This window comes from Periplaneta americana, chromosome 1, assembly GCF_040183065.1.
Source record: "Periplaneta americana isolate PAMFEO1 chromosome 1, P.americana_PAMFEO1_priV1, whole genome shotgun sequence".
Taxonomy (NCBI): Eukaryota; Metazoa; Arthropoda; class Insecta; order Blattodea; family Blattidae; genus Periplaneta; species Periplaneta americana.
This window is the reverse complement of record NC_091117.1, coordinates 39,677,901-39,802,666: the sequence shown is the minus strand read 5'-3', so window position 1 is coordinate 39,802,666 and position 124,766 is coordinate 39,677,901. Positions and strand designations below refer to the sequence as shown.

At 36.2% G+C, this 124,766-nt stretch overlaps 3 protein-coding genes and 1 long non-coding RNA gene across 13 annotated transcripts; 2 read left to right on the top strand and 2 right to left on the bottom strand.

The window, feature by feature from the left end:
- Positions 1-12,746: 12,746 nt before the first annotated feature.
- LOC138694699 (uncharacterized) lies at positions 12,747-24,502 on the bottom strand. The gene is made up of 3 exons (XR_011330993.1): positions 24,372-24,502; positions 21,056-21,280; positions 12,747-15,146 (listed from the first exon to the last, which is right to left on the bottom strand). It is a non-coding gene; the product is annotated as an uncharacterized lncRNA (long non-coding RNA).
- A 6,078-nt stretch (positions 24,503-30,580) lies between these two features.
- On the bottom strand, positions 30,581-91,410 carry LOC138694660 (inosine triphosphate pyrophosphatase). Of its 8 annotated transcripts, none has more exons than XM_069818680.1 (6): positions 90,046-91,410; positions 89,891-89,953; positions 86,918-87,064; positions 38,471-38,561; positions 38,066-38,216; positions 30,581-31,915 (listed from the first exon to the last, which is right to left on the bottom strand). In XM_069818680.1, the coding sequence occupies exons 4-6, from the start codon at positions 38,555-38,557 to the stop codon at positions 31,572-31,574; spliced, it is 582 nt and encodes a 193-aa protein (XP_069674781.1). In that variant the 5' UTR covers positions 38,558-38,561; positions 86,918-87,064; positions 89,891-89,953; positions 90,046-91,410; the 3' UTR covers positions 30,581-31,571. The 8 variants fall into 8 exon arrangements, with proteins under 8 accessions (XP_069674781.1, XP_069674757.1, XP_069674773.1 ...); XM_069818656.1 differs by lacking the exons at positions 86,918-87,064; positions 89,891-89,953; positions 90,046-91,410 and adding exons at positions 41,030-41,176; positions 41,685-41,744; positions 41,869-41,937; XM_069818672.1 differs by lacking the exons at positions 86,918-87,064; positions 89,891-89,953; positions 90,046-91,410 and adding exons at positions 41,030-41,176; positions 41,685-41,744; positions 41,859-41,910.
- On the top strand, positions 59,127-86,068 carry LOC138694648 (dyslexia-associated protein KIAA0319-like protein). Of its 3 annotated transcripts, XM_069818599.1 has the most exons (6): positions 59,134-59,328; positions 62,617-63,353; positions 66,387-66,552; positions 66,635-66,823; positions 79,055-79,218; positions 81,748-86,068. In XM_069818599.1, the coding sequence occupies exons 2-5, from the start codon at positions 63,180-63,182 to the stop codon at positions 79,198-79,200; spliced, it is 675 nt and encodes a 224-aa protein (XP_069674700.1). In that variant the 5' UTR covers positions 59,134-59,328; positions 62,617-63,179; the 3' UTR covers positions 79,201-79,218; positions 81,748-86,068. The 3 variants fall into 3 exon arrangements, with proteins under 3 accessions (XP_069674708.1, XP_069674700.1, XP_069674690.1); XM_069818607.1 differs by lacking the exon at positions 79,055-79,218 and having other exon boundaries at positions 59,127-59,328; XM_069818589.1 differs by lacking the exon at positions 81,748-86,068 and having other exon boundaries at positions 59,137-59,328; positions 79,055-79,356.
- A 294-nt stretch (positions 91,411-91,704) lies between the features above and the next one.
- Phb1 (prohibitin l(2)37Cc) lies at positions 91,705-109,954 on the top strand. The gene is made up of 7 exons (XM_069818576.1): positions 91,705-91,842; positions 97,957-98,046; positions 98,384-98,545; positions 100,287-100,429; positions 102,348-102,464; positions 104,803-104,898; positions 109,042-109,954. The coding sequence occupies exons 2-7, from the start codon at positions 97,959-97,961 to the stop codon at positions 109,255-109,257; spliced, it is 822 nt and encodes a 273-aa protein (XP_069674677.1). The 5' UTR covers positions 91,705-91,842; positions 97,957-97,958; the 3' UTR covers positions 109,258-109,954.
- The last annotated feature ends 14,812 nt before the right edge of the window (positions 109,955-124,766 follow it).

Genomic DNA, 124,766 nt, shown 5'->3' with positions numbered 1-124,766 from the left:
GAAAGACAGATGTGTCTTTTGTGGCAGCCACAATTCCACTTCATCTGCTCCAAATCGATTTTTTCTGAAATATTTGCAAAGAACACCTGATAAATACAAATAGAAGTACATCATTGTCGCCATTGGTAAATGAAATAGCGCTTCTTTGGTTAAGAGAGTCAATATACCAGTAATAATGATAGTTACTTCGCCAATTGAAGTAATATTTATGTTTGCATTTGCAATAATAATAGTGTTCCATTATTGTAATCAGTGGAAGATCTCTCGCAGTACACTGGTGAATCTATATATAAGTAATAATAAATACTTTAGAAGGTGATAGTATGTACTATTCTGAGTAAAAAGAAAAGTTTATATAAACATGTGTCCAATTTTAAATAGATGTGGAGATACATCTGTTTCAATGTTACACACAGCAAGCATTACAAGTGGTAAGAAGGAAGACAAATGATTATTTATTACGTTTATTGTTTATTTACAAGGTCTCAGTACACTTCAACAGTTCAGTTCACTTCTGCTCTGTTAACAAAAGTAAGTGTTGCTCTTCTGAGGTAAAAATCGACAGCAGTGAAGTCTGGAGACGTTGGTGGCCAATTCCCGTGACCACTGCATCCGATCCATTGTTCGGGGAATGTGAGATTTTAGATTATGCATCACCTGACAGCTAAAGTATATAGGGGCCCATTCTTTTTGGAACTACAAACAGCTCTTTTCTACACCCATAACCAAATAATCTCAGAAGAGCAACACATACTATTCCTTTGTACGTAGTCAGTAGTACAAAGTCACTTGTCATTCCGACATACCATTCGTAAGGCTTGTTAATATGAACTTTTCACTCAGAATAGTCTATATTACAACCCTGTAAAATATTTAATATTCCTTCTGAATCATCCTTATATAATTGCGTCCTGTACTGTGTAAAATTTTACATATAGCTTGCCAATGATGTAATTTGCCAATAGTTGAATACCGTATTTTCTCGAATACCCTTGAATAAGCCTTTTGAAAGACAATATTTACTTACTTACTTACAAATGGCTTTTAAGGAACCCGAAGGTTCATTGCCGCCCTCACATAAGCCTGCCAGCGGTCCCTATCCTGTGCAAGATTAATCCAGTCTCTATCATACCCCACCTCCCTCAAATCCATTTTAATATTATCCTCCCATCTACGTCTCGGCCTCCCTAAAGTTCTTTTCCCCTTCGGTCTCTCAACTAACACTCTATATGCATTTCTGGATTCGCCCATACGTGCTACATGCCCTGCCCATCCCAAACGTCTGGATTTAATGTTCCTAATTATGTCTGGTGAAGAATACAATGCGTGCAGTTCTGTGTTGTGTAACTTTCTCCATTCTCCTGTAAAGAATAATAAATAAAACAAACAAACAACAATTACAAAACCAAAACTTTCAACAAGTGTATACACGACAAATTAAAAACAATTAAACATAAATACAATTCAGTTAACAATAAATTTTAACCTGGAACAGGGCGCATTTCAAACTCATCCTATGCGTGCACACTGCACACATGTCAATTTTCTTGCTAAGTGGCCGGTTACACGATACCTCCAATATTAATAGCACGCATCAGTAAATTAACTACATTTATTTTGTTTCATACTACGTGATGTGTTATAATAAATATCTACTGTCACTATTAACTTCTTCGTTCTTCGATGTTTCCGCCATTTAACAATTGAAATAACTTTGCAGGAAGATAATGGCATGCACTACCATCTTAGAAGTTACGCAGGAGGAAAATAGGCAATGTTGTCAACTTTATTTCGAATAATCTGCGCGTCCGTATTTTTACTTGTATATTTCGGTAAAAAAGTGCGCGGGTATTCGAGGAAATACGGTATGTGAAGAGGTACAGGAACAATACTAATGAATTTATGACATTTTTACCCAGGTATGGCATAGTATTGGTAAATAAAAGGAACATTTGTCTGGATTGTGCGCTCAAAATGAAGACAACTGTTGATGTTCATGATCAATGGCTTCATTATTCGAGTAGGAGAAATTAAAAAAGAAAGGAATCTGCAAGAAAGGACACATTTATCGGCAATTACAATTTGTCACTTCAAAAAATTATATCATTTGTAGTTTTGTAGCTTCGTATCTCCAGGTTCCATTACAATATTATAGCAACTGAAACAAATTTAGGATGCACTGAGTAATAATGTTGGCAACACATAAGTAAGTTCAATTATTAATCAACATCTATTGGCAAAATCATGACGGTATCACAGGCTAATATATACAGCCATGAAGCTCAATACGTACGGTAGTACGGTGGATAGTTGCTAACCACTAGGATCGCTACTATCACCTCATCACATACAATGTGAAACAGTGCAGGCACAGTCTATTATCTATTGGCAAAATCATGACGGTATCACAGTCTAATATATACAGCCATGAAGCTCAATACGTACGGTAGTACGGTGGATAGTTGCTAACCACTAGGATCGCTACTATCACCTCATCACATACAATGTGAAACAGTACAGGCACAGTCTATTATCTATTGGCAAAATCATGACGGTATCACAGTCTAATATATACAGTCATGAAGCTCAATACATACAGTAGTACGGTGGATAGTTGCTAACCACTAGGATCGCTACTATCACCTCATCACATACAATGTGAAACAGTACAGGCACAGTCTATTATCTATTGGCAAAATCATGACGGTATCACAGTCTAATATATACAGTCATGAAGCTCAATACGTACGGTAGTACGGTGGATAGTTGCTAACCACTAGGATCGCTACTATCACCTCATCACATACAATGTGAAGCAGTACAGGCACAGTCTATTATCTATTGGCAAAATCATGACTGTATCACAGTCTAATATATACAGTCATGAAGCTCAATACGTACGGTAGTACGGTGGATAGTTGCTAACCACTAGGATCGCTACTATCACCTCATCACATACAATGTGAAACAGTACAGGCACAGTCTATTATCTATTGGCAAAATCATGACGGTATCACAGTCTAATATATACAGCCATGAAGCTCAATACGTATGGTAGTACGGTGGATAGTTGCTAACCACTAGGATCGCTACTATCACCTCATCACATACAATGTGAAACAGTGCAGGCACAGTTTATTGTTCCTAGTACCCTCATAAACTCAAGCTTCGGGACTGTATATACTAGACTGTGACAGTATCCTAAATAAAACAAACAGTTGCAAATTCTGACTTAATTTTTATAGTCTTGTAACATTTGGTTAAAGCATACATTCGTCGAAATATTGTCGCAGTTCATATTGGATGCTTGAATCTGAACTGGCAACAATGCTACATAAAGATTATTAACAAGAAATGAGGTCCAGATACTGAACCAGTACTGAGGTACAGTATGTAAAGAAATGAGTTGATTGCAAGTTGTGTAATTTTTTCACCCATTTAAAGCTTTATAGAAGAATTAGACCTAATAAGGAATAATATTTGTTTAAAAAATTGAAAATAATATTATATGGGTTTTGAAAAGAGGAATACAGATAGTTACATTGATAAAATATCTAGTCATTGGTCAATTATTTTACATTGACCATCACGTGAATTATTGTTTCCTTTGGTACTGTAGTTTCTATACAAAAACATATGAAGACTTCGTGTAGATGTAACACTCCATTATTGTTCCCACTATATAGGAAGTTCTTATAGCATTAATTAAAATCATAGAGAAGGATATAGGAAAGTACGTAGGCTATATTATGTAGACATAAATGTAATAATGAAAAGTTCTGTTAATGTGCAAGCAATTTAATTTAGGAGGTACATGATTTGTATATATGAAATTTTGTTACTATATTACATAATAAAACTCGTGAAAAAAAAAAAAAAAACAGTCTTCTACAAGATGTTTCAAAATAATTATTACAAACTGATGAAGATAGTTGTGAAAGCTGAGAAAGGGTTTTGAATAGGGAACACATGTTCAGAAACATGTAACAGAAAGAATAACATCACTTCTACTTAGGCTACTGAATGCATGGCTCTAACAGCTCCTATGAAAATAGAGGAAAAACAGTTCCAGAACTTGAGCTATCTATCCTGTTTGAGTGTTGTTCATGTTATTGTTGCAACCATTGAGTGAGTGTCTTCTCATTTCTGCAGAAATTTACAACATGAAATACTAGCATTTATTATTTTCTGAAACATACAGAAAGATTCTACAAAGATTGACAGAATTAATTTTAGTAAAAGTGTTAGTGGCTCGACTAGCAAGCTTTCTAAATTCTTCTACGAATTTCTTCTGCTCATTTTGAATTTGTAATAAAAACTGCGTCCAGAATTAAAATACATAGGCCTACACATACCCCCAACATAATGTAGGCTAGACTTGCATAGTAAAATTATTAATGTAGTTATATGAAAAGATCAACGGAAAGCTACAGGGTGAAGCAGAAATGTGGAATGACAGAAATCGTGAGAAAACGCGTTCCCGACCACGAATTCACTTTCACAGCATTCTGTACTTTACAACAGAACCATCTCTGTCAGTTTATGATATCCATTTTGAGTCACTCTTTATATTATAATTGATTTAAAGTTGTGAACTTCTTATATTTAGATTTCACCCCCATTTTCTTCATTAGGTGTATCATGTACTGCATTATATTATTGAATTACTTTTATAAATGTAATACTATATATACAGTTACTTCAAAACTAAGATGATGTGTGAGGGGAAGATGAGGAGGAGGTAATGTTTGAGTAATTGATAGAGCTAAATGACTAACTTTGCATGTTGGAGTATTCTTCATTCTGTATATTGGTTATTTATTACCGTAGTTTCCCCTAACTATGGTCCACATTTGTCACATTTTTCTTTGTATATTCAATACTATTCATCCAGATTAAGTGAAATTTTGGCTTCGGACTCTTGTAAGTGTATATTAAATAAATATTGACATATGTGTTTGAAATTATTTAATTACAAGTGTTGAAAAAATAATGATTGGTACATAGTTGTATTCTGAGTTGCCCAACTATGGTCCACTCATATATTCATGCTTGAAAGCATGAATGGACTATAGCTGGATCTGTAATTATTCGTAAATCAATAAATTAATTTCTAATTTAAGGGTAGAAACATAATGTAGCACAGAAATATTAAAAATAAATGAAAAGTACATGGGTTCTTTTTATTAGTACGCATTGCATAAACACACAATAAACAAGTGAAATCTGGAAGTCATTTTCCTGCAGTAATGAACAACTACACTCACCGGCAAAAATACCGGGCCACCTAAAGTTTCTCCATTTTTTTTTATGAGGTGAGAATCAGAAAACCCATTATGAAATGAAGAAAACATTGCTTCCCAGAAAAAAAAAAAACTCTTTTTTTTTATTATCACTTGCGCTATTATTTTCAACGCCAAACAATGGATATAATTAAAAGGCGTAAAAAGGTGTAAAACTTACAAATAGTTTCAATTTTCTTCCAAATGTTCAACTGATTTTGTGGCCACCCAGATGTTATTAATAGTGGATATTGCCTCCCCTCAGTAATTGCCTACTATACATGAAACAACAGCTCCATTGTTCTTCACTTCCAAAACTTTCCCTGGCCACAATTCCTCCTCATAAGTAACTACCATATAACTATGTGCCTTTAGCATTATTTTAACAGATTTCGTCTTCTTTTCCACATCTGACTCACTGTCTGTAAATATGGAGAGTACATCGGAAACATCATAATCTGTATCCAATTCAATTTCATCACTCTCATAGTCACTTACAGGGATGGTTGTGATCCTTCTACCCTGAAGTTTTCGTTTTACCGGACCATTATTCGTGCTAGTACCATTGATGCTGGAACAGCCTGTTTCTTTATTTACTGGACTATAATGTTAAATGGTGTTTTAGAATATACTGAGATACCGTATTTGCAGAAGTAAATAATCAAATTGTTCACATTTCATTAAAACAAATATTTCAAAATTAAATATAACTATGGTCCACGAAAAATTGTGGTACATAGTTGAGGACTGACTTCTAGCCTTCAGGTTAAACATTTTTCACGCAGAGTCCTTAATCTCTGCCAGTCTAATTATTACGTGAAAGTAAACACTATATAGCCAGGTTTAATTGTACAAACAATCATATATCTATAATTTACCAGTTCTACAGAGGAGAGCTTAATAAAACAGACAAACACAAACTGAATGATTTCGTGTCTTCACACATTCAATATAACGATGCACACTGGCCTTGTTAAGCATCCATATCATTGCCACGTGTAATGGTAGATAGAAGCATCTATGGGGAACATAATTCCATCACAGTGGCGCCTTAAATGGCAAACACCGAACTCTGGGAGACTAAGTAGTACATAATGCGTTTTGGACCATAGTTGGGTGCCTGGACCATAGTTATGGGAAATTACGGTACCAGTTTTGTTGTATAGCTCCTGTGAGCTACAGAAATTATGATATATATTTAGATATTTTTTAGTTTGAAGTAATGCTTCCTCTGTGTAATATTTTATAATACTGGTGGTGCGAAGTAAAACGAACTAAGTCTTCATTTATTTCCTTAATTTGGTTTATTTCTATTTCTTCGGCTTACATGCATCACCACTACATCATCATAACCACCTCTAATCTTCTTATTTTCCTCTTGTTTAAATTTTCTGTTGTTTTATATAAATGTTGGTAACATTTTGTAGGAATAATAATGATGAAACATAATATACCGGTACTCGAATTTTAGATTCAAATAGACAATACTCATAATACATTTTCATTTTGTTTTCTTTATAAAAATGTTATGAAAGTGCATATATGAAAAATCCAGTTGAAGAAAATAATTGTTTGCAGTTTAAATGAAATGGTCTATTATTACCGAAATTATGCAATATACGTTGTTGATTGTTATCTTCAGAAACTATTGAAAAGAGACATATTTTCGTGGAATAGTAGGTTTTTCATCTTTTTAAAAACTAATACTTCATCAACGTATTAACAGAAATAAATGAACTGTCTTTGATTTATAAGTCATAAGCAGATTGTAATATTGGTCACAGATAAAACTATTAGAAAATGTGAATGTGTAAATATATTGGGGCTTTTGTGGAGTTTGATTAGTTCAAGTGTTAACTTGTGTTGCAGAAAACCCCAACCAGGTAACTTGTCCCAACCAGGATTTGAACCCGGGCCTGCTTGTTTCATAGTCGGACGTGCTAACTGTTGCTCCACAGCGGTGGACGTAATTATAGCTTAGTGGATGACTTAACATAGGCATTATATGGAATTTAAATTTACAAAGGAGTTAACCCTAAAAAGTTGCAAAAAATAATATTACAATTTGAATTATATGGGAAAAGAATTCATAATTTGGATATTAAATAGTATATTTCCAAAAACCCCTGTTAAAGTAATGCTAAAAGTATCAGGAGTAAGATGTAAAAACTCCATTACTCTATTCTCAAGAGTTTCCCAGAAAAGGTGCATTAAAAACCATTTAATATATGTTAAGATAGGAGGGCTCACGTTCCTTGAATTTTTAACAAGATAAAACTCCCGAACACATCTTCTTGGTCATTTTTAGTGTTCTCACGAAATTTGTAATTTCTTTCACCATAGAAATATGTGCAGGAAATATGAAATCCATATTGCTATTCAATATGAAACATAACAAAAAATATATTTAATTGGCAAAAATTTCCACCAAAAAATGGGAATAAAATCTCGATATCTATTTATCTTTATTTCATGCATGTTCAAAGTACACAGGGCGATTGAAAAGGTTTGATCAAAACTTCAGGAGAGTGACGAAACTCCTAAAATAAATACCAATATCTATTGCTATGGGCACATATCCATTGCCACATATAAACCACTTTGCAGACTTGATAATGATTACACTTTGCTTCCCTTATTTATTTTTAATAATTTACGCATTTATTATTGTGTTAGGTCGAGGTCAGAAGTCGTATTGACCCCACGTCACTTGAGTCCTACTATGTGTAAATTCTGAGATGGAGAGACGAAAATCCGTGATAGATTATTTGTGCACAATATTACATCATGAAGGAAGAAGATCGTTTCAAAATCTTGTAATAGGACAGTACAGTTTTCATGGAGTGAATAATTTTACTTATCTGAGGTCTGTGGTTAATAATACAAATAAAATTGGAGAGGAAATTGAAGTCTAATGGAGGTAATAGAGCATATTTCGCTGATATAAAATTATTTACATCACGTTTATTATCACGAATAACAAAGATTAGACTGTACAAAACTTTGATACGATCAAGTTTATGTTATGGTGCAAAAAGCTGGACTCTTTCAGAGGCAGAAAGCAATAAATTAAAGATTTTTGAAAGGAAAATTATAAGACGAATCTATAGAGCTATTTATGATGGAGATAAATGGAGAATCGGAAATAAAGAAGAAATTGAAAGAATATTGAATAATGAGAATATTATTAGATTTATTAAAGCAGAAAGATTGAGATGGATTTTGACCATGTAGAAAGAATGTCGGCAGATCGTGTGCAATAGAAAATATTGAAATGAAAGATGTATGAAACAAGAAAAAGAGAAAGACCTAGAAGTAGATTGACTTATGAAATAGAAAAAAATTAAGAAAAATGGGAAAGAAAATTTGGAGGATGGAAGCTTTGGGTTGTGAGAGGTGGAAAGCTCTTGTGAAGGAGGCCAAGGGTAACATTGGCCTGTAGCGCCAGGGAGTGAGTAAGTAATATCACATCTTGTATCGATTGCCCAGTTCAAAAGAGAAACAACTCAAAATTTAAAGTTTTGAGAAACCTGCATTTTAAAGCTTTATGTTGCTGTGAAAAATCAGAGAGTCATTGAATTTGCTCCAAATTCTGTTAATGAGATAACTACTGAAGTTTTCCTGGCGACGTGATGATTCGAAACTTTCTCGGGTTTCTAGTCAGTTAAAAAGTTGGTAATACACCGTTTCAAGGATGTTTATCTTCCTCGAAACTTGGTGTATCACCAACTTTTTACCTGGGTAGAAGCTTAAGAAAGTTTGGAATCTGTTGATGAAGTTTTATAAATAATATAAGTTTCAAATAATTAAAATGTGTTAATTGGATTTTTCACAGCAACATGAAGCTTTAAACTTCAGATTTCTCAAAACTTTAAATTTTGAGTTGTTTCCTTTTTGAACTGGGCCGTCGATATTCAGTAGATCAAAATAAGTCTACACCAGTGGGCTAAAGATTTGCTGCATTAATAATAATAATAATAATAATAATAATAATAATAATAATAATAATAATAATAATTTATTGATATTTATGTGGTGGACAACAGTCATAGGCCAATTATATTCCAGGACATTAGTACAATAAAAGAAACATTATGATATAACAATAATAAAGATCAAGATGATTAAGGTGAATTAAAACATAACCTATAATTGACAATTAATATTTGAGGAGAAAAATTCGCTCCAGTGCTGGGGATCGAACCCGGGTCCTTGGTTCTACGTACCAAGTGCTCTGACTACTGAGCTACGCCGAATTCAATCCACAGTACCGGATCGAACCTTCCTCCTTCAGTGTTTCCCTTTTGGCCTGACTCCAAGCTAGGCATATATGTTGATGTTTTATGTCCAAGTCAACTGCCATTATGCAAGGGGCGCACTCAGCTGAGTGACTTATTTGGCCGGGATTCCGCAGTTAAGTGCACAGTAATCTGTACAGAATATGCACTGCTAGCTATGAGAATATTAAAGATTTATTAATTAAGATTAATATTAAAGAGATTATTCTGTAGGACAAATTAATAAATCTTTAATATAACCTGTAATGCCAACTGACATATAGTTGAATTAATAAAGAAACACAAGAATCTAACATAAATACCAGAAATTTACAGGTTATATGATACAAATCAATTAGTCAAACTATATATTAAATAGATCAAAATTACAATCATGCATATTGGCATTTTTTTTTATACAGCTGGAGAACTGAGAAAGAGATTTAAAATTTCTAGTATAGAACATTTTGTGAACTCTAAATTCTTTTGTAGAATACGAAAGCTGGCATCACTTATGATAGATAATAATGTATTTAATATTTAGTATTTATATACTGGTACATAGATTTCGCGATCCTAATTTAAAAATATTTTCTGCCACAAGTTGTGGTCTCTTCAATCTTTTATTTTTTATTTTTTCATACTCGTATTGATGTTGTCAACCTAAGTGTTCTGATTGACCCTTGGTCTTTCATTTTTTCGTAATGGCGAGATTTTTATCAATCTTTTTTTTCCCATTCTTATTTACTTATTTAATCTGTTGTCAAGCATTCTCAAATCGTGTTCATAATATCACAACTGTCTTTCTTCTATTTCTTGCAATATGGTTTCCTTTACCTTCATTTTTTACTCATAATGTCACATTCCTTACTCAGGCCAATTTGGAAATTTTAGCTGAACGTTCCTAAAAGCCATTTTTAGACGACTATTCATAAAAGTAAATATTTTAATGCTAGGCAGGCATGTTAAAAATTTACTTCTATACAACAGCATGTAAAAAGTACTTTTTCTACGATAGTGCATGAAGTGCAATTTCACGCAGTGTGTGACGTAAGCAAAGTGTGCGTGAAGCAATAATTTGAGACTGTTAAATAAAAAACATTGTATGGTACACATTCGTGAAGTTGTATTTTGACAATCGTGTATTTGAGAAACTCGGCAAGCCTCAACTCTCAAACCTACCCTCCTGTCAAAATACTACCTACTTCACGAATTTGTATCATAAATTACTATTAAACATTAGTACAATAAGTATTTTTAACACTGGCTTTCAACCGTTTGTGCCAGTTGTCAGTTGTTTCCTACCAGATTTCACACACAGGAGATGTAGGTCGTCTGAAAAAAAGTTGGTTCGTGCATTTTCACCTTCATGAGAACAGAAAACTTCTGCATGTTTAAACCCTGATTGTGCTACTGTAGCTGCTGATTATGGTGATGGGAAAACTACGTAATTTTAGCATTGTCTGATCATTACGGAGTCTGCAGAAGCTTTTAGTTGTGGCAGTGTTCTGGCTATCCACAGCACTACAGGTTGAATAGCAGAATACACATCAACAAATTATTTAAATTGGAGTGTGCATGATCCCGTAGTTATGACCAAACATTTTGTATTACAGTACTTCATATATCAGTGCTATGTATTGTATAATTTATCTTGTTGCATTGGATGTACTATAATGAGATACACATAATTTTATAAACATATTTTTGGTAATGGTACTAGTGAATACGCGCAGTATCTGTTACATGCCATATTCTTGCCATTGTGTTGCCTTGTTTCTTACTTTTGATATAGATTGTAGTGTATTAGGTATAGTAGCAGGTACAACATTGCATAATGTATACAGTGAGGATGTATAACATGCACTGTAAAGATGTGTTACAGTATTGTGTAAAGTAACATTCCTTGTGTTTTTTCTAGTAAATTGATTATATATCTCAAGATTTTTGTTGTTTGATTGTGAGAGTTTGTTTGTCATATTACAATGTATAGCAGTTCCCACCAGTGGTGTAGTATCAGGGGAGATTTTGACACTAAATCTGCGTAGTAATTTCGACTTTTATTTTTTCAATATGCGTTATTTCTTCGTAATATCATACATTATGATTTGCAATTTAAATTGTACTCGTAATGTCCTATGCCATAGTGTTGTGGCTTAAGGTGCTATGCCTTGGACTAGCACATTATCTCCTTTTGCTTTTTTTTTTTTTAATCAATTTCGAACTCTTTCCTGTACCAGTATACTATGAAATACAAACCTAGTTCTGTCTCTTAATGACATTGTAGAAATTCTTGTAATCTTCGCAGCAATATTAGGAAACTTTATTTTCTTTTACATGTACCTCATTTGAAAGTCAGAAACTACTGCAGACTCAAACGGTCTCTACATACACCAGAGTGCTGCATTGGAGTTAAATCGCTCGCTTGAACTCAGTTGAGTGTCGCACCCTCAAGTGAGATACAATCTGTCGTGATACGCTCGTAATAAATAGAAGCACAGTACAAGGCCACCTCACCGACATGTCTTATCTTGTATGGAAGGCGACAGATAAGATACACATATGTTTTGCTCACACAGTAAAAATAAGGCTTTATTTTCTGCGTTTATGACAAACGTTTAATGGAACAGTCAATGGAACGTACCAAAACAGGAACATGAAGTTATAAATAAAATAGTATGAAAAACTTCGATATACAGTTATTATCGCTAATTAATAATTATTCAATATTTGATTTACCACATATATAATATGATAGGTCCATACATAGTATTCCGCCTATATACTGCGACAATGTAGAAACGTTTTACAAAATATTATTGATATAGCATTAGATTAATAACAATATTGGTACAGAGATAACGTCACAGAAAATATAATAAAACGAATAATCATGCTGGACAACTGTTACAGACGCAAAGATTGATACACTAATTATTAGAGATTATTATTATTATTATCATTATTATTATTATTATTATTATTATTATTATTATTACTATTACTACTACTAGAAAACTTGATACAGTTCTTGCATTATCGTGATTGTGTTCTCCGTTTATAATAATTACATTTACGTCCAATAACATCTATCAGATAAGGCAAAAACAAAATCACACCTGTGTGGGGGGGAAAAAAAAAACATTTACCTACAACATTTATATTACATTTTAAAGCAAGTTTTGTAGTTGTACTATGGAGAGGTTAGTTAAACACTGCAGAGTTTTGAAATGATAAACATCTATGATGTTACTACACAATTCATCACTGTAACAAGAACGAATGTCTAACGCTCTGCTTATACCATTCAAGGATTTATCGCTCGTGACAATTTTACCCATCATGCATGTGTGCTACCTATCGGATTATGCTATGAACTACTTGGCGCTCGAGCAAAAACGTCCGATGCAGACCTCTGACATACACCCTTTGCCCCAAAAGTTCTTGGACTCAATTTTTTGCATGGGAATCATTCCATGCAGAGTAGGCTAATCCTGTAGACCGTGCCAGATTGGTGAAGGCTGAAAGGATAGGCGAGCTAATTTCGACATGTTTCACTTGTTTATGTTCAGTCTAGTGGAGTTCAGAGGCAACATAGGCATGCACATATTCACGCTTAGCTGTTATAGCGATGGACCATAATGACTCTTTGTCTGCCGCCATCACTCTGAACTCTACCAGTACTACAAGCGATGCCTTCTCCATGATAATGGGAAGTCTCACACTGCCTTATCAGTGCTATAGTCCTTGGCAGGAAAACAGGTGACAGTGCTTCATTAACTCCTTACTCGCCTGACCTGTTCCCCCTCGACCTTTTTTTATCCCCTCGTCTTAAAAAACCCATGAGTGGGAGATATTTCAGTGTTGAGGACAAGATCAAACAGGTAGTCTACATGCATCTTCGTTCTGGAAGAGATGTTCCAGAGGTGTTTCAAGAGCTTTCAACACTGTTTGAACCACTGCGTTACTGCACAAGGAGACTATTTCGAAGGCACAACCTCGCAAGTTTCACTTCTGTTTTTAATTCTGAAGAAAAAAAAAATTCAATCCAGGAACTTTTGGAAGAAAAGACCAGCCTCATGATCTAGTGGTCAGAGCTTCTGGCTATAGTTCATGAGGTCCCGGGTTCGATTCCCGGTTAGAGCACAGGAATTTTTCCTTAAAGGAGATTATTCCTGTGTTCGTCCATGGTCTGGAATTTAGGTTAAGTTTAGATTTAAGACCTCTCCTGGCACCACATTATCATAATCATCCTATCACATCATCGGGGTAATGTAACTCCGCCTTCCAGGCGCCCCAACCTCAGAAGTGGGTTACAACTAAGCCATGGCCAGGAGAGAAGACCAGAAATGTCGAAAAGACAACTTGGTGGCATTGGATAAAAAAAAAAAACTTTTGGAAGAAAAGGTGTAAGTTGTCCATGAAACTAACATAGCCCTTGGTGTAGCTCAGGTGGTAATCGGGTTTGCCTGCTAAACCTGAGTTGCACTTGGGTGTGGGTTAGATTCTTGCTTGGGCTAATTAGCTGTTTGGGTTTTTCCGAGGTTTTTCTCAATTGTAAGGCGAGTGTCAGGTAATCACATGACAAATCCTTGGCCTCATCTCGTCAAATATCATCTTCCAATCACCAATTCCACCGACGCTAAATAACTTAGTAGTTTGTATAGCGTCATTAAACAACAAAGTAAAAAAGTGCATTAACGTGAATGAGAAATGGTCAATAATTTTGTCAGAATATTTTAGGGTAAAGTTATTTTATGGCTGTAAATCAATAAAATGGATCACTCAGCTTTATATCTATTGAGCAAGAAACTTATGAATTTTTATTATCCTTAAAAAACTCGTAACTAAAGTCCCGTTGCTCTAATTTCCGGCAGCCAATCGCGTTGCAGGTCGGCTCCATTTAAACGTGTGCGTCTTGTGATTCGCTGAGGAAGACGTTATTCATTTCTTAAGGCTCGATAAATACTTAATATAATCACCCACCATTTTGGCTCTTTCGTTGGCTTTCACAGAAAGCACATGAAGACATTATTTGCCGCTCAATTATTTGTTGAATTACAGTGCGTTTGATTTATTATCATAGGAGCTACGACATGATAATGTTTAACGGTGTGGCAAACAGATTCCTCGTATGGTAGCTCAGCAACGAAAGAACAAAAATGGCGAACGATATTACCTACCTAGACTTTATAGAGCCTTCACTTCCTAAGACGTAAGCAAAGAGGAGGAGTCACACCGGGAATATCAGCGTCGCGACTATATACATTTGGTTATGTGAGCCTTGGACTCAACAAGAAGCCAGGCACTGCAAGGCCACCAAGGACAAAGAACACCAGCATGACTTTGCGGAAAAAAAAAACAATCAGTATGTCAGGAATTCTGTATATGTACATGTTCGCGTTGTAATGGAGACCATTTTTGTCTATTTCATCTCATTTCAATACATTAATTTTGAATTGTTCTCAACATACTTCATAAATATATATACGGTATTTAAAAAAAAAAACTGTCGACTATTCGCTTAACACATTATCGTCACTCTGTTTAATTTGCTGAAGGGGCTTCATTTTTCTTCGCTGACCACCTGCAAATGATGAAAAAAATAGAATGTTACATCATTGTTATCAGATATTCTCTTTGAACATGACATTGTTGCTGTCAAAATTATACGAGGTCTGTCTAAAAAGTATCCGACCTTAAATTTTCCCGCGCGAAGTAGTGATTCTAAGGCGGCGCCAATGTGCACGGTGGAAGGAGGAACCATAATGCACATGCTTGAATTTTTTCACCACATTCGCTTGTGCCAGTCACTGGCTGGTGGTCGCCAAGTAAGGTGCTGTTCTAAGTGTTTGTCGGATTTAGTTTTCTCGCAAGATGACTGAACGAATTGAGCAAAGATACTGCATCAAATTTTGTCAAAAGCTTGGTGATTCTCAAAGTCAAACAATTCGTAAGATTCAACAGGTGTTTGGGGAAGATGCGATGGGTGTAACACAAATTAAAGAGTGGTTCAACCAATTCAAAGATGGCCGCACATCAGCGGAGAGTGAGCAGCGTTGTGGCAGGCCCCAAACTGCTCGGAGTGCAATTGTTGTTGAGAGGGTGCGAAATTTGGTGATGGCAGATCGTCGTTTGACCGTGCGGGAGATTGCCGAAGAGGTTGGAGTGAGTAAAGATTCGGCACATGCAATTTTGCGTGATGATTTGAACATGAACCGAGTGGCTGCGAAATTCGTGCCCAAGTTGTTGTCCCCGGAACAAAAAGACCTCCGTCGTGACGTTGCAAGGACCTTCTGGACACCGCCAACACTGATCCTGAGTTTCTGAACACCGTAATAACTGGAGATGAGTCATGGGTGTACGGGTACGACCCAGAAACAAAAAGACAGTCGTCGCAATGGAAGCATCCCGAGTCTCCAAGACCGAAGAAAGTGCGGCAGGTGCGAAGCAAAATCAAGGTGATGCTGACTGTTTTCTTTGATGTCCGTGGAATTGTGCATCACGAATACGCATCGGAAGGACAAACGGTGACAAAGGAGTACTATCACGATGTTCTCCGGCGACTCCGTGATTCAGTTCGGCGCGAAAGACCAGACATGTGGACTGGGAACAACTGGCACTTGCATCACGACAACGCCCCCGCACATTCATCCCAATTGATCCACACTTTCTTGGCCAAACATGGAATTACAACCGTTCGCCAACCTCCCTACTCTCCAGAAATGGCTCCTTGCGACTTCTGGTTGTTTCCAAAATTGAAGACACCACTGAAAGGATCCCGTTTTGAGAGTAGAGAAGAGATAATGCGGAACGCGACGACGGAGCTGAACACCATTCCAAAAGAAGACTTCCAGAGGTGTTTCCGGCAGTGGAAGGATCGGTGGGCTAAGTGTGTGCAAGCACAAGGGGCCTACTTTGAAGGGGATTATGGTCACAACCCCGTCAGGTATTTGAAATATTTTTTCTGGCTAAAGGTCGGATACTTTTTAGACAGGCCTCGTATGTTGTATGAGCAGTTATTTCACATTACTTGCTTACAGATGTGTACCAAAATGAACAGCGCCTTGACAGCATATATTTCTCCTTCAATAACTATAATTTAAATTTTAGAAATAACTTAATAAAATTGATTTGTGGTTTTGGGTTTTGACCTTGTTACAGATATAGAAATATTCATAGTTTTGAAGATATTATATCACTTATGTTGAATGCGTGTATTTTCGTGAAAATCTCCGAATCAGTTTTTTTACAGCATTGCAAACTTTCTCTCTATATTTCCTATAATGAGAAAGCAAAAATAGAGAAATACACAAGATACTGTTAAATGTAATTATGACTGCTCCTAATGTGCTCATGTGCTGTAGCACACTGCTGTATTTGTTTAAATGCAATTTAGGTTAGAATATGTACTTTACCAATTTATATAATGGAAAATTAGGTAATGGTTTGCTCTTCAATCAGTTTTAGAAACCCACACTGTTTTCCTTCCTAGCACATGAAAAAGCGAATACAGTAAATTTAGTTTTTGTACAAGTGCTTTTCTCATTCCTTTACTGTTTGCTCCTTGCAAGCATTGAGCTGTTAGTGCTGTTATTATTATTATTATTATTATTATTATTATTATTATTATTATTATTATTATTACTACTACTACTACTACTACTACTACTACTACTACTACTACTACTACCATTATTATTATTATTATTATTATTATTATTATTATTATTACTATTATTATTATTATTACTACTACTACTATCATTACTATTATTACTACTACTACTATTATTATTATTATTATTATTATTATTATTATTATTTTATTATTAAAGTATATTTCAGAGGCATTACATTTCATTTTAATTATATAAATTCTAGCACATACTGGTTTTATAGATGTGCTGTGCCACTAGGTAAATGGGTAAAATTCTCCTGCAGTGAGGGTATACTCGGGAAGATCCCCAAAGCTGGGCATTACTGTTTGATTACTTTGACAACCTAAATCGAACTAATAGACCTTAGGCCTATAGCAAATGTGACAAAGAAGAATATAAAGAAAAGGAATGTTCTACTTCCAAGACTCATTTTCAATAAATAATTGTAGCAACTTTCGAAGAATATCATCACTTCTATTGACATCATACAAAATTCTGTTCAATATTCTTTTTGAGAAGATTAACTACTTATGTAAATGAAATTATTGCGGATCATCAATGTGGTTTTAGGTGTAATAGATAGACTATTGATTAGATTTTTTTGTATTCGATAGATATTGGAGAAAAAATGGGAGTATAAGGGCACAGTACATCAGTTATTCGTAGATTTCAAAAAGGCATATGACTCGGTTAAGAGAGAAGTTTTATATAATATTCTAATTGAATTTGGTATTCCCAAGAAACTAGTTCGATTAATTAAAATATATCTCAGTGAAACGTACTGCAGAGTCTGTATAGACTAGTTTCTGTCTGACACTTTAACAATTCACTGTGGGCTAAAGCAAGGAGATGCACTATCACCTTTAATTTTTAACTTTGCTCTAGAATATGCCATTAGGGAAATCCAGGAAAATAGAGAGGGTTTAGAATTGAACAGGTTACATCAGCTGCTTGTTTATGCGAATAACATGAATATGTTAGGGGAAAATTCACAAACCGGTTGTTCTGTATGGTAAAACTTGGACTCTCACTTTGCGAGGGGAACAGAGGTTAAGGGTGTTTGAGAATAAGATGCTTATGAAAATATTTGGGGCTAAGAGGGATGAAGTTACAGGAGAATGAAGGAAGTTACACAACGCAGAACTGCACGCATTGTATTCTTCACCTGACATAATTAGGAACATTAAATCCAGACGTTTGAGATGGGCAGGGTATGTAGCACGTATGGGCGAATCCAGAAATGCATATAGTGTGTAAGTTCGAAGATCTGAGGGGAAAAGACCTTTGGGGAGATCAAAACGTAGATGGGAAGATGATATTAAAGTAGATTTGAAGCAGGTGGGGTGTGATGGTGAAGACTGAATTAATCTTGCTCAGGATAGGGACTGATGGCGGGCTTATGTGAGGGCGGCAATGAACCTCCAGGTTCATTGAAAGCCATTTGTAAATAAATAAATTAATAATAATAATAATAATTTATGTATTTATTTGTTTGTTTATTTACTTACTGTACTTAGTTACTTGCTTCCTTGCTTGCTCCCTATTTGCTTGCTTACTTACTTTAATTACTTGCTTATCCATCCATCCATTCCACCCACCCATCCACCCACATACGAAATTTTTCTGCCATTATTGTGATATACTAGGTTGGACAGGCAAAGAAATTAAAATATTCGGGATGTATTTCTTACTTCAAATAAAGTGGATGGTATCATTCAATATCAGAAAAACTGGAGCGATCACGTCCATATGATGAACAGAGATCATGTCCCATATTTATCCTTGGTTTATAAACCACAGGACAACGGGATCTGGGAAGACCATGATAATGTTGGAAAGATCAGGGACATCTTGAGATCCACAGGAACAGGCCGAAATTGCCTTAAGCCTGAACGTTCATGATTATGATAAAAAATTGTGTTGACTTAGGCCATTGAAATTCGCCAGAATAGTTCATAATAATGAACAGAAAATGTTGTTAAAATTTGAAGAGTCCACTGCAAGAATGATGGATGTCATTTGGAATACATTTTGCAGGAGAAGCAATTGAAAGTTTGAAATGCTTAGCACTCAAAGTTTAACTGTGATTTTCCGATCATTACTGGACAATGACTATCAGTGTTAATGCCATATAACTCTCTATGTATAGTCTATATGTCTTAAGCTATGCATTGACAGTCTTGGTTCATTTTCGACAAGAAAGTGACATCCATCATTCTTGCAGTGGACTCTTCATTTCATTACATTGCCTTTTAAAATGTAGAAGTTAGAAAATTCAGTAGCATATTCTTTTGCTGCTAATAAGTTAATTAATATTAACTGAATATTGTATCATTCAATGAGGAAATAACATTTGATCGGGAGGCATTTATGTTAAGTCTGAAAAATGATTTGGAAAATTTAGTATCCACCTCCATGCTCCGTCCAGATCAAAAGCTCAACATTGTTAACCGGTATATATGGCCTAAATTGATCTACCCATTACAAATGGCTCCTATCCATCAGTTACCAGGAACATTCTTAGAAGATATTGATAAGTTAATCCGTAGTTCTGTTAAACAAATGCTTATGTTGCCATCTGATACACCTACTAGTATGTTATATGCAAGCAAAAACTACAGAGGTTTGGGACTAGTCAGAGCATCATGGGAAGCGTTCTTGCAACACTGCAACATCTGCATCACTTTAATATTAAATGAAAATCCTTATGTAAATAGTATGCGACCTTTGATGTCTGAACTTAATTCTTCCTGTCGACATCTAACTCTCCCTTTTCCAGTTGAACTTCGTAAATCTGTGACTAGAAAATTAAGAGAGGAATTAAGAAATGCAGAATTCGAATCATGGAAAGTAATGCCTGGAAGAGGCAGAGGTGTAGAATTGTACAGCCAAGTACCTAAAGCCAACGCCTGGATTTTTAATACGTCTGGACTATCCACATCTGAACGGGTAACCTGCCTCAAAATGAATGCCAATTTAGCAGCAGTTAGAGGAGTACCTGGTCGCTCTTTGGACGGATCCCGGTGCAGACATGGCTGCCCGGAGACTGAAACCCTTGCCCACGTCCAGGGTCAGTGTAACAGAGGTTTACTCCTCCGAAATGCCAGACACCATCATGTTCGATCCTTAATTGCAACTGCTTTGAGAAAAAAGTCTTGGACAGTAGAAGAGGAAGTTTTTTGCCTTGCTACTAATGGCTCCTCTAGACGTATTGACATCATAGCGTATTCCCAGACTACCAAGAAAGGATATATAATTGATCCTACCATAAGGATTGAAACGGGGAGTAGCCAGCCGGAGGATGTCAATCAAGAAAAGATCAACATTTATCTGCCAACAGTTGATTACTTCAAAGCAAAATACCAGCTTGAAGACATTGAGGTGATTGGTCTTCTTATTGGAGCTCGTGGTGTGATTCCCAAGTTCTTTGAACGCTTCAGGAAGACTTTTGAACTACCACAGACACTTACTGCTGACATCATAACTTCAGTTTTGAAACGCTCGTGCCAAATTCTGAGTCATCATATTCACTCTGTTTAATTTTTTTTATTTATTCACTTTCTATTCATATATGTTTATTTTAATTTTCTTTCTACAAAATTTATGTAAACATTTAATATTGCAAAATTCATGTAGGAGAGTATACTGAGTCCTTCTGGGCTACCTCCAATGGGAGGCAGTTATTATTATTATTATTATTATTATTATTATTATTATTATTATTATTATTATTATTATTATAATAAGAAAGTAGCATGTATCTAATGCCCAAGAGTTAAGAAATTAAATTAATGTTAAACTGTACAAGTGTCTCATAGAATGAAGTTGGACTTACGCATTATACGCCTGGGTCATTGATAAACGGGGATCAGAAGGTATAAATGGTGTTTTCTCTAAAGATATTCCCACAGGGAGGGCTGGCATGAAGCCAGCATAACCTGACATTGGACTGTCGTATCCTAGACGCAGATTGTCCTCGCTTATCAGTTTCCGGATATTCTGGCGCATTGTGGGATCAACGAGATTTCTTGCACGCGTGTTTTGGTCACAGGCTCCACATCTGGAAAAGAATAACCTCCTTATAAAAACGCTCATGGCATATCAGTTTTTAGGCTTCCACAGTGACTGTGATCAGAATTAGGCTTTTGAGTATTCTACCGTGTACTGGAACTTGACATTTCCAATGTTTCGGAACTGTATACAGGTTCCATCATCAGGGCAGATAAGTATAACCAGAGGAGGTCGCCTACTCTGATGGACTCATTACGCCAGTTTTTAATTTTCGAAGTCATTTTACTATTCAGTTAAGTATTCGTATAACAAATTTCTTTTCAATATTTCCGTCTTTACTTATCATTAGATGAATACATTGATATTACACTTTATTATACTTTACATATCGATGGCCCAGAACCAGACGGTTCCAAGTCCATTTTACTATTTTTTTTTTCTGAAGAGCTATTTTAAGCTCCTGATATTCAAAGCTTCATGAAACAATTTGGAATAGCTTCATAACAACCTTATGGAGAGGAATATTTATAATTTTGTTCGATTTATATATGCAGACAAGAACTGGAACACAATGAAACATAGATTTCTTTCTTATAAAAAATTGGACTTAGAACAATCTGGTTCTCAGCCATGATATTTAGACAAACATTTTTTGCTTTAAGGGGAAGGACCTAAGGAAATCTCTTTTCTCGTATTATTTTAAGTAGAGCCTCTATTTCCGTAACATATTTTCATATCAATATATAAAAACTTTTAAATACAACATTTTCACTTTTGGTCTTTATGGTACAGTCATAGACATAAAAAATCCAGTATTATAAAGAAAATGGTATATCTGCTCTCAAAAGTATTACAGAATCACAAATCTTGCCTTAAATGAAAGCTAAAAGACTGCTAATCAATTCGATGATTTTCAGAAATGTTAATTTTTATATTTGTATATTTACTTTGCATTTTTATGAACAGAAAGAAAACTTGCACGTCTATTTTAACGTATTCTTTAATTTGCAATTTGACAATTTCCTCTCACAAAATTATTGTGAGAATATGCCCTGAAAATTTTATTCAATTATTTCTATTATTGTCTGAGATATTACATATTAAAAAAATTATGGTTTATTTAACGACGCTCGCAACTGCAGAGGTTATATCAACGTCGCCGGTGTGCCAGAATTTTGTCCCACAGGAGTTCTTTTACATGCCAGTAAATCTACTGACATGAACCTGTCGCATTTAAACACACTTAAATGCCATCGACTTGGCCCAGGATCGAACCCGCAACCTCGAGCATAGAAGGCCAGCACTGTACCAACTATGCTGCCGAGGCAGATGGTATCACGTATTAAATTATGAAAAAAATGTGAAATAAACTCCGGATATTTAACGGAGAAGTTTGAGCACAGAATAAAGGGGCTGTGTCACAGTGGATATATTTAAAAATGACATAAAAGCAATTAATTTCTTCCTAACGACCTTGAAATTTCTCTCAAATGAAGTCAATACTATGAAGTATTTTGAAGCTAAAAATAAAAAAAAAAAAAAATGTTAATTTTGACACATATTGGTAATTCCTGTAGGTCCTTTCCCTTAAAGCATCATCAGGTCCATATTATTGCTATTATATAGGGCTCTCAGATTTCAAAACTAAAAAACCGGGACACTAGAAAGTTTTGGTGGATGTCTAATGAAAATTTAAGAGTGTATACATTTTCTTGGCAGACTCCGTATATGCATCTATAGTGTTAAAATCAGTTTTCTCAAGAAAAACCAGGGGCGAATGCTAGTCACGAAAGTTAGGCTTGCTCTTTTATTCATAGGGGAAGGTGGGAGGATATAATAATTCATAATTAATAAAAATAATCAGACCCACATAAATAATTTATTTTATAATTATGAAATCATTATGAGTCATGGATCATATTAGCTTATCAGATGTAGAAGTTCGATATAATATAACAAACATGGCCAACAAAACAGTTTATTTAGTTTTTTCGATCCTGCCAACCAGTGCATATTGTTGTATTGAGCTGCACTGAACGAGCGCATATATTCTATAGCTCAGTTTGTAGAGCAGCTGGCTACGGACTGGAAGGTCCGGGGTTCGATCCCAGGTGGTGACAGGATTTTTTCTCGTTGCCAAACTTTCAGAACGGCCCCGAGGTTCACTCAGCCTCCTATAAAATTGAGTACTGGGTCTTTCCCGGGGGTAAAAGGCGGCCAGAGCGTGGTGCCGACCACACCACCTCATTCTAGTGCTGAGGTCATGGAAAGCATGGGGCTCTACCTCCATGCCCCCCAAGTGCCTTCATGGCATGTTACGGGGATACCTTTACCTACCTTTTGCAGCAGCTAACACATGCATTCCGCTCATACAATTACATTGCACTCGCAAATCACAGAACATTCCCGCTGTCATTACTGGTCTGTGTAACGTTAAATAGTCGTTGGTGTAGCTCTCGGACCAGAGCTTCAAACAACACATAACAGGAACATGTGCGCCTAGGACGGACTAAGGAGGAAGGCACTTGCACGCGCATCATATTCTCGCTATTTCTACGTCTTTTCTGTAGCTCCAAGAAACGAGTAAGCGTTGCGATACTTGCGGTGTGCAACCTGCAGATGGTATTACGCCTATACACTCGTCCAAAAATCAAAATAAATTATAATGTACGTAACGCCATTTTGAGAAATACACATTCTACGAAAATATTGGGCTTGCGCAGCAAGCATAGCATGCCCTGAGAAATCGCCCCTGAGAAAAACATGTGCGCATTTTCAAGTTTTTTGTTACAAATTGCAGCTAAGGCAATGTTTCTTGTAGGTTTGACTCCTTAGCTGATAATGCATTGTTGTTACTTAGTGGTATGTTCAGATGGTATGGTTATCATCTTGATGTTGTTCTGTGTGCAGCAAATGCTGTATCAGCTACTCTAGTTATATTTGATAAGTATTTTTTGTTCCTTGAGGTGCATATTGGCAGTTAATTTCTTGTACAGTATTTAAGCTTTCCTTTCCTTTACAGTACAGTATTCGACCTAATAATTTTGGAAGGTTCTCTGGTTAGTTGATCATATCTGGAGGGACAGGAAGCTATTCAAACAACATGGGTACACAACTTGTGTTCTATTTTGTATACGTACTTGACTTCTATTGCTTTGCATTCCCAAAATGCTCTAGTAGGATCAGACACAAATCGACTTTGTACATGATCCCAGGCAGTACCTATTTTAGACGATCGTTTTGGTACTGAATTATTAACCTCTTCTTTATATCTTACCTGTAACCAAAATAAGTATTGTTTATTTATTTTAATAATACAGTGTTTCAGGTAAATTTTCACATTAGCCCAGTCCTTTCATAAAAATGGACTTAACGCGTTTTGGAATCACACTCTTCAATTATGTTCGTAGTTACCTAAATATGTTTTGCATATGATGTGCTATCACACAACGCAATATACCATTTCAGGAAAATATTTTCTGTCTTTTTGTGGTTTATTTATTTCTTTAATGGATGGTACGTTAATTTTGAAAAGTTATCCATAGATAACTGTATGAATTTCCTGCTCATAGTAATCATTGATAACTATTTTTCTTCTTCATAACTGCTTTCAAGAAATGCTATGGTTTCAGTTTTTGTTGGAAATATTTCAAGTTACAATTTTCACTACTGAATTTATATAGGAAATGAATTTCTGACGTTCATTTTAACTTATCTATAAACTTATCCACCTGGTCAGCTGCATAAAGAATTGATGAAAATTAGTAAAAAGATACATTTATTGTACTTATGACACATACAGGGTCTACTTTTATTTCGTAGGTAGAATTCGGTACGGCTCTTGGACTAGCTGGTGATACAGCTTCCTGAGATGCTTTTTGTGAAGATGTGGTATATGTGTACTGTGTTAGCAGATTTTGGTGTTCAGGATTGTCTGAAAGTGTTTCTCTGGCATCATCCAATGATACAGCAGGGGCCATCACAACTCGTGGCCGAACTTTTCTATTATATTCCTCTTTTGGAAAATCCTGAAACAATACCGTTGTTTCAAAGTCAACTTATTGTAATACCAATTTCACTCCAAGAGTTTGAACAGTTATAATTAATTGATTTGTTTATATTTAAGTGTGTTCCTAACATTAACTTAATTGAATCCTTGCCTGGAAAAACAATGTATCTGACCAAAAATGACATAGGGTAAACTATACAGTTATTGGCCACTTAAGGAAAATTTCATGCTTGAATGTCCAGGACTTCAATGCATTCTATTGTAGGGAGGAACTGATGGTACCGGTACGTCTGTAATAGCCCATTTTCTAAATGTATAGCATTTGTCCTATACTGTAGTCAGAGAGAATGGAAACTCATCAATATCATTTGCAGTATTTCAGGTTCGAGGAATTTTAAACATGTAAATGATATTGTAATAATAATATATTATAAATTATAAGTAACAGTTGTGGGTATTTTGCAACAATGAAAGAGTTAACCTTCCATTGCGATGTATCTGTGAGATAATCTTCCCTCATAATAATAATAATAATAATAATAATAATAATAATAATAATCATCATCATCCTTGCATGTATTAGGCCTAGTGGCCCGTTACGGTCTCTTGCCAATGCTTGAACGGTCTGCCCAAGGATCTCTTGCCCACAGGATGGTAATTTATAATTTGGCGTTGAATTCTAGAACGAGGCATTCTGATGACATGTGATTTCCAATAATAATAATAATAATAATAATAATAATAATAATAATAATAATAATAATAATAATAATAATAATAATTTATCTCATGAACAATAATGGGACATGTTCGAAACATGAGCACGACACATTTAATCAAATCAGAGCTGTGAACTGCAGTCGACTTCAACTATTACGCGAGAAAAAATCTGTCTGGAAATATACACTTAGTTTAAGCTTAGCTGCCGAAGTTAAAATAAAGTTGTTTTTCAATAACTGAACCGAATAATTTGTCTATTTTATATGTAAAATATTGTCGGTTCCCATATTTTCTTCAAAAAAAGTTGGCAACCCTAGCAACAATGAACCTCCGAGTTCTTTAAAAACCATTATTTGTAAGTGAGTAAGAGTCATTGTCCTACCTTTCTTATTTGGGAGCACTGAGGTATAACCTGTAAAATAGGTTTAGGTGCCCAAAATAAATTGAATGGAATTTGTTTTCCTTCACATAACCTTTTAAGAGTCTCATGATCCTTGTAAATAAATTGTTTTGTCTTTATTTTATTCACATCATCATCATCATCATCATCATGCTTTGTTCTTTTCCACACAGGCATCTGTTTAAGGACTCTGGGTTTCTTGAAATCATGTCCATATGTTGTCTTGTCTTCTTCAAGTTCAAGATCCATTTTTCTGCTTTTAAATTCGTTCTTGGTAGACGTGACAACGTGATAACAATATAAATATACCAAAATTGAAACAATCGCTTAATTGTTGTATATATTTGACTGTACACATGGTTTGACCAAATATCAATTATTAATAGTTCCCCATATTATCAGGACGAATATTCGTCCTGATATTATTAACCCAGTGCTGATCCCTATATGAGTATTTTGCTATGTATCAAATTAAAGTGATAATCACATCAAAATGAAAGGGTTTGCAAGTTTATTCCTCTGTCTAGCTGACTTTATAATTGTTGGCTATTGCTAGAAGAATTTTCTTCTTTGTAGAGAAAGCATTTGTTGGATCAATAGCTCAGTTATGATGAAATAATTACGGTCATATCTTTGTAAAGTCAATGAACTTCTAATCCTGTTCGGATTTATTATTCTCGTTAAATGTTCCTAAACCTTTTCTTGAATGCAGTTATTTCGACAAACAATTTACCCTTTTCTAAAATAAAATGAAAACTTGTACATCGCAGGCCAAAAGCCTATTGAACATAATGGGGCTGGAAAGACGACATTGTATATAGCGACATCTTCATTACAATGTAATGAATTGGAATGCAAAATATATTACAGTAACTAATTTAAATCAGATTATGTGTTTAAAATATATAGGCTGTACATACATACATGGCAGATCTTCCACTCCAAACCCAGCATTCTCCAGTCTTTCCTATTTTCTGTCTTCCTTATATGATCCATATATCTTAATGTCGTCTATCATCTGATTTCTTCTGCCCTGAACTTTTCTCCCATTCATCATTCCTTCCAGAGCATCTTTCAGTAGGCAGTTTCTTCTCAGCCAGTCACCCAACTAATTCCTTTTTCTTCCTGATCAGTTTCAGCATCATTCTTTCTTTACGCACTCTTTTCAATACAGCTTCATTTTTTATTCTATCTGTTTCACATGTTTTTTTTTCTTCTCCATATCCACATTTAAAATGCTTCTATTCACTTCTCTTCACTTTGTTGCAATGTCCATGTTTCTGCCCCAAACAATGCCACACTTCACACAAAGCACTTCATCAGTCTCTTCCTTAGTTCTTTTTCCAGAGATCCGCAAAAGATGCTTCTTTTTCTATTAAAAGCTTCCTTTGCCATTGCTGTCCTCGTTTTGACTTCATGGCAGCAGCCCATGTTACTGCTTATAGTACACCCCAAGTATTTGAAGCTGTCCACTTGCTCTACTGCCTCATTTACTATTCGCACATTTATCCTCTCTAATTTTCTTCCGACAACCATGGTCTTCGTCTTGTTTTCATTTATCTTCATCCCATACTGCTCACAGCGGTCATGTAGCTCCAGTAGCATATCCCTTAGTATCGTCTCCTCTTTTGCTAACGCCATATCATCAGCAAATCTTATGCACTTTACTGGAGCCCCCTGGGATGTGAAGGAGAGAGAGCTGTGCGAAAAGCAACTGGAAGCTACTGCATTTATTTTTCCCGAGAAAAATGCAAACATGGCATGATGATATGGATATGTAGATAAAATAGAATAGACAAATTAGATAAATTTCTGTAAAATCTTAAATTGCGTAATAATGACCAGTTTCAACATCTGTTAGTGACTTCACAGACCATTAAAATATCGCATTTCTCCATTATCTGTTAGTATCTTGTTAACTAACAGATTGGTAAGTTACGTTGATTATGATGCATTGCAAGTTTGTAGAAGGCCTTGACACTACAGTACTACTACTCGGAATTCTGTTACAAATCCTTAAAGTTTGAGATTACATTCTGCTACAATAATTCTTAAAAAACAAAGTCGTTGCCCAGAGTGCGCCATAGTACGCTACACCCACGATGAGATGAGATGATGATGGAGATATGTTGGGATGCCACATGGGAACCGGAGTTCCCAGAGAAAATCGCTGTCTTACCTGGACCATGGGCTTCCCAACACAAGTTATAAATTGAGGGTACACCGAGTCCACAAGATTATAAGTCCAGCGCTCTAGCCACTAGACCACCATGGCGACTATGTCCCATCATTATTGACCGAAATTACCGCGTGATGATGCCCCTCATTAATGCATTTGGATTACATAAGGAAAATTGTCTTTTTTGGTGACAATAGATATTGCTAATATTTCCTTCAGTATGTGGGATTTCATTATGTGTGCAATTATGCCATAGATGTTCACTGGCATATTAGAAAACACATGGAGAATATGAAATGTTCTGAGCATTTGATTAATTAATATTAATTTGATTTTTCGATTGAATGATTAATTAATATTACCGGGTAGGGTGTGAATTAAGATTTCTGATGAGGGGAGGGGGATAGATTTTTACATAGAGAATACCATACATAAAATTATTATTACCCTCATTCGATACGGTTCAACACTTGATCGCACTGAGTTGCTTGTCTTGCATCTTGATCATCATAATAATAATAATTATATCCATGAGCAGGCTTAAAATAAGATGTGTTATTCCTAAGTTATTGATTGTTGTCAGTTTGCCGGTTATGATAATACATCAGTATTATTTTCTTTGATTAGTTTATACATATACTCGTATTAAAACAATTATATTTTGTGACGGGGGGGGGGGGGGATAGAAGTTATTCCTGGCAGGGATGTTAATATGATTTATGAAAGGGGGATAACTTTTCGATGGGGGGGGGGGGAATCTCTCCATCCCCCTGTTAATGGAATAAGTTCAAACTATATCCTCTTCTGAATAATAATCTACTATTGCTTTCACCCTTATTTAGGGTTTCTCTAGAAATTAAACTTAACTTGATAGAATGGTCCTATAGCTTGAAATATACAGGATGCAAGGGGATCGATGCACCAAAATTTAAGAGAAGATTCTACATGTTAAATATAACAAAACTTTTATTGCACATTCCCTTCTTTGCCCAATATTTGCAGCACTCTATTGCGATAATGGCCCAAGAGAAATGGCTGATTGTTATACAAGCAGATAGGTAAAAATAATCTGAACAGTTAATGTCTTGAGTTTCTTTTTTGCACATTAAATCGTTCAGCCATGAATTTAAATGGAATAATTGCGAAAATTGTTACAATAAATCTTGCAACGTAGCACAGCATCGAGTGTGTGTGTGTGTGTACAGCAGAGGGAGAGGGGAAGGTAAGGGATGGGTGGCTGAGCTTGCCGTGATGTTGTCAAATGCTTCATAGAAAAACAACGATTTTCTGTAAAACATTGAATTTTAGAAAAAAAAAAAACTTATTTAGATGTTTTAAATCTCTCCTCATGATCTATTACCAGTTTCATTTTGGTGCAGTGGTTACCTTCCACCCTGTATACCGCCGAAAATTATTTAAAATGAATAATAGAATTCCTATTCAGTTAGCTTTTACAGTCAGTATTCCAGAAATGGACTATTTACTCTGCCAGGTTAAATAAACCAATATTATTATTATTTTACTTATTTCTGTAGTATATGAAACAATGCAGCAGTGGTGTAAGATTGTTGGCAGAAACAAAGTAGGCGTACTTTCAGAAAATGTTTGAAACATTCTGTTCATTTACCACGAATTAAAAAAGGATGTGCTGAGGATTGCAACCCAGCTCATTTAGTTTTCCAAATCATACCAGCGAAGAAAGATAAAGGACACAGGATTTAGATGAGGAGAATGAAATTTATCCAATCTATTTCAATAAAAGGTACATAATATTAACTTCTGTTTTTTTTATTGAATTTTAAATTCAATATCTCATTCAAATACATTGTTATAGTCGCAAGTTCTTTCGAACATCTAAGCATGAATCAGAAAGATATGTCCTTTTTTTTTTTGTTTCACAGATTTTTTTTTTATAATTTAATATTTGTCTTTTTAAGCATAGATTTTAGGCAAATGTAAATTCTTTTTTTTCCACAGATTTTTTCATAATTAAATATTTGTATTTTCAAATGCAGATGTTTTAGGCAAATATATTAATGCCTTTTTTTTTTTCACAGATTTTTAATAATTAAATATTTGTCATCTTAAACGTAGCTTTTCAGCAAGTCACTTTATACTAAATACAAAAACATTCGATTGTTTCAGTAGTCAAAATATTTTCAATCTCATCTACTTTAAATAATTTTAATTGTTTTTATTGTCATACAAATTATACTTTATAAAGCAAATATTTCCAAAACAGAAACATGTTAAGCTGTTTTCTAAACACAGGAGAAAAAAATACAATTTCGACATTGGCTACGAAGAAAACTGTTGAGAAACATATAAGAACATATTCTATATTCAATCTATTTACAGTAGTATGCATATTAACGTAAAACACTGCTGTATTTCAATTACTTTACTTTTTGTATGAGTGTAAATTACAAAATAGTAATTTCTTTATGACTGTGTTTAAGTTTAATAATAACTTGTGAAAGTAGATCAGAACTTACTTCATCTTCCAATTTTAACACCCAAAGTGTAGATTTTAATTCTGCCAATATTATAAATTATTGTATAATTTTCCAAAGGTAAAACAAAAGCTTTGTAAATTTGAATATAATATTTGCTATGTTAACAATTGGATAATTCAATCTTTCAATTAAATACTTCGTATCAAATCAATGTGAAGTTTTCCAAAGTAAATCCATAGAAATTTGTTCATTTATTCACAATAACGCAAGTCAAAATAAAAAGTAAAAATGTTTAACTGCGGTGATTTTCAATTGGTTTGTTTATTTCAATAAAATGTATCAAATTTCTTGTGTTTTAAGTTCAGTGTTAAATTATGTAACTTAAAAACATGAATGTCGCATCTGACATGTGAATAATGCTTACAACTCAAATCTTTGAATTAAAGTGAAATATTTTAAATAAATAATTTAAAGATGAACAATTTGTAAGGTTATACAAGATAATTTGACACAGCAAGTGAAATATAATTGTAACAAATTGTGAAATAGAACATTAATCTATCTCAAAATATTTTGTTATGAGGGAAGTTTTACTTCATTAGACAGAAAGTGTTTCTTGAATTCTTGAAGAGCTCGACTTCGATGTGAAATCTTATTTTTCTCTTCCTTTGGTAATTCAGCGTAAGTCTTATCATAGCCAACTGGCAGAAAACAAGGATCCCATCCAAATTCTCGAGTACCCCTAGGACTGACTATAGAACCTTCTGTCTTCCCTTGGAAAAGGAGCACTTCATCATTCTCTCCACCAGGAGAGAATGCAAATGTACATATAGCGTATGCAGATTTATCTTCCCAACCTGTCAACATTTTGTGTAATCCTTCTGGTCCAAGTCTGTCTAGAAACCATTTGATATATGGTCCTATGGAAAGAAAAAAAAAACGTCTTAAAGAATACATAAACGTGGCACATATCAGAAAGATTCCTACATAAAAAAATATACACGTTCAAAAAAAGCTTAATGCACATTTAACAAATACAGTCTTGGAAAAAAGTTTTGTCGCACAGATACTTTACAAGTCCCAGAAAGGAGACATTACGAATGATCAGAGGATGAGTGACCTGGTTCACAAGATAATGACTAGTTGAGGTAATACAGACGTGGACAAATTATTAGACAAAATTAATTATATGTGCAACAAAGCTGTATTTAGCGGCAGAAATAATGAACAAAAATGTACTTTGGACAGAAATAATGAACAGAAAATTGAGTCTGGAGGTTACTAATATTTTGTGAATACACCTTATTCTTTATTAACACATTGATTTTGTCAGGAATGCTGGAAACCAAAATTTGACACTTTCTTTGAATATCAGCATCATTTAGCCAGATATCAGACAGTGCTTAAATGAATCCACCTTTTGTAGTAAGCCTCTTTTTGTTCACATTCGTCTACAGTATAGATCACAGATTTTCAATTTTGTTCATGTCCGGTCTTCTTGCAGGCCATGGGAGAACAGACTGTTGAATATCTTCTGCAGTATATAATTAAAACACCAGTAGTACCACCACAGCCAGATAAAATATACTTAACCATTGGAAAAATATACCAGAATATGTAAACAATCACATTTACAACAATAGAGACTCTGTGAATTATACTGATAGTTAATATAACGAATTATATTATGTTTCCAAGAAAAACGTTTTAGTCTAATAATTTGTCCACGTCTGTAAAATTAGTTCTGTTTCGTTTTATGTCTGATCATGCCCACTTGCACTGCCTCCTTTTTGGAACTTATAAAGTATCTGTGCGACAAAACTTTTTTTCCAAGACTGTACACACTTTCATTCATTAATGCACGTTGTTTCTATTGTCATTACTAGGGCTCGGAAGTTGATGACGTAAAAATCACAGCAAAATAACCTATAAAATGGCCTTAAATTTCTGAAAATATGACATTAAAATTAAAAAAATAAATGTCCATGATTTTAATAATACAACACAAACAAAATAGTATAATTCCATCTGTGGAAATTACATTGTCACCAAACTCAGCCACCAACTGTCACAAAAAAAAAAAAAAAAAAAAAAAACTTTGCTTTGTTTTACTTTCGGGATTTTTACATCTTCACTTGTGAGATGCAATATGCTAACTACGGGCACTGCAGCTGCAGTATTTGTTCTGTTGCATTGAATGAAGGAAAGCATGTAACACACGTGATCAGGAGGCAAGGCAGATGCAACCATAAGGAAAATTCCTGCATGATGCAATCGAATTGCATAAGCAATCTGCAGTAGGCTCTCGAAGATAGGCTACAACTACACCGAAAAAAAATGTCCGTTAATAAGCAGAAAAGGGGAAAAATGCAACAAAAAGTAGAACATTTCCTAAACAATGACCAATAGACAATAAAAGTAAAAGATAGAAAACTGCAAAATAAAAATATGCTATATTAGTTTGTGTTGAAGCGAAACGAGTTCGTATTGCACTTTGCATTGCTTATTATGTTTCAGAAAAGAAGATATTTCATCAACTTCCGAGCCCTAGTCATTACCTGTCCTTCTGATTATTAATTAGCAATTTATTCTTTAACTAAAATTGAACATCTTCAACAATTAATTTTTTAACTATATTATATAAGACAACTGTAGAGAGTATTGCTTTATATAGGGCAGAATTATGGGAGGGAAACAAAAGAAATAAATCTAGGATTATTGCTATGGAGATCAACTACTGCTGCCAACATACATGGCAAGGTAAAATCGGAAATGTGGATATTCGAGATGAGATGGGAATTGGAATAGACAATTCAAACATTCGAGGTTAAAAGGTTAAATTGGTTTGGCCACTTGCAAGGGATGAAGAATGAGAGATAGCCAAAACAAGTATGGGCATGGACACCACTCAACCGAAGAAAACAAGGAAGACCTAGACACTCATGGAGAAGAGATGTTGAAGATGCAATGACATCCAGAAGACTAAAATATAAAGAATGTTTGGATAGAAGATGCTGGAGACTAGAAAGCGAGAGATGGCATCAGCTATAAAAAAACCTCGCAAGAAGAAGAAGAAGAAGAAGAAGAAGAAGAAGCTGTATGTCACTATATCTGAATTTACAACTCCACAGTAAAACATAAAAAAAAAACTCAAGGAAGTGAACCCAAGATGTATTCTACATAAAAGCATTAAACCTATCCAAGAACAAAGTCGTGAAAAATATCAGGGATACATGGCAAGCAAAGATAAATCCAGAAAAGAAGTAATAGCAAACTTATACCTAGACACGGGACATGACTGTTTAGCAGTGCACCTTCACAGGTTTAAAATTATGAACACTGCATTATCTGCAAGAATCGGAATACCTAAATGAATGGAGAACATTGCTTCACTGTCGAAAAGTTGACCCCAACCTCCAGAAACTGGAAAACCTTCCGAAGTTGTACTGAATAATTCCTCAAGTCTAGCCATTAGTAAACAACAGCAGCATATCTGGCGTAGTAAAATGTTGTATAATAATAACTAGATATCTACTTGGAGGATTTAGTAAAGAACTGTCTTCAGGACATGAGAGAAGTGATTTTAGGAGAAACAAGATAAGATTTGCTCATGACATGGCTTTATTAGCAGAAGAGGAGATGCTACTGGAGCTATGGGATGAAGATAAATTAAAACAAGACGAGTACCATGGTTATCAGAAGAAAAATAAAGAAGGTAAACGTGAATTCTAAATGTGGCTGTAGAACAAGTGGACAGCTTCAAATACTTGGATTGTACTGTAAGTAGCAACATGAGATGCTGCCAGGAAGTCAAAAGCAGAATGGTAGAGGAAGCTTTCAATAGAATAAGGAGCATATTTTGCGGACGTCTGGAGAAAGAACTAAGGAAGAGACTAGTGGAGTACTTTGCGTGGAGTGTGGCATTGTATTCAGACATATCTTCGGACAGTTGACTAAATAACAATAAGAAATGAAGCTATACTAGAAAGAGTAGGTAAAGAAAGAGTAATGCAGAAAATGATCAAGAAGAGAAAAAGAAATTGTCTGAGTCACTGGCTAAGAAAAAACTGCCTAATGATGGATGCACTACAAGGAATGGTGAATGGGAGAAAGGTTCGGGGTAGTAGATATAAGATGATAGACATTAAGATATATGGATCGTATGTGGAGACTAAGAGGATGGTGGAAAATGGAGGAGATTGGGCAGTTAACTATGAATGAATAACAACACACTATATAATTAAGTTATGGAGACAGTTAATACAGAAACTTATCCAATTTCGAAAATAAATTAGGTTCCTTGAGATTCTGCTTTGAAAAAGTTCTACTTTATAACCTAAATATAAATTTATGCTCGACCATGCCGAAATGTAGTAATTATACACCTGGTAGCAGTCCTTTAATTCATGTCATTAAAGTACACCTATTCATTAAAGTTCAGGTTTTTGATTATTCTCGGATATGCAATCGAAAGACAACTAGCAAAACGTCACGCAGGCTGGAAATCCAATACTGTCGCAGAAGGTTATGTTCTGTTACTATAATAATTAACGTTTATTGTAAATAATATTCAAATAAATTCAATTTGGCATCTCGTTTTTCAATGTCGAATTCAATTTCAAGGTTATATCAATTTTAACGTTTATCTTACTAGATTATATCAAGGTCGTTGACATTCGTTGCCTGGAAAAAATCAATACTTTCGCGTCTGCGCACATCTCACAATTTACGAGATTGCACAAGGTCAGTTCGCTCCCCAGTCACATAACCATAACATGAATACTTTCAAATTTCAAATTAGAAATATGGTCGAGCATAAAAAGTCGTATGAAACTTGCCTATAATGGTAATTAAGATGCTCGTATGAAAATTATGAAACGAGCTTGTGCTCGTTTCATAAACATCCTCGCATCTTTTTTTTTTTTTATTATCCAATTTATAAATCCTATTTCACCCTGAGGTATATTAGGGTTATAGTTGGTATCAAAATACATATTTTATAAGCAATAAACAATAATACAATTATCATACAAAATTGTGGTCAAGGTTACAATTCACATGAATTATGTACAAGAATGCACCTTAATGAAAGAATGGATCGTTTCATAAAGCCTCAAGGCATGTCTCTATATTTATATCTAATGCTTATAGGAAGAAATATATATATAATAGCTATTAAACATGTTATTTTAGAAGCAATAAATAGTTATACTAAGAGATGGCTTAAAATTTACGAATTAAATACATTATTTAGTAGGCCTAACAACAATTGGCAATAATCAGGTATTACAAGAAATGGCTCAAAATTATAAATCAAATGCCTAATTAAAATAAAAATTAAAACTAATAGTACAATATTATAGTATGCGAAATTGAAGACTTACAGTTTCATTATAGTTAATTAGAACTAATACGATTTTTTTTCCCCCCGGAATAATTTTACAGTTTCACTAATATTCTATTCAAGAAGGACATGAAATACTTATATGATTTGGAGTTGGTAAGTATATTGGTTAACGGTTTGGTAAATGTATAATTTAGAGTGTTCAGTAACAACTCAAGCTCGTATCTTTCACGGCAAAAGACTGGACAATCATATAATACATGTTCGACATCTTGAGATTCCTCCCCACAAATGCAAGTTGCATCGTCTTTAATATGAAATCTATTTAAGTATTCCCCGAATTTTCCATGCCCAGTCAAAAACTGTGTCAGTACGAAATTTGGCGTTATTACTTTACATTTATTACGATCATAGACCGTCGGAAAATACAGCTCTTTTGTAAGAATTCCCCTATCACTATTGACCCATATTTCGTTCCATTCTTGCATATAATGTTCTTTGGCTACTTTTTTTATACATGACTAGCCGTACCCGTGCGCTCCGCTGCACCCATTAGAAATAAATATAAAGTAATTATATAATTAAAATAGGACATTTGATCCAGGGAACATTCGTGTTTGATAGAAGGATAAATCGTTTATTATGTTACTTAATTTAAATTTAATTAAAAAATTAAAATGCGATCATTTTGATCCAGAGACCACTCATTTGATCATAAAAATTAGTTTAGGAAATACAGGAAACGAATATACAGAATAGCCTATTAAGCTTTCTGTGCATAAGAATCTATTTTAATCGTACCTGTCCTCGATTCACTCAGGAGTTACTGTGATAACATTATAGCATTATGTCCATCTAGAGAAACTACACTTTCCAATGGTGAATTAATAATTAATTATACAAATCGGTTAATTAAGCTTCTGATATTACTTCATAGAAACGCAGAAACATTATCTGTAGGCTATCTTTCATAGCTTTCGATTGTTGCTGTCCAAGGCCCCTTATAGACGAAGTCATTTGTTTTTTAATTCATTACACGGCCTTAGATGGCAGTTATTTTAATTTTAAAACTCATTTATCTCATTAAATATCAGTCCTATCAAAATTTTTCAAAGAATAAAACTTATCGGAAATGATTTTTAAAGCAATTTTTATTATGTAACATTTTTCATAAAAATCAATAATAAGCGAGATATTTCGATTTATTTAATTCAGGCCCCCTTATAACCCCCCTTTTAAATAATGTATTTTGAATGCCATATAGCCTATAATCTAAGTTATGACGAACTTAATTTATATTCCAATTTTCATCGAAATCCGTTCAGCCATTATCGCGTGAAAAGGTAACAAACATACATACAGACAGACAGACATACAAACAAAAATTTCAAAAAAGCGATTTTCGGTTTCAGGGTGGTTAATTATATATGTTAGGACCAATTATTTTTGGAAAATCGAAAAGTACCAGAAAAATTTCGGCTACAGATTTATTATTAGTATAGATATCGGACATAAATTGTATGACAGTGGCACATCAGAGTTGGCTGCCATCTTTGCCAATTCATCAGCTCTCTCCTTTCCAACTATCCCAGTATGCCCTCTGATCCAAGTTATACAAATATGGACGACACTTTTCATTATTAATTACTATCATTATAGGCTCGTTGCATAATGTACTATTAAGATCTAAGCATAATGCAGTTACAATTTCTTTACAACATCATACCTGGAAGACCTTTCAAAGCATTGAAACAGAGGCAAGTATCTTCAATAAGTACAGGCCCTTTCACTATCTTTGCTGCTTCTTTGCACTTGTTAATACAAATGTCACTTATTTCTCCTTGATATTCTGGTAAATCTATTTTACGGCTCTCAACCTAGAAAACATAAATTAAATAAACATTGTTATTAACATTATAATTTCACTCGAAATCTCAGTTTCTGCTCTCTTTCAGTATTCTGACACAATTTTAAAAGATACCGTAGTGACAAGGAAACAAATATAATTTTAATTTCTTTGTGAAATGCACGTTTTTCTTTTAGTCTTTATATAAATTTATTTCAAATAAAAGTTACTTCTATAAAAGTAATGAAGTTTGGGTTTTAGTATGTGTCTGATTCTTATACTCACCTCATATGGGAAAGACTTGCCCAATATCGCGACAAATTCTTCCACTTTCTTAGCATTTCCAGTTACAAATACTATAGGCCGAGCCATCAGCCTAAAACAGTGAAAATTATACTCAGTAAAACATCAAATAAATCTTACAGCACATGCTTGCAAAATTTCACGAAATGTACTAGTTGAAGCAGACTTTTGCATTAGTAGGCTATCGTCAAAATTTATTTCAAAATATGAATATGAAAGAGTGTTAATTATCTTAATCGATTATTTATTGATAATGTATCAAAAGCACGGTTATCTGTCATCATAGAATTAGTGTTATTCAAACATAGATATAATGAACACCACTTTAACGAATTTTTCTGTTCAATCAAAGTCCTTTCATAAAAAAATAATTATTTTGTGCATTTTTCTTTACTTACTTCCGCAAATGCTTTCTGAAAGGTACGAAAACTGTCTGTAAAATTGTATCTTACTTGCAATATAATGTGATAAACGTATCTAGAGAGGCGCATAAAATATGTTGGAAAGCTTTTGGTACCAATTTTCGGATATGGAAATGAAATTCTGATGTTAAATACATATATTTGATGATCAGTGACAATTGAAATTGATTATCTACAGGGAAGTGGTAGAATTTCTGGATTGGAAAACACAAAAAAAAATTTTAAATTAAAAAAGTAAAATTAAAGCAAAAAATATACTAATACTATACTGTACTGTTGGTGTCATGGTAAAAAAAAAAAAAGGTCGGAACTCTCAAAAACTGAAAAAATGAGATTTTCACACCATACTATTTGTTTATGTCCTTTCTGCGTGTATGTAAAAGAAATTAACCCTCAATTATTTGTGGTAGAATTAACAATTAGTAGAATTTGTGGCCCTCACTCTTTTAATATGTAGCTTGGTAGAATGTTTCCCCCTGTCAGTATTGGGTTAGAATTTTACTGAATTTTTATTTTTATTAATAATGACAAAGAGGTTACACTATAAAATAAAGTGACTTACTCATAAAAAAAATAAATAGAATAAAATTCGTCTTTAGCTCTCCTCAAAGGTTTTTAAATTGAGGGTTACAATCTTTTACCTCAACACCAATGATATTATACCCTTATTAGTAATAAGTTATTAGAATACAGAAAAAAAAAAGACATTAAATAATATCTATGGACATTTATTAAGATTTGAGGTAAAGAGATGACATGAACAAGGAAGTCATGAAGAGCATAGGCTTGGGCATAAAAAATGCACAGAGCAGACAGCTTTTGAAGATAATGGCACGGGAAAATAGCACTAGCCATTTAACACGAATTGGGCGGCAGGGTAGCTCAGTTGGTAGAGCAGCTGGCTACGGACTGGAAGGTCCAGGGTTCGATCCCAGGTGGTGACAGGATTTTTTATCGTTGCCAAAGTTTCAGAACGGCCCCGAGGTTCACTCAGCCTCCTATAAAATTGAGTACCGGGTCTTTCCCGGGGGTAAAGGTGGTCAGAGCGTGGTGCCGACCACACCACCTCATTCTAGTGCCAAGGTTGGGTTCTACCTCCATGCCCCCCAAGTGCCTTCATGGCATGTTACGGGGATACAAAAAAAAAATAACACGAATTAATATGATTTTTTGCTTCGTCTAAGTTGGGCTACTCATCCTAGGAGTCATAGCCACTGCTCTCACTCATATTACGGATGTAATAATGTACTTTCTGTCGATTAATAAATATTTAAGTAGATGGAAATATTTAAATTTATTTCAGTCAATGCTATCTATGAATTTCTCTATCCAGTTGTTATCATGCAGCAGATAAGCTGGTGCTTTTTATGCACTTCTGCCACTGTCAGACCTTGTCTTGCTGGCAGTGATGTATCATTGCTGAATGAAGAGTTCGTTCTGCAGAATGGAGAACTTACAGAGCACATTCTGTAAAAGCTCATTTCTGTATGTTCCAGACTTATGGGACACCTGTAGTACTTAAATCAATGTTTCTAAATATAGGCATTTATTATGCGATTTATCTTTTTATACTATGGGTAAGAAAGAATTGGAAAACCACCGGTGTAGCTCAGGTGGTAGTGCGTTTGCCTGCTGATCTGGAGTTGTGCTCAGACTTGGGTTCGATTCCTGCTTGGGCTGATTACCTAGTTGGATTTTTTTCGAGGTTTTTCCCAACCATAAGGCGAATGTTAGGTAATTTATGGCCAATCCTCGGCCTCATCTCACTGAATACCATCTTGCTGTCACCAATTACATTGATGCTAATTAACCTAGTAGTTGATACAGAGTCATTAAATAACCAAGTAAATAAAATCATCCTATTGTGACCTCCTTCCCCAAGGAAATCGCCTATCTCCGCCTCTGCGTGTAAGGCAGAAAGACCTATATCGCACAAATGCCCAAGAAGAAATGTTGATCGAGTAGTATAATGTCAAAATTGGTGTATGGTATGCTTTAAGTGCTGAAAGAAAAGTAAGACCAATACTATTCGGAAAAATAAGAGCCACAATGTACGAAAGTGGACATACTTAGTCCTTTTTCTTAACAATTATCAGATAATGAGTGGAAGTTTTCTTACGTTCAGCAAGATTCCACGAGAGCTCACAGACTAAGAATCTTAGAAAGCTTAGACGAAGTGTTTCATGAACTAATTAGTCTATTAGTGCTGGAATATGGCCTCCTCGTTCTTCTGATCCTATGTCATATAATTTGTGTGTGTAGTCACCTGGAACAGAAAGTGTACCAAAACAGCTCTCACATTAGAAGTGCTGAACAGCAGTACAAAACAGAAATATCAGATTCCCCCCCCCCCCAGACAACTTCAATGTGCCAATGAGAATTTCTTAAAAAGACAGGTCTATTAGAAATATCTGTAGACAAACATATTTCAAGCGGTTCCTGTGATGAAGGTAAATTACATTTTAAACAAATTTAATACTTATTTTGTATTGGGCGTATCTAATGAGATCTCTTTAAAATTAATTTCTATGCTAAATGCTGGGTGACAAAAGAAAGTGATGAAACATCGTGTAAGACCTCTTAGACGTGTGTACAATGTTCATATAATTATGCATATAGGCCTACCTATGTAGCTCAGCTCCCAGCCAGGGACACGTGTATCAGATCAGCAGAGAACGTGCCATTATTAGTCCGTAACTTGCACATTTTTATCCATATAACTATTAACAATAGCATTGCATACTGTTCTATTTTAGCTCATAATGAGTACTAACCTGAGTTTACAGTTGTTCGGAGTGGTGTTCATCTGCTTTCACAAATTCCCTACGCCTCATCTGAAAGAATATTAGTTTATAAAAGTTCTATGTTCTAGTGTGAACTTGTGGGGTGACATATCAACCAATTATCGTACCGATACCGAACTACTGTAAAATTCATTGAACACACACTTGCACATACACATTTGCAGTTGTCAACTTATCAGACTGCAAGCTGGAAATCAACTGATCTGTAAACTAAGAAGTAGAGATGGGTAAAAAATAACACAACAGTTATTTTGGAACTGTTCCGGTCTCGGAACTGTTGCAAAAATGAACAGTAGGTCGGAACCTCCTGTTCCGAAATAACAGTGTTCCGACACCGAGCTGCTCACTTGCCCAGCTGTTGCGAGCTCGCAGTACCGCGTTGCACAAGGTATGTTCCGACTCCCTCGGAACTATTGCAAAAATGAACAGTAGGTCGGAACCTCCTGTTCCGAAATAACAGTGTTCCGACTCCGAGCTGCTCACTTGCCCAGCTGTTGCGGGCTCGCAGTACCGCGTTGCACAAGGTATGTTCCGACTCCGAGATAACAGTCGGAACGTCGGAGCTTGTTCCGATGAACCAACGACAGCAGCAGTTACACTGTTCTCGTTGTTCTTTATGTTGTACTTGGAACTTCGTTGGATGAAGATAGTATTTGAAACTCTCACGTGGTTGGAGGGGGGCGCATGGAAATTGAAATCCTTGCGGTGGCGCGAACTTTAATATCAACATTTGTAAGACTGGCCAATCATCTGTAATGTTATAGTAAGTATTTAATAATCTGTAATATTCATTCCCGCTTTATGGTTTATTTCACCATTAGTTGACTAATTCTGTTTTATAAACATTCTACAAAGTCATAAAGTACGCATACTATTATTAATTCATTGATCAGCTGATTCTATACAAAGGTTAAAGTCGTAAATGGTAATGAGTGGTTTAGTTACAATGTCTGTATGTCGTTTGTTGAGGTTAAGTCTGACAAGCACAAGTTTTTGTGCTATCTTCTCTGTTATCAAAGAACGACAAAAATGTTGTAGCATTATTTGTTGGAAACTACCCATATAAGTACTGATTTGGAGAGCGATGTTTAATGCGAAGTTTAAATTACACTTTGGTAAAGATGCGATTCCAACATTTTACTAACCCACTGCGGGGTTTCCAGGTTTCTGTACTGCCAATATATATCTTTTTTATTTATGAAATTGTAATATTTATTATTATTATTATTATTATCATTATTATTATTATTATTATTATTATTATTATTATTATTATTATTATTATAACTGTGCATTAAGAAAAGTAAAAGTAAAAATTAATGATTTGTTTTTTTTATTATGTAAGAGAGAGAACAGAAATTACATACCATATGTTTGAAATGTTATGTTATTTTTTTTAGTTGGCTACCATGTCTTTATAACTTTATGTACGAAAACAAAGTGTTGTATTCTGTCCTTGTAGTCAACAGCTGTGTAATTACTAACATTAAGCTTTTGAGTTCTGTCCGCATGCACAGCAATTTTCCAAAATCGATTCGAATGTGCATTGCAGTGCCATCTATAGATAAGAATGTGTACTATGTCATGCCTATGAGTGCTCCAGTGTGAGCTGCATGGTGTTATTTGTCTATGGTGAAGAGGGAGGGTACTGTACCGTTCGTTTGAACGACTCAACGACTCCGACTCATCACCACTGGTGACTGTTATTTCGGAACTGTTATTTGGAACATAGTATTTTTTCGGAACCGGAACCGTCGGAACTGTTCCGGGAAAAGAACAACTTCGCCCATCACTACTACGAAGTGAAGTTGGTACTTGAAACTCTCACGTGGTTGGAGGGGGGCGCAAGGAAATTGAAATCCTTGCGGTGGCGCGAACTTTAATATCAACATTTGTAAGACTGGCCAATCATCTAGAGTTGAGCTTAAACGATATTTTCAAGTATCTGTGACAACTGTGACTGTGACAATTAAATATCTGTGACTTTTATCTGTGATTTTGTCACACCGATATTTTATATCGCTAAGTAAGCACAATATGCATGAATTATACCGATATTTTGTCACACCGATAAAAATTAACAGGAAATATTGAAGAGCAGTGCAATGTGAATACGATTTCTCTATACACGCCACATTTCAGTGGTTTATATGGGAAAATCCAACAAATAAATTATGTACATGTACCATTAACAAATAAATACTAATCTAACTGAACAGTAACATGTAAAAAGTTAACCTCATATACCAAGAGGTTATATCGTAGTTGATTGTAGATACGAAATCAGTTGATAATTTTTAATGTAGTTGGGTACGGAGAAATTGAGGTTATGTGATTATCCTAATCGTTTTAAAAATTGATCCTTTTCATTGTATATAATATAATCGATAAATTATTTTAAGTCGTGCATTAACATTATAATATTGAGCAGGGGCGAAGCTGAAGGGTAATCTGTGAGCCTTAGATTACCCGTTGGATTTTGAAGAAATAAGCGCATTTATATTTTCCTGTTTTCATTGGTATAGGTAAATGAAATCTCTAGTTTTCGGCCTAGATCATATATAAAACAGATTGACCAAGCTTATATTAAATTCAGACGCAACTGGAAAATAACGGACACTATGCGTCGCTAGTGTCGAGAAATGAGCTTGCAATAACAAACACTAGATGGCAGAGTACCTGAACAGTACATAGAGTAATACGACTGTGGGATGACTTTTTTACGTCATGCCACCTCCAAATTTCTTTCTCATTGTAATGTGAGGTTATGTTACAATAAGACTTTGATGTGTCGCTAAATTGTAGTATACAGAAGCTTGTTTTACCCAAATTCATCAACACACATAGATGACATTTTGGTACATGGCTGATATAATGTTGTTTGCGTTCAATATATAATCTGTCATCATTTGATGTACGAAATCTAATTGTTTTTAATTTTCAGTATACAATACCTCCCTAGCAACAATTATCACAAAATACTAAAAAGATCAGATTTGTCTGCGTTTGTTGAATGCACATCATGATGCTCACGAAAAGGCACTAATTTATTTTGTGTGAACAAGATTACAATTTTTGAATATGAAGGAAAAGCAGGTATCCCTCTTCTGAATTTATCCGAAAGGGGAAGAATTACAACTCCCTCCCCCCAAACTTGTTTCCTCTTTTTCTAGGCCTATATGTTTTCATTTTACAGGTGTATTATATGATGCGATATGGAAGCAGATAAATAATAACTGTACGTTTATCGTCCACATTAAATTCAACGTGTTCATAACGTAGACCTGATATATTGCTTCATGTAGGCTACACAGCTGGCAGTGTTCTTTTTACGAATAAGCGGTCGTACTAATCATTTTCTTTTCATCTGAACTATTGCTAGAATATGCGTTTGTGTTTTTATTTGCTCTTTATGTTGTTAAATAACTACTGAACATCGTCTTTGGTTAACAAATTGTTCTAGTATTCGTTTTATATCAGTCTTACGGTATTGAATTATGTCCATAACGTGGGCGAGATATTATCAGGCTGGAAAATTCGCTCTGAATGCATTTTTTTACACAATTTTCTAATTTTCAGCAGATTTACGATACCCTGTGCGGTTTCTCTGCCAATGCAGAGTTAATTGCAATATACGGTAATTCTATTATTTTCCTGACACTTTTATATCCGTTCTCAAACGTACTGATTTAGATTCTTTACCCTACTGTAGGTATTTTGCTCTCTACAAATCATCGTTAGTCAAATGAAATAGACTATAATAGTTGTTTGCAACGAATTAGTAGACAACCTCAATCCCTCCTGACCGCCTCCCTTACGAATTTCTTTCTCACTTTAATTAAATTTACTTTATACTGGTCCTTAAATTACTGAAACTAGTGCTGAGGTAGTTACGGTGATTTCTGAAGTGAAAATCGTTCAATTTATAAGGGTGAAATCAAAAATAACTTTTGTAGCCTTTCCTTGTCCTTAATTGGAAATTTGAGTAACTTCATATGACGACAATATTTCTTCCTTCTTCTACAGTTAACATAATCGCAGATGGGCATTTCTAAATGAAGTTTGTTACACAGAAACCTTTGAGACAATATTGACACTTGAAGTTCTTTATATAGTTCATCTATAAGAGTTAAATTAGCGCTGAGGTAGTTTCCTTCATACTCAGCTTATTCACCTTACATACATGAGTCTGTAACAGGTTAGGTTTGGTCAGTGGTCATGGTAATTTTTTTCTTGGCCATACACCCCACCCCTTGTTTTCTCCCTTGAAATATATTTTACTCTCCTCTCTCTATTTCTCCAATTGTCATTTAATTTTTTTTTAATACTAAAGAAGAAGTAAAGAAATTGTTTTGCTTTACAATTTAATTGTACAAGTTTGATTTAAAGAATACACCATGTAGCACCACCATAGATGCACACTTGTCTCGATGAATCTTGGAGTGTATATTTGCAGCACTTCTTGTTTTTCAACCATTATTTTATATAATTCTGGATTCCAGTGCTGAAGAGGTGGATAATTTTTGTTTATGAACATCAAACAAAATAGGCGGTAGGTAGAGTAGGAACAGGAAGAGATGATCTAAGATCTGTATAGATCTGCACGTACAAAACTTAGGCACCCATATGCCGTATGGCTCCTTACAGACAAAATTTTCATTTCCCCATACGATTAATTAAAAAAAATTGTAGGTTCCATACGATATATGGCCTCGTGTGGCCTCCATGACAGCACTGGGGTCAGTTAGTTTACGCACTTTTACACCTTGCATGTACAATCAAATGCATCTCCACAAAAAGATTCCTTATAAATTGAACGGTTTTCACTTCAGAAATCACAGGAACCGCTTCACCCAGGTAAGTAGTTAGCAGTTAATCATTTCAAAGCTCTTGTTATATTATGAAATAGCATCACACAATGCTGCCAAAATAAATGTTCCCAGTGTTAAAATTACAGAGTGTAAATTTCGCTTAGGACAGTTTTTGCTCTGGAAAATTAAAGGAAACAAACAGTATATCAAACCAGCAGCTGAGACACAAAGCACCTGAAATTCGAAAGTGGTTAAAAATTTTTATATTTCGTTGTTTCTTATTTACCAGCAACAGAAGTACCGATATCAGATTTTTTGCAGAGCTAATATCAGAGGCCCCTCCTATTAGAGAATGTTTTGAATATTATTATATTCTGGAAAACTACATTGGCACATCAACCTCCCCTCCCCCGCCTGAATTCTGGGCTGAAGCACGAAAATTTCGAAATGTACAAACTACAGATGCGGCAGAATATTACCACAATGGTCTTCAGCAAGAATTTTGTAAGACATATCCAAATATCTTCATGGTCATTATATGTATTGAAATAAAACATATACTACATGTGAAGTACCTACTAAAAATGAGAGAAATAGAAATGGGAAGGACAATAAAAAAAGTGGAATGGACAAACACTAAGAAACTATTCATCTTGAATCAGTATGAACAATAGGACACTTTTTTTTGGTGTTAGTGGTATAGAATATGAAATTAAGTTGCATCAATAAGTTTTTCGAGTTTAGCATTACTTTAAGTATTTATTGTCCCCCTGTTGGAAAGATGGAATTACTTTGTTTGAAACTTGATGAAATTTTATTGTACCTTAACTCAATTTATTAAGGTACAATAAAATTCAAAATAATAACTGCAGGCCATTTTAAAATAAATCTGTTGGATGTAAATTATTTCTTAATTTATTAGGACCATAAAGGTATTGTTACAAGCGATAGATTGAATCATTTTTATCTTAATAATTTAATGTAGGATGATTATTTCGGGAATTGTTATGCTCTAAATTGTGAGGATATTTTAATACTTTTTTAAAATATAAATTTTGAATATGTTTCCAGTTAGTAAAGAGTAATTCAGAGAGACAGAGGTCTCAAGCATATTTATTGACACATGCCAGAATTATTAAATATGAAAAAAAGAATTCTTGCACTAACATACTGTTTATAAAGTAACCAAATCTTAAGAAATACAGTATATGTACTGGTATTCTATATAAAGGCATAGGAGTGAATATAAATCTGTTTTAAGGAATTCCTATTTAATATTCCTGCTATAGGAACATGACAAAATAAATACAACGCAGCATGGAAGCTAATTCAACTCCTATCGAGTATTGTTGATGAGATGTGTTATGAAGGTAGACCGAATCATTCAATATAAATGTATAAATAGGACGAATAATAATAGATTAATTTCAGTGTATGTAGTATCAAAACTGAAAGCGGTAACTAGTCTATGAATGATGTCTTAACAAGTATAAATAAAATGGACTCTTGACAAGAGACACACATTTGGCTTCAGTAATAACTAGGACTTCAAGGAATTTATGGTAGCTCACCTGTCAGGCAAAACTTTGAATAGTCAGCATTGTCGAACTATAGAAGCGCGATTAAAAAGTATTTTTTTCCCCACCCATTACATATGATTGCTTTTTTCAAGTCCCGGTAATAACATTATTAAATTAATTATCCCACATATTTGGGTGGTGCCTTTCTTTGTTTCTGACATAATTTATGAGAGTTTCTCTTTTACACTTCAATAGAGAAATACAACTTTCAGTGGACAATGATCGTGTAACTCTAATGGAACTCTAAGAACCACAGCATTAATGTTTTCTTCTTTTCTTTCATGCCCTTTAGTTTTTGTTGCAGATAATATCATGCTATTGGATAATTATACATGCACCTTTCTAATAAAATTGGCATATATTTCACTGGTCTCAGAAGTAAAATTAAATGTATAATAGCTTCTCGGTGCAAAATATTTACTGAAAATTATTGTAGGATTTGACTAGAAATGTCACTTCTCAGGCAAGGTTATTCGTGGATGACTGTATAATATACAGAAAAAATTAGTGATAAATCTTATATCACCGCCTTGCAAAACTAGCTTGACGTTATTGAAAACTGGACTACAACAAATAAAATTAAAATCATTGTGAGCAAAAGTAAATCAATATGTATCCTTCTGTAAAACACAAAATTAAATTCGTCTCATATACCAATTAAATGGATCACCAGTGTCACAAGTAAACACTTAGGTACTGTGTATATTTTAGTAACAAACTGGTTGAAATAAGTGACTAATATTACAAGGATAGCCTGGAAAACACTACATTACTCTACGGCTAAGGTTTCCAGTTTCAAGGAGTGAATTCAATTTACTTTTACGGAAGAGTTCCGAGAGATAATCTAAGTTTATGTCACTACAGATCACAAATTCCATATGAGATTTCTAAAGTCTTTTCTTCACAAATTCAATGTTGGCTATAAATATTAATAAGTAATCTAAGAAATATGAATGATTGTAGTTAGAAGTCTGATTTACATTATAAAAAACAAAAAGTTACATTCCTCCGCAAACACGAACTTTCGGTGATGGTTTTGTCGTCCAACGCACAACCACGGACCTATTCGATGCTTATGTTAATAACATACAATTTAGCTGTAGCAATGTGATGTCATAACTTGGGGTTTGTTTACTTAATGTAATTAGATTTAATTTGATTATTTTCGCAACAATTGGACTTCCTATTATTTAGTTATTTAATTTAGGGTTGATTTATTAACTCTTACTATGCAAGATGCCTGTTATTTCAATAATTCTATATCACGTTAAATAGTCATTGTCTACACTAAAGTATTATCGTATCTCTCATTTCTCATCGTAATGGCGAACCGACGTGACATGAGACAGCGAGTTATAGCTCTAGTTGAGGCTGGATATGGGGCTAGATCTGCTGGCCGCTTGGTCGGTATTCCTGGAAGTACAGCCGCGAGGTGGGTTCATCGTTACCAAAATTTAGGGGAGGTCGAAAATTGCCCTATTCCTGGGCGTTCGCGGATTTCTTCATTGGAAGAGGATGCTCTCTTATTCGAGACAGTTCGACAGGACCCCTTTCTGACTGCTAACGAAATAAGAGCAGCATCTAACTTTCCCGGCTCTTCACAGACTGTGATCAGCAGGTTGAGGAACCGCAGTATTAGGAGCCGGAGGGCTGCGCAAATGGAAATATTGGGGGAAGCACAAGCTGTCGACCATCTTGCCTTCGCTACCAATCGAGTGGATTTCGATTGGAGAAATGTAATTTTCTCCGACGAAACAACCATCTCGAGTGATTACGAAGGTTCTGTCCGTGTCTATTGTGAGGATGGTCTCCGACATGATCAGCTCTATGTGCACCGACGTGAAAGATCGGGGCGCTTTAGCATATCGTGTTGGGGGTGGATGTCTTACGATGGACCTGGCGTTATAGAACGCATCGGTGGTCGGTTTAATGCGGAAACTTACGAGCACATTCTGGAAAATATATTACTTCCCTCCGCCCGAGAACGTTTTCCCGAAGGAACATTGCTGTTCCAGCAGGATAACCATCCCGTGCACTATGCTGCAAGCATTCAAAGATGGTTTCAAAGGAGACCCGAGATCGAAATCATTAATTGGCCTCCGAAGTCACCTGATTTGAATGTCATCGAAAATTTATGGGCGGAATTGCAAAAGAGAAGGATAGCCACCTATGCCCACCGACACCCTCGAAATCGAGACGAATTGTGGGATCAAGTTGTTGACACCTGGGAAGATCTCGCCGGGGATCAGAACTTATTCCACAATCTCGTGACATCCATGCCGGATCGACTTAGAGCTGTAATAGAAGCTGATGGCATGTGGACAAGATTTTAAGTTAACAGGTCTCTTTTTGTTTCTTATGATTTTTGTTTGAGGAAGAATACTCTTAACTTCCAAGTAAGATTTTTTTTTGACGAGGTTCAGCCCACTTGTAAGACCCAGAAATTGGGCATAAATTATTCCATATTTTTCGACAAATTAGACAGTCGAGGAATTCTGAACAAATTAATTATACCTCAATAAAAAAAAAGTTTTACCCGGGATCGAACACGAGACGTTTCGGTTATATAGTGTAACCGACACGCTACTATGTGAGCTAACGAGACAAGACAGTGACAGCAGCAGTCCAGAATGTAGATCCCTTAGCAGGCATTTGCCATTCGGTACAGTGAAGCAATGATATTTTGTGACTCGAGCTATGTTGTGAAATCCTGGCCTTAAATGGCAGTCTTCTTCGTGATCCTTATTCTGGTCCTTGTCCTTGTTGTGGTCCTTGTAACAATTCTTGTACTATTTGTCATGTTATGTATCGTTACGTCGATATCGAGTGAACCGCGCTGTAGAACTTCAACTTCCGACGACCAAGAATCGTCTCATTCTTTTTCAGGGTAACTGTACATAACCCATGTTCGGTCCACTGCTGTGGAGTAATGGTAGGCACATCTGACCGTGAAATGAGTGGGCCTGGGTTCAAATCCTGATTGGGGCAAGTTACCTGGTTGAGGTTTTTCCGAGGTTTTCCCCAATTGTAAGGCGAATGTCATGTAATCTATGGCGAATCCTCAACCTCATCTCGCCAAATATCATTTCACTATCATCAATTCCATCGAGGCTAAATAACCTAGTAGTTGATACAACATCGTTAAATAATCAATTAAAAAAAAGACGTCAGATAAGCAGAGGAAGTTACAAAAGCTTGTAGTGGCGAAGAATTTAAAGCGTCTGTGTTGTTAAAAAAAGGGAAGTATTACAAATGGCAGAAAAAGTGGATAGCTTATATTGATGTATTTGTTACGTGACATTACACGGGAGATATCACCACATATAGTTGTAAACAACCGTGGATATTTTAAATCTGAAAGTGTACTTTAGTGTAATTTTTTTTATTGGGTTATTTTACGACGCTGTATCAACATCTAAATTATTTAGCGTCTGAATGATATGAAGGTGATAATGCCGGTGAAATGAGTCCGGGGTCCAGCACCGAAAGTTACCCAGCATTTGCTCGTATTGGGTTGAGGGAAAACCCCGGAAAAAACCTCAACCAGGTAACTTGCCCTGACTGGGATTCGAACCCGGGCCACCTGGTTTCGCAGTCAGGTGTGGACACTTTAGTGTAATCAAGTGTTGCTTTGTATAATAAGAACTGTAGGCACAGTGTATACGGTAAATCTCTATATGCATTTGAAAAGATTAGTAATCAACTTGACAGAAATGTTCGTGTGTCACAATATAATTTGTAATATTTTATTTGTTAATGGCACTGTTATTTTTATTAAAGTATGCGATTTAGCAGTTACATGTACTTCACAAATGTCTTAATTGTTTCAAAAACAACTAAATGCATTTATGACATTTGGCACAGTAATATGAACATTTTCCATTTTGGTAATAAATTAAGTGGCAAGAAAATGTTCATGTGTCACACCATATACTATTTAATATTTTTTACATTATTAATTATTCCTTTTCATTATGATTTTCTATTTATATTTTGGAATGCTTACGTTAAAAAACAGTGATGTGTCTTTCATGAACTCCTAAGTATTTGATTAAGTATCCTGTGAAGATCATAGTTACTTCGAAAATGTTACGTGTGTGACTATGGAATGACCCATCAGTATTGTTAGTATTGTTACAAATTACAAAACCTGAAACTGTTAGAATGGGATCAGGAGTAGTGACAAAAAATGTAATGTTGTAGGCCTACATCAACATGACTATTTTAATCCAGTTTCTAATAGTTTTTAAGGTTTGAAAGCCTTTTGAGGTAAACAGTATTGAACATGTGAGGGAAGGGCTATTTCTTGGTAATGGATTAGGCCTGTATATTTTATAATATTATTAACTATATATTGTTAAAGTACCTAGTAAATATCGTAATATGTATATTATATAATACTGTAAACGAGACAATATCACAGGCTGCAAACTAGATTATTCTTGTTTTTGTATAATTATACGAACATGTCTGAAATAAACAAGACTACCATTGGTTAGGTTAGGATAGGATTACTTATATATTGTAATCAGGCTATATGCACAAATTTTCCAATATACTACTATCATAACTAAATAGGTAATGTTAACATTAATTTTCATAAGTTTTTGTGGTGCAAATTAAAATAATTCAAAGTAAAGTATAACAAAACCCCGACAACATTATAATTACGAACGTCAAATTCTCTTATTTTATTTATTTTTCAGTGTTTAGTCCCTTATTTCCCATTGTTCTTCGGATTTATCATTAGTGAAATATCAATTAACGGATAAATTATGTTATACACTCAGTTGATAATATAAATAATATTCACGACAAATATATAAAAACAGAAGAGATAACGAATCATAATTTAGCCCACCGATAACTTTATAACATGGTCTAAAAATTCTAGGTAGATTGGCTTTGCGCGAGACTCTGCATTGTATTCTATTCAATACAAAGGCGTACTTTATCTTATCTCTCCGCTTCGCCCACGTGACAACTATAATTAGAACTCCCTCGTTCCGAACTTGCCTAGGTCATATAGGCCAATAATATTTATCCATGATCATCAATTGTCGACAGTACCGTTGCTTACGAGAATATCTCGTAAGCAAGAAATAATCGATTTAGACCGACCAGACCGGTTCAGAGTTCGTGTCTCGTGATGGTGTTGGTCATTGTGCCATCTGTTGACGATTATTGAACTACATCAAGCCGGCCTCGACTGCAAACCCTAAAGCCTATATAAAAGAGCTATCTGTTAGTATATATGATCTAGGGTTTTCGGTCTAGTTACGGAAGGATTGACGCCAGCTCCTCGGCGCGGAACTATCACGTAACTACATTGTGGCACTCGCTGATACTGCTTCAAACCAGGCTCACGGCAGCAGCTAGAGATAGCATATGCGCATGCGCCAAGCGGAGTGCTTGCGTACGTCACTAATGTTAGATAGCTCTGTGAAGAGCCTAGACTCAGCAGCACCAATCTCAGAGTCTGCTTCTGCTACAAACTTCCCGAAATTCAGCTACAAATACCAAAATGAAGCCACACACATTCAGAGAGTAATAAACAGAATCCACGACCTGTGCTATAGTTACAATGTTGGAAGGCGGGTGTGTTGGAAATGTCATTAATTAATTTAGGGCCAGTTCATTTTTGTTGCATAGGCGACTCCCAATAAGGACACTGTCAGGTGTCGGCGAATTCATGAATCCAAGAATTGATGGTTAAACAATGGGCGCTATTCACATAACAGGAAAAGAAAACTGAAAATACCAAAGCTTTCCTTGCCATAAATAATGGTCGCTGTGTCCGGAATTCAGTCCTACTTTAAATTTTCTGTTATGTTTTCGTAATTTTTTTGCGGAAGCGAGAAACTTCTTATGGCTATTAGAGTGTGAGAAAATAAAATTTGATAGAAGAACGTGTTTACACATAAAATTGAGTATTCACAAATAGTCATTCGATCGAATCTCATTGGGCTACATTTTGCCATTAGACTACCCTAGATCATATATACTATATATATATGTCAGTGTGTGAGAAATAATAGGACAGTACCACTGCCATCGTGATCTAATACAGGCCGTAAGGCAGACCACGTGACTCGCTTAACAGCTTATCGCGAAAGGCGGTCTTTCAACCATATGAATTAGTTGCAGTGCATGAAGAATAACATATATTTCTCTGAAATGCAGTGTAATTGCGTCAGTAAAATTTTAAACAGTGATTGTGAGACACTTGAGACACAATTTACTTGCAATTTAAGGTATAATATTATTTTTGGTGTGAAAATTACGTTGTTGCAGGCAAAGTTCATATGTGTAATACCTATCTTTATTTCGATTAAATATTGCGCCCTTATGTGGTTAAGTGAAATTTTGGTCTTATAAACAGTAGGCTAAATATGTGTAATAATATATACGTGAAAGTGAAACATTGACTGGCATGTAAAGTAAGTTGTGATTAGGCCTAAGTGCAGCGTTACCGATGTTACTCTTGTCTAATCCATTATTGTTAGTTTACCGTATTTGTCTTATTAAATTTAAATTATTGCGCCCTTTTTATTTTGTGAATAACCTACATTATACGAGTAAATAATACGACGTTTGATAATATACACAATTTGAACTAAAAACGAGATAGCCTACATATAGTATATTACGAAAAATTATACCCTATAGTTTTCATTACTGTTACAGTATCTAGAATTGTAATTGGTTGAAATAAAGCATTCATGCTTCATTACGAAATTCTTGCACATTCATTTATGCACGTTTCAACAATTTTCAGTTGCATCGCACGCATATTTTAATGTGTTGAAGTTATAGGTTATGTTTATTCTATCAGTACTTGCCTTATTTCCACATTCGCAATTATGCATTATAATTAAGCATAACGCTACGTATAACTTATAAATGCAATTTGTCTGCACAATTGTATTTATTCGTTTCAGACGGTACTCCAGTCTGAAGTCTGATTAGTTTAATATGTTACTAGGGCCAAACTAGCGCTGAGGTAGTTCCCTTCGTATTCATACATCTTGCATATATAAATTAGTTCGGTTCGTTCAGGATTTTAATATGCCTTGCTTATAGGATCAAATGCATCTCCACAAAAAATAAAGGTAATTTCATAGAAGACGGGCACCTGGTTGGATATACTAAGTATTACCAACTTTTTTACTTTAGAGTTAAATGTTAGTGATTTTTAGTGACTTTTATATGTTAGTTCTAGGTTTTTATACGAGGTGTCGCATTGATGATGTTTCAATTTGATTGGTTATAGTTGTCATTTGTTCTAGAATTTTCGTTAATTTTGAATGGGTAATGACGTTGTTAATTGTTCTTGGTTGTTTGAAGTGAGTGGTGTTATGCTGTTTTGCTGGCTAAAGCTATTGGAAGTTTGTCATTTTATGATTTTCCTTCGATTTCAGTGGTTATAGTTGTCATCATGTGTTCTAGAATTTTCGTTAATTTTGAATGGATAATGACGTCAGTAAGTTGTTCTTGGTTGTTTGACGTGAGTGGTGTTAAATTGTGTCTGATGGGTAAACCTATTGAAAGTTTGTCATTTTATGATATTTGTGAAAGATGTGTGAACATAGAACAGAGTATTACATTTTATGTCGATTTTGGTTCAGTTCTTTCGCTGGTGAATAAAAATTGTATCGATTGTTGACGAGAAAACTGTTCCTGTGATTCCAAGGAATTGTTCATTGAATTCTCCATACAAGTTAAGGTGTAATAAGAGTTCAAAGAGAATTTCATTTTGTGTAAATACATGGTTTAGTTATGTGAACTTAACTGTACGACAAAGTGGTGGTTTAGTTCTTTGTTGGCTGCATGCTTTAAGTTCAGATTGCCTTGAAGCCTGTGTCATAATGCAAGTGAAGTGGTTGTCTTTGAAGACGTCAATGAGGATTGAATTTTGTTTGATTAGGTGATAAAATATTGTTTTGTTTTGTGTTTTAGTGATTTGTGGGGGTAAAGTGCGGGCGAAAACTGCCAGAAAAGTACTACCAACTATGAAGTTCAAATGCCACCAAACACCATAAAAATCAAAGATGAAAAATTAAACATATTTTCATTTTTTGAAAGGCTTTTTCTTTCTTAAAAATATGAATATATGTTTAATTTTCCATCTTTGATTTTGTAATGTTTGGTGACATTTGAACTTCATAGTTGGCAGAACGTTTTGGTAGTTTTCGTCAGCCATGTTGGATTTTGCCCGTCTTCTAGGAAATTACCAAAATAAATTCAACTGTTTTCATTTCAGAAATTACCGGAACTATACCTCAGCTCTACTAAGTAATATAACGTATGTACATTTCATAGGGGGGACTGGTGAATTTTCTACCTATAAGTAAGGACGGTAACCGTGTTCTGAAGTTTATCCTAAAACTATATTCTTCTTTAGTAAATCTCAAAACAGTTTTCGTTCTCAACTTAAGCCTAAAATGTTGACGCAGATAGGTTATGTTAACATGGTAAATTCTCTTCACATAAAAATAACACAGTTTTATTTATTATTCCTGCCACATTATGCAACACATAAATGGAACTTATGCACAAATTACATTGAATAAAAATTTAATTGTATTATTTATTTGTTCCCTACTATACTGGGTTGTAATGAATTGTATTTATCTAACCTACCAGATTAACACACAACTGTACATACACTAATTTCATAGGAGGGACTGTGGTAAACTTTGTACCTACAAGTAAGGCAGGTAGATGTGCTAAATTAAAATCAGAATATAAATAATTCTTCTTTATTAAATCTAAAAATAGCTTCCATTCCAAACTTAAAAAGTTGATGCAACCAGGTTATGTTAACATGTAAAACTCCGTTCACATTAAAATAACACAGTTTTGTAATTATTTCAGCAACATATTATGCAATAAGAAGTGTGAAGGGGTCTTATACACACATTACACTAAATAAAATTGAGCGCCGACACGCTATAAAGTAATATATTTCACTCAGCTCCGTATAGGCAAATAGAAAAGCCCGACTCATCGAGTGACGTCACACAACCTGCATTACGGCATGGTCTAGATCTCGATGGCAGTGATCAGTCGCAGACGTTGCAACAGTCACAGAGTACTGAATACGGAGCAGATTTCGATAGCGATATTTTGTCACAGATATTTCGCATCATCAGTCACAGGTTTATCTGTGACAAAATATCGGTTTGTGAAATATCGGCCATCTCTACAATCATCTGTAATGTTATAGTAAGTATTTAATAATCTGTAATATTCATTCCCGCTTTATAGTTTATTTCACCATTAGTTGACTAATTCTGTTTTATAAACATTCTACAAAGTCATAAAGTACGCATACTATTATTAATTCATTGATCAGCTGATTCTATACAAAGGTTAAAGTCGTAAATGGTAATGAGTGGTTTAGTTACAATGTTTGTATGTCGTTTGTTGAGGTTAGGTCTGACAAGCACAAGTTTTTGTGATATCTTCTCTGTTATCAAAGAACGACAAAAATGTTGTAGCATTATTTGTTGGAAACTACCCATATAAGTACTGATTTGGAGAGCGAGGTTTAATGCGAAGTTTAAATTACACTTTGGTAAAGATGCGATTCCAACATTTTACTAACCCACTGCGGGGTTTCCAGGTTTCAGTACTGCCAATATATATCTTTTTTATTATTTATGAAATTGTAATATTTATTATTATTGTTATAACTGTGTATTAAGAAAAGTAAAAATAAAAATTAATGATTTGTTTTTTTTATTATGTAATAGAGAGAACAGAAATTACATACCATATGTTTGAAATGTTATGTTATTTTTTTTAGTTGGCTACCATGTCTTTATAACTTTATGTACGAAAACAAAGTGTTGTATTCTGTCCTTGTAGTCAACAGCTGTTTAATTACTAACATTAAGCTTTTGAGTTCTGTCCGCATGCACAGCAATTTTCCAAAATCGATTCGAATGTGCATTGCAGATAAGAATGTGTACTATGTCATGCCTATGAGTGCTCCATTGTGAGCTGCATGGTGAAGAGGGAGGGTACTGTACCGTTCGTTTGAACGACTCATCGACTCCGACCCATCACCACTGGTGACTGTTATTTCGGAACTGTTGTTTGGAACATAGTATTTTTTCGGAACCGGAACCGTCGGAACTGTTCCGGGAAAAGAACAACTTCGCCCATCACTAGAAGAAAGTAGAGATGGCCGATGTTTCACAAACCGATATTTTGTCACAGGTAAACCTGTGACTGATGACGCGAAATATCTGTGACAAAATATCGCTATCGAAATCTGCTCCGTATTCAGTACTCTGAGACTGATATTTTCTCCTCTACGTCGTAGGTTTGCTCGTGCGCATGATACAATAACAGCAATCTGGCGGTAGTTTTTCCCATCTTATTATAAATGATGTAGTTATTACACGATTTAAATAATAACACCATTGGTTACCAGTACTTAATCTTGTGTAAAATCCTGTCTGAACAACTGTTTTGTTTTGTAATTATTTTCCAATGTTTTTCCGAATACTTACGTTTCATTAATTTTTATTCTGTGACTCAATATTATAATGTTAATGCACGACTTAAAATAATTTATCCATTATATTATATGCAATAAAAATGATCAATTTTTAAAACGATTAGGATAATTATATAACCTCAATTTCTCCATACCCAACTACATTTAAAAATGACCAACTGGATCAATATCTACAATATAACCTCTTGGTACATGAGGTTAACTTTTGACATGTTACTGTTCAGTTAACTAAGTATTTATTTGTTAATGGTACATGTACATAATTTCTTTGTTGGATTTTCCCATATAAATCACTGATGAGTGGTGTGTATAGAGAAATCGTATTCATATTTCACTGCTCTTCAATATTTCCTGCTAATTTTTATCGGTGTGACAAAATGTCGGTGTAATTCATGCTACGTATCGATATAAAATATCGATGTGACAAAATCACCGATAAAAGTCATAGATGTTTAATTGTCACAGTCAGTTGTCACAGATACTTGAAAATATCGTTTGCTCATCACTAGAAGAAAGTTGGTCGTTCTGGTACCTTTCTGGCACGTAGTGAACTTAGTGTTGTGGACGGTTTTCGCTTGGTTGCGTCATTGGATATTTGGGAGAATATATGTTAAAGTGTAAATATCTAATGGAAGAGAGAATGTGTGCATTCTTTAGAGCAGCTGCAGCCCTGTATCCTACGAATTATTAAGGTAAGGTTCATCATGTTTGACGAATTTGTGAAATTGATTCAGTCTTTGTGTGGCTATTTTGGTTAGGTTAGTTTCGATTATTGCTGCTTATATTTGTCCTCTTGACAAGGAGTGAAAAGTAAGGTTTTTGATAAAAAAATATTACATTAAGTTTTTGCAGTTTACGTTTATCAAGTGTTTTTGAAAAAGGGGGTAAAAATGTAGGGTTTTGTGAAAGAATAAAATTTAAAATCGCTTCTGTAGTTGTTATGCATAATTACCGTAAGTTGCAATTTGGGCCCAGTTATTTAATCACTTCCATTGCACCAGCCAAAGAACCCAGTGCACCTATTTCCATCTGACGCGAGGCAATGAGGGTAGAACTGGGACGAAATTATTATTATTATTATTATTTAAATGCCTCACCCTGATAGAGCTAGGTCCCATTTCTCTGATGAGTAACCTGATAAGTTCCGGGGCCCTGAGCCCCAAGCCTTCCCCATCATTGTCAGCTGACAGGTGGGCCATCCTACCTCAGGTGTCATCTGCATAAGAGTAGCCTGATAAATCCCACGGGCCCGGAGCATCATAAACCTATACTACCCCCAACACTTCACCTTAGCCTATTTTTACTATTGGGGATGATGGAGGGGGAGGTGGAGTGTCTGTGGAATGATAGAAGGAAATGGGAATAACCCGAGAAAATCTCTGTGACCTCTGCTTTGTCCATCACAATTCCATCACGATCTGGCTGGGGATCGAACCTTGACCACCTGAATGAAAGACAGTTGTGCTAGCACTTGAGCCAGAGACGCAGCTCAAGTACCCGCCATTAGAAAAAAAAAGTAGGGAAGAAAACAAAAATGATATGAGAAATAGAAAATGGAAGAAAGAAAGAAAGCTGGTATATGTCGTGAATTTGATGTAGGTAATTTACAGTCCGAACTTAAATTTAGAATGTACTTTAATTTAAATAGCCTAAAATAATGCAAATGACAGAATAAAAATGTGAATATGCTTTATCAAGTGGTCAAAAATGTATTATTTCCTACCTCTTTTAGCTGATAACTAGAGCCCGGATGTTTAGGTATTTATAACAGTTAAAATAGGCAGGCAAAAAAGACACAGTAATCTTTGAAAAAGGCATTATAAATTAAAAAAAAAAAAAACATAATATAGTTTAGCAATAAATTTAAATTATATCAACATAACTCACATATTTACTTCGTAAGTGACCCATGTTGAGTTATAAATTTTTTTTTTTTTTTCATGATTAACTGTCTTTTCACAAACCTTACATAACAACATTTTTCCATCAGTTGAAAACACATGGGCACCAAATTCACTAACGTGGGCATGCAGTTTACTTTTCAATGGTTTACTGAATTAATGGATTCTAGCTAACTGATCATATATACCTTCTGTCATTCGACAATAACAGACTGTTCCTCACTCAAATTTTTTCTCATACAATAATAAACACGTGTAGCACAACATTGTAACAGTAAGATTTGAAAATATGAAAGCAAACAATTGGAAAGGCTACATGACAACTGCTATGAGAACAAGCTTAATTTTTAAAAATATATAGCTGATTGTTGGTACCGTGAAGACATGATAATAGTAACTGTGGATTGTCGTTCATTATTCATATTACACCAATAGTATTAAAGCACGATTATTAGCAGATTAAGCACGGAAATAAATTACTTTTATTTACTATTGTTAGTAACGTTAATCATTGTTTCAAATATTTAAATTTCATACCGGTACATATTACATTACAATTAATTAGAAAATTGCAAATAAACAAGAAATATTGCTTTAAAATGACAAAAAAGGCATTTATTAGTAAGAAACACCTTAAAAAGGCAAAATAAAAAATGGCCCTATCACTTTGATTTAGTCCAAATCACATTTATAGCTATGCAAATGATGATTTACTTCCACCCAGTAAAAGAAAGGCATTTTGTCAAACATCTGGGCTCTACTGATAACATAATGCCTACAGTACTATATAGGTACCGGTACATTCAATTCTTCAAATTTAGGTTGTTTAGAAATATTTTTAATACACAGAATTAGTTTTTTGTGGGCAGAATGTTTAATATATATTTATTACTCTGTTGTATTCATTAACTCTGATTACTTGCTAAATATAATCCATACTGATTAATGATTATATAAATTGTACTCTTTCATTAATTTTGTCATTGTATTCATATACTGTATATGCAATCTTTTTTTTTTAAGTTAATATTTGTATATGTATTTTCTTTAGGGTTGCTAACTGTTTTTTAAGAAAATACGGGAGACTAAGGAATCGACAGAATTTCATATAGAAAATAGACAATTATTCAGTTCAGTTACTATAAGCCAACTTTATTTTACACTTTGGCAGCTAGGCTTAAATTAAGAATATTTTGATACAGATTTTGTCTCACGTAATAATTGAAGTCGACTGCAGTTTTCAGCTCTGAGTTGATTAGATATGTGGTGCTCCTGTTTCAAACATCTGTCCAATTGTTCATGAGGTGAAACATCCTCTTTGTATGAGCATTACTACTTGATATGCTTAGAGCAAAACCAGTTTTTCTAAATTTATAACATTAACATGGTTTGATTTTAAACATGTGACCACTAAAACCCATTTCTGGCAAGCATTATGTTCTATAAAGAGTGCATATTGTAATGCATCTCTTGAACAACAAAACTCACCAATCACGGCAAAGTCAAATGTTTAGAATAACAATGGTGGCGAATCCATCTGCGCACAACCTTCCCCATAGTACTTGAATAGTGTTAGATGATTTATTCTTTTAATATGTTAGCATAAATTTTGTAGCCTGAGTAAAGAAAACATATGCCTCTATAATTTCAGGGTTTTTCAAATCACCTTTTTTATATGTTGGTATTGTAATTGCCTCTTGCCAGGTGCTGAGTAGTTTTCAACCGTGATATATTTTAAATAATCAGAGAAATCTTTCATAAAATTTCTGCCCTGCATATTGAAAGAGTTCTAAGTTTAGTTTGTCTTCTGGTGATTTATTTATTTACAATTTTTCCAGTGTTTCGAGTACTTCCAATGTGATATCATCTAGTTCTGTTTCCGTTAATACATTTTTGTTATTTTCATATGGAATTGAAGTTTGTGTTATCTAGAGGTCTGAAAAATATTTTAACCATTCTTTTATGGAAATGGGGTTTAATCAAACTGTCCCTCTTATTACTTAAGTATTTAAGAATTTTGTAACATTGTGAGTGTGGGCGATATAGATCTGTTTCAAGTTGGCTTAATGTTTCCCCCAGACACTTCACGCTCTCTAGAGGATCGAGAAATAGCATAAGCATCAGCACGGAAGGATCCAAGATTGGTTCCCCAGCAAGCATTGGCATCATGCAAGGATGATCCATGTCTCGTGACTCGAGAAAAGCAGAAGTTGCAGAGTAACCCTGGATTGATTGTAACAAAGTTGTAGGAAGTAGAAAGAAGAGAAGGATTTGAGAACCGATTTGGAAGGAAAAATCCCAGACTTGCAACTCAAGTAATGGATTTACAGTGGAAAAAATTTTCTCAAAGAACTGTAGAGAAGACTAGGCCTAGTTCTTCTGCCGAGGGTGCTGCTTTGGCCCCTCCTCGTGTTGAAAATTCATTTTAAAGCTCTAAGAGCAGTAAGGACAGTGACAAAAAAAAACAAAGAACGGAGATCAACGCTCAATGAGTTCATCCTATACCGGCAAGCGAGACAGCTCCATTGGCAGGATGTGGGACTGGAGTCCTGGACGAGGCAGTCCTCACCGGGACTGAAGTCCCTCACCTCTGCAGCTGCGGAGAACACTATCTCAACGCAGGCGTATGAGCGATCGTGATCATGGAGACTGCATACCTCCTCGCCACAGGGAACACAATCTGGAGTGGCGTCGTGACAGGAGAAGCAGCTCCCGGGACCAGCATGAGTCTAGCATGTCAAGACATCCAAGGCAATCATCTTCTTGGTGGCGTGAGAGATCGCGGCTGTCAAGGGAAAACAGTCTGTCTCCACAAGGTACCTTTTTTCTCATGTTTTCACCCTTTTCTTCCTTTCCTTTTATATTTTGTTTTCTTTCTTCCTTTGCATTCCTTACTTTTGTTTTCTCGTTTTATTTTTTTCTTTGTGGTTACTGTACTCTCCTTCAAACCCAGTCAAAGGCAATGAATATTTAACAGATGTCCTCACCATGGCTTCTTTCGTAATTGAAGTGAAACTGGGAGCCATTGTAGGTTTATAGCACTTATGTACATACACCTTTAAGGGTAAAAAAAATATTTTTCATTTTTCTTACATTAATTGAATATGAACTCTTAGTTTTATTTCTGTGAAAGAAATTTTAAGATATCTATAAAATTGACAAAGTTATGCATTAAATTTTCCTCCTATGTAAACACAATACCAGCCATCTCATTTTCTCAAAACTCTTTAAATCATATCTTCCACAATTTTTTTTTTTTTTTAGATAATTGCATGAAATTTTGCATGACCATTTCTTATAGCGAGATCAACGAACTGTAGCTCAATCTTTAACCTACCTTTAACAGAATTTTAAAAAATCTTATAAATTTAAATGTATGAACTTACTACTTATTTCTTAATACATGTGTTCAGCTATAAGCTGATCACATGATGTTCACTGTAAATCAAATATGCAGTTTTCCAGAGCTGTGGACTGGTGAGAATTTTACGTAATGAGTGGTTTTTAATTCTTTCTTGCAGTTTATGGTTGGTGTTGTTACATTGAAGTAGGATGTGTTCTATTATTTCTGCTGTTAAACATTATTTAGCCTACATAGTGATGACTCTGATAATTTAAAGCAATGCAGATAAGATTCCGTAACAGGTGTCCAATTCTAGTCTGTGCAGCAAAGGTCTGTATGTGTCTGGGAAATGTATAAAGAAACATTTTTTTATTTCTCTCGCAGTACTGATATTCTAACCATTGAGCCCAGGCTTGTTAATATGAACATTACCTTCGAGGCAAGAAATATATTACTAAAAAATATTAAAAGTCTTGGGAGTAATTTTTTAAATAGCAGTTTGGTACAAATTGCAAAATGAAAATTTTGAAAATTCACAATTTAAAAAACTTATAGAATACAATAATAATATACAATACAAATGGCTTTTAAGGAACTCGCAGGTTCATTGCTGCCCTCACATAAGCCTGTCATTGGTCCCTATCCTGTGCAAGATTAATCCAGTCTCTATTATCATATCCCACCTCACTCAAATTTGTTTTAATATTATTCTCCCATCTATGTCTTAGCTTCTCCACAGGTCTTTTTCCCCTCTGGTCTCCCAATGAACACACTATATGCATTTCTGGATTCGCCCATATGTTCTACATGCCCTGCCTATCTCAAACGTCTGGATTTAATATTCCTAATTATGTCAGGTGAAAAATACAATACGTGCAGTTCTGTGTTGTGTAACTCTCTCCATTCTCCTGTAACTTCAGCGCTCTTAGCCCCATATATTTTTCTAAGAACCTTATTCTCAAACACTCTTAATCTCTGTTCCTCTCTCAAAGTGAGAGTCCAAGTTTCACAACCATACAGAACACCTGGTAATATAACTGTTTTATAAATTCTAACTTTCAGATTTTTGACAGCAGACTAGGTGACAAAAGCTCCTCAGCCGAATAATAACACTCATTTCCTATATTTATTCTGCATTTAATTTCCTCCCGAGTATCATTTATATTTGTTACTGTTGATTCAAGATATTTGAATTTTTCCACCTCTTCGAAGGATAAATCTCTTAAAAAAAAAAAAAACTTACATAGGCAAATATTTTTTGTTCTAGATCGAAGAGCTATTTTTATGTAAGGAAATGTTATCAAAATAGGACTGAAGGATATGAAGAAAAAAAAATTATAAAACATAAATTTTTAAGGGTGAAAACTGTATGTGACCTCTTAAAATAACACTGTTCTGAGTGATTAGGTTCCAGGTAAAATTTACCGGTCATTTCTCTCTCCTTTAAAAATAAATTCTAAGGGTAGTACTGTGAGTCTGTTATTGTACATCCATGTGAATTTGACTTGTAATCATCTCGAGCTTTTTCCCTCCTCCTCATTGCAGCTCACTGAGCTCTTTAAGGGATGAGCCTCAGTCCTCTCTCAGTCGGCTTCCCCCACAGCCTCACTACTCACAGATCCAACAGCAGCAACAGTGTGATGTGGTGGCGGCACCACCCGTGCAGAACATACGTAATGAGGTAAATAAGATTCATAGTTCATAGTGAGACAGTTTTTCACCAAGTATTTCACGTTTAATTTGGAATTAAACATTTAATCCACGGAAAACAAATAAATTGCCTGTTCTGCTGTCAAATTGAAGATTTCGAGTTAATTGAACACAGAATAAGCTGGTTCGGATTTTTCGATCTTGATAAGCTTGCAGGAATGAATCATTCACCCAAGTGTCCCCATCTAGTGAGTGATGTGCTGAATTTTGTAGGTTTTTCAGCCTCCATGAAGGCATTCCTTGGTGAACCATGTAACACCATACGATGATGAATGATTCATGGGAGATTCAACACGTCAGCCTATCTCCATATTTTGGAGAACATATTAGTACCTTCCACTCGAAAGTGTTATCCTGAAGGAATACTTGTGTTACAACAGGATAACCATCCAGTGCACAATGCCCTTCGGGTTCAAAGATGGTTTCAGGGAAGGTGTGATATCCATCTTTTGGATCACCCTCCAATGTGACCTGAAATGAATCCAACAGAACACGTGTGAAAGACTTGCCCTTGGACAGAACACTGAATGAATGAAATGAATTAGTTTAATTTAAATAAGTTCTTTTCTATCTATTGGCTAAGTCAAGATTGCACAATTTTACAGCAATTCAAGTTTATGAATGTGAATAAATTCATTAAAAAGAAACAAAGAACAATGTCTGCATTAAAGATACTGACCATTTTCAGTTATAGCCACTGTTCATAATTAGTTTGCATAAATTATGTTATTTATATGTTAACATTGCCGAAAGTATATTTCTATTGACTTCTTACATTTAATTGTTCATGAATTAGATGTATTCCGAAAGTGATTTGGGAGGAGGAGCTGATGTTTACGTGCAAGAAGTAACATCGAGTAGACCTATAAAGCAGCTTGTTGTATCTGCCATTTCAAAGGAAGTTCGTCTTCCAGAAAATGAAGTAACCTTGTTAGCATTCACAGTTCCTGCAGAACAGCCAGGTAACATTGACTACAATACTTAAATTTTTTTGTATATATTATGACGTTACATGATTGAAGAAATTTATTGATTTTTATGCAGGTGAACATTATAAATATGAGTGGACTCTTCTCTCTCAGCCAGAGGGTGTCAACAGTGGCACAATGAATGATCAGAATGGAGAAACACTGAAACTAAGCCACCTAATTGAGGGGCTTTACGTGTTCAAAGTGAGTGTTTTTGCACCAGGAGCATATGGAGAAACATATGCCAACGTAACTGTGTTGCCACGTAAGTAAATTACGCTAGTTTATTAGTAAGTTTAATCGTAAAACTGAGACTCTTGCATTTAATAAATTATATTTGGGCGGAATTCATAGTCGTCACTTATAAATGAGTGAACCCTTACTCATTTCTAATTCATAGTTGTCCCTCATTCACATAATGAATGATTACTTAAGTGAGCTGATCTGTACCCTTAAGTGACCCCTCATTTTCAAAATGGATACCGAGAATGATTTTGAGGATTTTGTGGAGTTTGTTGAACGAAATGAGGAAGATATACATGTCCCAAAAAGGTATATTAGAGACATGGAGAATCCTCTGGAAATATATAGTGAACTGGAATTTAAGAAACGACATCATTTTCGCAAGACCACAGTTGTTGATATTTTTGTGCCTTTACTAGACAAAGATGTTGCAAACAACAGAGGGTTAATAATTAATATTAAGGTTACCACTCCCATCGCTGTTGAAAATGCTGATAGCACTAAGATTTTATGCAAAATCATTTCAGGTAGGCCGTAATTACACTATGTCTATTTCTCACAACAGAATCAATAGGCCTATACTTTATTAACACAGAATAAATTACTATTTTACAGTTGGTGTGTGCAAATCTGTACCACGCAAGTCAGTCTACAGTGTGCAGAATAATTTCCGAAGCAGTATCGCGTCATATTAAAAGGTTCAAATTTCCAGCATCTGCCTTCCTACGAAATTTTATATTTTCTGATAGTTTCTTCAACCGCTTGACGTTCCTTGAAATATTTTCGGTGTTGGAATTGAATTCTGACGCAATAGTTTCCCAAGCAGTTTTCTTTCTTCGAACAGAGACACAATCAGATCGCGTGTTTTCTATGATATCTTTATGCCTTAAAACAAGCTCTCAAAGCCAAACTCGTTCTTCGGAAAAATTCTTTCCTTTCGGCATACTTATTTTCAGCTAAATTGATCGTTATTCAGTACAATAATATTGATAACTCGTTGTTATAGCAATTCCACATGTACAGCGGCCTTCGATTAGTCCAATGAGAGCAAGCTTTTCTTATGTAATCATGTCCGGCAGGGGCGAATGCTAGTCACGAAAGTTAGGCTTGCTCTTTTATTCATAGGGGAAGATGGGAGGATATAATAATTCATAATTAATAAAAATAATCAGACCCACATAAATAATTTATTTTATAATTATGAAATCATTATGAGTCATGGATCATATTCGCTTATCAGATGTAGAAGTTCAATATAATATAACAAACATGGTCAACAAAACAGTTTATTTAGTTTTTTCGACTCTGCCAACCAATGCACATTGTTGTATTGAGCTGGACAGAACGAGCGCACATATTCTCTATAATGTCTGTCTTCTCTTGAATAGTCCTTCGGGAAAATGGATTTAATAATAAGGTTTCAATGATACACCACAATTCCGAACTCATTGCAATACTTCAAATTAATGTTTAAGAATTAATAATACATGCAGCAGCTAACATATGCATTCCGCTCATACAATTACATTGCACTCGCAAATCACAGCACATTCCCGCTGTCAATACTGCTCTGTGTAACGATAAATAGTTGGTGTAGCTCTCGGACCAAAGCTTCAAACAACAGATAGTGCGCGTAGGATGGACTAAGGAGGAAGGCACTTGCACGCGCATCATATTCTTGCTATTTCTACGTCTTTCCTGTAGCTCCGAGAAATGAGCAAGCATTGCGATAGTTGCGGGGTGCAACCTGCGGATGGTATTACGCCTATACAGTATTCCAAAAATTAAAATAAATTTTAATGTACGTAACGCCATTTTGGAAATACACATTCTACGAAAATATTGGGCTTGCGCAGCAAGCATAGCATGCCCTGAGAAATCGCCCCTGATGTCCGGCAGCTGTAAGTGAATACTCATTACACGAGAATAAGTGTTGTCTATGAATTTGGAATTTACTTAAGGGTTCACTTATTATAAGCAATTCCTTATTACTTAAGGGTTCATCATTTTATAAGTGACGACTACGAATTCCACATCTTGATTACACACTTTTAACATTTGTACCGTCCACACCTGTGGAATAACGACTAGCGCGTCTGGCCACGAAACCAGATGGCCCGGGTTCGATTCCCAGTCGGGGCAAGTTACCTGGTTGAGATTTTTTCCGGGGTTTTCCTTCAACCCAATATGAGCAAATGCTGGGTGACTTTCGGTGCTGGACCCCGGACTCATTTCACCGTCATTATCACCTTCAAATCATTCAGATGCTAAATAACCTGAGATGTTGATACAGCGTCGTAAAATAATCTACTAAAAAAAATTTGTACCACTAATGATTTGGTAAGTTTAATTTATAAACAATTCTCCTGTGTTAATTGAAACTATTTGGTATTTTACGTTAGTTAACAACTAGTTTTGCCTCCATCTTCAGATCCCTTCTCTCTAAGGTAAAATACCATATAGTTTCAGACTAAATACAACACTTTTTATTACTTTAGGCCTATCACAAATAAATTTCAAATTTGACCTAATTTTTTAATAATTTCTTTTTCAAAGCAAAATTATTATATATTAAATAGCCCAGTTAAAAATCTAAAAAAAATATAAGGTTGTTCCCTGATGTATTATTATCTGTAAACTACTGCATTTAGGAATGTGGGATCTGCACACATACATTTGTAACAATTTATTTTCCGGAGGCATGCACGCGCTCGCAGTTCCCAGCTAATGAACTGCTTGCAGCAGTAGGCTAGAAGGCTTTCCGCAGAAAGTTTTACGAAATTCCCCATTGCATATAACTGATGTCGCAAACAAATGCATTCATTCATCAAATGATTAATACCTTAAGGAACAGTAAATATCGAAAAATCGAAAGAGAATTGGGAGGACAAATTTAAAAGGTACGCAAAACGCGTCCTTGCAAGGGGTTGGGGGCTGTACAAAACTAAATATGTGAGCTCCAAGCCTGTTGGCCACTAGTCTCACTCCGGGTTACGCTGCTCCACTGAAGGAACTCTAGAAAATTTTGAAGGGGAAGCCGAAATTGGACGTAACCTCCTAGGTACCACATACGCGAGGGGGACTGAGATTTGATCAAGTGATCACGGAACGGGAAGAGGAAGAGCTGGCTGGTGTTTGCTGTTAGGATGGCAAGACGCTGTCATCTGTTGTTCGATGACAAAGCATGTGAAGGCCGTCGGAAGAAGCGCCATGAAATCTAAATCTGCAATTTGAGAGGTCCCTGTCCTTTCAAATTGCGACTAATTGAGTGACCTCGTATATTTAATAGACAATTTATAGGTTCTGAACTAGGGCATTCGTCGTTTATAATAAAGAGGAATATATATGGGGAAGGGCATATAGATCCGTGGCACATTTCTTATAGGGCTCATCCCGACATTTGTCTTATGCCTGAGGAAAACCACAGTAAATATCTTATCTAAAGGTATTTTATTATTGTTAACTCAGCTAAGAGGGAGGAGCCCTTCACAATGCTGTATGTTTATACTGTAATATAAGCAAGTTTTTAAAGATAGCAAGGCTGTGTAAGGCAGTAAACTTTATGGCAATAAACAGATGGCAAGAGACAAAATATAGAAGAGAAAAATAATCAGTCTGGGTTTGAATTCAATGGAGTGACGTGACTTGTATACAACATGAGTGACAGTAAAGATCGCTCGCGTAATATATAACAAGTGTTTAAATCCATTTGACCTTCCTAAAAAGAAAAGTGCACTAAGACGCTTAAGTCGGGATTTATTGATAAAGCTCAATTTAAAGGAGTCTTTGAATGTGCGAATATGTGATTTGTTCCATAAAAAGTCTGTCAACTTCCGAATAAGTCAGGTGAAGTTATATGTGAAGCCAGTAGTTCTTGTGATATTAATAAACATGAATCAGATGAAAATGTGGACAGAGAAAGTGATTATCCCAGTTCTTCTTCTAGCATTTCTATGGATACAGCGCTAGGAATCAGTATTATTGAGAACTACAACAAAAACGATACGGTACCCCCGTGAAAAGTTTCAAAAAGTAAAAGGCTCCCTAGCAAGTAAAGTTTTTCCATGTAGAAAATGCATCGTCATCCCTTCAAAAGTCAGCCATGTTTTATTTTTGACGCCACAATGCCAAGCCACAATACATACTTTCGTAGTATATTTCATAGAAATTACAGAAATTCGTCACAAATGTATTGTTGTCATCTCAGAAAGCGAAACATGACACCGATTCCTTTTTTTTTAAACCGAAGCAATCAGTTTCTTAAAGCAAGAATTCAATGATGTGAAAAAAACATCTACTTTTTCGATGGATCAAGTTCACAATACAAAAACAAAAAGAATTTAAAAGTAATTGCTTACATGAAGACGATTATGGAATTAGCGCTGAATGACACTTCTTTGCAACGTCCCATAATAAAGATCCATGTGATGGCATTGGAGGAACTGTTAAAAGACTTGCCACGAGGGCCAGCCTATACAAGATCCTATAACAACACAAAAAAAAACTGTTTGATTGGTCACAAAAAACATTTCTAACGTGTCATTTATATTTTGTCCATTGAATAAGCGCAAAAATCACACTGAAAATTTTCAGGCCAGATACAATCTAAAACCAATAACTGATATATTAAAATTACATTCTTTCATTCTGTTGTCAAAAACTGAATATTTTGTAAAACAAATTTCTTTTGAGAAAGAAAGTATGGTAGGTGAATGAAAATTTAAAGTGTAGTGTGAATGAAAACAAAAGTTTTAAAAGAATAATTTACAAATATTTGAAGATATCATAACAAGTAAATTAGCAGTGTTTCCTCAAGTGACTTGATCCGTACTGGGTGTAATGTTGCAACGTTCACTCGATCATCCAGTGCCGATAAACCTCCCAGCATGCTTCAGCACTTCCTGTCCACTGCTGCTGCACCGACCGCCACACATTGTTTTGTAAGTAATTAAATTTCCATTAAACTATTGGAGATCCCATTGTGATTTTTCTGGAATTATTAAGAATATTTCAGTGCACCTAGTAAGCATTTTTTTAGATTTTTAATACGGCTATTTCACATTGATATCTAACTCTTAAAGATTGAATCATAAAAAAATATTTGTAATAATTATATTAAAATTAGTTAGTAAATATTTAACGAAAGACAGTACTTTAAGCTTTTAAATGCATTTTTTCAAAAAAATTTTTAACATCAATATCCTCAGAAATATGAGGCTTTAAATGTTGCATTGTGCGACATTTTTAACGAATTTTAACATGCAATATTTTAAAAACATGTCGACTTAGGAGGAAATAAAAATACACTTGTTGGTTTATTAGGCCCATAGATTTGGTAAAAAAAATATAAATGCAATAAAAAATATCAAGGTCAAAATTTGTATAATTTTGTGCGATTTGACATGGAATGACTCAATTGTGAAACCGAAACATCTATGTAGTAATAATAATAATAATGATAATCCTTGAGACCAAAGTGTGTACTTACGATGGTTTTGCATTGGTAACATACAAATAGGACAGCAATTTTTCTACAGTAACCTATCTCTCTAATGTCTGATCTAACATCAGCTGAACACTCGTCATCCAAATACATTTTCGTAACCACTTACCATTTTCTACAATAAAGTTTGAGACAACAGGGTGTTTATTAGGGATCTCTGTACTTGAATCTCTCTCCTTCTTACAAGGTAAGGTCACCAAGCGATAATGAATTTTCACAATGATTTTTCCTCCATATGTTCCATTTGAAACAAGAAACCTCTCTATTAATTTCTACATCTGGAGAAAGCCTAGTTTTCGAGATATGACTCTAAAAATCTTCCATCAAGCGCTATAACAGGTAATGCAAACAGTGATGTGTGCTAGACATGTCAGACAATAAATCTCATCTAGCTGGATACTGTACTGTCAAAATCTCCTTAAATAATATAAGTTATGAAAATGACAACAGATACATAATATCCATGATTGAGCTGATTACCTGGTTAGGTTTTTTCCAAGGTTTTCCCCAACCATAAGGTAAATGCCAGGTAATCTATGGCAGTCCTCGGCCTCATCTTGTCGAATATCATCTCACTATCACCAATTCCATTGACGCTAAATAACCTCGTAGTTGAATCAGCTTCGTTAAGTAACCCAGTAAAAAAATCCATGAAATTGACTATAGAACAGTCTATGAAGAAATGATGAGGAAATGTAAGCATGCCTGAAATTACTCACTGTACTGATCACAGTAGTGGACAATTTTTGTAAAAATTGTTGTAAAGTTCACATAACTGCCTGCGTGTTCCTTCAGAAGACGAGAGCTGCTGCGATTCTCCCCTTGTATTACGGGCCGGATGTCCACTCACACCCCACCCCTAGTAACTCCCTCCCGGTGCCGAAAGGTCTCCTCACCACATGGCCCGGAGCGGAGAGAGATGATCTCGCTGGAAGGCACATTCCTTCAGAATACGGGACTTGCTATTTGTTTTCTTCCCTCGTATTAGGAGCCAGATGTCCACCCACACCCCTGCTTGTACTTTCAATGCGGAATCTAACCATATATTTTAAAAATATTTTTTCATGGCCAAAGGCATCTTAATGAAGAAAAATCTAAATTTCTCCATTTCCATAAAAAGTAAGAAAAACTGTTTACATGTCAATATAAACTTTAACTTCTCAGCATCAAAATACACCATGATTTTGATCATTGGGTGAAAGGGTTTCGGAGCCACAACAGTTTAAAGTTGATAATTTTATGAAAATACGATACATTTAAATATTAATTTAAACACTATTAAGTTCTGATGCCTCAAACTTTGCACAAAGCATTATATCACAGTTGTCTACGGACAAAAAAAGTTTCATTGTATTTAAAAATTGCAAGGTCAATTTTCTCTATATTTCGGTCGATTTGAGATGGAATAGCCCATATGATATGTATAAATCACTTCGTGATTTAAAACGGTGCTTATTCCGTCGGATCCCGGCCAACTAGTCACTCATAACGAGTGCACCTCAGCACATATGTGGACTTCAGTCGTACGTACACAGACATCTATGACGTAGTGCAGAGGGCGGCCACCGGAGGGAACCCAAGAGAGTTGGAACTTAAACTGAGACGATTCTGTCCGACACCGGGATGGGTATCCGATGTGGCTTAGTGGATAAAGCATCAGCACATAGAGCTGAAAACCCGGGTTCAAATTCCGGTGTCGGAGAGAATTTTTCTCTGTTCCATTACTCTTTCATCGTAAACTTTTATAATTTAACAGCTTTTTGTTTTGTGGATAGAAAAACATACTGCTCAATTTGGAATGAATCTCAGTCCGGGAGAGCCGGGAATGATATTGCTAGTGCTCTGGTTTCAGTTCTCAACAAAATCTGTGTAAACAATCCCAAGGTTACAAAATTTAAACTTTGGTCCCACTCATGTGTTCCGCAAAATAGAAACAGTATCATGTCAATAGCCCTCTTGACACTTTAAGTAACAATCAGAAAATTATCAGCATAGAACAAAAGTTTTCAGAACCCGGCCATAGTCTTGTACAAGAGATTGATGCAGCGCACAGTGTTATTGAAAACAAACTAAAATTTACAGAAATATTCTGTCCAGTATAATTAATAAGAAACCTTAAAGCAATTCAGACTCACAAAGTGCACCTAATTGTACATGAAATGATGACAAAAGACTTTTTTAACTATAAGATAGCTGTTTCGAAAGGCATGAATTACTCTACTATACCTTACTGTAAAGTTGAAGAAAATATTTTTGTAATCAAGTATAGGTTAAACTATAACAGTAAATTTTTTGATGTAAAGTTTTTAAAGAAAAAATCAACAAGAGCACATTTTATGACATCTTCTGAAGGGAATAATATGAATTTAACCATGCCCAGTATTTTCCCTTGTATTTCCTTGTACCAGTCATGTGAGTAGTCCTGAAAAAGTGTCAGTGTATCCCTATATGCCGACAGTTGATGTACAATTTTACAAAAATGTGTTTAAAACATGTTAACAAGTAGACATTAATAGTGTTTTGGACGTACACCATCTGGTAGTTAAGGGATTTTGACATTTATATCGTCATAGGTTCTATCTCCAATACATTTGTTTACAATACAGCCATTATGTACCAGCGAAAATACTTGTTTAAGTGCTCAATAAATATTTCGTAACTAATATCAAATTGTTATGTATTTGATTTTTCTGTAACTTCACTATAAAAATTGTTATAGCATTCATAACCTACAATCAATGTTTTCTCAGAATCAAGTTTTGTGGAGTTAGAACAGTTAAGAACTCGAGAGACGATTTCCCATATTTATTCTGCGTTTAATTTCCTCCCAAGTATCATTTGTATTTGTTACTGTTGCTCCAAGATATTTGAATTTTTCCACCTTTTCGAAAGATAAATTTCTAATTTTTATAGTTCCATTTCGTACAATATTCTGTTCACGAGACATAATCATATACTTTGTCTTTTCGGGATTTATTTCCAAACCTATCGCTTTACTTGTTTCAAGTAAAATTTCCATGTTTTCCCTAATTGTTTGTGGATTTTCTCCTAATATATTCACGTCATCTGCATAGACAAGCAGCTGATGTAACCCGTTCAATTCCAAACTCTCTCTATTATCCTGGAGTTTCCTAATGGCATACTCTAGAGCAAAGTTAAAAAGTAAAGATGATAGTGCATCTCCTTGCTTTAGCCCACAGTAAATTGGAAACACATCTGACAGAAATTGACCTATACGGACTCTGCTGTACGTTTCACTGAGACACATTTTAATTAATCGAACTAGTTTCTTGGTAATTCCAAATTCAATAAGAATATTATATAAAACTTCTCTCTTAACTGAGTCATATGCCTTTTTTAAATCTATGAATAACTGATGTACTGTACCCTTATACTCCCATTTTTTTCTCCAATATCTGTCGAATACAAAAAATCTGATCAATAGTTGATCTATTACGCCTAAAACCATACTGATGATCCCCAATAATTTCATCTATGTACGGAGTTAATCTTCTCAAAAGAATTTTGGACAAAATTTTGTACGACATCAGCAAAAGTGATATTCCTCGAAACTTACCACAGTTAGTCTTGCCCCCCTTCTTAAAAATAGGTACAATTATGGACTCCTTCCATTGTTCTGATACAATTTCCTTTGGCCAAAAAGCAAGTACAAGTTTATAAATTTCACTAGATAATGTGCTTCCACCCTCTTGTATTGATTCTGCTGGAATTTGATTGATACCTGGAGACTCGTACTTTTTCAGATTTTCTATCACAACTTCGACTTCAGAAATTGTGGGTCTGTCTGTAAACTACGTCCACGATTTCATACAGTTACAACTTAAGCCTGGTTCAGACGGTGCGTGTTTCTGTGATGGATTCCAAGGTGGCTAGCAGGCTGGGTGTCGTGGCGGCTACGGTGCTGGGTTCCGTGGTGGCTGCGGTGATGGTTTTCGTTCACACGGAGCGAGCTGCCTTGCATGCTGGATCTAAAGAGTTTGAAGTATTACAAACTCTTTGGCTGGATCCCAGTTTTGGAAGTTGGAGATGCTGGCACGGTATGATTTGTAAACATCAAATATGGAAGCTGTATGTGAAGCTGTAGGAAGAAGACGTTTAGCAGCCTTTGCTGTTTTGCTAGCTTTGAACGCTGAGGAGATGGATCAAATTAAAAAAGAGTAGAATGAGGAGCCGAAAATGGTTACTGCTTAGAAATACGGGCCAAGATGTCTTAACAATGCTGTTTGTATAGCATATAAACATGTTTCTTCTCTGTACACCTCAATTAAAGTTCTGACTTGATCTTTGGTCCAACCGTAGGAATTCATAATCAAAATTTTCGACTTGTTCTCTTAAGGGGAGAGGATGGTATTTTTCAAAACTTTTTTCCTATTTCGTTTAAATTATTAATTTTTTGTATGTAGAGAGCTCATAGCTGTGGCAACTCAACCAAATAAAAATATAAAAAAAAAAAAAAATTATTTGGGGGCCCGAATTTGAAAAAAAAATATACCCAATGCAGGATTGTACTAAAACCGATATATCTAAACCGTTTTTAAAGATAAATTCAAACAGTTTTTGCAATGTATTTGCAAAAGTATGTTCTACAAACTGTCTGTAACAGAATTTTGATATTAGTCCCTACGTTGGTAAACAATTAAAATTTAATAACAATTTTCTGATTTCCTTTCTTGCAAACAAACGCACGTATTTTTAAAATGAAATCAATTAACAAAATTCTGTTACAGAGAAAAGTTTCCTAATAGTCTAAAGAATGTGTGTTCTAAATATCATGCATGTATCTTTAATAGTTTAGAAATTATATTCATTTTGTCTGGCAATGTAGTAAAAAAAAAATGAAGTTACTGGAAACCGATAAAAGCGGGCGTGTGATTTAAAAATCCATAGCACAGGAAGTTTAAAAATGACGTCTCAACATCCGATAAGGGCACAAATACCCACAAAATGTTATGCAATGCATTCCACACATATCAAGGGGTATTTAAAAAAAAAAAAAGATTGAAAATTTAATTTACCGGAAACAACAATAAAAGTGGGCGAGTGATTTAAAAATCCATAATGCAGGAAGTTTAAAAATGGCGATCCACGCATATCACAGAGTGTTTTAAAGAATTTTTTTTTTTAAATTTAATAATTTTTCATAAAAAATACCATCCTCTTCCCTTAAAATAGTAGCTTCTGCAACCTTCCCGAGGTTGCTCCACACTGTTGTTTTCGCGCTCCCAAGGTCCCAGAACAGTCTAGATAACACTCATGAGTCCATACCTGTGGAGTAACGGTCAGCGCATCAGGCTGCGAAACCAGGTGGCCCGGGTTCGAATCCCAGTCGGGGCAAGTTACCTGGTTGAGGTTTTTTCCGGGGTTTTCCCTCAACCCAATACGAGCAAATGCTGGGTAACTTTCGGTGCTGGACTCCAGACTCATTTCACCGGCATTATCACCTTCATATCATTCAGACGCTAAATAACCTAGATGTTGATAGAGCATCGTAAAATAACCCAATAAAATAAATAAAATAACACTCATGATAAATAAGAAACTAACCATAAGTGGAAAACAACTAAAATTCTACATTAACAATAGTAAATTTTGCAACAAAGCAATTAAACAAGAAGTTTAAAACAACTAAAATTCTATATTTGATTATTCTATCCTTAGAAACTAAGAAATACATAAAAATAAAAAGATTTAGTTGGAGAACAACTATTTTGGTAACAGTGAACCAGCACAGAAGCACGCAGGAAAAATAGCAAGGAACCTACTCTCGAAATCCAGCAAGCTAGCCATCCACGGAGCCACCAGAACGGATTATTTCCGGTGTGTGACCATGCAGGCGACCCATCCGCACAGCCACCTTGGAATCCATCACAGAAACACGCACCGTCTGAACCGGGCTTTATTGGCTTTGGAAATACATGATAGCAGCTTTTCTCTCGTCGCTAAGGATAATTACACGTTGGAGCGACGATAAATGATAAAGGAAGCAGCGATGCTATATCAGGGAGAGTTGAAGTATGCATTGTCATTGAGATGTGCATATTGGAGTAACGATAAAAGCGAAGATACACGATAAAAGCAACGAAAAAGAAAAGTACCATTTTCTTCGCTCTTGTCATTCATATGATCTCTGATTAAGATAATATTAATCTGTATAATTACCGATGGTTGTCAATATATCCGAATATTAATCGATTTATTATTATTTCGGCATATTAAATTAATTATTGTAGATATTGGCAAATTGATCAGTTGTGTATTTATTGGTCATATGTTATGTGATCACAAGAACCAATCACAACACAACGAATTTATACTATCTTTGGGATGAGAAACGGGTTTAATTTTGTACGTATTTAACTTATATAAACCTTGAACTTAGCAGTTGATATTTCCTATATATCTTCTTTCATTAAGTGAATGCATAGAATATCTTCTACTGATAAATCAAAATGTTCGCTTCCCGCTTCCTCGTTGCTCCGATATGAACACTTGATTCTTTGATAATACCAAAGCGTCGCTAGATCATTTCTTTTATCGTTTATCGTTGCTCCAACGTGTACTTACCCTTAGGAGTGTAGTGTTGGCTCCCATGCATATAATTTTGATTTATGTAGTAGTCTTGCATGTAGCCATGACAGTTCGCCTTGGCAACATAAAATTGGATTATACCAGATATGGCTAATACAAATGCTACAACTGTAACAAAATAGTTTTTCTCTGATGTTTCAGAACATTTACAGCCAGAAGGTGCTGCAGGACAGAAGAGTTTATTCTGGTTCGTAGGTGGTACTATGATCGGTGGACTTTGTGCCATGGGGCTTTATCTTGGGAGGAAAAAACTTCTAGAACTTCCAGGAAATCTGTTAGTGCCATAAGTTTTTCAGAATTGTTCAGTAAGTGACGTAAGGCTGTATTTGATAAACTCTTGGAAAAAAAAAATGTGTGTGTTTATTTATTTGGGTACATTTATAGAAAATGGTTGTTTCCCTAAAATTGGTTTTCAAAATAAATGAAAAATATTTTTTAAGACATTTACATGATTCTTGTGTGTACGGGTACTAATTTTTCAAGGTTAGGTTGCGTTAACTTAGGTTAGAGCTGAAGATAATACTTTACTTGAAACTTCGCTATCTTTCCACACTTCACACTGGAGAGGAAAGGCCTTAAATCATTGAAACCCTTTCACATTCCTTGGCTTCACGTCACTTATATATCCCCTCAACTAACCCACTAACCTTGTCACATACCTCGGCCTCATGTCACTTATCTGTACTCTCATTTAACCCATAACGAAACGCAAATCAGTCTTGAGTCTCGTGTGTTATGTGGGGAGATATCGAAGATAGGCCCTCTACTTTTTGAGAAGCGAATATCCGAGCATAGTAGCCTGCATACATGTATGATTGTCAGGAGTAAGATCCTTTCTGTAGAAACATGCTCGTCCTAAATAGTACCACATATTCTTTTATACTAGAATTAGAAGCCAAGAAGAAATATTAGCCATTTAAAGTTTTGTGAGAGCATTGTATTAGAACGGTCTCTAGCAGAAGCCACTGAAGTAATGTTGCAAAATTTAAAAAGTGGTAATATTATTTGTTGAAGGGGGTATGCGTTTCTGTACTATTTCCCCCATCTAATCCATTCTAATCTTGTCACAACCCTCGACCTCCTGTATTTTGGTCCAGGGAAAATCATTCACACGTAATTTTACAGTGTCGGCATTTATGAAATGGGGATTAGAAATGTTGGAGACCACACAGAAGAATGTTACCAGCATTTTAGCAGTCTTTTCTCTTTGGTTACACTAGCAGACTATTGTTACTGTGTTGCAGTGAAGGTAATGGTAGATTAACTGCCATTTGTTTTAGTTGTTAAGTGTTTTTAATTATCGTAATAATTTTATTTTTGCATCCTGCATCATTCATTTTGCACATAAGTACGTGTGAATGGTTTGATAGGAAATCTGTTTTGAATTCCAAGAAATAACCAACTCTAAGTTGAACTACAGAAAATTTTGTACGGTATACTCTATAGCCTTATGTCTAATATGTAAACTTTTAGGAATTAGATTAAACTTTGGGAAAAACTTATGAATATGCAACAGTGAACTACTGATAAGTCCTCAAGGTGAAGGAAATAGCAGATGGATGGAAAAATGTGTCACATGTTTTTTTAGTAGGTTATTTTACGACGATTTATCAACATCTTAGGTTATTTAGCGTCTGAATGAGATGAAGGTGATAGTGCCGGTGAAATGAGTCCGGGGTCCAGCACCAAAAGTTACCCAGCATTTGCTCATATTGGGTTGAGGGAAAATCCCTGAAAAAACCTCAACCAGGTAACTTGTCCCGACCGGGAATCGAACCCGGGCCACCTGGTTTCGCAGCCAGACGCGCTGACCGTTATTCCACAGGTGTGGACGTGTCATATGTTACAATGCAACCAACTAGTTGTAATTAAATGCATGCTTGTGTTGCATGAATACCTGGAGAACAAATGAGGTGGTCAGCGCAAAAATGCCGAACCCACAAAATTATATTTCCACTTTACCTCTTTTTAATGGTGCGCAAAATGCGTTACACAAACGAAACTTGTGCTGAAATCTCTTTGAAAAACTGAGAATGATGATTGGGTTGATTTACCTTTGAAGGGAACAATATGAGGAGCAGTAAACTCAATATGCAAGTTTTTTGGGTTGGACCATTTGTGCACTGAGCGCCTCGAATATGAGTACAGATATTTCCGAAATTTCACCATATTTCTTTAGTTAATATTATTAGCTTGACTTAAAAACGATTTTGTTGCCCTCATTTCATTCTGTAATGCAAAGTGAAAGAAATAACTTATGCTTTGTGTTCTTTGAAACACAATGAATTGTTTTATGAACAAAATAATTTGGTGCCGTTGTGTGCAAGCAAGGAGGTCTCTGTGTGAAGAAGGATGCTGTGTCCAGAATGTGATATTACCGTTAACCCCATACCGCACATACTCAGAGTTTTATTACAGAAGAGAGTACGTGAAAGTTACTCAGCTTATGTGCAAAGACGCTTCATATGAAAGAACCAAAATATCACCAGCGCAAGTTATTGTGATTGCACACAAATTTTACAGTAATTGGAAAGTTTCCCTAAATCTATCCGAGCCCAAGAGGACATACCTGATTGTGGACAAAGGCTCACATTTGCATAATATGTGGAGAGAAAATTCCACTTCTCTTCCACACTTTCTGCATGTGGGGTCTGTAGTCAGTCCCATCACTTGCAGGTATTTCCTTAGAGTGTGTAAAAGGACAGAGGTGTCCTACTGATCTTTCTGCTAGGACCTCCTATCAATGTTCGAACTTACCTATTGTTAGTGAGATTTCTCCACTTTTCTTTTCTGAGATTATGTATATAATGGTTAATAAACATATTTGTTTACAGATCATCCAAAGGGCTACAGGAATGGTGGAGGAAATCGTTAAGACCTTGCCTCTGTGTTCTATTTATCGACATAAAAGAACGGTTTGAAGAGTTTCATCAGGGATGAAATCCTGATTTAAAAATCGTTACCCTCGAAATTATTCAAAATCTTAGTAGTGGACACTCAAATTTTAGTAGTGGACACCCAGTCAAAATAAACAAATGATCTGAAAAATATACTCTACCAGTAAACAGTAAATACACAGCCTTGTGTGTTATATATGAAGGAAATAATGCGGTAGGTAATTAACATTGCTTAACCACTAGCCTTAAATCTAGAAAACACAACTTGAAATTTTACAAAAATAACATTCAGACAAGAAAAAATCACACTAGGCCTAGGCCTTATTTCCACTTATATTAATTAAAAAAAAAAACTTCTACACAGTATGAAAATGACTCTCCGGTAGGCCTACTTAATCAGAAAAACTATCTTCATCTTCACTGAGTGTAGCACAGTTGTGACAGAGAAAGGTGACGCAGTCTTCCTCCATATCCTCTTCATCCAAGCCAAATGCATTCACATGTGACTTTGGGATGCATTTAAAGTGGTATGTATCTTTGCATTTGTCACATTCAACCCATGTCTGCTTCAGTTTCTCGTGGTTTAAACTCTTACCACATTTCTTGCAAAGCCAATCGTTGGGATCTTCGATTAATTTTCTTTTGTTCTTTGGCATATTTTTCTTTTTTTTCTCTTCTGACAAAATGAAATGCTGCTTCCACTTTTGGGAGGAGACAACCGCAGGGAATACCTGTCTATGTTGGGCCACTTTTTTTTCTGGGGTCTTTGGATAAAAGAGGCATCTTTTAAAGGGGCTGCTAACAGTACCCCCTTTCTTTGAGGGATAGGATGGAGATGAACAAGATGGACCAGGTTGGGGGGAGTTGGGTGTGACTTGAGATGGACCTGGTAACAGCGCAGTGCTGCTTGCAGGTGTAGGCCTAGTGGGTGATGTTTCGGATGCAGGTGTTTGTTGTTCTAGAGATTCGTTCCCAATTGAGTTCACCACTTCTCCAATTCTGCAGTCACGCCAAAGATGAAACAAATCCTTAGCAGATTCCTTACCTGACCACTGCTCCCCATCTCGAACCTCTTTGAATGCTGCCAAAGTGACAGGATTAATTTTCTCCTCCAGCATTTTAGTGAAGGTCTTGGTCTGGGATACAGAAGCTTCTTCTTTCTGCTCCTCTTCAAGAGGATTAATCAGCTCTTTACTCTGGATACATTTGTCAAAATTGACATTTTGACAGTTGAATGGGTAAAGCCCAGTGTGCAGAAACCCATTCTTTATTACCTCTTCAGTAGCTTTGGTTGCAAAGACAGATTGAAAGAGAGGACAAAATGTTTTCCTCGTTACATCCTTTGGGTAGTTATCAAATTTCCGCTGGCGTACAACATCTTTCCAACCATCCTTTAGGGGCTTGAAAACACTAACATCAGCTGGCTGCAAGAGATGTGTGCTATTAGGATGTAGTGCAACCAGCACGATGTCATTTGAACTACAGAAGTCGCTCACGTGGGGCGTCAAATGGGAGTGGTGGCCATCAACAAACATTACCAAAGGTCGTGGAATGTTTTCATTTTTCAAGAATTGCATGAAATGATTCGAAATGTATTCGAAGAACACTTCGCTGTTCATCCAACCACTCTCCGATAGACCAATTGCCCATGAATCTGGCACAGAATCTGCAACATCTCGTGGCAATTTCTTGTACGGAAAAATGACCATAGGTGGCACAGTTTCCCCACTTGCCGAGAAGCAACCCATTACTGTTAACTGTTCCTTCTCGTTGTTGGGTACCTGGTGATAAAAGTCCCCTCTACCCCGTGGTCCAAGGACTTTACCACTTTTTGGGCACAACAAGAAGCCAGACTCGTCTGCGTTAAATATCCGCCTTGGATGGTTTAGAACATCCCTGAAGCCATCTGCAGTTAAAGTTAATTCGACTTCTTGAAACCACTTCTCGATGCTCTTCTTTGTCACTGATGCACGTGATCGAGTTAAACTCTCTGCATGTTTCTCGGAAATAACAGGATTGCGTTTCATAAATGCATGAAACCACGTCATTCCCGGTAAGTTATTGGTGAAGGGATTGGGGCGTTTATCTACATCAAGCACCCTCTTCACTGCATTGCATAACAAGTGCCTGGTAATTGGAAAACCCTTCCTAGCCAATGATAAAACCCATTGTGCAAGGAGGTTTTCTTCAGCTGCTGTCAACGTACGTGCTGGCCCCATTCTTCTTTCTTCAGGAATAGTGCCACTAAGCTTCCTGATTAGTGTTGATCTTGGCACAGCGAAAGTGCGCGCAGCTTCCTTCTTTGACATACCATTTCGTACTGCTGCTACAGCTTCAGTCATCTTCTCCTCAGGATACTGGAGGATAGGACGTTAAGCACCTTGATCTTCAGCATTGCAACTAATGTAGGTTACAGTCTTGTATTTGAAAAACCAAATCTATGAGAATATACAGAAACTTATTTAGGCCTACACAGTAAGAAGCATCTCTAACAGAAAATGAAAACACCCAAGAAGTGAGTTAAATCAACTAATTGCATTGGAAAATATTAAGATGTCCATCACTAAATACTATGTGTCCACCATTAAAAAGGTTATTTTAATAGTGGACCCCCCATGTGTCCAGTACTAAAATATTTAACAAAAGCATGCTTCAGTACTGGACACCCCTACTATACACACTAAATATATTTAGATAACTTTTATTCTTGTTCTAAATGAAAGCTTACTACAAAACATCATAAATTATATGTATTAAACTTAATAAAATCACATAAATTAGCAGACGCTTACTGATTCAAAAGCATGCACCCACTATTACCAAGAAGAAGGAACTGAAACTATTTCCGGAATACAGTTGTATTTGCTATCTCTGGCTCAGTGATTGGCACAAACTAAAAGCCAATAGCAATCCACCTTACAAAAAATGACCTGTTTAAAAGCTCGAATGCAACTGTAAAGAGAAATACCATTGATTGTGGGTGTTATAATAAAATATGTTTCGAAGGTGTCCACTACTAAATTGATGTTCACTACTAGTATTGGGATCCTATATCCAATAGACAGTTATCTGTCATCATAGAATTAGTGTTAGTCAAACATGGATATAATGAACACCACTTTAACAAATTTTTCTGTTCAATCAAAGTCCCTTCATAAAAAAATAATTATTTTGTGCATTTTCCTTTACTTAATTCCGCAAATGCTTTCTGAAAGGTACAAAAACTGTTTGTAAAATTGTATCTTACTTGAAATATAATGTGATAAACGTGTCTAGAGAGGCACATAAAATATATTGGAAAGCTTTTGGTATCAATTTTCGAATATGGAAATGAAATTCTGATGTTAAATATATATATATATATATATATATATATATATATATATATATATATATATATATATATATTTGATGATCAATGACAATTAAAATTGATTATCTACAGGGAAGTGCTAGAATTTCTATATTGGAAAACACAAAAAAATTAAAAATCAAAAAAGAAAATTAAAGCAAGAAAATATACTAATACTATACTGTACTGTTGGTGTCAAGGTAAAAAAAACTGAAAAAGTGAGATTTTCACACCATACTATTTGTTTATGTTCTCTCTGCGTGTTTGTAAAAGAAATTAACCCTCAGACAATTTATTTTTGGTAGAATTAACAATTTGTAGAATTTGTAGCCCTAACTTTTTTAATATATAGCTTTGTAGAATGTTTTCCCCTGTCGGTATTGGGTTAACATTTTACTGAATCTTTATTTTTATTAATAATGACAATGACGTTACACTGTAAAATAAAGTGATTTACTCATTAAAAAAAATAGAATAAAATTCGTTTTTAGTTCTCCTGAAAAGTTTTTAAATTGAGGGTTACAATCTTTTACCTCAACACCAATGATATTATACCCTTATTAGTAATAAGTTATTAGAATACAGAAGAAAAAAAAAAAAGACATTAAATAAGTTTCTATGGACATTTATTAAGATTTGAGGTAAAGAGATGACATGAACAAGGAAGTCATGAAGAGCATAGGCTTGGGCATAAAAAATGTAAACAGACAGCTTCTGGAGATAATTGGCACGGGAAAATAGCACGTCATTTAACACGAATTAATATGATTTTTTGCTTCGTCTCAGTTGGGCTACTCATCCTAGGGGTTATAGCCACTGCTCTAAATCACTTATTACTGACATTTTATATTACGAATGTAATAATGTACTTGCTGTCGATTAATAAATATTTAGATAGATGGAAAATATTTAAATTTATTTCAGTCAATGCTATCTATGAATTTCTCTATCCAGTTGTTATCATGCAGCAGATAAGCTGGTGCTTTTTATGCACTTCAGCCACTGTCAGACCTTGTGTTGCTGGCAATGATGTATCATTGCTGAACGAAGAGTGAATGAACTCACAGTTCGTTCTGCAGAATGGAGAAGTTACACAACACATTCTGTAAAAGCTCATTTCCCTATGTTCCAGACTTATGGGACACTCTGTAGTACTTAAATCAATGTTTCTAAATATAGGCATTTATTATGCGATTTATCTTTTTATACTATAGGTAAGAAAGAAATGGAAAACCACCAGTGTAGCTCAGGTGATAGTGCATTTGCTGCTGATCCGGAGTTGTGCTAGGCTTGGGTTCGATTCCCGCTTGGCCTGATTACCTAGTTGGATTTTTTTTCGAGGTTTTCCCCAACCATAAGGCGAATGTTAGGTAATCTATGGCGAATCCTCGGCCTCATCTCCCCAAATACCATCTCGCTGTCACCAATTCCATTGATGCTAATTAACCTAGTAGTTGATACAGAGTCATTAAATAACCAAGTAAATGAAATCATCCTATTGTGTCCTCCTTCCCCAAGGAAATCGTCTATCTCCGCCTCTGAGTGTAAGGCAGAAAGACCTATATCGCACAAATGCCCAAGAAGAAATGTTGATCGAGTAGTATAATGTCAAAATTGGTGTATGGTATGCTTTAAGTGCTGAAAGAAAAGTAAGACCAATACTGTTCGGAAAAATAAGAGCCACAATGTACGAAAGTGGACATACTTAGTCTTTTTTCTTAACAATTATCAGATAATGAGTGGAAGTTTTCTCACGTTCAGCAAGATTCCAAGAGAGCTCACAGACTAAGAATCTTAGAAAGCTTAGACGAAGTGTTTCATGAACTAATTAGTCTATTAGTGCTGGAATATGGCCTCCTCGTTCTTCTGATCCTATGTCATATAATTTGTGTGTGTAGTCACCTGAAACAGAAAGTGTGCCAAAACAGCTCTCACATTAGAAGTGCTGAACAGCAGTACAAAACAGAAATATCAGATCCCCCCCCCCAGACAACTTCAATGTGTCAATGAGAATTTCTTAAAAAGACAGGTCTATTAGAAATATCTGTAGACAAACATATTTCAAGCGGTTCCTGTGATGAAGGTAAATTACATTTTAAACAAATTTAATACTTATTTTGTATTGGGCGTATCTAATGAGATCTCTTTAAAATTAATTTCTATGCTAAATGCTGGGTGACAGCAGAAAGTGATTAAACACCGTATAAAACCTCTAGATGTGTGTACAATGTTCATATAATTATGCATATACCTATGTAGCTCAGCTTCCAACCAGGAACACGTGTATCAGATCAGCAGAGAATGTGCCATTACACTGGTCAACAGCAAAATTGCGACATGAGTGGTATATGCAATTTTTTATTAATTGGGCACCCCTTATGTCGAAACTGTTACTGAAAGTTGTCAGTTGCTTCGTATTTTTATAGTATGGCATATACTTATGACAGGAAGTTGTAACAAGATAAGAATGTAGAGGAATATAGGGGATGAATAAACACACTTAGAAGGACGAGCTGGGTTTATCTTAGGTTTGTTATTGTGAGGAAGGGACTAAGATAAACATACAAAACAAGAATTCATTTACAGTAGATCTCCTCAGTGCCTGAGAAGTGTTTCGGAGTGCAGATGTGATTTACTAACATATAAAACTCAAGTAAAAACTTCGTCTTAAAACGCTACAAAGAAATTTGTGACATAGTGTAAAATTAATTTATAATGGTAAATAGTAAATAAATAACAGTGATAAAATTTTACGTGTTGTTAACAATGCCACATAAGTGCATAAATGATCCTAACAGTTTTTGTTACATTTGCAGTGAAGTGGTGTTTGTTGTGCAGCGGAGAAATATCACTCCTGTTACAAAAACAGCTTACAATCTTCATTTTGGTGAATTCTGCAAATTAGGAGACCAAAATAAGAGTTGGGCTCCACATATCTGTTGTAAGACTTGCTATACGAATCTTCTGAATTGGTTGAATCACAGGAGATCTTCGATGCCTTTTGCCATTCCAGTTATTTGGTTGGAGCCAAGAAATCACACTGACGACTGTCTATTTTGTATGGTACCACCACTCCGAGGAATGACGAATAATAAAAAGAAGACCATTGTATATTCCAACATACATTCTGCTACTCGTCCTGTACCCCATAGTGATGAGCTACCTGTTCCTACACTTCCTGAATCATATTCCATAGATTCGGAAGAAGAGCCTTGTGATCCAGAACCATCCACATCTACAGATCCTGACTTTGCACCTGATGTTAAATCTGAACATCGCAATTAGCCAAAATGAACTAAACGATTTAGTGAGAGACCTGGAACTTTCTAAAGCCAAGGCAGAGCTGTTAGCCTCCAGATTCCAACGATGGAACTATCTTGCCGAAAATGTGAAAGTGACATTTTTTCGTGACCGTCAGAAACATCTTGAGAAATATTTTTCTGTGGAAGGCGATTTAGTGTTTTGTAGTGATGTTAGTGGCTTATTGAGTGCTCTGAACATTAATCACATTTCTGATCAGTGGCGGTTGTTTATAGATGCCTCAAAATTAAGTCTCAAAGCTGTATTACTCCATAATGGCAATCAGTTGCCGTCAATTCCTATTGGTTATTCAGTGCATATGAAGGAATCATATGACAGCCTGAAACTCCTTCTTGAATCAATTCATTATAACACTTATCAATGGAAAATATGTGCAGACTTCAAAGTAATTGCAATATTAACTGGACTCCAACTAGGCTACACTAAACACTGTTGTTTCATATGCGAATGGAACAGTAGAGATAGAGCTTCTCATTTCATTAAAAAGGAATGGCCTTTACGTCAAGCTGTGGAAACTGGAAAAATGAATATTAAACATGAACCTCTGGTGGAATCTGAGAACATTTTAATTCTTCCACTACATATAAAACTTGGTCTCATCAAAAACTTTGCTAAAAAGTTGGACCGAAATGGACCGGCATTCAAATACCTAGTTTCAAAATTTCCTAAAATGAGTGAGGCCAAGTTAAAGGAAGGAGTTTTTGTTGGCCCACAGATTCGTCAACTTCACCAAGATGAGATATTTGAATACATTTTAAATGATGTTGTGAAAGAGGCATGGATTTCTTTCAGAGAAGTCGTAAATAATTTTTTGGGAAACAAACGAGCTAAAAACTATGAGGACCTTGTTACGAATTTGCTGTCTTCTTATCACAAAATGGGATGCAACATGTCCCTTAAATTACACTTTTTACACTCCCATCTGAATTGTTTTCCTGAAAGTTGTGGGGAAGTAAGCGATGAACATGGGGAACGTTTCCACCAACAAATATCATTAATGGAAAAACGTTACCAGGGAAAGTGGAGTGCAAGAATGCTTACTGACTACTACTGGACAGTCATCAAGGATGCTCGTCAACTCGACTACAAGAGGGAAGCAAAGAGAAAGCACATTTAGAAAAGGTAAGCGATGTTTTACAAGACATCAGACAGATTTTCCTAGAAAAAATGACTATCGATTTTTTCTTAATATTACTCTGAAACCAGAACCAACCTAGCATTTTTGTTGTCATATTCGTGTTCAGCATAGTGTGATCCTTTAAAAAGTGAGGTTTCATTCATGTCGCAAACAAAAAGTCAAAATTTGTTGTCCAGTGTTATTAGTCCGTAACTTGCATATTTCTATCCATATAACTATTAATAATAGCATTGCATACTGTTCTATTTTAGCTCAAAATGAGTACTAACCTGTATTTACAGGAGTTGTTCGGAGTGGTGTTCATCTGCTTTCACAGATTCCCTATGCCTCATCTGAAAGAATATTATTAAATGTGGATCAACAATGCTTTGTCAGCAATGTTCTATAAAACCCAATTAAGTTACATTATGCTCTCTCGACTTACATTATCAATCGGCCGTAATTCCTGGACTACAGTCACGTTGTAAGATTTCAATTTTAAAAGTTTTGTAGCTGTATGGGCAGAGGTTTTTGAAACGCCTGTTTGCTGTGAAACACAACGTAGAGATTTCTTTGGAGAATGTTCTAATGCTGCTACAATTTCATCGAGTTTTTCTTCAGTTAGAACACTTCGTTTTCGCTTAGGAATTCTATCGCTAAGCGATCCTGTTTCTCTTAATCTTAGAACAAGTTGTCTTACTGTTTCTCTGTTTGGAACTGGAATGCCAGGGAATTTCTCTAAAAATTGCCTACACACTTCTCTACATGACCCTGTTTCCACGTAAGTGTCATACATAAAAGTTCTATGTTCTAGTGTGAACTTGTGGGGTGACATATCAACGAATTATCGTACCGGTACCAAACTACTGTAAAATTCATTGAACACACACTTGCACATACACATTTGCACTTTTACAGTTGTCAACTTATCAGACAGCAAGCTGGAAATCAACTGATCTGTGAACTAACTAAACACGTGTCTGCTCTGGTCTGGTAGTATGATACGGCAGGTCTGTGTTATCGATCCGTGAACGCAAGCATATCTGATGTGCGGTCCCGGGAGAGAGCCGAGCTAAACGCTCTACATAATTTTGTGGGAATGATGTGTCAGCAATAATTGTGTGTAGTATCAACTTTTGCTTAGAAATTACCGCTCGAAGGCCACATGAATCATTTTTACAGAATTTTCGTACTTAGAGTTTTATTTTTACACATATATTTAACTTTCTTAGTTTAGAATGGTATACCATGACTGTTTTTCATAACAAAGGCATTCCAGCACTGGTATTAACGCCGAAATATGTTATACAATGGTAACTTATATTGAGATTGAAATCTGGCTGTAGATGCTCATTTAGATCTACTCAAATCTTCGTTTGACACACCTTTCTTTCACATATTTCTCTAGTACTTAAAAGTAAATTGCGCTATAAGAAAAATACAGTAGTAGAGTGGATGATATTCTTCAGTAAACATGTCCATTTATTCTCGCTGAACTCTTGAACATCGAGTCAACTAAAAAGTATCTTAAACAACTGAATAAGTATTAAATATGCAAATAATGTTCATCCGAACATTAAATGATCAATATTCGTTCGGTTGTTAGACGTTTGCCAAATCAACAATTGAATATACCGGTGCAGAGGCGGCCTACTTATACCTGTTTTTCGAACAACATAGCTGATATTTTAGTCTTTCGAACATTTGGGTATTAGATCATATTTGAAGTACAAATAGTTAATACTATTTATAGATTAGAAACGGGAAAGGATAATATTAACTTTTACTGGGAAATAAACACACAAAACTCTTACAATTTGAAATTCATCACGCTGAGACGAATGCATACATAACCTCTCTTGCAATCCGACTCAACCAAGGTAGCCAACCTCGGACCTAGTATAGACTAGCTAGGAATTACTCAAATTACGAACCTACAGATAAAAAAGATTGTTTACTGCAATTACTTCTATTTCATAATAATTTATGACATAAAAATTGAGGAAATTATAGCGACTGAAAAACAATTAAAAAGTCATTGGAATCATGATTCACTCAGTTGAGGCCTTTTGAGTTGGTCAACCTGATAGAGCCAACCATGAAACGCTGAAAATGTGATTGTCATTTGTTTCGTGGTATGGGAAGAGGCAGCAGGGGTGAAGAAAGTAACTTTATCACGTTTACTGATTAACGGTGTAGCAAATTTGGAAAATTCCATTTAAGTAAAATTTTCTGTGAGCAGGTAAGTCATCAGCACAAATTGCCCTCTTAGACAGAACTTTTGTAACAACTTCTGTAAATAAAATGATGAAATGTGGTGTACCATCGTGGGTTTTTGATGCAGCTGATGCAATGTGGAATGTAGTGTTCTGAAGTATTAGAAATAAGATGAAATATATATAACGAAAAAATTAACTCTTAACAGCTCAGAATAATGGGTCTGCTGAAGAACAGAATACCCGACTAGTTCATTTTCTAGTTTTTTACACCTCCAATATTCTTATACTGTAATTAAACATTCACATTTACAAAAGCAAGTCTTAATTTAACCACTCGGTGAATATTCGATCCCGTTACGCACAATAAACGGGAGAAAAAAAAAGGGGTAATTAACAAGGGACTGCCGGTCTTTTACAAGGTATGTGACAAGGTTAGTTGAGGGGCTATCTAAGAGACGTGAGGCTGAGGATCTTATATAGGCTAGGCTAATTGACATCTTTTCACATATTCCTCGGCCTCATGTCACTTTGATAACCCCTCAACTAACCCACTAACCTTGTCACATACCTTGTAAAATACCGGCGATGCCTTGCTAGTTACCAAAAAAGTACTTAAATCATTGAAAATAATCTCAAAATTGTAGCGAATGTAAAAATAAGGTATGATCACCCAACCCGTCCTAAATACCTTCCTCTCTTATATACCCGACCGATAATTTTCTCAAACATTTTCACATGAAATCATGATATAACCTAGTGGTACTACCATTATGTTGTATTACTCGAGAAAGCTCTCCATTATTCGGTTCATGGCAAATCTGTTGGGATGGGTACTTACCTAAGATCTACCAAAAAGCGCATATGCAAGGCATATCAGAAGGGTGAAAAAACCAAACCTAACCTGTAAATTATCCTCGCCATTATGAAAACTTGCATATTTATTTGGCTAAACTCGCGTTGAGGTAGTTCCCTTCGTACCTCGCTTAAGCGTATGCACCTTGCATATACGAATCTGTGATAGGTTAGGTTTGATTAATTTAGGCTTTTGTTATGCGTTGCATATATGATCAACTGTATCTCCACAAAAAAATTCCTTACAAATTCAACCATTTTCACTTCCAAAATCACCGGAATTACATCACCGCTACCTAATTTCACCATATATTTTTCCAGATGTATATTTGCAAAGTTACACCATCTCTCAGTTTCATTTCATCATGAAATAATTTACGGTAATACAAATCAGACTTCAGTAGAACTACCGTGTGGCGCATAGCAAGATCAAAGATTGAATAGGTCTTACCACGCCTTCCTACTTTAGAGGCTGTTTCGAAAAACAGTCGTGTCCATTGCTGTGGAGTAACGGTTAGTGCGTCTGGCCGTGAAACGAGCAGACCTGGGTTCAAATTCTGGTTGGGTTTTTTTCCAAGATTTTCCCTCAGCCAATTGAAGCAGAATTGCTGGATAACTTCTGGCGTTGGACCTCGAATTCATTTCGCCATCATTAATTCACATATCATTATCATCCTTACAACAGCCCAGGTTAAGTTTGCGGTGTGCTGTGGTGTACTTGTACAAGAACACGGCCATTCGACTACCCAATCATTCACAGAATAGGAGTGGTAAGCACAATAAGCCTCAGGCTTACAGAGAAGGAAGGTTTAAATACTGCTCCACCCCTACCTTATCAAGCTCACAAAACTAGTCTATAACAATAAGAATAAAGATTATGTTGACATATCATAAGCTGAAAGAGTAATGGAATGGAGAAAAATTCTCTCCGGCGCCGGGATTTGAACCCGGGTTTTCAGCTATATGTGCTGATGCTTTATCCACCAAGCCACACCGGATACCCACCCCGGCGCCGGACAGAATTGTCTCAGTTTAAGTTCCAACTCTTGAGTTCCCTCTAGTGGCCGCCCTCTGCACTACGTCATAGATGTCTATGAACGTAGGATTGAAGTCCACACATGTGCTGAGGTGCACTCGTTACGAGTGACTAGTTGGCCGGGATCCGACGGAATAAGCGCCGTCTTAAATCACAAAGTGATTTACGCATATCATATGTATTATTTTAATGTACCGAAGTACATATGATATTTCCATGCAGATATTCTGCGTCATCATATGATGAAAGAGTAATGGAACGGAGAAAAATTCTCTCCGGCGCCGGGATTTGAACCCGGGTTTTCAGCTCTACGTGCTGATGCTTTATCCGGGGAGAATTTTTCTCCGTTCCATTACTCTTTCATCGTATGATGACGCAGAATATCTGCATGGAAATATCATATGTACTTCAGTACATTAAAATAATTTATATCATAAGGTGGGAACTGTTCAAGAATTGGGCAAGGATTGGCATATACAATCATGATTTTAAGAATCTTTGTAAGTATTTAAAGAAATCATAGAGTACAAGAAAAGTAAAAAGGATAATAGGCTACTTAAGAAAAAACTACAGGCCTTTTTATACATCCATCACTTATGGATAGTTTATTAGTAACTCTGCATAAATCTCTTATAAAAACTATACAAGGTTTATTAGTAAGACCGTTAAAAACAGGACAAAAAGGACACTTGAAATAACAAAGAGTGCAAGTGTTCCTTCTAAGTTTTACAATTCCAATTCAATATTAGACAACTTATTGCTATAATGAGACTTAATTCTATCGTCAAATAACACTATTTAATAGTGACTATAATTCAGTAAAAGCATATCTTATTTTTGAAGTGGTACTGCACTGTGTCAGAATCTTTTATGAATGAAATTTTAACATTTACAGCTACCAACAATTATATTTATTTTACACATACAAGCATGTGGACCTTTTAACCTGTTAAACATGAACTGGTTCCTTTATTTTTCAGATGATACTGTCTTCTGCAAAAGTTTAGGATTATTCAATAACATACCGGTATTGCAAAACGATTTAAAGCTGGGATCCTGAAAATGAGTCTTAACAATGATAATAGCTTGTACAATTTCAGTTATGAAACGATTCTTTTCATCAGTTCACAGACTGTTCATAATTGAAAAGATTCTTTCCACAGCAGCATTTGTTCCTAGTAGAGCCAATTCAAAGCATACAACTTCCTTTGCAGAATGAAAAGTTACATTTGTTCGGATCAAATTTCTGCACATTTAAAGGACAAAAGTGTCTCATTTTATAAACCTATGGATCAACGATTGGCTCTCTTCTGACAAAGGACAAATTTTACAGTCTGTACAAAAGAAACCAAATGACCTGAAAATGTACAAAAACTTGCCCAGACATGTTCAAACATTTTTAACACGAGCCAGAACAGGTCACATTGTCACTCAATTATACCTACACCGATTTCACATTTCTGATAATCCTACTAGTCTGTGGTGTAATAATCATGATGAAGATCTGGAACACATTCTTCTATACTGTCCATCCATAAACCACAAAAGAAGTAAATTAAAATGATCAGTACCAGTTGCAGTATATATTGACTACACCCCAACTCTGGCTACTAGCAACAGGCATCTATAATGAACACCGATCAAAATACCCCTCATTTCTCGTGAAAAACAACAACTGAATAGACTACAGTGGACTATAGTGAACTTAGGTTGTCAGCAAGCAGCTGGATGCATTAAGAAGATAGATTGATTGAAAAGACAAAACTAAAGTTCTTTTAATCATTTATTATGAATATTATCATAATACACTGCTCTCTTTAATTGATTGAGCATATTGGGAATGAAATCAAGGCTTTCAGAAGACATTCTATGAAATGTTTGAAAAGACAAAACTAAAGTTCTTTCGATCATTTATTATCAATATTATCATAATACACTGCTCTCTTTAATTTAGTGAGCATATTGGGAATGAAATCAAGGCTTTCACAAAAAATTCTATGAAGTGTTTCATATAAAATAATTTTTATCTCGAAAAGCAGGAAAAAACAAACAAAATTGTATTAAATTTTGTTTGAAATATCTCAAAGAAATTTATGCTCGACCATGCTGAAATGTAGTAATTATACACCTGGTAGCAGTCCTTTAATGCATGTCATTAAAGTACACCTACTCATTAAAGTACAGGTGTTCAGCCAATGACAAGTCAGCTTTGTACCGTTATAAAACCTCAGCCAGTGACAAGTCAGCTTTGTACCGTTATAAAACCGCAAGTATCGATTATTCTCGGATATGCAATCGAAAGAGAATTAGCGAAAAGTCACGGAGGCTGGAAATCCAATACTGTCGCAGAAGGTTATGTTCTGTTACTATAATAATTAGCGTTAATTATAAATAATATTCAAATAAATTCAATTTGTCATCTCGTTTTTCAATGTCTAATTTGATTTCAATATTATATCAAAGTTAATATTTAGTTTACTCTGTAGGTTCTTATAGGCTATCAAGGTCAATGTGGATATCTGTTCCTCGGAAAAAATCAATAATTTCGCGTCTGCGCACATCTCACAATTTACGAGGTATTGCTCAAGGTTAGTTAGATACAAATAAAATGAATAATTTCAAGTTAGAAATATGGTCGAGCATAAAAAGTGGTATGAAACTCGCCTATAATGGTAATTAAGAAGCTCGTATGAAAATTATGAAACTCGCTTGTGCTCGTTCCATAAACATCCATACTCGCTTCTTAATTATTATCATTATAGGCTTGTTGCATAATGTACTATAGTGACATTAGGCTACTTATGGTTCATCTGTATATCTTTGCGAAACCTTTTACATTAAACAAATTCCAAAATACTATCATATTATGAGATTCAAGGGCAGTCATACAAGCTATAATTTCGCAACACACTAAAAAGGAGTTAAAATTCAGAATTGAAAGAAAATGATCTATTAACTAACTAAACTACAGAAAAAATTAGTTTACAGTGGATTCCTTCCCATTGTGATATGAAAGGAAATGAAACAGCAGACTGTCTACCGCTGTGGAGTAATGGTTAACATGCCTGACCATAAAATGAGCGAGCCTGGGTTCAAATCCTGGTTGAGACAAGTTACCTAGTTGAGGTTTTGCCAAGATTTTCCCTCAACCCATTAAGAGCAAATGCTAGGTAACTTTCAGGGCTGGACCCTGAATTCATTTCACTGGCAATATGACCTTCATCTCATTCAGATGCTAAATTACCTTAGCAAGCAAGCGTTGTAAAATAACCAATTTAAAAAAACACAGCAGACTTTTAAGCTAAGAAGGACACTGAAATTTTTACAACCATCTAAGAACGGACTTACATTTTATTCTTTAAAATGACTAATGGAAAGTAAATTCAGATCTGCCCAAAAACGACAAAATTCGGATGGAGCAAAAGATAAAACTAGGGAATAACTCCGAAATAATAATATCTCAAAGGTCATGTAAATCTGCTGTTGCAATGTTCAGGTTCATTATAGGTCATGATTGAGTGGCAAGCATATTACGTATTACTCTGTGGAAAGATTTATTAAATCTACATACTTAGACTTCAGCAAACAAAATTTGATAACACAATCTCAAGGGAAATAATGGAACTCTCTGCATTGTAATCCAGTTAATTACCGATTTACCACGAAAATCGTCTGTAGCTGCATTTAGATTGTCAGAAGGCCATGACTGTTTGGTCAAACACCTGCATAGAATTGGAATATATCAGTCCCTTAACTGCCCATTGTGCAACTCAAACCAAGAAATGGATTCGGAACACCTCACCATGATAATATTTTTTAAAAATATTGGAGTGCAAGAGGTCAAATGACTTTATTGTCTAACATCTGGCATTAGAAAACAATAACATTGAACACATAAAAAAATGCACAGCATTGCTACAAGAAGATGATATTGTACATAAATACTGGAATGCAAGATGGTTAATAACTTCATTGTCAGGTGCCTAGGCATCAGACCAACTATAACAACAAATTGATTAGAATTGTTTCATAACAATTTTGTAACTGAACTATGAGTGATGAGTCCAGATGAATATAAAAATTATTTGAGAATGAATAATTGATAATTTCAACTTGTCCTTAAAAATTACACTGTCCCTTACAAGTCTGTGATGGATTATATTTGGCCTTGAGAAATGGAAACATCATACATAATTATAAAAAATAATTATGTTTGTATTCAGTTCTAATATTTGTTTTATTGTTTCAGATATGGCAGCACAGTTCTTCAATAGGATTGGACAGGTTGGGTTAGGAGTAGCCTTGGTTGGTGGTGTTGTAAATTCTGCATTATATAATGGTGAGCCAAGTTTCATTTCTAGTGGTGACAGTATCAGGTGAACTATACATCCTACACAACTGCAGGTTCGTCCTTACCCTCCATTCACCATTGCACCAAATAGGTCCATATATTTTAAAGGTTACAGTGGTAAATACAACAAATTTTTATAAATAAATCTAATCGTTACAGTAATTTCTGATTTGATGACAACTTTCTTGAGCCATAATTTGTCCATCTGTGCTCTAACCTGTTAAATATTTTGAGGTACATTAATTTTTGTATGTTTAATAATAATTTCTTATTTCAGTGACTGTTCGTACTGTTATTACAAGCAATATTTCTTTTTCTTTTGTAGTTGATGGAGGTCATAGGGCAGTAATATTTGATAGATTCTCTGGAGTAAAGAACCAAGTTGTTGGTGAAGGCACACATTTTTTCATACCCTGGATTCAGCGTCCGATCTTATTTGACATTAGATCAAGACCAAGGAATGTTCCTGTTATTACAGGAAGCAAAGGTAATGAAAAGGGATGAAATTGAACGTGATTTTTTTAGGTTTTGCAGGAAGCCTATTCTGTGTGAGATATCTTGGTAATCCAATGGTGATGTGGGCAGGAATAATTTTTCAGGTCTGGTCCTGTCAAATTCCTTCGGCCTTCTATCTATCTATTATTCCTCTTTTAAAGGAGGGCACATTTTGATACTGTCCTCGCATGCAAGCCGCTCGAGTGTGCCCATTGTACTACCTGGGATGGAATGGTGTGCATGCCCAAGTGCTCACCGCACTACAGATTCCCTCTGTGTGCTGTCTCCGAACTCTCCTACAGCCTACATGATCCCTTTAGGCCTCACTGTAGTCCCTCAACCTCGGTTCTATGAATTTACCATGAGCCCAGTTAAGAACTCATGTGTGTAGCACTACCACCAACAACAAATGATCACATACCCACAGGGTCCAAGTTCAGTGGCGGCCCACAGCCGATTCTACATCAGAGCAAGCCTGAAATCTAGGAAAGAAACAAGAGACGATGACGAAAGAGGGAAAGTGCAGTTATAATGGTGAAATGAATCCGAGATCCAATGCCGAAAGTTATCGAGCAATTCTGCTTTAATTGGTTGAGGGAAAACCTCGGAGAGGACCTGAACCATGTGACTTGCACCAACCAGGATTTGAATCCAGGCTCTCTCATTTCACAGTCAGGCATACTAACCGTTACTCCACAATGGTGGACACGATCACATTGAGCATAGGTTGGACAGAATCTTAAAAAATGAATGAAGAATTTTAAAAATAATTTTATAGAAGTGAGCAAATAATTGCTCAATATTTTTTACATTCTGGGACAAATATAACTCAATCCAGGATACAGGACACATCATTAAAATCCAGAACAATCCTGGGAAATCCAGGATGTCTGGAAACCCTGGTTCCAGGTTAGTTTCTGGTCTAAATACAGCTAGGGTGAATATTTTGTAGAATGTTTTTGTTGTATTTAATAAACATCTTATTGTCCTTGCACCAGAGTTTCAGTGAGCGTGAAGACAGTCATTTTGTAATTGGTGATGTTTCTCACTCTTGTAGTGTCAATTTTGCTGGAAGGTCATTAATTATTATATTGAATAGTATAGACTAATGACTGAGCTTTGAGTTAATTCTTGGCATTGTTGTTTATATTTGGAGATGGTTCCCTTATATTTTGTTGCACAGAGCGTTGACTGATGAAACTGTATATCCAGTTCAGCATTTTTCCCTCAGTTCCAAGTGTATGTAAATTTTCTATCACCTTAAGTTTCCACACTGATCCATAGGCATCTTCAGAGTCTACAAAAGTTGCCAGTCTTGTTCATTTATACGTGATAATTTATAGCCCAAATTTTGGAAGAAGTTTATTTTTTTCCCACTGGCAAAATAGAATCACAATAATTCCGAATTTAATAGTTTTCTTTTTGCATGTGCGCCGAGGGGGGGGGGGTTGTGTGTGTATATGTGTGCGTGCGTGCGCCTACTTCACTTGGATGATTCAAGTTTCGCATATTGTTTCATAGATGGCAGGCCTATGACACACTGTGTTGCACATCACTTTGGCGGACCATGCTGTGCATGATGTGTATCTGTGAAGAGTTATATCGTGCACTAGTTTGAAATTTAATAATAATTGGTTGCCCTAATTTATTGGTAATATACAATTAAAATGTCCACTTCTTGCAGTGATTAAATTAAGTGATGGAATATTTCAAAACTATATAAAATGTTTCAGATCTTCAGAATGTCAACATCACCCTTCGTATTTTGTTCCGTCCCATCCCTGACCAGTTGCCTCGAATCTACACAATTCTTGGAGTAGATTATGATGACAGAGTTTTGCCTTCAATCACCACAGAAGTTTTGAAAGCTGTTGTTGTAAGTATGTGGATTAGTATTTTTGATTATGAGTTATGAATAAACCAACTTTCTATGCAGGATATTTTTCTATTTCACAAATAATATCTTTAAGATGATTGCTCTTATTTACTTCTTTTTATATTTATATTATTTAATTTCATAAGTACAGTAAAGTAAATTCCTAAAATTACTGTAAAGAATAATCTTCGTAGTGCTTGGTAAATCATAGATATGGTAAAAGAACTGAACTGTTATTAAATATGGGTGTTGTCTTCCTTGCAACTGATTTTCATAACTGTTTTTATGCTCGACCATGCTGAAGTGTAGTAATTATACATCTGGTAGCAGCCCTTTAATGGACCTCATTAAAGTACATTTATTCATTAAAGTTCAGGTGTTCCACCAATCAGAAAACACCATTGTAGCAATATGAAAGTGCAAGTTTTGATTATTCTCAGATATGCAATTGAAAGACAACTAGCGAAACGTCACGGAGGCTGGAAATCCAATACTGTCGCAGAAGGTTATGTTCTGTTACTATAATAATTAGCGTTAATTGTAAATAATATTCAAATAAATTCAATTTGTCCTCTCGTTTTTCAATGTCTAAATCAATTTCAAGGTTATATCAAGATTAATGTTTATTTTACTCTCTAGATTATATCAAGGTCAATGACATTTGTTTCTCGGAAAAAATCAATACTTTCGCGTCTGCGCACATCTCACAATTTACGAGATATTGCACAAGGTCAGTTCTGCTCCCCAGTCAGATAAGAATAACATGAATACTTATGAATAATTTCAAGTTAGAAATATGGTCGAGCATAAAAAGTCGTATGAAACTTGCCTATAATGGTAATTAAGACGCTCGTATGAAAAGTATGAAACTCGCGCTCGTTTCATAAACATACTCACGTCTTAATTACTACCATTATAGGCTCGTTGCATAATGTACTGTTACTTTGTATCAATTTTGCTTCCTGACAGAATAACTAAAATCAGTCTGTTGAAGGAAAGTATTTTTTTTTCATCATCATCATCATCATCATCATCATCATCATCATCATCATCATCATCAACATCATCATCATCATCATCATCTTCTTCTGATTGAGGTTCTGTCTGATATGTACATCTATTATCAGGCATCTCACTTGATGATGTGTGTCAGAGGAAGAACAACTGTTTGTTTATATCTGAAGTCTGATTAGTGTAATATGTAGCTAGTCAGTGATGTATGCAACGATGGAGGAAAGGAACTGGCCACCCTACCCCATTATCTCCTGGCTTAGTTGTTTCTTGAGTGATGCCTTTTATTGGTGTTCAAACCTATCTTCGGGCAGTTGACTAAGCAACAAATAACATCATCTTTCTCCTTGCAAGCATTAGGTCTTTTGGCCTGTTACAATCTCAATGGAGAATTTTCTTTCCATATATATATATATATATATATATATATATATATATATATATATATATATATTTTTTTTTTTATATTTTACCAGCTGGTTGGTAGTAGTACATGACCTTTGGTTTTCTATTCAAGGACATTCGATTCGAACCATTTGATCTGATATTTTTTAATGTGGTGCATTATAGGAACTACTTTTAATTCTTGTAATATACCGTCATTTCTCTTATGGTCCATTTTTGTTTATCCTGCTGTTGTTCTCAGGAACTTCATCTCACAAGCTGTTAATCTGCTTTCTGCACGGCTCACTTCCATAACCTAACACAGGTCTTGCTAACGTTATGTAAAGTTGTATTCTAATATGCTTTTGCACCACAGAGGGCTTCAGTATATTATTAATTATTCCCATAGTTCTGTTGTACTTGGTAATTTTATGTGGCAAATCAAGATATATAATTTTTTTTTTTTTTTTTTGCTAGAATATTTTCTGTTTGTTATTTATTAATCATTCTTGTACTTTTCCAGGCTCAATTCGATGCTGGAGAATTGATCACCCAGCGAGAAATTGTTTCACAGAAAGTCAGTGAAGATTTGATGGAACGAGCTTCACAGTTCGGAGTCATCTTAGATGATATTTCAATAGTAAGTTGATAATTATAGTATGTACAAATATGAACTGTATTGTTCATTTGCGTCTGTCTATCCTTGATAGAAATACTGTACTACATTGTTCAGTTCATATCATTGGAATATAGTTACTGTGAATTCCTCTAAACCCAAATATTGTGGTTTCAGTGTTTAGCCAAGAACAATGGGTGGAAAAATATCGTAGGTGGAGCTCCTACCAGTAAAGCTGTTGATCCCATGTTGTATTGATTGTTTAAAAATGCTTGTTGTTCTAGACAAATATTACATTAGAGTGAAGCTGTGGAGTAGCAGTATGTCTGACTATAAAATGAGCGAGCCTGGGTTCAAATCGTGATTGGAACAGGTTACCTGGTTGGGATTTTTTCCTGAGCTTTCTTTCAACCCATTAAGAGCAAATGTTGTTGTTGTTTTCTAATGCCAGGCGTTTGACAATAAAGTCATTTGACCTCTCGCACTCCAATATTTTTCAAAGATATCATCATGATCAGCCGCTGAAGCACAGATTTTGAGGTGTTCCGAATCCATTTCTTGGTTTGAGTTGCACAGTGGGCAGTTAGGGGACTGATATATTCCAATTCTATGTAGGTGTTTGGTCAAACAATCATGGCCTGTTGCCAATCTAAATGCAGCTACAAACGATTTGCGTGGTAAATCGGGAATTAACTGTGGATTATGTTGCAGAGAGTTCCATTTTTTCCCTTGAGATTTTGTTATCAAATTTTGTTTGTTGAATTCTAAGTATGTAGACTTAATAAATCTTTTCACAGAGTAATATGTAGATTTAGTAACAGGTCTGTAAGTAGCAGTGCTGCCCTTCTTTGCTAAAGCATCCTCATTCTCGTTTCCCAGGATTCCACAATGGGATGGTATCCATTGGAATACAATTCTTTTATTGAGTGATATTAATTGAGAGAGAATTTTAGTTATTTCTGCTGTTTGAGATGAAGGTGTGTGTTTAGAGACTATTGATAGAATAGCTGCTTTGGAGTCTGACAGTATAACTGCATTCTTAAATTTATTGATGTGGCATAGAAGATTCCTGAGACTTTCACTTATTGCAACGATTTCTCCATCAAAACTTGTTGTTCCATATCCAAGAGATCTATAAAGTGGGAAGAGACAGCACATAACACCTGCACCGGCACCTTGTTCTCTGGAGCAAATGTGGGATAGCTTTCGGCACTGAATCGTTGGCATTATCACCTGCATGTCATTCAGATGCTAGAGAACCATCGCAGTTGATAAAGCATCGTAAAATAAACCAATTTAAAAACTCATTAATTATTTTCATAAAACTGTGACAGTATTAAAATGATAATAGCTAATTATTTCAACTTAGGTTATAGTAATAAATCTTTCCAAAAATGAAACCTAGTCTGACATGATTTGCAAGAAATAATTTCTTAAGGTACGGTAACACATCACTACTTTTGCAGCGCAACTTTTGTACTGCAGCTGCAAAAGTTGCGTGTCATGTTCACACATAAACCAAAAGTAGTACGCTGCACGCTATTTTTCGTGCTGCGCAACCCAAGTGCTGCAAAAGTTGCAACTGGAGGTTGCGAGTCTGTTCACACACAAGGCGCTACTTTTGCAGCCGCAGTCACGCTGCAGGTTTCCATCTCCGTGTTGACTTCTCAATATACATTTTGTGGTTATGTTCGCATTATTAAGAAACTCATGCGAAAGCTTCCTTATCTATTATTTGCTTTTCTGTCGTATCTAGTATTCAGAAATTGACATTATTTTTACTATAAAGCTTTTAAAAACGCCTATATACATAAATGAAAACCAACAGTATATTCACGTAATCAATGTTGGCAACCCTCCTGTTTGGAACTATGCTACGGAAAATTTTAAAAATGAATTATATCGTCAGCAATTATGCTCAGACTATGTTGTGTATGTAATAACTGTTACAAATAATTTATTTTCATCACATTTAACATTCAAATATATCCAAACAATAAAAGTATCATTGGCACATTTGGGTGGTAACACTGGTTGCAACTGCAGCAAAAGTTTCAACAAAACCGATATCAAAAATGCTGTGATTGCAACCCTGAGAACCCTGTTCACACGTCGCTACTTTTAAGCTGCGCGCAGCATGGAAAAGTAGCGAGCAGCAGGTTCGGCTGCTACTTTTCAGGTTGCACCATTGTTCACACGTCGCAGTACAAGAGTTGCGCAGTTTTTTGTACTGCAATGCTGCAAAAGTAGCAATCAGCAATCATAATCAGCATAGAAAACTTGACTGAAAACACTGCTTTGTTTCTAGTCAGCAAAATCTATGCTGAACGATGTTATTAATGTGATTGTACAATTTTCACAGACACATCTAACGTTCGGAAAGGAGTTCACACAGGCTGTTGAATTGAAGCAAGTAGCACAACAAGAGGCAGAGAAGGCTCGCTTCCTTGTAGAAAAGGTAATCTAATTGTCTGAAATTCTTTATTTTGATGAAATACTGAATTTATACTGTGACCATGTCACATTCATTTCATTCATAGTGTTCTGCCCAAGGGCAGGTCTTTCATTGCAAACCCAGTATTCTTCATTCTTTCCTATTTTCTGCCTTCCTCTTATGCTCCACATATGATCCATATATCTTATCATCTGATATCTTCTTCTGCCCAAACTCTTCTTCCATTCACCATTCCTTCAGTCCATCCTTCAGAAGGCAGTTTCTTCTCAACCAGTGACCCAGCCAGTTACTTTTCCTCTTCCTGATCAGTTTCAACATCATTCTTTCTTCATCCACTCTTTCCAATACAGCTTTGTTTCTTATTGTTTGTCCATTTCACACACTTTATCCTTCTCCATATCCACATTTCAAATGCTTCTAGTCTCTTCTCCATGTCTGTAAAGGTGCGTACACACTTAGCGAACGAACAACAAACGAATAATGAAGCGAAACTTCGTTGTTCATTCGCTGTTTGGAGCAACATACAAATCATCAGCAAATGGTCAGAAAACATTCACGTTCGCTGATTATCTGCAATAAAGGCAGACAAAAATATAATTATAGCAAGTGCAGCCGTTGTTATTATAGGCAGTTTAACAAAAAGAACGCTAAAAACCAAAAGGCGATGGTGGCAGACGCCACTCTACGAAAGTCGCAATCAATATAGAGGCACTGACTTGCTTCATGATTTACGTCGAATGGAATCGGGAAGTTTCACAACTTCTGTCGCATTTCAGAAACAGACTTCCAAATATTACTGTGCAAAATAGGGCCCGAAATTTCCAAGAAAGACAGTGAATGATGTCAGTAGGGACTCAGTTTAATTTTGACTTCTGCTTCCTACAATAAACAACAAACATGTATCCACTGAAAATAAATAAACAAAAATAATTTTCAAATTTTGCACGTGTTTGACTCGCCTATCTTGCAGCTGAACATCTTTCCAATAGCTTCCCAAACATCATGTTTTCTTACTTTATTGTGGTAAGTAGGATGCTTGGGATTCCATAAAGTTTCCTGCTCCCTATATGCATTAATAAGATTTATAACAGCGTCTTCCGCCCACTCCAGTTTTGACATCCTGTTGGTGAAATTGAACTAAGTGCTGCGTTCTGCTACACACTACAAACTAGTGGCAAATCCCGTCCACAACGAATACCAACTTCCTCTGATGTACCGACAAGCGACAGATCACATCCGAAGGCAAACCAAACGACTGGTTTGCCTTTGCTGCAACGTACACACACACCGATTTCAATCAGCGAATGCATTCGTTTGTCATTCGTTTGCTAAGTGTGTACGCACCTTAATGTAATGTGACGTTCGTGAATAGAAGTGACATTGCTGTTACTGTTTTATTACGAAGCATTAATACCTTTTAACCTTTCTGTTAATTTTAAATATCATTTTCTTCGTAAATGACAAAATCATGTACGGAGCTTGTCCAGAAAGTAAGTTCATTTAGCTTAAATTATTAAAAAAAATTATTTCCATTGTATTCCACGTTCCTTAAACCACTTTTCCACGTAATTTTCACCATTATTAAGGCATTTGTTGTAATGGAGAACCAGATTTTGTGTCCTGCAGTGTAGAGTGATGCCACCTGTGATGAAAACCACATATTGATGGCTTCTTTGGCATCATCATCATCTTTAAAGAAACATTGGCCATCAAGGAACATCTTTAGATGAAGTAACAAATTAAAATCACTGGACACTAAGTCTGTCTATTGGGAACATTTAGACTTTCCTTGTATTCTTCATGTTCTCCTTGTCTTTCCCCTTGTTCTCCTTGTATTCTCTTTGTTTCATTTCTCTTTCTACGTAAAGATATGTGGCATAGTAAAGCTATGCACCTGTTAACAAGTGATCACACCCACATGTAGTTCTGCATAAAGATATGCAGCATGTAAAGCTATGCAATATATATATATTCCCCCATAAAGAATATCTGAAAGCTTGGGGGCTTACTATTTTCGAGATTGTACTAGATTCGGGTCAGTATGATAATTATTGTTAATTGTTTTTGTCATGGCATACAAATTCCAGGAAATCATTCCAAAAATGATCCTCCATACATTCTTAAGTTAGATTCCATGGAACTACTCTGCAGTACATATAAGGATCACCTTCAAATTTATACAGATGGATCTCTAAATCCTAATAATGGGACATCAGGAGCAGGGTATTATATTCCAAAATATCAAGAAAGCTATTTCATACCATGTTCATCCTCCTCCAGTCTTGACACTGAATTGCTAGCTATTGATGCTGCTCTTCAGTGTGTTACTCAAATTTCTGAAAAATCTATTTGCATACTTACCGACTCCAAGGGGGCTATATTTCATATAATTAAATATGTACCAAACCTATATGCACATAGAATTATTCCAATTCAGAAACAACTAAGTAAACTAAAAGAACTCCAAAAGGAAATAACATTTCAATGGATACCTAGTCATTGTGATATACCTGGAAACTAGAAAGTCGATAATATTGCAAAACAGGCAACATAATTGCAACCAAGAACTCTTCAAGTGGTATCTCTATCCAATGCTTTTGCTTCAGTAAAGTCTCATTTTACAAACCTATGGATCAACAGTTGGCTCTCTTCTGACAAAGGACAAATTTTACAGTCTGTACAAAAGAAACCAAGTGACCTGGAAATGTACAAAAACTTGCCCAGACATGTTCAAACATTTTTAACAAGAGCCAGAACAGGTCACATTGTCACTCAATTGTACCTACGCCGATTTCACATTTCTGATGATCCTACTTGTCTGTGGTGTAATAATCATGATGAAGATCTGGAACACATTCTTCTATACTGTCCATCCATAAACCACAAAAGAAGTAAATTAAAATCATCAGTACCAGTTGCAGAAGACACAGCCCTGCAGTATATATTGATTACACTCCAACTCTGGCTACTAGCAACAGGCATCTATAATGAACACCGATCAAAATACCCCTCATTTCTCGTGAAAAACAACTGAATAGACTACAGTGGACTATAATGGACTTTATGTTCGACCATGCCGAAATGTAGTAATTATACATCTGGTAGCAGTCCTTTAATGCATGTCATTAAAGTACACCTACTCATTAAAGTACAGGTGTTCAGCCAATGACAACTCAGCTTACAGGTGTTCAGCCAATGACAAGTCAGCTTTGTACCGTTATAAAACCGCAAGTATAGATTATTCTCGGATATGTAATCGAAAGAGAATTAGCGAAAAGTCACGGAGGCTGGAAATCCAATACCGTCGCAGAAGGTTATGTTCTGTTACTATAATATTTAGCGTTAATTATAAATAATATTCAAATAAATTCAATTTGTCATCTCGTTTTTCAACGTCGAATTCAATAATCAAGGTTATATCAAGTTTAACGGGATTACATCAAGGTCAATGACATTATTGTTCCTCGGAAAAAAAATCAATACTTTCGCGTCTGCGCACATCTCACAATACACGACCTAGAACAAGGTCACTTCCGATCTTGTCAGATACAAATAAAATGTATACATCTGAATAATTTCAAGTTAGAAATATGGTCGAGCATATAGTCGTATGAAACTCGCCTATAATGCTAATTAAGAAGCTCGTATGAAAATTATAAAACTCGCTTGCGCTCGTTTCATAAACATCCATACTTGCTTCTTAATTACTATCATTATAGGCTCGTTGCATAATGTACTATTATGTTGTCAGCAAACAGCTGGATACATTAAGAAGATTTATTGATTAATTGTTTTTGTTTTCTCCTACTCTTTTTATTTTATATGGCTAAATGTGTATTAAATGTATCTAATAGGCGCAGTACAGTACTTATAAATTTAGTTTGTAAATATATCTTGCATGCTTTAAGTTTCTTAAGTCTGAATCATCATCATCATCATCATCATCATCACCATCACCATCACCATCACCATCACCACCACCACCACCACCACCATGCCCTGTGTTAGTCCTAAAAGAAATGTTACAGCCTGATGAATGGTTCCTCTTTTCATGGAATGACCCAGTGAAACATTCTCATGACAAGCTCCTGTCATTTCTTCTAATATCTGATACATTAAGCCTGAAATGGTTTCTTACTATTGCAGGCAGAGCAACAAAAGAAAGCAGCTGTGATTTCAGCTGAAGGAGATGCACAGGCTGCACTTCTGTTGGCGAAGTCATTTGGTGAGTGTGGTGACGGCCTCGTAGAACTGAGAAGAATTGAAGCAGCTGAAGACATTGCATACCAGCTGTCTAGATCACGACAAGTGGCATACCTACCTCCTGGACAGAACATACTTCTCAATTTACCTGCACAATAGGGAACATAAACTTTGCTTCAACCCAACCTTGCTGTCAAAAATTATGTTCTTCCAGAAGAGCAGAGGTTACATGAATGGGGAAGCTTTCAAGAATTAACACCGTATGTGTATCACAGAACAGTTACCCACTAGCAGTTTGATTTAAATGTAGAGGCAGTCAAGTAAAGGCTAACACATTATTGAAGAAAGATGATTATTTCAACTTGGTATTGTGGTGAATTTGCAGTTGAATAACCATTTTTTCCCCAGTGGCACAGAAAGCAATGTAATGTGTGTTCGTAATGTATTCTGATACATGTATTAATTTCTGGACTTCGCGATTTGACTCCATGATGTCACAAATTGTCAGCAAGGTTTGTGGTGCGAGCTTCAGACTAACCCAGGTGGACTTTGTAGTTTACATTAGCTCACAGCAAGTGACAATGAAATAGTTGAAAAGATGTTGAGAGGATTGGGTATGTTTGTGTGCAGTAGGTTGACAGAAGTATATAACGATACTATATTTGTAAAGCTACAATGCAAAAATGTGTGAAGACATGTATGAATGTCACTGAATGTATATATCTTCTCCAAAGGTCTTAATTCTCTTGCTTTTATATTGAAATATTGAGAAATTACCTATTGATCAAGAAAATATATGTACTAAATGCAGCTGTGAGAAGTTAAAAGTTGAATAAATGCCTTATATGATTTAAAAGATTATTTTGTTAATTCTAAAATGAGGAGCATTGTTTCAAAAAGTGTTTTCACCCTTCTTAAAAAATTGGACATGTAGCATTTTTTCTACTTTCTATCAACTAACTTACTTACAAATGACTTTTAGAGAACCTGGAGGGTTCATTGCTGTACTTACTTACTTACTGGCTTTTAAGGAACCCGGAGGTTCATTGCCGCCCTCACATAAGCCCGCCATTGGTCCCTATCCTGAGAAAGATTAATCCAGTCTCTACCATCATATCCCACCTCCCTCAAATCCATTTTAATATTATCTTCCCACCTATGTCTCGGCCTCCCCAAAGGTCTTTTTCCCTCCGGCCTCCCAACTAACACTCTATATGCATTTCTAGAATCGCCCATACGTGCTACATGTCCTGCCCATCTCAAACGTCTGGATTTTATGTTCCTAATTATGTCAGGTGAAGTATACAATGTGTGCAGCTCTGCGTTGTGTAACTTTGGGTTCATTACTGTCCTCATATAAATCCTGAGCAAGATTAATCCAGTCCGTAGCATCATATCCCACCTTCCTCAAATCCATTTTAATATTATTCTCCCATCTACATTTCGGCCTCCCCAAAGGTCTTCCAACTAACATTCTATATGCATTTCTGGATTCACCCATACGTGCTACATGCCCTGCCCATTCTCAAACTTCTGGATTTAATGTTCCTAATTATGTCAGGTGAAGAATACAATGCGTGCAGTTCTCTGCTGTGTGACTTTCTCCATTCTCCTGTAACTTCATTCCTCTTAGCCCGAAATGAAGCACCTTATTCTCAAACACCCTTAACCTCTGTTCTTCTCTCAAAGTGAGAGTCCAAGTTTTATAACCACACAGAACAACCAATAATATAACTGTTTTATAAATTCTTCTTTAGCTTTTTTTTGGGAGCAGGCTGGATATTAAAAGCTTCTCAACCAAATAATAACAGGCATTTCCCATATTTCTTGTGCGTTTAATTCCCTCTCGAGTATCATTTATATGTGTTATTGTTGCTCCAAGATACTTGAATTTTTCCACTTTTCCAAAGGATAAATTTACAATTTTTGTATTTCCATTTTCGTACTATGTTCTGGTCACGAGACATAAGCATATACTTCGTCTTTTCCGGATTTACTTCCAAACATATATCCTTACTTGCTTCAAGTAAGAAATTTCCGTGTTTCCTCTAATAGTTTGTGAATTTTCTCCTAACATATTCACGTCATCTGCATAAACAAGAAGCTGATGTAACCCGTTCAATTCCAAACCCTCTCTGTTATCCTGAACTTCCGTAATGGTATATTCTAGAACAAAGTTAAAAAGTAAAGGTGATAGTGCATCTTCTTGCTTTAGCTCTCAGTGAATTGCAAAAGCATCTGACAGAAACTGGGCTATAGGGACTGCTGTACATTTGACTGAGACTACCAAATTCAGTAAGAATATAACACAAAACTTCTCTCTTAACTGAGTCATATGCCTTTTTGACTTTCTATCACAGGATTTAAATCTGCAACAGTAATGTAACAAAACGAGTTTTCTCCTATCTTAATATGATGTTAAAGAGGAAGTAAATACAGAGTGAATATAAAGTATTTCCCTGATCATTTATTACTGAAAAACTACGCTATATGTGGGACGCAGTTTTCAGCAATTGATTTCTTAACCTTCAAAGTTTTCAAGTGTTCATTGGAGCAGAGCGAATTTTCTCACTTCACGAAAAAAATACTAAGATGGAGGAACTCATTTTGAAAGAATGCTTCTCAAATATCATCTACAGGATTCAAGGCATTCCAGTCTATTCTGTTGTAAATTAATACAGTATACTTCATTTGTACTTTTTTATGGAGTCTGAAGAAAAAACTCATGAGTGAAGAAAACATATAACTGAAATGACATTTATTAACATCTGAAATAGCATTATAACATGGCTATTTTACTGAAAAAAAAAAAAAAAAAAAAAAAAAAAACAGGTTTAAATGACAGTTCGCATTTTCTAGGCTTTATAATATGATCGTATAAATGTTGTTTTTTAATGCTAGGTGTTTGACAATAAAGTCATTTGACCTCTTGCACTCCAATATTTTTCAAAGATATTATCATGGCCAGCCACTGAAGCACAGATTTTGAGGTGTTCCGATCGAATAAATGTAAAAAACGAATACATGAACGAAAAATATATATCCGAAATAAATTAACGTGGAAATTAAAGGAATTTTACTGGAATCTCAGAAAAAAAAAAAAACGAATAAGTATAAAAAACGCATCAATGCGAAAAGTATAGAAGTTTTACTGTATTTATTTATTTATTTATTCAAGACGTTTAACATAATACAAATATTCTGTCAAATATTATGGTGAAGTGTATGAACCTTGGTCAGAAACAGGTTATGGAACTATTGCTTGAAACAGTTGAAGTTGGTTGTAGCATTATCAAAGGAAGTAAAGAAATGATGTTGCAATAAAAGAATAAAAGAAAGAATAAATAAACACAATAAATAGAACTAAAAAAAATAAATACATTCACAATTTTACGTATTTTATATTCTACCATAATTTAATTTGTGATGTTATACAGGCCTACAGTACTGCAGCTTTTAAAAATACATTACTTCATATCATTATCACGTTTTATCATTCTGAAAAATAAAATACCATATTATATTGTGTATAAAATAGTGAAATAGTGAGTAAAATACTGTAAGGTACAGTAATGAAAATACATACAGTACTCTCCTTTACTGAGAATGTGGATTGAAGAAATCTGTAATTTTTTTCTGCTTTTATTTTGCATAATACTACATTCATCGCACAGGCCAACATTAAAGGGTCAGTAAAAATAAATAAAAGAAAATGATCTATATACTCCATTGAATTGAGCTCTACCCTACTTTTGTCTTCACTTCCCTATTTTTTTGTATATTTTATCCAGTTTCATTTTGAGGGACTATTTTACTTCAGTACAATTCTTGGCATCTCTCAGTGCAGTCCCAACCCGGAGATCCGATTGAGGGACTGTTTTACCTCCGGAGAATTTTACACTGAGGGAATCCATGAATCATAAGCAGTGAAAAATATAGTGGGACTGCATTGGTGTTAATGCAGCTTATGTGGGTACCTTTATTTGTCAGCAAACAGCTGGATACATTAAGAAGATTGATTGATTCAGTTTCATTTTGCGAAGATTTTAATACACTGTCTCTTACTTGTTTCATTTTTGAATGTTTGGTATGCTTTGTCAATCAGGCAACTGTCTAATGGAGAAAGCTGAAAAGTAAAATAAATAAAGTTTCCTAAATAAATCAATCTATAATGAACACCGATCAATATACCCCTCATTTCTCATAAAAGACAAGAACTGAAAGAACTATAGTGGACCTTATGTTGTCAGCAAACAACTGGATACATTAAAAAGATTGTTTGATTGATTCCAAGCTTAACAATTTTCTTTTCTTTGCTCTTTGCTCCATTGTACTATGTGTAACATCTCTTTGCACACTAAATGTCTGAACAGAATATTTTTGAGTTAGAGTACAATACACAACTTGCCCTGCTATTACTTGTAAAGAATTGTTGGCATGACACAAGAAAGAGTTTGGCCTATTCTTCACTCCACCCTTTTTAGTTAGAATTCCACTTCTTGACATAAAATGCTTTTATCACAGTAACTAAAAACGATATCGGTCACAGATGGCATTACTGCCTGTTTGTGAATTCCTGTCAATGACGGTCTCTGTTTAATATATATAGAACATACAATTTTAAAGAATCTATATTACGTGGTGTGACAGCCCACGAAGGGCCAAAACCGATCAGCCAACAGCTGGCTTCATGTCCTCACCCCTCAGCAGAGGTGAACGATCATCCAACCAGAATGGAGTTGTGGTCAGCACAATGATCTTCCAGTTGTTACAGCTGATTCTCAAGCTGAACTAAAGGGATGGGCTACTCATCAATTAGCACTGGTCAGCTTGATGAGTTAATGACTGAATTTGGTATAATTTTTCTCTATTCAATACCTAATTCCCTCTTTACCCTTTCCTATCCAGTCCTCTGACTGAACTCTTACTTTCTTCGACCCAACGGCATTAGAGCATTCGAGGCCTGGGGGTTCATTTCACTTTCCTTCCTACCCTTCCTACTTTTCTGTTCCTAGTGCTGACCTGCTATGGCACTAAAATCGTCCTCCAGTGGCTTAAGGAGGGAAAGCTGGTGATCAACAAGATCTCCCAGCTAGGTCCAGTGGACCCATCGACCAACAGCAGGTGTGGTCCTCCAGACATTCTGGGGGTTGTGTGTGTGAAGTAGCCACCAAAACGTTAAAATATGGTGTTCACTTAAATTGGCTACAACTTGCCATTTTCACTTATCTCAAAATCTGTGCGTCAGTGGCTAACCATGACAATATCTTTGAAAAATATTGGAGTGCAAGAGGTCAAATGACTTTATTGTCAAATATCTGGCATTAGAAAACAACAACAGCTGATTCTCGAAACCAGATTTTGCTACCTATTTTAGTTCTCCAAATTCATCACTAGGGAATGAATTTACAGTTCTGTACATATTTTATTTGCTACATTCTAGATGTATGTTATTCAGATATCTCTATGTTTTGTGTACACAGAATCCCTCTATTAAAATTCTATAGGACCTAAAAACGTCTAAATAAACAATGAACTCCTATAATTGCCTAGAAACTATGTTTGTGCCTGAAAAGCTCCTTTTTAGTATTTTTCGTATATTTAAAATAAAAATACTGGTACTAAAAATGCTCAAAAAACTACAAAAATCATATTTAAAAAAATATAACAGACAAACACTGGTCTGGCAATTTCGTTCCATATCAGTCTTAGAAGGGGAGGGAAATTCGGTTTCAATATCCTTACGTGAAAAAACTTACTTCAATGTAACAAAGTGTTTATGAAAGTGTAGTAATGTGTGTTGCTATTCGAGGACATGCTACCAAATGTCACTCTACCACCAGAGCCAGTGCTGACCAAGTAGGGCACCTGGTTCAAAGCAGCGATCTACTATGAAGTATCTTGTGACATCGAAAGAAGTTTCTCCATTTACAAGTGGCTGCTCATGGACGACAGGAAGTAATTCACCATGGAGAATAAAGAAAATTATATGGCGGTGTATTGCTACGAACAATAGTATTCTACAAATTGGATTTTTTAGTCACAGTATTGAAGATAAGTGCACAAAAAATAATAACTTTTTGTACAGATACAGAAATAAAATTTGGGCACTGAGCATGCGCAGTATGTTATAACTGGAACTTGAAAAATTCAGGTGGCCCAAATTTTGTTTCTAGGTATGTACACAAATTGCACCTAAAATGAATTATTTATTAAAATTAAAAATTATTAATTCACAAAGTCCTAAATTGGATTTTATAAAGTCCTAAATCTCTCTTTTTCAGCATCTGGAAATGCATTCCTTATTCATAATGATACTGACGTGAGTGGACACAGGTCCCATACACTGATCGAAATTTCTTCCCCATGAGATCTCGAACCGGTGCACATTATTTATGCTGAATGGGAAGTACACCTCCAACACTATAACATTGCCAGAAGTCTTTTAAAAATAAATGACGAACATTCTCCATTTCTGCAGGAATCTTGAAACTGAAAAACAAGAAGCTCTTTCACAATTAAACATTCCCAACAACGCAGAAGCACATTCGATGACTGGCCGAAGTTTAAGATCTGAGTTACGGCGGAGGTCGTTTAATGATCGGTGTCGTCTTCCACAAAAAGGCAAAGGAGTGGTAACTTACAGTGAAGATCCAAAAAACAACTCTTGGATTAGTAATAGAAGAGGGATATCATCCTCAGAGTGGACCAATGCCATAAAGATGTCCACAAACATCACAGCAGTACGATCGGTGCCAGGTCGTTCCTTTCAAGATCAAAACTGTCGTCATCCAGGATGCAGCGAAGTAGAAACCCTTGGGCATGTTTTGGGTTATTGCCCTAAAGGAGAACTACTGAGGAATAATCACCACCATAAAGTGAGAAGCTCCATCACAACCACTCTTCGGAAGGCAAAGTGGGAGGTTTACGAAGAAGTGCACTGCTTGGCTGAGAATGGGTCAACGAGAAGAGCAGACATTGTAGCCATCGATCGCCGGAATCAAAGAAGCCTCATTCTTGACCCCACTGTCCGTTTTGAGAAGGATGATCAACCCATGTAATCCTCACTTCAGTGAGAGATACAAAATGAATATTAATATATGGGAAGTGAAAGGACTTCTTTTTGGTGCTAGGGGAACTTCATTTAAGTTAACCAAAACCATTCTCCTTTCCCTTAAATTTTCTAATGAGGACATTAACAAAATTTGTTTAATGGTATTGAGAGATTCGTTATCCATTTTACACAATCACATGTATAATACTATGTACCGGTATTTTTTTTTACTTCATTTCATTACTCTTCAATGTATTTTCATCTCATGTTTCTCCGAAATCAAATTGTACTTTATTTTTAAATTTATCATTGTTCCGTATTCTCTCCGCAATCATATTGTATTTTTCATTTAACCTCTGCTTTGTATTCTGGATCCTAGTGGTCAGCCATAGATTTCGGCCAGATGTCCCAAATTGTGGAATTTGTTGTTGTAACCCAAGTTTTAGACATGATGCCTATGGTGTGGAACTTCAAGAATCCACACTGTTGCTATAAATGAGTTGCTTATAAAAAATAAATCATAATTCTTTAATACAAAAAAATCGTATTTCTACATGACTTGCTGTAGTCTAAGTGCTGTACTAACCCTGATCACTATAAACAAGTTCAACTGAATTACATAACATGTAATACATATTATATTGTTCCAAAACCATAGTAAAAAAAGTAACCGTGATTGAAATGCAATTCTAATGCACATCATATAGTACAGCTACCTGGCAATAAAGTCTGTGATGGTACACTGTTCCTACTTAGTGACACAAGGAAATGATCCATATTGCTATAACAATGGTAGTCAACTTCTAAAAAATGGCTGCCCTTACTCCATTCTATATTGAAACGAATGTATCTAATGTTTTGTTGCATTCTTTTTATTTTCATCATTTACTGTACATGGCTTTTAATAGGAAAAGGAGAATCTTCTACGGATCTCCAGAAAAGGAAATGGAAGAGACTAGTGCAGTGCTTTGTATGGAGTGTGGCATTGTATGGGGTATAAACACGGACACTACAGAGAAGTGAAGACAAACGACTAGAAGCATTTGAAACGTGGATATGGAGAAGAATGGAGTGTGTGAAATGGGCAGACAGATTAAGAAATGAAGCTGTATTGGAAAGAGTGGGTGAAGAAAGAATGATGCTGAAACTGATCAGGTAGAGGAAAAGGAATTGGTGGGTCACTGGCTGAGAAGAAACTGCCTACTGAAGGATGCACTGGAAGGAATGGTGAATGGGAGAAGAGTTCGGGGCAGAAGAAGATATCAGATGAGAGACGACATTATGATATTTGGATCACATGCGGAGACTAAGAGGAAGGCAGAAAATAGCAAAGATTGGAGAATGCTGGGTTTGCAGTGAAAGATATGTCCTTGAGCAGAAAACTATGAATGAATGAATATTGTATATGTTTTTGAGTTGCATTATTTTTTTTGTCTCTCAGTGTTAAAATCTTACAAAATGAAAAATATAAGAAAGGAAGAAAGAAACCTCATAACCTCTTTTCATTCAGCCTGTGATGTAGAAAAGAGATATACTTGGCACCTAACATTGTGAATGATTGTACTGAAGATGTTCTATGCATTTGTGCAGTGTTCCTTATTAAAATATTGAAAGCACCAGTTGCTTAAAATCATAGTTTTGTAAGCAACTATTTTATAAAAGAAAAATAAATTTTGTGTCAATTTCTTCAAAGGATACTTTCTCCCCATTAACACAGTTTCACGTTCACGACCATCATTATCAAAGTAATCTATATACAATAATTAGCCTTCGGAATCATCAGCTGTGAATCTGTCTGTCATTTTGTTTTACTCCTAATCAATGGTTATCTCCCTTAACTGCTGGAATATGGTAGTTTAGAGATTAACATGTTTAACTTGCTTTGCAATAGATTAAGTGACAAGTTTACATGTGGCTGCTAGACTTCCAAGAGAATTGTTACTATGAGTTCATGTCGAAATCTCCCCTCAAACTGTGCACATTAGTAAATTTCCATAACAGAAAGAAAAAAAAAGATGTTGCAAAATTAGAGCTTGAATAAATGATTATCGAAAAATTGAGTAGTGTCTGCCTTGAGCTCGCTCAGCTGGTGAAGTCACAAGTTCATCATGTTTGTGAGAGTGTAAGCATTCACAGAAGATGGAAACTAAACAATTAGGTATTGTGACAGCGACGTGAGATTCGAACTCACGACCAGCGTCCCGCATGAAAGCAGATCGCACAGGCTCCACGGAACATTGAGTGACGTCGCGCGGTGGAGAGAAGAGAGAGGGTGTATTACGTCACGCGACGAGTTTGCGCGCGCATCTGGTGCTGGTAGAGAGGAGAGGGCCCTGGATTTCTCTGGAATGCCATCTCTAGAGACGGGTGGAACCTTCGAGGTTACGTCGCTATGGTTATAAATTACGGTCGCGAAGGAACGACGGCAGTTTCAGAGTTTTCAGTTATTCAGTCAGTGAGAAAGCCAGAGCAAGCAAGCCAGCCGGAGTTCGACTCGAGTGTGCGTCCGCATCTGCGTCAGCATCCGAAGGCCTGAGTTCGAGTGCAGTGGACCGCAGTTGGAGGGACCTGAGTTCGAGTGCAGTGGACCGCAGTTGGAGGGACCCGAGTTCGAGTACAGTGAACTGTCTCTGAAGGTCTGTGGTTCGAGATAACGTGAACTCGAGTGACTGAGATAGAAGAACTGTGAACTGAGAACTGGTAGTTCTGATTTGTAAATAGTGCTTTGTAAATATTAGTTAAGATTAACAGTTCATTGTTGTGCGGAATAGTCCAAGTAAATTGTCATTGTCGTCGGTGGAGTGCTATAACGAATACTGTGTTGAGTGAAGATCCAATTGTTGACGAGAGCGTTTAAGGTGAATTGTAGAAAGGAATTATTGTTGTGACGAATAAATTACATTGTTGTAACTAATAAAATTCACACTGGTGTCAGAATCGGGACATTATCGACAATGGAGAACCTACAGCAAATCATGCAAGCCATCGCGGAAATGAAAGCTGAAATGAAAAACGACATAAGTGCAGTAAAAGCAGAAATGAAGAACGATATCAGTGAAGTAAAAGATAACATGAACGACATGAACAGGCACATCAGTGAGGTTAAGAACGACATAAGTGATGTGAAAACGGAGATGAAAAGTGACATAAGCGAAGTGAAAACAGAGATGAAAAGTGACATAAGCGGAGTGAAAGACGAACTTAAGGCCGATCTGGATAAACTAAACCAGAATTTTACAACTATAAACGAGACAGTAGCCGAGTTGAGACAGGATGTAGACCATTTTGACGGCAAAATTCGCGCTCTCGAACGTCGTCAAGAGGAAACGAGTGTGCTGATGGACCAACATGCTGTAGAAAACAAGCACATCCTCGCGTTGTTGGATCGCCAGGCTAGAGAACAGAAACAGATAATCGCCGAGGAAGTTCAACGGGCCGTGGAAAGATCGACGTCAGAATTGAGGACCTCATGTAGTGGCCATGTGGAACCATCGCCCTCAGCCAGGCATTACAACGTCAAGACGCCGAAGTTCGACGGTACGACGTCTTGGGCGATATTCCGTCGCCAGTTCGAGGCCATCGCAGAGCACAATGGGTGGACGCCGGCAGAGAAAACTACTCAGCTGCTGGCCGCGCTTCAGGGACAGGCGTCGGAGATTCTTCACAGCGTTCCAGAAGACGGGACAGCCGCTGAGATAATGGCGGCCCTGGAGGGACGTTATGGTGACCATCAACTTGCTGCAGCATTTAGGACCCAACTGAAAACGAGGGTCCAACAGTCAGGCGAGTCCCTGCAAGAATTCGCGATGGCGGTGGAACAACTGGCCCATAAGGCGCTCAGGGGCCTACCTAATGACTTCATCGCTGGAGAGGCGGCCTACACCTTCGGCAGCGGAGTTCGAGACCCGGAAATAAAGCAACAGCTACTCTTGGCAGAGCATCGCACCATCAATGCAGCTCTGGCGGCGGCCCTCAGGATGGAGGCAGCCAAGTTGACGGCGAACGTCTCGGCATCGCACCGGATTAGGAGCGTCGCGGCGGCCGACGTCGAGGAACGTCAACCGAAATCACCCGAGCGACGAAGACGAGGAGTGCCCACCTGCTGGTCCTGCGGCGAGCCTGGACACCTGAGGAGGAACTGTGACCGATCTGGTCACAAACAGGAAAACTAAAAGGGGCCGATGCGATGAGGGGCACGTCGGCGCCGTCATCACCATCCCCTCGGCTGATCTTGAAGACGGTTAACAGAAGATGCGACGATGAGCTGATTGCTGACGGATGGATAAGAGGCCGCCCATGCAGAGTACTGGTAGACACCGGGGCGTCGCTCACTATCGCCAGACCGGAAGTCGTGCGTGGACTACCTGGGAGGACGCCGCTGCGCCGGTATGAGCTACGTACTGCCTCAGGCGAGAACCTGCCCATCCAAAGAGAGGTTTTCCTGGACTTGACCTTGGGAAAGAGGAGACTGGAGATGTGGGTGTTCGTCGCCAACATCACTGAAGACGTCATCCTGGGACTCGACGCCATGCGGATCTTCGATGCAACGGTGGACGTCCGGCGCCGTATCCTCCGTTTTGGTCAGGATGAAGTGTTCCTGAGGGACGTCGAAGACCAACCCATGGCCAGCAGACTCACCTTGGAGAATCAAGTGACAATCCCAGCAGGCTGCGAGATGGTGGTGACGGCAAGACTGGACGGACAACCTAAGAGAAACCTGCTCCTCGATTCGCAAACAACTCCGATAGATGGGGTTTATGTGGCCAGATCCCTACTCCCGAATCAGAAAGTGGTACCGGTGAGGGTCCTGAATGTCACCAATTGTGACAAGGAGGTGCCTAGTGGAACTGTACTAGGTAACGTCGAGCCGGTGGTGTCTGTGACGTCGCTGGCAGAAAACGAGGAGTGTCACCGACCACGTCCAGATTTAGACCCATCACTGAAAGAGCTGGCTCGAGAATTGCCGGCGAATTTAAGCAAAAGAGAAAGAAGACAAGTCCACGATCTACTGACAGAGTTTCAGGACGTGTTCAGTCTGTCTGAAAACGACTACGGGAGAACGGAGAAAGTTCAGCACCACATTGACACCGGAAATGCTCGCCCAATCAGACAACCTCCTCGACGCGTCCCTCTAGCTAAACAGAGGGAGATTGACAGCCAACTGGAGGGCATGAAAGCAAGAGGGGTCATCGAGGAATCCGACAGCCCTTGGTCATCACCTGTAGTGCTGGTGAAGAAGAAGAATGGGGACCTGCGTTTCTGCGTGGACTACAGAAGACTGAATGACGTCACCAGGAAAGACTGCTTTCCCCTCCCACGAATTGACGACACCTTGGACACCCTGGCCGGAGCAGAGTGGTTCTCGACGTTGGATCTCAAGTCAGGATACTGGCAGGTGGCGCTACATCCTGAGGACAAGGAGAAAACGGCATTCTCTACAGGCCAGGGACTATGGCAGTTCACCGTTATGCCGTTCGGCCTCTGCAACGCCCCGGCTACATTTCAGAGACTAATGGAGTCTGTAATGAGAGGCCTGACATACGACACCTGTTTGCTGTACCTTGATGACGTCATCGTGGTGGGCAAGACTTTCGGCGAACAGCTGTTGAACCTGAGGAAAGTGTTCGAGAGACTGCGACAAGCCAGACTGAAGTTGAACCCGAAGAAATGTCATCTATTCCAGAAGAAGGTCAACTACTTGGGACACGTAGTATGGACCAACTGAGTGGCCACGGACCCGGAGAAGCTACAAGCCGTCAGAGGATGGCCTAGACCGAGGGACAAGCAGGAGCTGCGCCGCTTTCTCGGCCTCTGCACTTATTACAGAAGGTTCGTAGCTGGGTACGTCAACATCGCTAAGCCTCTAACCCAGCTGACCGAGGAGAAACGACAATTCCAGTGGACAGACGAGGCGGAGTCATCCTTCCAGTCGCTGAAAGAAGCGCTCTGCACTGCTCCTGTACTGGGATATCCCATCCCTGGAAGGAAGTTCAAGCTCGACACGGACGCTAGCAACGTAGGCATCGGCGGAGTACTCTCTCAGGAACAGGACGGGCAAGAGAGGGTGATTGCCTACTTCAGCCGAACACTATCCAAGGCTGAGAGAAACTACTGTGTGACGCGTAGAGAACTTCTTGCCATTGTGGAAGCCCTGAAGCACTTCCACAAATATTTGTATGGCCAGGAATTCCATCTGAGGACAGACCATTCTGCACTCACCTGGCTATTGGGCTTCAAGAATCTGGAGGGGCAGACCGCCCGTTGGGTTCAACGACTGCAGGAGTACAACTTCACCTCCGAACACCGACAAGGGAAGAAACATTCCAACGCTGATGCCTTATCACGACGCCCATGCCCGGATGGCTGTAAACACAGCCTGAAAGTAGAAGAGCGGGATGGCGCCCACGAAGTCCGAGCAATTGCCGCCCAGCCGAGCCCAGGATGGGATAACGCCGCCATAAGGAGGGAACAGCTGGAGGACCCAAACATTGGACAGCTACTACGTGATGTGGAGTCCGGCCAGAGACCAGTATGGGCCGACATCGCCAACCGTAGCACCACTTACAAGAGCTACTGGGCCCAGTGGGAATCCTTCACTGTCAAGGACGGTATCCTGAAGAGGATTTGGGAGTCGGCCGATGGAAGGACCCACATAGAACAACTTGTCCTGCCCAGGAGTAAGGTGAAGGAAGTGCTGGAGGAGACTCATGCTGGAGTGGCTGGAGGCCACCTGGGAGCCAACAGGACGCTGGACAAGTTAAGGCAGAGGTTCTATTGGTTGCATCAGAGAACCGACACGGAACAATGGTGCCGAAGATGCGACACCTGTGCAGCCAGTCGCGGACCAAGGACCCGCAGCAGGGGAGCCATGCAGCAGTACAACGTGGGAGCTCCTTTTGAGAGGATCGCCATCGACGTTGCTGGACCGTTCCCGGTCACGGATCGCGGGAACCACTACCTGCTAGTCGCCATGGATTACTTCACAAAATGGCCAGAGGTGTACGCGATTCCCAACCAAGAGGCTTCGACGGTGGCCGACGCGCTGCTTGACAACTTCATCTGCCGATTCGGGGTGCCCCGGGAATTGCATAGCGATCAGGGGCGCAACTTCGAATCCAACCTGATGGGAGAATTGTTCGAGCGTCTGGGGGTGCATAAAACCAGGACCACTCCCCTCCACCCACAGTCCGATGGTATGGTGGAACGCTACATCAAAACCTTGGAAGAGCATCTGCGGAAGGTGGTGTCCAACCATCAACGAGACTGGGATGCCAGAGTCCCACTGTTCCTCTTGGCCTACAGAGCTTCGGTCCACGATACAACAGGGATGACACCGGCAAACATGGTCTTCGGGAGAGAGCTGCGCCTGCCCTGTGATCTGCTGTTTGGCACGCCACCCAGCGCCGACCAGCCAGCGACTGACTATGTGGTAGAACTCACCGAGAAGTTGAATGGAATTCACCAACTGGCCAGAGAGCACCTCAAGATGGCCAGCGACAGGATGAAGGTGCGCTACGACAGATTAGCCAACTCTTCAGGATTCCAGGAGGGCGACCTGGTGTGGCTGTATCGACCTACCAGGACCAAAGGGAAATCACCAAAGCTGCAGCGTGCCTGGGATGGACCATACCGCGTGGTGACCCGGATCAACGACGTGGTGTACCGCATCCAGCGACAACCTCGAGGGAAGATGATGGTGGTGCATCTGGACCGATTAGCAGCCTACCAAGGGACTGCCCGAGACGAGCAGTCCTAAGGAGGGAGCAATGTGACAGCGACGTGAGATTCGAACTCACGACCAGCGTCCCGCATGAAAGCAGATCGCACAGGCTCCACGGAACATTGAGTGACGTCGCGCGGTGGAGAGAAGAGAGAGGGTGTATTACGTCACGCGACGAGTTTGCGCGCGCATCTGGTGCTGGTAGAGAGGAGAGGGCCCTGGATTTCTCTGGAATGCCATCTCTAGAGACGGGTGGAACCTTCGAGGTTACGTCGCTATGGTTATAAATTACGGTCGCGAAGGAACGACGGCAGTTTCAGAGTTTTCAGTTATTCAGTCAGTGAGAAAGCCAGAGCAAGCAAGCCAGCCGGAGTTCGACTCGAGTGTGCGTCCGCATCTGCGTCAGCATCCGAAGGCCTGAGTTCGAGTGCAGTGGACCGCAGTTGGAGGGACCTGAGTTCGAGTGCAGTGGACCGCAGTTGGAGGGACCCGAGTTCGAGTACAGTGAACTGTCTCTGAAGGTCTGTGGTTCGAGATAACGTGAACTCGAGTGACTGAGATAGAAGAACTGTGAACTGAGAACTGGTAGTTCTGATTTGTAAATAGTGCTTTGTAAATATTAGTTAAGATTAACAGTTCATTGTTGTGCGGAATAGTCCAAGTAAATTGTCATTGTCGTCGGTGGAGTGCTATAACGAATACTGTGTTGAGTGAAGATCCAATTGTTGACGAGAGCGTTTAAGGTGAATTGTAGAAAGGAATTATTGTTGTGACGAATAAATTACATTGTTGTTACTAATAAAGCTCACAGTATGTACCATTATTTCTTAATGAAACATTCTAAGCATGTTTTCACCCATCATTATAGTTATAGAGAGATTGCATATAAATCAC

Coding starts and splice junctions, on each gene's coding strand:
- LOC138694660 (XM_069818638.1), bottom strand. CDS start 41,716: ATGAACACCACTCCGAACAACTGTAAACTCAG. Junction 38,217..38,470: donor GCAAGTCTTTCCCATATGAG/GTGAGTATAAGA, acceptor TATGTTTTCTAG/GTTGAGAGCCGTAAAATAGA. Junction 31,916..38,065: donor TGCTTTGAAAGGTCTTCCAG/GTATGATGTTGT, acceptor TTCTTTCCATAG/GACCATATATCAAATGGTTT.
- LOC138694648 (XM_069818599.1), top strand. CDS start 63,180: ATGGAGACTGCATACCTCCTCGCCACAGGGAACACAATCTGGAGTGGC. Junction 63,354..66,386: donor AAACAGTCTGTCTCCACAAG/GTACCTTTTTTC, acceptor TTCATGAATTAG/ATGTATTCCGAAAGTGATTT. Junction 66,553..66,634: donor AGTTCCTGCAGAACAGCCAG/GTAACATTGACT, acceptor ATTTTTATGCAG/GTGAACATTATAAATATGAG.
- Phb1 (XM_069818576.1), top strand. CDS start 97,959: ATGGCAGCACAGTTCTTCAATAGGATTGGACAGGTTGGGTTAGGAGTA. Junction 100,430..102,347: donor AAGTTTTGAAAGCTGTTGTT/GTAAGTATGTGG, acceptor GTACTTTTCCAG/GCTCAATTCGATGCTGGAGA. Junction 102,465..104,802: donor TCTTAGATGATATTTCAATA/GTAAGTTGATAA, acceptor CAATTTTCACAG/ACACATCTAACGTTCGGAAA.